The sequence below is a fragment of the Cyprinus carpio genome, chromosome B8 (genome assembly GCF_018340385.1).
Source record: "Cyprinus carpio isolate SPL01 chromosome B8, ASM1834038v1, whole genome shotgun sequence".
Classification (NCBI taxonomy): domain Eukaryota; kingdom Metazoa; phylum Chordata; class Actinopteri; order Cypriniformes; family Cyprinidae; genus Cyprinus; species Cyprinus carpio.
The window spans coordinates 25,826,517-25,970,695 of NC_056604.1; the positions used below are offsets into that span (position 1 = coordinate 25,826,517).

The window sequence follows — 144,179 nt, forward strand, 5'->3', positions numbered from 1 at the left end:
ATTATTCAGTTAGGCTATTACTATTTACTATTATTTTGAGGTAAATGAGTAGTGATGGAGGGAGGGAAATCAAAATGCACAAATAAATTCTGCTTTTAATTCAAATGGATGTTTTATATCGTTATATAGGGCAGTCTATATATTTCCAAAAAAAAAAAAAAAAAAAAATCCTTGTAAAAGTGCATAAATGAAAAAAGTGACCACAAATGCATATTTGTTAATATAATTAGTCTATAATCAATTTTAAAACAATATAAGAAAAAACACTTTTTGTGTTAAAGGGGTCATATGATGCTGCTAAAAAGAACATTATTTTGTGTATTTGTTGTAATGAAATGTGTTTATGCGGTTTAAGGTTCAAACAACACATTATTTTCCACATACTGTACATTATTGTTTCTCCTCTATGCCCCGCCTTATGAAACGAGTTGTTTACAAAGCTCATCCTTCTGAAAAAGCGAGGTGTTCTGATTGGCCAGCTATCCAGTGCATTGTGATTGGCCGAATACCTCAAGCATTTGATGGAAATGTTACATGCCTACCATACTGTGATGCCGTCTCCCTGCAGGGGCCGGAGACAAAAACAATAAAACCCTACTACAAACGAGCCATTTGTTTCATCCAGTGGGGACATAATATGGATTATAATGACTTATACTGTTTTTTACACATTGCGTTGCATCGCCATGTCTGCATTTGTGATCGGAGAAACGACAAACAAGCGCTACTCTACACTGCTCAAAACTCACATTTGAATTGTCAGTGGCAAGTCCTTTACATATGAAAACATACTTACAGACTGTGAGTCAGAACAGCCGGCACTGTAGTCTACTCTCCCAGGATCAGAAAACAGTCCTCCATAAAATGTACTGCACACACCTGAATATTTGGGTTGAACTGTTCTGGAACAGTGTTGAAAATACAACTTAACCACTGATTTCTAGTTGTGTCCGCTTTTGGAAGACCAAACAAAGTAGTTTCGCTTTCCCACGAAACAGCGCCTTCCTGGGAACATGGCGCCGGCGGCACCGGACAGAATCAAAGTTACGTCTTCTTTCTTTTGCGTGAACATTTGGGTGGTGTTATGCAAATCTTCCCACATAGTGACATAGACATGTGCGGGGCGTGTTTAAATGAGGCATTTTAGGAGGGCGTGGTTGACTTAACTTGGTTGACTTAAGAATATCTCTTTGAGTTTGAGACTTTAGTCTTTAGACTAAAAGACTTTACAGATCTTATCTATTCACGAACAAACGGCTTGTAACACTCCAAAGAGAAAGGAAAACTTGAAATCGCATCATATGACCCCTTTAAGCACTCTACAGATTTTGTTTTTGTTTTTTGTATGAAAAATATTTGTGCGGGACCACTAGTATCTTTTTTAGGAGAGCTCACCACAGCTTCCATATAAACCTAGTGCCAAAATCTAATTAAATCATCTGCTACATGAAATAGTTTATGCACATATACAGCACCGACACCACTCTGACCATGAGTCAGATTCAGACCTGTGTTCAAGATAACACACATGCAAACCTGAGGAAAATGGCAATTACTTCAAAACAAACAACAAACCACGCCTGTGCCCTTGCAGCGACACACACACACACACACTGCCCTCGGATGAGGTGTGGTGTAGCTGTAAGTAAACTGAGAATGTTGATTACGTAAGAGTCTATAAATGCACCACTAATCTTGTTTACAATCCCACTTATGAGAATCTGTAAGTAACTCGAGTATCTTAAGAAACTTACGTTAAATGCGTAACATCACACTTTTTACATAGATGGCAAAATTAATATCCAATCTTTCAACTTCTGCTATTGCTGAGCTTAATGCGGCCTAACTTACCTGCTTTTATACATTTTCATAAAGTCAGTTATTATTGTTGCTCTTGTAAAATATTGTAAACATCTGGTTATGCTTATTCAGGACAGAACGGTTAAGAAAAATCCCCCCCCCATACATGAAATTATAAAAAATAAAAATAATTTTGGCATGTTTCTGCAAGGTGGTGTGTAAACTTAGAGTCAGCACTTTAGGTAATTAAAAACACAAAATAATTACGAAGAGAAAGAAAACTATTTCTTCATAATTTATTTCTTTGTTACTTTTTTTAAGGACTACTTGGAAAAGCAATGTTTACTACATGAGAAAACACTTGGAATGCAATAGTCTATTGTTTCTATTGTTAAGGTTTTACCAAAAAAAATTTTTTTTTAAAATGCAAGGAGTGGCACGTGTGTTTATATGAGTTTTTGCCAACAATTGTATTATGCATTGTATGTATGCAATTCCTAAATACAATGACTTCAACAAACCCTATGATTAGCATGTTACATTTCTGGATTAAAAAATCCAATCCATGGGGTACATCAATGTACAGAGCTGTACCACTGATGTTTCTGTGCCACCTCCATTGTGGTGTGAACCCTGTGTTCCCAGCATGCACTACTCGGGTTTCTTCACTGAGTGTCTCACATGTTCATTTCTCTATGTGTACAGAGATGTTTTATTCTTGCACTGTTAATTCTTTTACCCATCACTTTTTTTGAGGAAGACATTGCCTCCTTGTCCGCCTCAGAGAGGGAAGAAAACACCCCCAACTTTAAGTAATGGACGTAAACGAAGCTGCAACAGAAGCAATACAAACGACACACAAAAAACATAAAAACACACAGATGACAGTGACCCCAGGACTGTGCTAAATTTGAAAACTGCTTTGTCGGAGAGGAGTTATCATTTCCGTTTCACCCTCCATCGCTCATTTCCTGTCGTCTCTATGGTTGTTGTATGTGTAAGAAAATCTCCTCGCCAGGAGGTTGACAGCAGGCAGAACTGGCAGCATATAAACTATGACTAATCCATTCAGATTCGGACTCACACACACACCCAAAACACACCTACATGTGAGGAATCAAACCGCCATTATTAAAAACATTGTAGTTTTCCATTTTCCATTAATATCCCACTAATATCACTGCATTCCTTCAGGTTGCTACTAGGGGTGCTGTTTATTTGTTCTTTATCGTTAACTGTCTTCTTCCAATGGAGCAGGTTCGAAAATTCTTTTTTTTTTTTTTATTGATAAAAATATATGACCGATTCAAGTCGGGCGTTACAGATGGTAAATAAAATCACACAAACAGTTGGGGGTGTGAGGTTTTATATGAATGCATCTCTGATGGAACTGACTATCTTTAGAGAAAGTTTAGATGGTATTTTCTGTTCATCTTGCCTCTGTATAGATGCACAATTAAATAGTGTTTCATAAGCACCTCGGTAACCAAGAAAATGCTGTATCGCTGCTGTTCCCTAAGTGCCAACCTGCTGGCAGAGAGTGAAATTTGTCATTCACTTGCAGCCACATCTGCTCTGTTTGTTTCGTTCATATTTTATTATAGGATAGTTTCACAAATCCAAAGTTGGGACCATTCTGTTTTCACTTTAAATTCTCGAAATTATACAAATCTAACTTTAAAATCAAAACTGTTCATGCTGTCATGTGTGAAGCAATCTTATGGTTTAAACTGTGTCCACTGTATAAAGGTCTACTTTTATTTGTGGACACTCACAATGAAAACCAAAACATTGTGCTTTTTTGTGAAATAAAGGAAAACAAAAATGATGTCGATTTCTACCATTTGAAACAAATTAAGAGTTGCCACAAAAATTAACTGAAAAACTCAGCATATATAGGCTTTACGGACGTGTTGTAATTGTATCGAACCATAACCTACGATCCAAGGTACGTAACGAAACAGTTGTTGTACCGTTACCCCCCTAGGACTTAATGGCTGATTTATACTTTCTGCATCAAAAACTACGCCGTCTGTGGTTGTGCGTAGTACGTGCAGGCTGCAGCGTATAGTCCTGACGTGCACCTCTCCAAAATGTCACAGCGTGTCAAATCTACGCGGACTGCAAGCGCTGTGACAGGTCTGCTAGTACCCTTCTCTCTGTATGTATTTGAGTTTTGTGTGTGTGTTTTACACTTTAATATATTTTTATGTAACAAACCAAAGAAGAACAGTATCTTGTAATGCTACTTTTTAAATTATAAATCTATATCACTTTGTTGTATTCGCTACAAACAGTTGTTCTGCCGTGGTACCAGTCCTTGTGGAGATTGAAAGAATGCCATCTCGTCTCTTTTTTGTATTTTTACAATAAATGATCTGTTCTTTGATGATTTATTTGCCGCAGTCATGGCTGATGCTTGCTTCCGACAAGCTGCTTCCTTCTTTGCCTTTTTGCCGTGGTCGCGTGTTACACCAGCAACATGCCCGTGGACACTGCAGCACCAGTGGTTTGCTTGTGTACTGCATGTCAACGCGGACAACAATGCAGAAGTATAAATGAAAACTGACACGGTAGGCCTACGGCGTAGAGAGGCTATGGTTGTATGTCCGACACCGAACTATAAATCAGCCTAAACAAACTAAACTAAAACTGAAGCCAACTGACCCACTAACACAACACAGCACACACTGAGGATGACAGCTGAAGACCGACAGATGGCGGCCATTAGAAAACATTAATGATAAATTAGTTGCTGACCATCTATTATTCACACACACAACACACACACACCCACACACCACACCACACAGTCCCATTCGACTTTCAGAATGAGACAAAGATGCTCTCTTAGGGCATGCCTGATGTGTTCTCAATGACAAAAACATGCAGTGAATCACACACTGAACTTCAAGACACTGAAAGTACACACTTCCTGCTTAGAAAACTTTTGGGACATTTGGTGCATTCAAGTCTTCTTGGGAAGTTTGCATTTATGAGTTAGGAAATTGTAATGATGTCAGGAGCATTATAAATCACTTTGTTCGGAGCATGATGGCGATGTACCATTTCTGCATCAAACTCTACTTCTACAAAACCATTAACAGAAGGAATGTGCATCAAGTTTGCTTTCGATTTTTTAAGGAGATTATTGAATTAAAAAAAAATAAGCTGCTGTAAATTTAATTATATTCAATGGTAACCGTGCAATACAATGGCAATTTGCCAGAATTTTAAAGTTTAAAGTGGGCGTGACCAAAGAAGTTTGAAAACCACAGCACAAATGTAAATTCTGAATGCTATTTAGGACAGATATTATGCAAATTTGGATGCAGCAAATTTAAACACCTACAAATTCAGTAAACAAATTGAACTGACTGACCTTATGATGTTTAACTAAGTGTTTTATTGTTAGTTTTTAGTTTGTTTTTGTATTTTTTGTGTATTTTTTGTATTTTTGTTGTAATTTTAATTTTAATTTTATCGTAATGTAACGTAAAGTAACTTGTGGCAGTCTGATCAAGTAATGAAAATAAAATAGTTATGGTCTAATGGATTTGTGGTTTTTGGTTTTTCTTTTTAAGTTGTTATTCTGATGTGGTGTGTTGTGTTGTATGGTTTTTTGTTGTTTGGTTTTGTAATAAATAATGAATGATTAATTAGTTAGTAGGTTGCATACCAATGGGAACTTTCCCTGCACATGTGAATGTCCTCTTTAGTGGCGCGGCATGCATGTATCAAATAACCTCTTTACATTTAGGCCATAAACATTCCTAAGGCCACAAAAATACAAATCCATCTAGCAACTGTTATGGGTAACCAGAGGTTATGGGTGACACTCACAGCTGTTGACATTCAGTTGTCCTGTTTAAATTAAGATCTGCCTGCAGTAAAGATCATGTAACACATGAGGCATGCACTGGTGATAAGCACAACCTCTCAGTTTTATGTAATTAATTGAGCCAAGCCTTCATTTCAGTGTCTTCAGTGTGTTAATCCAATTTACTTCAATCCGCTTGTATAGTTCATAGACACTTAACCGCTGAGCTTCCCATAATGAAGCTGTTGAAGTCAAGCATCATTCCGGAGTTTCCTGCAGCTTTGTGGGTAATGAAACTGAAATGAGCCTACAGTCACATCTGTGGACTGAACAATTAACTTATTAATTCGTTTTATTTAGCTAATTCACATTTTTAGTTTTTATTTTTTTTTCTGTGTTGTGTTTTTTTGGTGAGTGGTGTTTTCAGGATGCAAATTTACATATTTTTGGGGTCGACCATCCATTTAAAGATGAAAGCAAGTTTTGACAGTGCCATTGAGTCAATATTTATACTTAACCTTGTAATTGATTATTCAGCATACTCTCATGGAAATATTTTAGTGAGTTGGTGGCTAAATAGTACGTACATATATATATATATATATATATATATATGTGTAATATATATAATATATATATATGATATATATATATTATATATATATATATATATGTCATTCATATGTTTTCGTACAATCTGTTTGTGCCCCACTGATTGTTAGGTTTAGGTTGGACTTTCATGGGCGTTTAAGGGAAGCACTGATGTATCGGCCAATAATCGGTATCAGCCGAAAAAAGCAATTATTCATACTATTGGCAAATTTTTTAAAAACATTCGATGATCATGGCCAATTACTTTATCCAGTCAATCAAAAGACCAATTACTCTGAAATATGGAAAACATGTTGATATGGGAAAAAAAAGTGTAATTAATCATTCATTTGAAATGAAAAAAAGTAGTACCAAAATATCGGTATCTGTATCGGCTCTAAATGACTGGATATCGGTATCTCCACCTAAATGTGTATCAGTGCATCCCTAGTAGTGTTGTCAAAGATATCGATTTTTTCAATTCTGAAATATCTGAAAGTTTAAATACTCAGTTTATCAATACTTTTTCTGAAGTATTGATATTCCGATACCAGTTGCGCTTTTTTTGCTTTCTCTTCTTTTAGACAGCGGATTCATGCCAAGAAATTGCCACATATGTAAAATGTTTTTCTCTAGTATTTTACCTTTAAAGGTGCTGTATGTAAGTTTCTGACTCTACTAAAGCATAAAAATAACATAATATGTTTGCAGATATTTAAGAAACATGCTAAGTTAACATACTTGTTTATATGAAAAACAGTGCTACAGACAGTTATTCTCCTTTGAAAATGTGCGTTCCAGGCCAGAATGTCATCTTTGTTGTGGTTTATGAAACCCGCTCACTGCCAGTTTACCCAATTGTATTTCGGCACCCCAGGTTGCCAGTTGGCAGAAAACACAGCGCATTTAATTTCATTCATCAGCAACTGTGCTCGTTCCCATTGGTGTCGTCAATCTGGCAACCTGCGTGTGCATCAAGTCTGAGGAGAAGGGGCCGGGTGAAAAAAAAACCCTCTCCAATATTTATAATTTGGACTGCAATACCTAGTTCAATCCTACATACAGCACCTTTAATGTAAAAAATATACATCATTGTCATGTTCTAGCGTAGTTATATTTATCTTTCATTAAAAATCTTAAATGTTATGCCTTTAATATTGTGGCAGTTTTTCCTCATGGTTTCAAAAATGGTATCGAATATCATTTTTTTTTCGAAGTCATAAATTCCAGTTTTGTGACAACTACAAGTTTTTTTTTAGTTTTTTTATCTTACATATTCATACATACCACATAGTATGAATTCATATTAAAGTGCCAACTCATAAAATAACTGTGTTTTCTCATCTATCCAGAAGAATACCTTGAGAATCTTGGAAGTTAAGTTAGTTTGACTGTTGACCTGTTCATAAAAAGACGTTTGAGTTTGGCCAAACATTTGTGTCTGCATTTGCATGAAGTCTACAGTGTGTGTGTGTGCATGCATGTGTGTGTGTGTGTGTGTGTGTCTCTGTTGGAATCTTAAAAATTTTCCTTTCGGTCTTCTAGCCTGACTGAGTCAGTGATGTAATGGTTTAACAGCGTTAAGATAAAGCTCGAAGGCCTCATAAACTCATCTGAATGACTAGGCTGAAGTCAAACACCCAGTGAACTGTGCTTCAAGGTCAAAGCCTCTAAACCCTGACAGTTTTTCCTTGACAAAATCTGGCTTAGACAGCATAACCGGCCACTGTACTAAAGAGGCCCACTGCCATGAGCACAGGGTTGGATGCTGTTCTTCAGAAGAGCCAGCTGAAATCATTCAGTTCAGCTGTTGTGTTAGTTTTCCTAAACTCCTCTGGAACAAATGTGAGGGGACTGAAATAGTGCATTTTCTGCCTTTCATCTGTTAAATGTTTTTTAGAAACTAAATTAGTTAAGTTCCAAGAGACATTCTTTTGTACTCACTTTGACTTTATACGGTTTTAAAATAAATAAATACATATCAATTTAATTAGTAAAAATGTAATGTGGTGTTGCCATCCAGTTAAAAGTAATACAATATTGTTACATCTTGAAACATGTGAGTTATCTTAATTATTAAATATATTTTTAAATATTGAGTTATATAATTAAATATATATTTTCAAGGTAAAATGTACTTCATTTTATACAGATATCGTTGAAAAGTAGAGAAATCACCACATGACTTTTTACTTTACTTTCATTTTACTGAATTAACCTTGCCTAGTGAAGTCATATCTGATCATTTTATCATTATTTTTGCCTGTAAAAACACACTCAACAAAAATGTTCACGCTATACATAAAAAAATGAATAAAAACATTGTAAAATGCATCTGACAGCTGACATCTCAGTGCATCAGCGGGGGAATGACTCCAAACCTGCTTAACAGACTTAAAGCTGATGACTCATATAATGAATCCTGTGCATTCAGAACTTTCTGCTCAGCTCCAGAACCACAATGAGTTACAGAACCTCTGGGAAACACACAGTTTTAAAGGGGTCATATGATGCTGCCAAAAATAACATTATTTAGTGTATTTGGTGTAATGAAATGTGTTTATGTGGTTTAAGGTTAAAAAAAACATTATTTTCCACATACTGTTCATTATTGTTTCTCCTCTATGCCCCGCCTTCTGAAACACGTCGATTTTTACAAAGCTCACCAGTCTGAAAAGCGAGGTGTGCTGTGATTGGCCAGCTATCTCAAGCGTGTGAAGGAAATGTTACACCTCTTAACATATTGTGATGCCTTGTCCGGCTGGAGGGATGAGTCATAAACATAAAACCCTTTATAAATGTGATATAAACATGATTTCTAGTCGTGTCTTCTTTTGGAAGGCAAAAACAAAGTAATTTTGCTTTCTCAACGAAACAGCGTCACACACCGCGGCCTTGAGTGAGCAGAGACCAGAGGCCTAGAGTGAGCCGCGGTTTAGAGTGAGCAGAGGCGGGCGGCTTGAGAACGGTGCGGCCGGCGGATTCTACGAAGGAGCGTACCTTGGTCTTGCAGCAACCACATGTGACGACCCCGGGCTGGACGTCGCTTCGTCCACGGTGAAAGCCGATTCGGCGATCCACAGTGCAAAGTTGATGTATTTTCTCAGTGACCAGCACCAGCCCCAGGCATGACGAAGCCAAAATCGTCCTATTTTTGAAGGCCAAACTAAGTAGTTTTGCTTTCACTGTGAAAGACACAGTGTCTATACGACATGGTGGCGGCGGCAACAACAATACTACAACGAGAATAAAAGTTACGCCTTCTTTATTTGCGTGAACATCTGGGCGGCGTTATGCAGATCTCCCCACATACTGATGTAGAGATGTGGGGGCGTGTTAGAACGAGCCATTTCAGGGGGGTGTGGATGAGTCTTAACTTTGATAAAGAATATCTCTTTGGATTTGAGACTTTAGTCTTTGCAACTTCACAGATCTTCTTTATTCACCCAAGAGCTTTGTAACACTCCAAAAAGAGAGAAAGGAAAATTTGAAATCGCATCATATGACCCCTTTAAAGGAATTACTGTTGTCATATGCCCACATTTATGTCATTCTGCCTGTATGATTTACTTTATTCTGTAGAATATGAAATTAGGTAACATGTAGAATGTTTACAATGCTCTTTTCCATACCACAAAAGCATAAAAAAAATTTAAAATTGCAGACTAATAATAATAACTCGCGATTAATCGCATTCAAAATAAAAGTTTTTGTTTATGAGTCTGGGCCTAACATTTTTTAAGTTCCATGGCAGAAATTGGGTTTGGAACAAAAAGTGAGTAAATTATGAAAGTTATTAAGGAACTTGTATTTTCCGTGATCTCTTGCTTTAATGATCAAAAGACATAAATATGGATTATAAAAACAAAAGAATCAATACAGTTTGGCATCATGTCTGACCTGCTGTTGACAGATTACATACAGGCTTAGGGCAAGATCTTCAATGAATAATGATTTAAATTTTAAACTGTTCCTCACTAAAATGAACACATGATTTCAGAACATTTGTAAAACGTTTTCACGAGTCATTTGATTTACTTTAATGTTACGTTTATGGCTGTATTTGTCACTTTTGCAGCTTGACATCTCTAGTCTCCATCCACTTTCACTATGTGGAAAAGAGCAGCTTTGACATTCTGCTAAACATCTCCTTTATACTTCCACAGAAGAAACTAGGTCGTACAGGTTCTTAGCACCACGAGGGTAAGTAAATGATTACCAAATTTAATTCTGCTGTTAAAAACTAAAGTAAACCTCCTCTGCTGAGGCAGCACAACTCACTCCATGCAGTCAGCAAATATTCAGATGACGCATGAGCGAGAGGAGTGACGCCAGAGGCTCAGAGTCAATAAGGCATCATTACTTATTTATTTTCTTAGTCATAGACCATAAAAGCATCCCCAGCACAAACATTTCATTTGCTGTTTGAACGCATAAAGTCGCTTACCCTCCGCCACAGTCTCCTCCACGGTCACTTGATATCGTCCGATGGAGAAAACGCGTCCGATAAACGCGCCGGACCCCGCGCCGCCCCCCGCAGCGGCTCCAGACGCGGGTCCAGAGCTCACCATCTCCCTACGGGCATCGAAGAACTTCTTCATTGTCCAACCGGCAACACGTTAATACTCATTAAATCATGAAAAACCGCGAGGCTCTCGCGTGCGCGTCGCTCTCCAGCCGGTGGGATGCGCAAAATACAGAAAAGCGCGACTCTCTCTCAATAAAACACAGTCGAGATGGAGACTCCGAGCTCAGCAGACCTTCATCACAATATCAACCAAGTGTTACAGACCCAAAACAACTCGCACTATATCAGAGCGGCAGGATGAGTCACCACTGACACATATCTTCATACTCAAAACAGCAGCTTTTCATAAGAGACGAGATGAGCAGCAGTAGGGATCCTCCTGCCACGCTGTCTTTACTCGTGCACTGCGATTACCGGGAGCACAGCCTTCAGGAGCCGCTCGCTCATTCAATAGCACAGCTGATCCTCGGGAAAAGACGCTTGCTCGAAACCCGGAAGTGCAACGGATCGGCAGGGAAACAGCCGGTTCGACGGGGTTTTCCTGGAGAAAAGTGAGGGATAGCGTTCGCTCATTGCCGGCTGACGGGGTTAAGTTAAGAGAGCTGCCATACACCGGTTGAGAAGAGGAGTAACTTAACGTTAAAGCGCGCGTTAGCACGGACTCAGTCGTGACGCTCCGGTTGTTGTAGTTCCACGGTACACGGTGACGTCAGCGCGGACGTTTCCGATACGCCGCAAAATTATTGTTTTAACATCAAAACAAATTTTAACATATGTGACCCTGGAGCACAAAACCACGGGTATATTTGTAGCAATAGCCAAAAATAAACTGCATGGGTCACAGTTATCGATGTTTCTTTTACGCCAAAAATCATTAGGATAAAATCATGAAGCTATTTTGTAAATGTCCTAACTTAAATATTTCAAAGCTTTTTTTTTTTTTTTTTTTTTTTAGTTAGTAATATGCATTGCTAAGAACTTCATTTGGGCAACTTTAAAGGCGATTATTTTCAATTAGTTTTTATTTATTATTGTTATTTTTTACTTTATATATAATTTTTTATAATTGTATTTATTTATTTATTTTGCACCCTTAGATTCCAGGTTTTCATATAGTTGTATCTCAGCCAAATATTGTCCTATCAAACAATATATCAATGTAAAGCTTATTTATTCAGCTTTCAGATTATGTATAAATCTCAATTTAAAAAAAAAAAAAATGGCCCTTATGACTGGTTTTGTGGTCCAGGGTTACATATATCAAATTTGAAATATAATGACATAACTGACGTTAAATTTATGAGAAACTCGTATAATGGAAGAAAAGTATTATTTAGATGCATTTTGCCAGAACGACACGATGTGTATGAATGCGACATTGCTGCACCCTACAGGAAAATATCTACAATAACACAAAACTAAGTCTGGAAGCGCACTAAAAAAAAAATGGTGTGTAAAGAGTTTTAACTCAGAAATCGATAGTAAATTTCTCAAACAATTACATTTTGTGTAAGAAACAAGAATTTACCAAATTAATTAAACATGACATTTTGAAGTAGGGAAAAAATACTTAAATTTCTTGTTTAAAAGTACTCTGGTTATATTTTTTTTCTTACTAAGAAAAAACCTTTTTTAACAACTTTAACAAGTGAGGATGTGTTTTTTTTTTTTATTTTTTTTTTTTTTTTTTTTTTTTTTTTGCTGACTGTTACATCTACTTATTTATTCCTATATTTTTCTATACTTATATTTGTAACTCCTTCGCTGTCATACCAAACACATCAAACATTTGACAGACAAAAGTTTTTAGCTTTAATAATGGTTATCACTTGCCAAGCTGTGGGCTTGTATGATGGATTCTTTCTAAATGTATCATTGCATGACAACTACGGCCGAAACGTCTTATCCCACCCTCCCTTAGTGTTCAGAATAAAGATAACACTAGTTCTGAGAAAAGCTCAGGCATCTTATGTTTGCAGATGCAGCTGGTTTGATGTTTTGCTATCTAATGCAATGACATTCTTGCATTTTTAAGTGGAAGTGTCTTGTTGGAGCTTCTGTACTATATTTTCAATGTTAAATATTGTAAGATGGTGTTTATTTCAGCACTACAAAAGCTTATAGTTCTTCTTTGTGCATTACAAATAAATATTTGTATGCACCATTACCTTTTATCTTATATTCATTTCTGATTAACCCAAACATAGTATTCTGTAGAGTCATGGTTACATTTTATTTTTGAAGGTCTCCTTGTTACAGTATAATTATACAATTAATTCTGAGTAATATTATGTATTTATTATAGGGTTAGGGTTTGGGGCTATATAATTATGCAATTTTTACTATTTAACAAGGACATTGATAAAAAATCATAATCGATACAACTCAATTCATTCATTAATTAAATGTAAAGAGCAGTGAAGGGACACAGCCTTTTAATAGCATTTGGAGTGAAAAATGTATACTTAGTTATTAAAATCATCTTGTTTTCTCTTAACCAGCAGCACAAGAAACCCTAAAACATGCAATGTCTTTAATCAGGAATTAACAAATCTATTATTTTGTTTTGATGAAGATTAATTTAATACAGTAAAAATGCAATTGCCCCCCCCCCCCCCCCCAAAAAAAGCACTTTGATAGAAAAATCTCATCTCCAATGATTATTGAAGTTCTTTCCATTTGCCTTAAAAAAAAAATCTATATTAGTAGTTATGGCCTAGCACAAAAAAAAAAAAAAAAAAAAAAAAAAAAAACACACCTTCAACCCTCTCCATCCATTTGTAATAGTTAAAGCACTCAACTTTATGTTTCCTCTGTAAAAGAAAAAACATAAAAAGTTACACGATGAAAACATACAGCCGATATTTTTGTATCATACTATTTTAATGGAATGCACGCCCAAACCCCAAACGCTTAAAGGCAGCATTACAGTATCATGTCGCTCAAAAGTTACAACAGGCTTGGCTTTTCCTTACTCAGAAAAAGAAAGAAAGCAAAAGAAAAAAGAAAACCTCAACCCCCTTTACGCACCATTCTTCATTAATAACTTTAATTTCAGGAAGGGGGATTTTAACTAGCAAAGGTTTTCGCTGTGTCTTCCTTGCCTCTGTAAGTCCTCTTCCCATGTGTGAAGGGCAGGTATCTATACTTGATCATGTGCTGCAGAGGAAACACAAACAGTGACAAAGAACTTCAGTTTCAGTGCAAATTAACCTCTATTTTAGGTAACTCAGCTTTGTGAATTAAAATAGCTGGTAAAGAAAAGCGTGCACTTGCGAACCTTGATCTGCCGTTTCATGGTGATGCAGAAGAGCATGATGAAATACATGACGAGGATGGGCCAGAACACCGGCACATTGAAGGCTTCGAAGAACGTGCAAATCATAGCGATGATGATGCCTTTCGTCGCTGAATGCCTGCAACATCAACCAAACGCACGCAGAAATCAACGCACTCGGAAGGAATATACAACATACAGCAAAGAAACCGAGAAAATAACTACAGAAATCCAGGAGTCTTTGAAAACAAAATCTAATGAAGCTATTTACAAAGGATGATCATTATTTGGCATTATCATTGAATTTGCTGATAGGTCCTCCTTTTATTTTGACTGAACTGAGGCTAGGGCTGCATTATAATGAGTAAACCCATTCATTATCAGTTATTGCACTTTCACAAATCAACAGAACATCTACTTGAAAGTTTTGCAATCGCAATCATGAAAGCAAAGGGGCGTGTTACCAATACAAAACAATGCAAATGAAACATTTTCAGGACAAATAACTTGATTTTGAAAGTTATTTCAGTAACAGTTGTGTCAAATAAATATTACATTTACTGTGGCAATATTGTACAAACCCGATTCCAAAAACGTTGGGACACTGTACAAATTGTGAATAAAAAAGGAATGGAATAATTTACAAATCTCATAAACTTATATTTTATTCACAATAGAAAATAGATAACATATCAAATGGTAAAAAAAAGTGAGACATTTTGAAATGTCATGCCAAATATTGGCTCATTTTGGATTTCATGAGAGCTACACATTCCAAAAAAAGTTGGGACAGGTAGCAGTAAGAGGCCGGAAAAGTTAAATGTACATATAAGGAACAGCTGGAGGAGCAATTTGCAACTTATTAGGTCAATTGGCAACATGATTGGGTATAAAAAGAACCTCTCAGAAGCCGTGTTTCCACCGCTGGAACTTTGGGCTGGTACTCGGTGTGTTTCCACCGCAGGAACCAGGATCTAAATAAAGTTCCGGGTACAAAATGCCCCTCAGAAAGTCCCTGCTCGCGAGGTAGTACTTTTTCAAAGGTCCGGAACTTTCGGGGGCGGGACTTGGGCACTGAACATGCTGATTGGTTGAGTTCACGCAGCATTGTGATTTCAACCACCATTTATTCTGATCATTTTCAAAATATTATTGTTATTGTGTCATGAAATGTAGTTTTAAAAGTATTTCTGGTGAGAATGTAGTTGTTTAAAACTCAAATCTGTGGTTTATTTATAAAGACCTATTTAAAAAATGTGTTTCGCTGATTTCGGAGACGATCAGCTCCACGCGATCAGCGGGAGCTCGGTGCTCATGTATCCACCTAGAGCACTCTCAACTCGGCTAGTCCTTCTGACATTTGCCGCTGGCTCTGATATCTCTTTAGTGGTTAAAATATAATTTGTTTTGTGTAAATCTAACAGGTAATCTTTGGTGTTTATTCAATTTATCTATATGTTAAAATGAAAATAAAAAGGAAATTGATATAATATTTACATTGTAATGTAGGCTGTATATATACACATTTCCCTGAACAAAGTACATTTCTGCGGCTATTATTATGTTTAAATGAAAACGAAAGGAGGCAGTGGTTTTTGATATCATAGCCTATTTCGTCTTATTGTAAATATACAGTGAGGAAAATTGCAGTAGCCAAGGCGAGCTGACTGATGTTATCAAGTACGCTGCTGTTTGCAGAATACACCAGACTTGCGTCGTTCTCTTTCATCATCTCGTGTTCGAGATCCACCTATGGGAAGGGCATCCGTACCTTACCTCTGCAGAAGCATCCAATTGCACCAAGTCTGGCTAGACAGACAGAAGCGTGCAGCCAATGCCAGGTAAGGCCCCGCCCCCTTACCTAGGGGCATATAATGGCTGCAGTGCTGATATTCTCCAGTTGACATTTGCTTCTCGCGATTTCTGCACTGACACAGTTCGGTTGGATTACGCTGCTCACTTTCGTGTCTTCAGGATGACATATCGCCTGATCAGGCCCTGAGGATGATGCGGCCCTTCTTGGGGTCTCAGAGGACGAGGCGTTCCCGCCCATCCCGCCCTCTGGCGTTCCCCAGGCTAGTGCCCACGCAGCCCTGCCTCAGTCCATCCTCCTGGAAGTTTGTGAGCGAGCAGCCGCTCGCCTCAACATTGAGTAGCCGGCTCCACAGAGTGCCACCGACCAGGAGAGGGATATTTACGACAGGAAAGTGTTGGGACCTCCTCCCGGTCCGAGGAAACAACTCTTCCCCATCCTTCCAGTGTGCGCTAAGCACATGAGGCACAATTGGAGTGACCCGCTCAATTTCAAACACGACCTCACGGGCCTTGAAGTAAAGGATATGGCAGCTCATGGTATGGGTGACCCCCTGTCAGGCCTTCCTGACAGTGAGAAGCGGCGCATCGCGGGCGCATCAGTGGAGCCCGGCCGGGCTCTCTTCGGCCCCGCCGTCACATTGATGCAACAAAGGTGTGACGACAAAAAGAAGGAGGATGAGGCTTTCAAGTTACGCCTTCCTAGGAAGGCAGCCCCACGCTAGGCACCCCCTGCACGTTTGCCTAACACTCCTGCCATGGGAAGACATTTTCACCAGGGCAAGGAAAGGCCCTGCAACAAACCCCCTCCAAGGCAGAATAACCCACCACCTGCTAAGCCCTGGGGAAAATCGACTCCCGCCACGGTCGCGGGTGGAAGACCATCTAAGCCTACCCCCATCGACTCGAAACATAAGCGGCCTGCCTGATGTTCGGCAGATAGGGGCATCGAGTCCACGTTCACGGGCCACGAGCCCTTTGGACTCTCTTCCTGTCCCAAAACCCCCGTACAAAAGACGAAGGGTCTCCTGCAGATGGATCAGTTCCCCTCCTTTCGAGGCTGCCCAGCCCATGTGTTTAATGAACGTTGTGTGTTCCCCCCTCACATTCAGGGGGTCTGTTGTGAGGAAAAGTGCAGAAGCAGTGTCACCACACCGCATACACTCTGTTCCCCTCACCCAATTAATAAAGGCTTCGGCCCCAGTGTTTCCCCAACACGAAACACACACACAAAAAAACACATTAAAACAAACTAATCAAATGAATTTGTTACGGAGAGAGGATCTCTCTGAAGGAGCGCCACTGGAAGAGCGCAGACTTTTACGCACAGGGAACCCCCCCTGGGGACGGTTATGATGCGGAAAGTTGTGACGACCTTAACAGGCTGGGGCACCAGCCAGGAGGGCAGAACGGTGAACGGTCTGTGGCCGAACAGACTACGTTCAGCGCACATAAATTATTTAGAGCTTATGACTGTATGGAAAGCTCTGAATCATTTTCTGCCTCGCCTGCAGGGACATCATGTGCTCGTACGCTGCGACAATACCACGGCAGTGGCTTATATCAACCGTCAGGGCGACGTGTGCTCGTCGAAACTTCACGCTCTAGCTTACAAGTGGATGTTATGGATGAGATTCAGACAGGCAACCGTAGACCTAATGCCTCACGCGAAAACTACCATTGTCCTATGTTCTTCTCGCTAAAGGACGTGGACGCGCCCCTCTGTGTAGATGCACTGGCCCACCCATGGCCCAGAGTGCTGCTGTATGCTTTTCCTCCCCTGTGCCTGATAATTCCCACACTGGCCAGGGTGAGAGAGCAGGGCCTGTCTCTCATTATGATAACACCCAGGTGGCCCAAAGCACCATGGCTGGCGGAGATAATCCCTCTGTTATATGCCGAGCCGTGGCGCCTCCCCCCCCACACGGACCTATTGCCAAGCGAACGGGGAGATTTATCACCAGCACCTGGACAGGATGGCTCTTTGGGCCTGGCCCGTGAGAGGACCCCACTGGGGCTTTCGCCGCGTGTGATTGCTACTATACAGAATGCCAGGGCCGTTTCTGCGTGCTCAGTTCCTGATATTTTGTGTTTCCTCCAAGACCTCTTGGAAAAAGGTAGATCTTTTTCCACAATTAAGGTCTACCTGGCTGCGATTTCGGCCTGTCATGTGGGCTTTGAGGGCTGAACAGTCGGGCAGCATCCTCTAATCTGCAGATTTATGAAGGGTGCCCATCGGCCCTTGCCAGCCGTCAGGAGAACTGTTCCTGAGTGGGACCTCTCCATGGTGCTGGAGGCTCTGTCTCAATATCCTTTTGAGCCTCTGGGAAGTATTTCCCTAAAGCTGCTGTCTTTCAAGACAGCTTTGCTCTTGGCCTTGGCATCAGCTAAACGTGTCAGTGATTTACATGCACTTTCGGTTCAACCCTCGTACACTAAATTCTCTCTTAGTGGAGATATGGTTTCCCTTAAGCCTAATCTGGTCTTTATGCCGTAGTGCTTCCCTGCGTTCACTTCGGAGGTGTTGGAGCTGTCCGCTTTTCACCCTCCACTTTTTTCCTCCCCGGAGGATGAGAGGCTAAATGCTCTGTGTCCCATCCGTGCTTTACAGACATATATGACCAGGACCAGTGCTTTCCGGAAGAGCGACCAGCTCTTTATTTCATGGGCACCCCCTCATGGAGGGAATCCTATTTCTAAGCAACGCCTCTCACATTGGCCTGTGAATGCTATAGCTTTGGCTTATGAATCAAAGGGAATGCAGCCACCAGGGGACATCAGAGCTCATTCCACGAGGGGCATTGCCACCTTTGGGCTTTGTTTAGGGGAGTGTCACTGCAGGACATCTGCTCCGCTGCCAGTTAAGCTTCTCCTCATACTTTTGTGCGTTATTACCGGCTGGATGTCACCAGTATCTCAGTAGCACATTCGGTTTTAGGGGTGGGGTCTTCTTAGCCCTTCCCTGCAACCCCGTTGGAAGTGACGAATAAGAAGTGAATGGACTAGCTGGCCATGCACATTCCTGTCACTAAGCATGAATTTCCATTCCTTTTCTGGGTGTATTTATATGCACATTGGTTATCGTGTGTGATGCATACATGTTTCATGTGCTGCATGTGCACAGCAGTCATGTGTGTGCATCAGTATTGTAGGTTCATGAGTATGGGACGTGTCAGGCACCGCCTCCCTGGGGCGACCGTCCTTCTCTGGCTTTCAGAACCTCACTGTGAGTGTATTGGGCAATGGGGGAGCTGTCCATGTCTCTCCCATAGGTGGATCTCGAACATGAGATGATGAAAGAGAACAATAGGTAACTGTCGTAACCCCGGTTCTCTGAAACATTGAGTGGAGAGATCCACCAGCTTTCCCCCGGTTGCCACACGAGAAGTGAATATACTTACTGGAGAATAGCAGCGCTGCAGCCGTTATATGTCCCTAGGTAAGGGGGCGGGGCCTTACCTGGCATTGGCTGCGCTCTTCTGTCTGTCTAGCCAGACTTGGTGCAATTGGATGCTTCTGCAGAGGTCAGGTACGGATGCCCTTCCCATAGGTGGATCTCTCCACTCGATGTTTCAGAGAACCGGGGTTACGACAGTAACCTATAGAGATCGCTAAGACATGTGACCAACTGGGCGGCAACGTCATCAGAACGCAAAGAATTATGGGTATGTTTGGCCAGTTTACATGGGTTGGTATAACAGGCTAGTGTTCTGGCATGAAAATAATGAAAAATTAGCATGAAAAACAGAATATAATCGTACAAAATGCAGCGGACTAAAGAAAACATTGTTGGACCATACCGCCTAAAACTAAATCCTAATGCAAAGACGAGATATGACGAGAAAAAAAAGGGAATCAAAGGACTGGATCCTTACGAGCAGAGCGACTGGTCAGGGGACGTCAAACTTTTGCCGAACTTCCAGCACCCATATATATACAACTACATGATACTAAGTGTTAGTGCATACACACACAAAGTTTTCTATGGACTTTTTAATAATGTAAATGTATTCATCTAAATGTGTTTACATGTTAAATATGTAAAGAAACTGAAATTAAGTTGGATTGTTACTAATATTTAAGTTATGTAATTGTTTTTGCAACCAAAGAACACTGATTTTGCACAATTATTCCTTAATACAGATAAAGGAGGCAGAATTTCATTCAGTCTTTGTGTATTTTATTTACAGACATGGCTAAAAATCATTACATGTGAGAAGAGACATTACAAAATCTTTTGGAAAACAATAAACATTTACATATTAGATGTGAGCATGGTATATAATTCTCCAAAAGGGCTTGAACCGGTCTGTGTTCGTAGCTTTGACCTCAGTATGGCCGAGGTACAGAGAAGGGGTCCAGTCAGGATCACACTCCAACATTTCATAGGCAGGTTTGCCTGCAAACACAGTCAACAAATAAATTGCTATGTAGCCTAGATGTACAACATTTAAAACTGATTAACCTTACGCTTTAGTACGTTGGTAACTTAAGCTAATGGTCTGGTTAAGTCAAACAAAACACGCTGGTTTTTGACCACAACATAACATTTACAGAGAGTAATTGTAACTTACCTTTGTGAAAATGCTTTGAACACACCATCGTGTGTGGTGGAGTGTTATCGAAGGTAATCTTGGGCTCCTTACTGCTGCTATCAATGCCATTCGTCAACTATTTGTCACCTCTGAAACATGGCTTGTACTATTATTTTTCCACGCTGGAAAACGATAAAAGGATATTCCGTTCTTAAGCTTTACGCCACTTCTATTCCAGTTTAACGTTCTTCCCTCCATGTATAGAAGTCTGGCGCGTTATGTTTGTGCCGCGGTTTCCCAAAATGCTTTGCGTTTACCACTGGGAATACGTCATGATGACGACACATTAGCAATCTCTATTGTTTCGTCCGCGGGAGATCACACCAGGGGGCAAGGAAGGTCTTCTTCTTCTTCTTCTTCTTCTCTAGTATTAATGGCGGGTCGCAACCAATTTTTTCCGGTGCATACCGCCACCTACTGTACCGGAGTGTGTAATTCATGGTTTTAGTATTTCAGGTTACCTTTTACTGATCCAAAAAAAAAAAAAAAATTGGGGGGGGCCCTATATTTTATGGTCTAATCCTGTAGATTTAAGAAAGTTAAAGAGAGCTTCGTAACACTCCCATGTTTCCTCACTTATCCCCAGTATCCCTTCTAAATTCCATCCCCGTCCTAATTCACATATCTTATCACGCAAGATGTTCCTCTCACAATCAAATTTACTACACTTCATTATGACATGCTCGACATTTTCAGGAACATTACATACCTCACATTTATCAGACACACATTTTGTCATTAAATACAGCGTTGATTTTAACCCAGTATGTCCAAGCCTTAATCTTGAAAAGATCACTTCATCTCTTCTATATTTCCCTTTGAAACCCTTCACTTTAATAGATTTCTGAATGCTGTAATAGTGTCTCCCTTTATTGTCTGTGTCCCACTTGTTCTGCCATTCGTCACTCACTGCTTTTCTAATTAATGATTTGGCCTCTCCTTTTCCAAAGGGAACTTTCATTATTTCATCATCTTTTAGTTTTAATGCTGTCTTTGCAATCTCATCAGCTTTTTAATTTCCCACAACACCAACATGAGCCGGGACCCAAACAAATTGTACATCACCACCAGTTCTTTGTATTCTCAGCATTATTGTATATATTTCAATCAATAAATCATCTCTTGAGGTCTTTTTGGAATTTAAACTAAACAGGGCAGCAGTGGAGTCTGAACAAATGACAACTCTCTCTGGCCTCACCTCTTCTATCCACTGTAACCCTAAAATAATAGCAACCATTTCTGCTGTATATACAGATAATTTATTATTAATTCTTTTACATATACCTACATCAAACTCTGGTATATATACTCCTGATCCTACATGTTCTGTCCCTGGATCTTTTGATCCGTCAGTAAATATTAGCATATAATTAAAATAATTCCTCTTCACATAATCTTCAAACAAATATCCTATATTATTCATATTACTTTCATTCCATTCTTTCTTCTTCTCTAGAAGTTTCAAGTCCACATTGGGCACAGGAAATATCCATGGAGGAACATTACCCCATACAGTATTTGGTCCATATTCAATTTTATTTAATCCATATTGTTCTGCTACTGTATTAATATTCCAACCAAATCCTTTTCCTTTAAGTTGTGTTGTATATTCCCAACAATCACACAGAACATTTGCTGCCGGTTGTTCCTCCCCAGATCCTTGTAACTTGATCCAATAAGCTAAAGATAGCTTAGATCGTCTTAAATATAATGGCAATTCATCAGCTTCTACCAGTAGTGCATTAGTAGGGGTTGTTTTCACTGCACCTATACTGAGTCTTAAAGCTCTAAACTGTATTCTGTCTAATGTTCTTAACATACTCTTGGCTGCTGCTCCATATACCATACACCCATAATCAATACACGATCGTATTAAGGCCCTATAAATATCTAGTAGTGATTGTTTATCAGCTCCCCATTGATAGCCAGAGACTGACCTCATGAGATTTAGTACCTTTTTACATTTTGTTTCAACCTGTTTAATATGATTCTTCCATATACATTTCTCATCAAACCACAATCCTAAATACTTGAACTCTTTCACTCTTTCCATATTTTGTCCATACAATTTAAACTGTATATTATTAACCCTTCTCTTTCTGGTAAATATCATATAACAAGATTTTATAACTGACATCTTAAATCCCCAATCATATGACCATCTTTCAACTTTTAATATTGCATTCTGAATACTATTAGTCACATGTCTAATGTTTTTCCCTCTTTTCCATATAGCCCCATCATCTGCATAAAGTAATGATCCTGTGTCCCTATCAATATTTATAAAAATATCATTTATCATGATATTAAATAGAATAGGACTTATAGCACTCCCTTGAGGGATACCATTTTCAATATCAAAGTACTCCGACAAAGCATCCCCAACCTTTACACGGAAAGTTCGGTTAGACAGGAAATCTAACACCCAGTTGTATAGCCTTCCGCCAATACCCATTTTATGCATTTTAATCAATAATCCTTCTCTCCACATTGAATCATAAGCTTTTTCAATATCAAAATATACTATAGCCGTGATCTCTTTCATACTAATCGCCTTTTCTGCCTCATTGCTAACTTTAACCAAAGCATCTACCGTTGATCTTCCTTTACGAAATCCACTTTGGTATTTATTTAGCAGTCCTCTTTGCTCTAAATAATATGTCAATCTACAAACAATTATCTTTTCCATCCATTTACATAGATGTGATGTTAAGGCTATAGGTCTGTAGTTTCCTGCATTAGTTAAGTCTTTACCTGACTTACCAAAAGGTAGTATCAATGCACTTTTCCAACTATCAGGCATTACACCCTTCTCTCCATATTTTATTAAACAGTTTTAGAATAATTTCCAATACTTCTTTTGGTAATTGTCTAAACATAGCATAGCATAGTCGATCTTGCCCTGGAGCCGTATATCCACTTCCCTCTAAGGCCATTTTTAACTCATGTAATGATAAATCCATGTCAAGTGCCGAATCATCACTATCTTTTTTCTTAGTTTCCTCACTATTTGTTCTTAAAATATCCTTTTTCCGTTGTTTATGTATTTCGTCTAAATGACTCCCACTATGTACACTTGCAAACTTCTTACCTATTAGCTCAGCTTTCTCCTTATTTGTAATTGCCTGATGTTCTCCCTCTATCAGAACTGGGATTTTAACTGATTTTCTTTTCCCACTCATCTTTTTGATCATTGCCCAAATGTCACCCAAATTAACTTCTCTGCCAATGGAGGAGCAGAATTGCCTCCATGCATTCCTCTTGGATGACTTAATTACTTTACGTGCTATAGCTCTCTTTCTTTGATAATCAATTAAATTATCTTGGTTCAAATTCTTTCTTAGACATCTGAATGCACGATTTCTATCTTTTATAGCATTTTTACACTCATTGTTCCACCATGGAACTATTTTCTTTTTCTCATTCACTATACTCATAGGGATACTGATTGTTGCGGCATTAATAATCATGGAAGTCACTTCTACTGCGCAACTATTTACATCATCCTCCATCGATATTCTTTCAGAATACTCAATACAAAGTTCTTTGAATTTTTCCCAGTTAGCTTTAGGAAAACACCATCTCTCTATTACATATCCCTCCTGAACATACATATCAAAGTTCATGGAACACAAAATTGGAAAGTGATCACTCCCTATGTTGTTGTCATTCTTAACATTCCATTCACATAAATTACTCATATTTACAGAGACTAAAGTAAGATCTATACAAGAAACTGAGTTTCTTGTAACATTAACCCTGGTACCTCTTCCATCATTAAGGCAAGCAAGTAATCTCTCCTCAATTAGTTCTTCCACTACTTCTCCATTTGTGTCTGTATAATCACTTCCCCACAGAGTATTGTGAGCATTAAAGTCGCCACACCATATTTCTCTTCTATCAACACTTTCTGAGATTTCATGGAATGTTTGCTTTGATAATTTCTTACACGGGTTATAAAAAATTGACTACTTTGATATTTCCTCTGGGACTACACATTTCTATTACTATACATTCATACTCATTTGGGACAGTTATCCTTCTGTATGCCAAAGTATCCTTAATAAATGTTATACATCCTCCACCTTGTGTTCCAATTCTGTCACATCTAACCGAACTGTAACCTGATATTACAAAGTCCAAATGAGGTCTTAACCAAGTTTCTTGTATACACATAACATCAGGTCTAACTTCCAGATCAGCTACAACCTTCTTGAACTCTTGACCATTTGCAACTAAGCTTCTGGCGTTCCATTGGAGGATATGAAATACCATAATGAGGTTAATCACCTTGAGACATTCCATTATTTGGGTTCAACATCTCATGAATCATTTCAGCTGTAACTTCAGTGATCCCCAGTATTTCTATGGCTGCCTCTACTATTGTCTTGATTCTATCACTTTTTTTTTCTTTTGCTGTATTGCCACATTGACAGTCTTACAGATGAAAGCAATAAATTTGGTTTTACCCACAATCAGCGTGTCTTCATTAATCTCTCTTATCCATGGATTTATTTTGGTTTGCCTCTGACTTGACGTTGGAGATGAAATCTCAATTATTCTTCTGTTCTCAGATTCTTTTGCTTTATTTATTACTTGTACCACACTGGGTCTGTATATTTCACTTTCCTTAACTTTTTTTGCTGCATCGGCATAAGACACCTGATTAGTTACTTTATATTTCTGGACCTCTCTCTTGCTTGTCTTTGTACAGGGCATCCTCCAAAAGCAGCGCTATGCTCACCACCACAATTACAGCATTTTACTTTTGTATCCTGAACACAATTTCCATACTCATGTTCACCTCCACATCTAGCACATCTTTGTTTTCCTTTACATTGACCAGCAGTATGTCCCATTCTTTGACATTTGAAACAACGAAGTGGTGCTGGGATAAACTCTCTTACATCATAACTCAAATATCCCAATCTTACCCTCTTTGGCATCTCTTTTTCAAATTCTAGCTTTACTGATAGGCTATCAGTTTTCACCCCTTTTCTTTGTGTTTGTAGTCTTGTGGCTTTCACAACTTTCCCTCCTTTCACTTCTTGAGTTATCTCCTCCATTGTTATTGCCAAAGGTACATCATAGATAACACCTCTAAGCTTTGCTGCATTCCCAGGGATATGAGCACTGATCCTTTCCCCATTAAGTGTTTCTGCTCTGAGAAATCTATCTCTTTGCAGTTGACCTGTAGCAAAGACCAGCAGCCTTCTATTGTTCAAATATTTAGCAAACTTGATCTTACCCATTTCTTTCTCAATTGCTTTTGTTAGTTTTAGTGGGGTGAAAATGTCCCCCTTCTTTTTTGAACGTTATCATCACTTTCCATTCAGTTTGTTCGTTCTCTTTTTTCCCATTTATAATTATAGACTTCACTTTTTTGGACTTGTCACTCACGTCCACGTCATCATTGGAACTTCCAGAACTATCACACCTTCCTTTCCTCTTATTATTTACTTCCTGCCATGACATACTATCACTATCTCCATCCGTACTTTTACCCATGATAATTACATTCACGGTACAGTTGTTGCTAATTCCAGCGATAAAAGCCAAGAATATCGTTCAATGCACCGAGCCAAAACCAGACGTTTTTCTCCCGGTGAAAGAACGACTTAACGGCGGAGCGTCTCTCGGAAGTTGAAGTCGGCCGCGTGCCGCCATCTTGTAGCAGAACTTCACTTGCGTTAGCTTTTTTTTTTTTTTTTTTTTTTTTTATTGCATTTTTTTTTTTTTTTTTTTTTTTTATTGGAAAAATACAGAAAAAAATAAAAAAAAAAAAAAATAAAAATAAAAAAAAAATATTAATATTAATAATTGCCAGGGTTACAAATACACAAATGCAAAATACAACCATTGAGTTGAAATAAAACTAAATAGACCAAACAAACAATAAAAGGCTTTGACATTTCACAAAATTTTAAAAGTGTTCAACAAATACACGGTTTTAACAGCTTTTTTGTTTGTACTGTCCTTAATGGAAACCATATAATTTTCTAATTCTTTCAATACCACAGAAAAAAAAGGTTTCTGATTAGTAAATTTACACCGATGAATATGAAACTTCACTAAAATAATCAAAAGATTAATAATATACGCTTCCCTTTCCATACTCTTTTCATATTGTAAAAAACCAAATATTACATGTTCGTATAACAAAAGAAAATTACATTCCAATTTATTATTTATAAATTTAGAAACTTCCCACCACAACCTTTTGGTATATTGACAGTGCCAGAAAATATGAGGTATGGTTTCTGGTTGCAAAAAACAAAATGAACAATTTACATCTATGTCTTTGTTAAATTTGGATAGAAAATGTTTAGCAGGGTAAAATTTATGCAGTATCTTAAATGAAATTTCCTTGACCTTATTTGTAACAATATATTTATTAGGTAACAACCAGACCTTATTCCAATTAATAGTTCCAATAAACCTTGACCAATAGGAAATGACATGTGGTTTAATGACTAGTTCTTTTTGAAAAAGGGAACGTATAGCCTTATTATTTTTGCTTGTCGAAAAACAAACTTTACCACAAATCGTATCAGCTAGCTGCAAATAGAGAGACACGTTTAGAGTATGAAATACCTCTACATAAAGAAACAACACTCAAAGAGATAGCACCAATTACAGAGGCAAATTCTTTAGGGGAAACAGGGAGGTTGAAGTATGAAAGAATCATAAGTCATTAAATACCCCTGATAATTCAACAACTGACCAACCACAAGAATGCCCTCATCAAACCAAGTTTTCAAAAATATACTCTTATGTTTGTACAAAATATTACAATTATTCCAGATGTAATAATAATGTGGAGAAAAATTATGTTTGTAAATTAACTTCCAAGCCAAAAGTGCTTGCCTGTGAAAAGCTGACAGTTTAACTGGAAGTTTCTCGATTCTGTAATCACACATAAGCAAAAATGAAAGGCCACCAAGTTTGTCAAAAACCGATTTAGAAATCATATTCCACATAGAATCAGTGTTTTTTAGAAAATATTTCAACCAGTTAATTTTGAAAGTGTTATTTAACGTAGAAAAATCTAAATAATCAAGCCCTCCATTTTTATAAGAATTAACAATTACAGATTTTCTAATATAGTGTATACGGTTTTTCCACAAAAAATTCAGCATAATTTGATCAATTATCTTATTTATTTTATTATCTTAGTGTATTGAGGAAGCTATATAAGTAAGTCTAGAAATACCTTCCGCTTTAGTCAGCAGAACATGACCTTTGAGAGACAAGTCCCTCTGCAACCAAATATTAAATCTATTCTTTACTTTTTTAATCACCGGATCGAAATTTTGTGATATTCTCTCCTGCTCATTTTTAGTAATAACCATTCACTTGCGTTAGCATCCCATTGACTCCCATTCATTTTTGCGTCACTTTGACAGCGAATAACTTTACATCTGAGGCGTTTAAAGACTCCATTTGTCCATTATTTATTTCTAAAGATACACGACAATGTATAAAGGGCTCCATTACCTCCTATGTTACATTATGGCCCCGTAGAAACAGTTTTTGTAAAAATAGGCTAACGATTGCGTCATAACCACTCGACTCTCTGTCGCACAGTAGAGAAATTACCGTACAGACAGGAGGAGAAGCTCGCAGGCAATCGGGGAGACGTCAAGAGATTGGCGTACTGGCGTTACATTTTAAAATACTATACAAAATAATTAATTAAAATACTTACTCCTGCTCACTCACGCCAAAGAACTCCCCGCTCAAACTCTCCGTCTCTGCAAGGTTAACGATGGCAGTTTGCACGCACAGCTACTAGAAGATTTACATCTGTCTTTGTTGCTGACGTCATCAAGCTTAGTTTGAGTCTGCGCGTCAGAAACGGAAGTTCTAAAAATCGCTAAAAACGGGCTTCACTTGTCTCAATTGAGTTCCAATGGGGTCGCTGTGTCCATTTCTTTTACTGTCTATGGATCACACTCCCGAGTCAAACTCGCAAAGTCCAAACTACTCCGAGGTGGGTAGCAACGAGTTACATTTACTTGGTTACATTTACTTAAATAAATTTTTTGGGTAACTAATACTTTTGGAGTATATTTAAAGATGGGTACTTTTACTCTTACTTAAGTAAATGTTTGGGGGAAAATCTGTACTTTTACTTCGTTACTGTGGGTGACGCTCCTCCCGTTACTTTATTTTAATGCAATATAAATTATAAATTCTTCAGTTTATTCCAAACGCGGCGTACTTTTCTCTGGGCAATGAGCGATTCCCATTCGCGAATGATTCATTCTTTTGAGTCAATTCTATTCAAAGGCTTGATCAAACCAGTTGGAAAACCAGTGAATTGGTTCGTGAATCAGTTTGAATGATTTATTCAGTTCCCTGCCGTGCGCGCTGAGTGTCTGAAGCGCTTCACTCAGAGTTGTAACAGAAAGTTTAGGATCATCAAGAGCGTTAAGACGTGGCTTCGGATCTGCACTGAATTTAAAGCAAATCTGCAAAGGCTATTGTTTGCTTGCGATGAAGATCTTTATTAGATGAACACTGCGTGTGCTGTCTACAGTTCGACAGGTATAACTTAGGCTACACTCGATTACAGTACACGATACCACTATGACATTAGTTTGTTGTACGTGTAACTTATAACAGAGGGGAGCCAAGTTGAATGCAGCTTCCAAAAGACAAAAAATAGCCGATTAATATTTTCTATATTTGCAATCACACCGGCCTGAGAACGTTCAGCGCGTCATATCATCAGCTGCTAAATTCAGATGTGCGTTCGCTGGCTGGCGCTGAGCCAGAGACAGACGCGTTTTTACAGCACTGCGCATTATAATCAATCACACAAGATTCTGTTGAGCTTATGAATGCAATGGCCAATCAGAGGTGTTCCGATGAGTCATCGCTAAAATCCCGGTGCTTCCTTCACTCGCTCGCTGACTGAATACCTCTTTCTGGCGAATTATCTTGTCAGAAACAACAAAGTGCAGATGTGTGCGCGAATTTATAAATAAGATATTGATTTCACAGTGTTAACAGTTTCAGTGATTTTAATGGGAGTTTTTGAGAGTGATTGAACGCTAGATTGTCAGTGAAAATGTTCTTTTATAATGTAAATGTTAGTAGCCATTTTTTGTATCACATTAACTTTCAATGTTATATTCACATTTAATATAAAGTCAGTCGTATTAAAAATATGTTATGGCATGACACCCATATCTGTTACTTAAGTAAACAGACAGGTTTTTATGCATAGTTAATAGATTATATTATTAGGCTACTGACCATCGCATATTATCTAACAATCTATGAAGGTGAGAATCGAGATATTTCATGATAAAGGTTCATGTGTCTGGGAATGTTTCTAATAAAAATGAAAAAAAAAAAATGCTTATTAATTTGCCAATATGCTGTTGTAGCTCCTGTGTGTCACATGACGACCCCCCCCCCCACTCGTGCCCCCTCATAAATAATGAGTGCATGACTCCCCTGCTTATACATTAAATAAAATATTATTTTTACATTAAATAGGCTGTCACAGAGTATGAAATAAATACCCTCCAAACCCGCGTTAGCTCTGTTCCAGGAGGAATGCCTTCGCCTAGACACAATTAATATTGATATTTCCACATATTTATGCTTGCAGAAATAAACATTTGTTTATATTTTGCAGAACAGACAGAAGAATCAATGTCAATGTGCATTTGGTTCGTTATGTTCAGATGTTCAGTAACTTAGCGGTCATGTGAGGAGTTTTCACTCTTCTCTGTATCAGAGGTTATTTATACATGTATAATACATACTTTAAAATATTATTTATTTCAGTGATGCAAATCAGAATTTTCATCAGCTGTTACTCCAGTTTTTAGAGTCATGATCTTTCAAAAAATAATTCTAATATATTGATTTATTACCAGTGCAGGAAACAGTTCTGCTGCTTAATATTTTTTGAACCTGTGACATTTTGTTTAGGATTATTTGATGAATAAAAAGATAAAGAGAGCATCACTGATAGTAGATCAACATATTGGAATGATTTCTGAAGGATTATGTGACACTGACGACTGGAGTAAAGGCTGACACACACACACACACACACACACACACATTACATACATTTTATCTATATATCTAAATAAAATAGACTATAGATATTCAGTATATGACCCAAAGTAAATAGTAACTAACTACTTGAGTAGGTTTTTTATTTGTTTGTTTGTTTGTTTTTTTTTACCCAAAACTTTTTTTTACTCTTACTCAAGTAACTATTCAGACTAGTAATTTTACTTGAGTAAATATTTCTATAAGTACTTTTACTTTTACTTGAGTAAATATTTCTATAAGTACTTTTGCTTGAGTACAGTTTTGGGTACTCTACCCACCTCTGGAGATGCTGAGGATGCAAGTCCGAAATTTGCTACTTTGTATTGAGAAACGCGCGCGGGCTTACGTCACCAGACTATTTGCCTAATCTTCACTGTACTTCAGACCGCGGTGGAAACACAGAAAGCAACAGGTCTGTGTGGGAAAATAGTTTCTGGGGAAAAAAGTTCCTGGTAATTGCGGTGGAGACGCGGCAAGAGTGGCAGTGTCTCTCAAGTCAAGATGGGCAGAGGATCAGCAATTCCCCCAATGCTGCGGCAAAAAATAGTGGAGCAATATCAGAAAGGAGTTTCTCAGAGAAAAATTGCAAAGAGTTTGAAGTTATCATCATCTACAGTGCATAATATCATCCAAAGGGTCAAAGAATCGGGAACAATCTCTGTGCGAACGGGTCAAGGGCGGAAAACCATACTGGATGCCCGTGATCTTCGGGCCCTTAGACGGCACTGCCTCACATACAGGAATGCTACTGTAATGGAAATCACAACATGGGCTCAGGAACACTTCCAGAAAACATTGTCGGTGAACACAATCCACCGTGCCATTCGCCGTTGCGGTCTAAAACTCTATAGGTCAAAAAAGAAGCCACATCGCCGGGCTACCTAGCATAGAGTAGGTGCGCTCGTTTTCTAGCTCCCACTAACCTTTTCTGAATATCCTGTTTAAACCCTACTTTCATCGTTTAGCTGTGAATATATTGCCGATAACACCAACACTGCGTTCGGAATTATACCCAGATCCACGAAAAATGCAAAGAGTGCAGAGTCAGAGACGTCCTCGGACAGCGTTAGCAGTGATGCTAATGTTAGCTTTTCGGCTACATCCATTTCGGCGCTGCTTCAGCAGCACAGAGCCGCCGAGTTCAGGTCATCGTTCGCCAGCATGGACACCAAGATAGACAAGCTCCAGGCTACTGTCTCGGGACAGGGACAACGTATTACCGATCTCGAGTCGAATTAGGAAGCTATCTGCGGACGCCTGGAGCAACTTGAAGCTATGTGCTCTTTACTGCAAGAAGATAACAATTCGCTGAAGTCTAAACTGTCGGGTTTGGAAGGAGAAGTAACGTTAGGGGACAGAACGTGCGTATTGTGGGTCTACCAGAGTTAGTCGGCTTTTCTCCCAACTTCTCTTTGAGGTTTTTGGTGATCAAGTTCTCCCCCGGAGCTGGACAGAGCTCATCGCACTTGGGCACCCAAACCTGTCCCGCGCGAGAGACTGTGTCCCTTCATCATCCGCACCAGATTAAAGACTTGATCAGGAGGGAGGCTCGGAAACAGGGCGAGCTGGAGCACCATGGCCACAAGCTTCGGTTCAGTGAAGATCACAGCGCGGAAGTTTTGAAGCAGCGGGCTGAACACAAGGGGGTCCTCCTGGCTCCGACCCTCGCTCCTCGTCCCTGAGAAGCTGCGCATCACTCTCCAGACCGGCGAGAGGATGCGGTCGCGGTCCATCTCTGAGGCTCTTTGGGTGTGAGTCCGTAGTAAATTCGATCGCCTGTGTGAGCATACCACTGTTCTGTTCATATTCCCAGACTCATGTTACTTAACTATTTGACGGACCGCTAAAACTTCTCTCCTTTATAAGAAGAAAATAAAAAATAAGAAAATCAGATGGGTGAGCGTGACCTTTTTTTTTTTTTTTTGCTTGTATTGCATTGCCTGATTCACGCCCTTTTATTTATTTCTATCTTTTATTTAATTTTATCTTTATTTGAAATCAGCTGGATGAGTGTGACAATTTTTTTTTCCTTGTGCCATTTTGACTGCCTGCTTAATTCACGTTTTTATTGGTTATTCGTATTTTAAATCGGCTGGATGAGCGTGACCATTTTATTATATTATATACAGATTGACTCATTCACGCTTTTGTTGGTATTTGAATATGTCTGCTGTCTGCTGTAGGGTGAATTGCAGGATCTATGTGGGAGCTAGCACAGATCTGGACGTGAAGCCGGGATGTTTGGTGTGAGAGCAGTAAAGGTCCTTCGGGTTTTGCGGTTTATAGCAATATACGGGGTGGGGTTAAGGTGGGATGGGTTGATGTTAACTGAGTGTTTAGCTGATAAGCTACCACCTGCTGTATTTTCAGTGTTTTTTTTTTTGTTTTTGTTTTTTAATGTTTTCACCTTTTTCTTTTTTTTTTTTCTTTTTTTTTTCCTCGTTACTTTGCTTACGACGGCGTTTTAGTGCCAGTTTGAAAAAAAAAAAATCTAAGATTACGAGAATAAAGTCGAAATGTTTCGAGAATTTAAATAGTAGAAATTAAAGTTCTATTATTTTGAGAGTATGCCTTTACCGCACATGTAAACGTCCCGGATTGAGAGCACCGGGAGAAGTTGCAGGCCACCGGGATTGATTTGAATATTGTTGCGTCCGAGCGCTGCATCATCTTACTGGGATGATATCAAGAATATGATTTTAATTAACAGACTGAACAGGAACAACTTTTTATCTTAACATCAGCTCACACACCCAATCGACATTCCTGTGCTGTAGCTCTCTTATTTAACGCTTTTGTTAATACACTAAATATATGTGGGATTATTAGCAGAAATACTGTGCCATACTCGCGGGGACAGTATGCTTGGAAATATTATTTCATATCTTCCATTGCATTCGTTATTTGTAGTGCGCCAGCCACCCAACAGCAATAAGATTCGTGCTCTTGATTGACCTACTCTTAATGTCTCAGCTTTCAAAATCAGTTTTATAGCGAAACACAAATTATGTGTCTTACAATAATGTGTTTTCAACCTCTTTAAAGATCAGATATCGATATCGCTGTATTTATGTGAAAAAAAATCATTAAATTAAACTGTTTTCTTTGTGAAAATTCCAAATATGTGAAAATTTATTCTCATAATATTTCGACTTTAATCTCGAAGTATTTCGACTTTATTCTCGTAATATTTCGACTTTATTCTCGTAGTAGGCCTATTACGACTTTATTCTCGAAATATTACGACTTTAATATTGTAATCTTAGATTTTTTTTTTCAACGTAGCACTAAAACGCCGTTGTACTCTGCTCGTGTGCTTTTCTTTTTCTTATTGTAGCAATTCTATTGATTCTCACTATAACTGAGTTAGATGAAGGGTAATCTGAATTTAATTAGTTGGAGTGTCAAGGGGCTAAACCACCAAGTGAAAAGGGGTAAAGTCTTCACCCACCTAAAGGGGTTCGAGGCTGGGATAGTTTTTAGATAGCAAGAAACCCACTTGCTTGACTCTGACCAATGGCGTTTAGGTACATTTTTCATTCTAATTTCGGGGGTAAGGCTAGGGCTAATATTCCTTTTAAGTCCTCAAACATTATATCGGACAAGAATGGACGTTTTATTATTGTTTCAGGCAAATTTTACAATAAGTCAGTCATCTTGGCCAACGTCTACGCGCCTAACTTTGATGATGTACAATTCTTTAAGAGATTTTTTTTTCTCAACTCCCTAATCTCAATTCTTATTCTCTTATTCTTGGTGGGGATTTTAATTGTTATTTAGACCCAGTATCAGACCGCTCTTCCCCTATCCCGGCCACTCCTAGCAGATCTGCTGCTCATATCAAATAATTTCTTGCTGATTAGCCTATAGCCTCTCTGATCCGTACAGGTTTTTATACCCCACAGGAAGAGAATATTCATTCTTTTCACATGTTCACCATACCTATACCTGATTAGATTACCTTTTTATTGATAATTCTTTAATGTCAGTTCTTAAGTCATGCAGTATTGTGTTCTCAGATCACGCTCCTCTGCTCCTTCAAGTGGCTTTCTCTGATGCTGAGTGTATAAGAAGACAGTGGAGACTGGATCCATTGTTTCTCTCAGATGAGAGTTTTCTTACCCACATCTCCAGCATATTAAAACTTTTTTGAGTATAAATAAAACATCGGATGTGTCCAATGCAACGATTTGGGAACATATGAAAGCCTATTTGAGGGGTGAAATTATATCATTTGTAGCACACAAAAATAAGTGTTTAAAACAGAAACAAACTGAAATTGCTATTTGGATTCTGAACATAGACAGACAATATGCTAATCCGCCTTCACCCGAACTTTATAAAGAACGTTTAAAACTCCAGACAGAATTCAACCTTCTTGCCTCTCGTCAAGTTGCTGAGGAACAGAAGTACTTTTTAAGAGCATGGTGACAAGATTGGTAAATTCCTGGCCAAACAATTGCGCGGATTTTGAGCGAAGCAACTTCTTCCTGGAATACGGACTGACAGTGGCTGTACAACATCGGATCATAAACTAATTAACGATAAGTTCCAAAAATGTTATTTAAATTTGTATAGCTCTGAATTTGGAAACCTCATTCAGTAACCTAACCATGCCTTCCCTTTCTCAAGACCTGAGCCATAGCCTTGAGGCACCTATTACTCAGAAGGAAATTATTGCAGCAATAACATCTATGCAATCAGGTAAATCTCCTGGCCCAGACGGACTTCCTTCTTACTTTTTAAAGAAATTCTCTGTTGAATTATCACGTTTTTTATGTTCAGTATTCTCAGACTCATTTGACTCTTGGTTCTACCAGGCCTGTATTTCCTTGTTGTTAAAAAAGGATAAGGATCCTCTAGATTGTGCATCATATAGACCAATTTCACAATTAAATACACTATTAAATGTGACATTGCTGCACCCTACAGGAAAATATCTACAATAACACAAAACTAAGTCTGGAAGTGCACTAAAAAATGGTGTGTAAAGAGTTTTAACTCAGAAATCGATTGTAAATTTCTCTTACAATTACATTTTGTGTAAGAAACAAGAATTTACCAAATTAATTAAACATGACATTTTGAAGAAGGGAAATTGTTCTTGTACTTAAAGTACTCTTACTAAGAAAAAACCTTTTTTGACAACTTTAACAAGTGAGGACATGTTTTTTTTTTTGTTTGTTTTTGTTTTTTAGCTGACTGTTAGCTGACTGTTACATCCACTTATTTATTCCTATATTTTTATATACTTCTATTTGTTAACTCCTTCGCTGTCATACCAAACACATCAAACATTTGACAGGCAAAAGTTTTTAGCTTTAATAATGGTTATTACTTGCCACTGTGCGCTTGTATGATGGACTCTTTCTAAATGTATCATTGCATGACAACTACGGCCGAAACATCTTATCCCACCCTCCCTTACTGTTCAGAATAAAGATAACACTAGTTCTGAGAAAAGCTCAGGCATCATATGTTTGATGCAGCTGGTTTGATGTTTTGCTATCTAATGCAATGACATTCTTGCATTTTTAAGTGGAAGTGCCTTTTTGGAGCTTCTGTACTACAGGTGCTGGTCATATGATTAGAATATCATCAAAAAGTTGATTTCACTAATTCCTTTCAAAAAGTGAAACTTGTATATTATATTCATTCATTACACACAGACTGATGTATTTCAAATGTTTATTTCTTTTAATTTTGATGTTTATAACTGACAACTAAGGAAAATCCCAAATTCAGTATCTCAGAAAAGTAGAATATTGTGAAAAGGTTCAATATTGAAGACACCTGGTGCCACACTCTAATCAGCAAATTAACTCAAAACACCTGCAAAGGCCTTTAAATGGTCTCTCAGCCTAGTTCTGTAGGCTACACAATCATGGGGAAGACTGCTGACTTGACAGTTGTTCAAAAGACGACCATTGACACCTTGCACAAGGAGGGCAAGACACAAAAGTTCATTGCAAAAGAGGCTGGCTGTTCACAGAGCTCTGTGTCCAAGCACATTAATAGAGAGGCGAAGGGAAGGAAAAGATGTGGTAGAAAAAAGTGTACAAGTAATAGGGATAACTGCACCCTGGAGAGGATTGTGAAACAAAACCCATTCAAAAATGTGGGGGAGATTCACAAAGAGTGGACTGCAGCTGGAGTCAGTGCTTCAAGAACCACTACGCACCGACGTATGCAAGACATGGGTTTCAGCTGTCGCATTCCTTGTGTCAAGCCACTCTTGAACAACAGACAGCGTCAGAAGCTCGCTTCAAAAAGGCTGGACTGCTGCTGAGTGGTCCAAAGTTATGTGCTCTGATGAAAGTAAATTTTGCATTTCCTTTGGAAATCAGGGTCCCAGAGTCTGGAGGAAGAGAGGAGAGACACACAATCCACGTTGCTTGAGGTCCAGTGTAAAGTTTCCACAGTCAGTGATGGTTTTGGGGTGCCATGTCATCTGCTGGTGTTGGTCCACTGTGTTTTCTGAGGTCCAAGGTCAACGCAGCCGTATACCAGGAAGTTTAAGAGCACTTCATGCTTCCTGCTGCTGACCAACTTCATGGAGATGCAGATTTCATTTTTCCAACAGGACTTGGCACCTGCACACAGTGCCAAAGCTACCAGTACCTGGTTTAAGGACCATGGTATCCCTGTTCTTAATTGGCCAGAAAACTCGCCTGACCTTAACCCCATAGAAAATCTATGGGATATTGTGAAGAGGAAGATGCGATATGCCAGACCCAAGAATGCAGAAGAGCTGAAGGCCACTATCAGAGCAACCTGGGCTCTCATAACACCGGAGCAGTGCCACAGACTGATCGACTCCATGCCACGCTGCAGTAATTCAGGCATAAGGAGCCCCAACTAAGTATTGAGTGCTGTACTTGCTCATACTTTTCATTTTTATACTTTTCAGTTGGCCAAGATTTCTAAAAATCCTTTCTTTGTATTGGTCTTAAGTAATATTCTAATTTTCTGAGATACTGAATTTAGGATTTTCCTTAGTTGTCAGTTATAATCATCAAAATTAAAAGAAATAAACATTTGAAATATATCAGTCTGTGTGTAATGAATGAATATAATATACAAGTTTCACTTTTTGAAAGGAATTAGTGAAATAAATCAACTTTTTCATGATATTCTAATTAAATGACCTGCACCTGTATATTTGCAAATGTAAAATATTGTAAGATGCTGTTTATCTCAGCACTACAAAAGCTTATAGTTCTTCTTTGTGCATTACAAATTAATATTTGTATGCACCATTACATTTTACCTTATCTTCATTTCTGATTAACCCAAACATAGTATTCTGTAGAGTCATGGTTACATTTTATTTTTGAAGGTCTCCTTGGTACAGTATAATTATACAATTAATTCTGAGTAATATTATGTATTTATTATAGGGTTAGGGGTTATATAATTATGCATTATTTACTATTTAACAAGGACATTGATTAAAAAAAAACAATCGATACAACTCAATTCATTCATTAATTAAATGTAAAGAGCAGTGAAGGGACACAGCCTTTTAATAGCATTTGGAGTGAAAAATTTACACTTAGTTATTAAAATCATCTTGTTTTCTCTTAACCAGCAGCACAAGAAAACCTAAAACATGCAATGTCTTTAATCAGGAATTAACAAATCTACTATTTTGTTTTGATGAAGATTAATTTAATACAGTAAAAATGCAATTGTCCAAAAAAAAAAAAAAAAATCAAACATGCCAACCATTAAAAAAAATATATACATTTTAATCTCCCCCTCCAAAACAAGCACTTTGATAGAAAAATGTATCTCTTCTCCAATGATTATTGAAGTTCTTTCCATTTGCCTTAAAAAAAAAAAAAAATCTATACTAGTAGTTATGGCCCAGCACAAAAAAAAAAAAAAAAAAAAAACCTTCCACCCTCTCCATCCATTTGTAATTGTTAAAGCACTCAACTTTATGTTTCCTCTGTAAAAGAAAAAAAAGAGAAAGTTTTTACTGGGAATGCTTACACGATAAAAACATACAGCAATATTTTTGTATCATACTATTTTAATGGAATGCACGCTTGCTTTAAAAAACCTGATGTACAAGGTGAGGGCGTTTTAAACTACTGAAAAATAACTTACAAACAGCACGAATGGATGTGATCAAGGTGTCAAATACAATGCTACAGCACATTAAGAGAGTTACAAATGTTCATAAAAGGCAAATATTAACATGTGGCAAGTCCCTATGATCAGTAACATCTCTTCCCACTATTTTATATTATATTTCCACGTTCATAAATAATCATGTAGTAGTCCACTTCTCACCTTCCCTTAATTCCAAACCAATAACATATTTCCACTAGTGAAACACAAAATGAAATTATATTAATACTGCTATTTTCCATAACATTAAAGCTATGGAAAAGAGCAGCACATACATTCTGCTAAATATCATACTCTTTTGTTTTCCACTGAAAAAAGCCATATTGATTGAAAATGACACGAAGGTGGGTAAATGATTGAAAAATTAGCATTTCCAAGTGAACTACTATTTTAAAATCTATACTAGAGAAGATGGTCTATCAAATCCTCTTGGTTTAAAGAAGAATGGGGACCACTGAAAAAATAATGAGTCAAATCTCATACTTGGTTGTCCAAATATATTCAAATTTGCCAGTGTAAAAGCTCTCAACAGCATTTCTCAAAGACCCAAACCCCAAACGCTTAAAGGCAGCATTGCAGTATCATGTTGCTCAAAAGTTTCAACAAGCTTGGCTTTTCCTTACTCAGAAAAAGAAAGAAAGCAAAAGAAAAAAAGAAAACCTCAACCCCCCCCTTACGCACCATTCTTCATTAATAACTTTAATTTCAGGAAGGGGGATTTTAACTAGCAAAGGTTTTCGCTGTGTCTTCCTTGCCTCTGTAAGTCCTCTTCCCATGTGTGAAGGGCAGGTATCTATACTTGATCATGTGCTGCAGAGGAAACACAAACAGTGACAAAGAACTTCAGTTTCAGTGCAAATTAACCTCTATTTTAGGTAACTCAGCTTTGTGAACTAAAATAGCTGGTGAAGAAAAGCGTGCACTTGCGAACCTTGATCTGCCGTTTCATGGTGATGCAGAAGAGCATGATGAAATACATGACGAGGATGGGCCAGAACACCGGCACATTGAAGGCTTCGAAGAACGTGCAAATCATAGCGATGATGATGCCTTTCGTCGCTGAATGCCTGCAACATCAACCAAACGCACGCAGAAATCAACGCACTCGGAAGGAATATACAACATACATCAAAGAAACCGAGAAAATAACTACAGAAATCCAGGAGTCTTTGAAAACAAAATCTAATGAAGCTATTTACAAAGGATTATCATTATTTGGCATTATCATTGAATTTGCTGATAGGTCCTCCTTTTATTTTGACTGAACTGAGGCTAGGGCTGCATTATAATGAGTAAACCCATTCATTATCAGTTATTGCACTTTCACAAATCAACAGAACATCTACTTGAAAGTTTTGCAATCACAATCATGAAAGCAAAGGGGCGTGTTACCAATGCAAAACAATGCAAATGAAACATTTTCAGGACAAATAACTTGATTTTGAAAGTTATTTCAGTAACAGTTGTGTCAAATATATATTACATTTACTGTGGCAATATTGTACATGTGTTAATATCTTTTAATAAAATTTTAGATCACCGATCAGCTGTATATCGCCACACTGCTCTTTAAATAACTCATATCGGTCAACCACTAGGGATAACATAATGAAATATGTTTTATTTTTTCCTAAATAATGTGATTTTTTTTTTTTTTTTTTTTTTATATTTTTTTTTTTTATGGCCGAGTTAAATTTTTATAATAAGAAAGATGTCTAATCAATTGAATTAAAACAACTTTAACAATTTAATAACTTCATAATTGAATTGCATAATTACAATTTTAACAATAATAGTGCCTGGTCTTATTTTTCATAAATTCTGTGTATTATGATGAATTATGATGTGTTTTATGAATACATATTATTACACAACAATTAATCTTTAAAAAAATGCTGCTTGAATGAAAAACCCTGATATTGTGTGATTTAAAAAAAACGTTTTAATGAACTGTATTTTTATTATTGTTACTTTGAAGAGTACATTCTACTGTACAATAGTAATAGATTTCAGTCACAGTTTATTGTAAAACTCTGCCACTCATTCACACAAAGACATCAGCCCTACTTTTAATGTATTCATGCAAATTTAGCCAAATTCTGATACAATCTGCACTGTACAGTAAATTCCATTTTTATGACTGTATTCTGTGGTTCTGTCCATGTTTTTCACAGAGTAAAAAAAAAAAAAAATCACAGCATTTATCATTTCTGCTTGTCACTGGATCAAACTGAACGAATTTCTTTCTTCTGTAAAAAACCAAGATGTTTTGAATAATGTTGGTGATGAAACGGTTGCTGGTAGCCATTAAAAAAAAACAAGGAAGTCAATGGCTACCAGCAACTGTTTGTGGTTTGGAGCAACTCGAGGGTGAGTAAATTATGACAGAACTTTCATTTTTGGGTGGACTATTCATAGGGCCCTATGATTTCCGTGATGCGGAAAACGCGGAATCCAGTCATAAAAATGCAATTTACAGTTTAATGCAGAATGTCACGGAATTTGTCTAATTTTGAATGAATTAATCAAAAGTAGGTCATTACTCTTAAATCAAATCACGATATGGACTAGTACCTGTAAATATTAAGCCACAAAAGTCGATTTAAATATGAATCCTGCATGTTCTGCGTGTCTCTGTTAATGAATGGCGCAGACGTGCGGTTTCATTTGCTACACAAACACACATTGAAGCGTGCGTGACGCTCTCGGTGTTCTCAGAGTCTGCTGTCTCACTGAATAAGGACGTAAACACATGAACAACATCTCCAGAACTGCTCTGAGAGTCACTTTATGAGCATTTGACCATTTGATTTGCGTAAAACTAGCGTCATATCACATACACAGAACTATAAAGGTATTCACGGCAACCCATCAAAATAAAAGTCCTGTTTGATTTGAAGACATTTTACCTATTACTATTTTTCAGTAGAATGTACATAACCTACTACTACTAAAATGAAACAAACATTATTTTTTAAGGAATAATTACACATTTCTTCCATGTTTTAGGGTGTACTCACACTAGGTGTTTTGAACTGTGCCCTGAGCGTGTTTGACCCCCAAAGCCCGGTTCGTTTGACTCTGTGCCCCGCTCGGGCGTGGTTCGTTTTGCCGGCCCTGGCCCGGTTGGAAGAGGTGGGCCAGGGCACGGTTCAGGGTAACCATGCCTAGTGTGAGTACACCCTTAATTTTGATAGTAAATCCCCTTTGTTTGTCAAAAAATAAAGTTTGCTTAATTTTTCAATAATTAAAAGATAAATAAAATAAACATTTTAAGCCTTCATTTGATAACCAGAAAAATGTGAATACACACAGAATTTCTGAGGAAAAAAAACAAAAACAAAAAAACAATAGACTACTTTAAGAATAAAATTAATAAATTAAGTTGTTTTATGCATTCAAATAATTAGACATGCTAAACACAGAATTTGTTAACAATAAAAAAATATGGTGAGAAAAAAAAATAAAACATTTCATAGAGCCCTAAACATGTCATTTTTGTTAAACTTTTAATAAACTGATGTGAAAATGTATAAGTTTCATGATTTTAATTAATTAGACATGCTTTTTGATTAATACATTTTAATTTAACTATTAAAAAAGGAGTCAAGAAAAATTAAAATAGAAAAAACAGAATTTAGGAAAAAAATAAAACAGATTTCATAGGGCCCTATATTCATTAAAACTCCAGAATGTGACAACTTACCAGAATTTGAATTCTGGCAACCTCCTAATGAACGGCCGGAACTCTTCATTCTGTTTCGTGGGTAGTGCTGGACCCTCATCTAATGAAGAGACACTGATTAGGGGAAAAAAAACTATGCTATTATCAGTGAGGACAGTAAGACTTGTTTAAATCCCGGTCCTACCTGGATCATCAAGCAACGAGGGATCCACTTTAGGTGAGAGGAAAGCAATGAAGAGGTTTAGGTGGTAGATCCCAAGAGCATATGTGACTATGTACCACCCCTAATAAAAGACAGAAGTGTCATTCGATTCGCATTTTGTAATAAAAAATCCACAAGTTACATTCTAATGAGTCTACAACGGCATGATAACTGTACCCATAATGTCAAAGCAGATGCATTTTGTGAATGTTCCTAAACAGAAGCAGAAGTTGTACCTGTAGTATATATACTCGGATCATATATATGGCCGTTAGAATAAGAGTGACCGCCCATCGGACTGCTGAGAACGGTGTTGACTTGTCCAACCATGACTGATAAACCTGCATTTCAAAGAGAAAACGTAGCTCAGATTATCCAAAGCACTGACCTGCGATCTTAAAATCACTCAAACAGTCATTTCCAAGAGCCTGACCTGCCCGAGCCGCTTAAAGAAGTTTCCGATCGCTGATGGTTTCCCATGGATGGATTCACCGGAACTGTCTCCTTCTGGCATTCTGTCTGTGAATTCAGAGGTACGTACTGAGTGTACAGTGAAAATGGGAATATTTTTACAGTTAAATCACAATGCAAAACACTGCTACCCATCTACCCTGATATAACACAATATAAATCTGATACTTAAGCTCACAATCTGAACAAATCTCTATTCAAAACTGCATGCAAATCATTCTGCCATCCAGGAGTACAATTCCACAATCGCATCCCACCGTCGTCTACTTAAGCATGTTTTTCTGTATAATATAACTGTTCTTATAACGTCTAATGGTGTTGAACAACTACGCCACACTAATTTATGTTTCTAAAAGTGTTTTATTCTCAAACTGTGGAGAATTATAACTGATGCCTTAAACTTAAACCCTTAAAAAATGTGATGTGAAAACAAAACTCTGATTTATTGCATCATCTTTATTTCCTAAATGTTCCTTAAAAAAAAAAAAAAAAAAAAAAAAAAAAAAAAAGTGTAATTAAGGCAGTGTTTTAAAGCAACCCTAAAGGAAAATGTAAATGTAATCCTTTATTTATACATTTCTATAATCCTTCATACAATTCCTATGCACCCCTAAGGGGATCATATAGAACCCCACAATTATGAATATGATAATACTAATAGTTCAACAATTGTTCATTTATGATACACTTTGTTAGTAGCTTGTACCTGCGATTGCTGATCAGTTAGCACACTGTAAGAAAAATATCTAGAAATATGAAAAAGGTACTAGTAATTTTCCAGGACATTATCCATTTTAATACTGTAACCCGGAAACACAAAATACAATGCGTAATTTAAAATGAATGTGAATTTAAAAAGTAGACTTTTCTTAGAGTGCAGCATACTAACTACTAATACACTGCTTAAAACTAGAATTGTTCAGAATCTGTAGATTTATTAGTTTACTAGCTAATAAAAACTTAAGTTGTAATCATTCGAAAACTGTGTAAGTGTGCAATAATTCAATGCTGTGTTTAAAAACAGCCATTTCTACTTTAAGATTATATTATGAATTTAGATTGTTTTTTTTTTTTACAAACAAATCTAAATGATTTTTTTTTTTTTGCTGAGATTTGAAGTAGTGACAATTTTGTCGTGATTACACGTTCAATAATTCAATGTTGTGTTTAAAAATAGATATTTCTATTGTAAGATTATATAATGAATTTAGATTTTTTTTTTGCAAACAAATCTAAATGAACATTCTATTTTTTATTTTTTTTTGCTGAGATTTGAAGTAGTGACACAATTTTGTCGTGATTACGTAATGATGTAATCGTGCAATGACGCCACAATCTCATTTAGCAACTTTTGGTACCCAATTTTTTGTTATTTCAGATAGATATGAAAAATTATATTGAGTTATTACTTGGGTTGAAAAACAGTAAAGCAAAACGCATTAGGTCTCTTTGTGATGCTTTTATGTTGATCTCATACATATATTTATTTACTTATTTTTTGTTATTATTATTTTCTTTTCTTTTTTTTTTACCTGTATTATTATTTATATTATACTGTATATGTTCTATTTCTTTGTTGTAGTTGGAAATCAATTAAAAAAAAAAAATAGCAAACTTCTGGCAGCAAATCGACCTTCCTTTAGCAGCTTCCCCCGAAAACGAGTTGGCAACACTGCTCTGTACTGTCAGTGAATGGCACTTCACAGGTGGGGTTATATGACATTTTGGGTTTAAAATCCAAACACACTTGTTGACTAAATAATCCACCCTCTTGCGGACCTGTGACGTGTTGCACATTTCCGTCAGACACTTAGGAGTGCGTTTATTAACGAGATGGACTTCCTGATGATAAACCAGGGGAAGCCTCCGTGTGCTAAACTACACATGTAATCTGAGGCAAAGTCCAGCAAACAACCCCGTCAATGAACAAGAGGTTGTTCGAGTGTAATAATCATCCTAAATTAAGATTACCTTCGAAAAACGCCACATAAACTGAAAAAAGAACCGGCTTGGTGTCTCTGTAAAAGACTGAAGCCTCAAAGCAGCTCATCAGCCTCATCTTTCACTCACATTTGGTGAATACCAACATGTGTTATTTATATGTATATATAGATATAAAAAAGTGTTTATTTTATGGCAGAATCTGCGATTCCTGGTTCAGATACGTGTCTATTTCCTGACATTTACATCAAACAGGACAGTGAATGCAAATGAACAGTAGCTTTAGTTCCGGTACAGAGCTATTCTCATTAGTCAACAGGCGCAACAGACACTTACCTCAACGTTTATTTCATTAACTCACTAATAACGTAACTAGAAGGATAATAGTCAGACCTCATGAGCTAATTTGCTATTTCGCATCGGTGGTTAGCCGCGGCTGAGTGATTCCTTTAAGGCGCAAAGCATGCTGGTTAATGTAGTTTTTAAATCAGGTATTCTCCTTTGATCCAAATCACGAATGCCTACGTGTAGACTACACTTCCCATCCTACTACACAAAACTATTTGCCTCGAGCGGAAACACACGGGTTGTAGTTTTTGTATGGGAATGTGTAATCGAAATTAAACCTGGGAGACAGCGAGAAGAAACTACAGACACCAGCAGACACGCGGAAAAGTGGACAACTCACTTCCGGGGAAATCCGAACGCAGGCGTTTGAGGGGCAAACTTTGCTAGCACTACCTTTTATATCATCTTATAAAAAATATAATTGTACAATCGTTATGCCACTGGAGGGCGATCAAATTAGACGGGCGGTTAGCATACTCCAGGAGTCGTGGTAGCTGTGAGAGGTTCAGATTAGGTGTAAGATTAGAGGAATCGTGTTTCTCTTACCCGCTTGCGCCGCTGTGTCACTCTCTCGCGCTGCTGCTCTGTGAACACGTCAGTGCTTCTGTTAACCGCAGCAGATCAGACCACACCAGCCGCGCGCGGAATACATCGCTCCCTGCGCTGGACCTCCGCACTGAAACCCAGTCACTTCTGTGCACACAAATCTATAGATGTGCTGGAAATTCACTCAAGGTGTAGATGAGTTTGTTTCTTAATGGGAAAGGCGCATTATTGTGCCATTCCAAAGAGGCACAAAATCACTTTCACTGACTTTACATCAACTGTTGGAAAGCTCTGCCCAGCTCAAGTCGAACACTCTCTATTCTATTATTTCTGTTCTATCTACTTGCTTTCTTTTTATTTATTGTTTTTTTTTTAAACTTGACCCTTTAACACTATATATGGTATATATATATATATATATATATATATATATATATATATATACAATTATTAGGGCAATCATTCGATTCAAATTTTTAATCTAATTAATTACATGATGTATCGATTAATTAATCTAATTAATCGCAAAATCAATTTGACTGTGACACTACCCACAAACGATTATTTAACCCTTGTGTGGTGTTCAAAAAATATAGGCTACAACAGCCTAACATAAACTATGGGACATAAAAGAAGATAATTTGAGAAACATCTCAGTATATTTTGTTCATACAATGAAAGTCACTAGTAACCAGAACAGCTTTGTTACCAACAGTCTTCAAAATACCTCCCTTTATATGTTCCACAAAAGAAAGTTTTGATTAAATGATGACTTTTTGCTTGTTTTTGTTATCATTATTTATTTATATATATATTTTTTTTATTGATTTTTATTATTATTATTATTATTTTTTTTTTTATGAAATTATACTCAAGAAACTAAATCTGCCAGCAGGTGGCGGTAAATGTCCTCATTCGATTCATTCAAACTACTGATTAATTCAGGAGTTAAGTAAAGGGATCTCTTTATGAATGGGTCTTTGAATCATTGGTTCACACTATTTGTTCAAAAAGCAGATTCATTCAGAACCTAAACACCGCTGTGTTGCTCGGAGATGTACACCAATTCTGCTATGATTTTAAAGGTAATGTTCGCTGCAAAATTCAGCAAAAACATAATATTGTGTTTAAAATATAACACAATATCAACTTCTGAGCATTAACTCACCCTCTCATTTCTCCCACAGACAGCAGCGTGTAACTGACCAGCCCCACAGGAGCACAACACGGACCCACTGCACTGGGACGAAGGAAGAGAGCATTCACGGCACCAGAGCACCACCTGGACCTGTCTCTTTATCACCCCCACTTGTAAATAAATCCACCCTCCAGGGCATTTACTGAGCAATCTTTGTTGTGTGATTCTTTACCCCGTGACACTGGTGGAGAATGCGGGCAAGTCAGTGAAGAATTACCGACAAGCGTTCTCCTTCACCTCACCTTTTTTTCTTTGTGTCTCCGGTTTCCTGTCACAGGTGAGTGGTCCTCCCCCAACGTGGACGAAATCCTCCAGCGATTCACAGAGGTTAGCATCCGCCAGCAACAGATCATTGAGCACCTCGCCACCCATCAAGGAGAGACGGAGCAGGAGCTTGCGGTTCTTCGTACCGCTGACGCTCAACGCATTCTGCTGCAAGACCCCCGAGTACAAGTCGCTAAACTGCTACCCAAGCTGACCCCCCACGATGATGTGAAAACATTCTTTCAGATGTTTGAAACAACTGCAACCTCTGAAGTATGGAGTATGGAATACATGTGAATGGGTGTTGGTTCTGCTGCTGACGGGTGAAGCCCAGCGTGCATACTTCGCTCTTCCTGCTGCCACTGCCGATCAGTATAAGGAGGTCAAGAAGGAAATTCTAGCCCACCTGGGGTTATCCTCTATCTGTGCCACTCAGTACTTCCACGAATGGGAATATAAGCACCGTCTGCCGGATGGTGTCCAGGCCGCCGCACTCATGCGACTTGCGCAGCTCTGGCTGCTGGAGGGGGCTCCATCGGCTAGTCAGGTGGCGGAATGTGCTGTGATAGACTTCTCCGAGCCCTTCCCTGATCTCACCAACAGGCAGTTGGAATGAAGAACCCAACCACCACCTTGGAGCTGGTGGAGGCTATTGAGCTGGCGGATGCAGCCCAACATCGGGATGCTGGGGAGCGAGCGCCGCTGTTTCCACGGAGGGTGGTCCAGGAGCGATGCACGCTGGAGAGCACCCAGTGACCAGTGAGCAGGTCGGCGGCTCCCTCTCCGCGGGATGAGCCCATGCAGACGGAGGCCCCCGCGCTTCCTGCACGGACCTGGCTGGTAGGCTGCATTGTGTACCGCGACCTGCCGGATGGAGCTCCAGAAGTGGACGTGAGAGTTTATGGAAAGCCGTACTGGCCCATCCTGGACTCCGGCAGTGCGGTCACTCTGGTACCGTCTTATATTCTCGCCCCACGAGTGGAATATAAAACCTTCCTCCCCATAACCTGTGTCCATGGAGATACACGACAAGTTCCAGCTCACAGAGTGACTATTTTTGCCACTCCTGGTGCCTGGCCTTTGGAAGTTGGGGTGATGAAGGATCTTCTCGTCCCCGTGCTGATCAGGAGAGACTGGCCTGGTTTTGACCACCTGCTGGCAAAGGCTACGCAGCCTGTTAGCCCAAGAGGGGGCCACCAAAGAAGGAGGCCCACGAAAGGACCTCATCAGCGCCCCGTTCTCCTGGCCTCAGACAGCGGGAGAGAAGGTGAGTCCCCCTCCCAAAATCCTAACCTCTTCTATGATGTGTTCATTCAGAAAGGAACAACGCGAGGACGACAGGCTGAAGCATTGCTGGACACAGGTCCGGGTCATCAAAGGCAAGGAAGCTCAGCCTGGCCCCCACCCTCTCCTGCATTTCATCGTACAAAACGGCCTGCTCTATTGTGTCACGCATCGAAGTGGGGAGGAAAAATTATTGTTGATGCCATGCACAAAGACGGAGACTGTACTGGAGCTGGCCTACTCACATCCCTTGGCAGGGTATCTCGGGGCACAAACACCATCCAGCGGATCCGCGACCACTTTCACTGGCCGGGCTTGGAGGCCGAAGTAAAGCGGTTCTGCCAACCCTGCCCGACCTGCCAAGTGACATCACCCAGGACGCCTCCCCCCAGTCCGCTGATCCCGCTGCCCATCATCGAGGTGCCCTTCGAGCGCATTGGGATGGACCTTGTGGGGCCGTTGCCCAAGTCTACCCGGGGACATGGACACATAGTGATTGTCGACTATGCCACCCAGTACCCAGAGGCAGTTCCCCTCCGAAAAGCCACCGCCAAAGCCATCGCCCAGGAGCTCTTCCTGCTCTCCAGCCGAGTCGGCATCCCAGCGATATCTTGACCAATCAGGGTACCCCCTTTATGTCCAGGCTAATGGCTGACCTGTGCAGGCTGTTGCTGGTGAAACAATTGAGGACCACAGTCTACAATCCCCAGACTGACGGACTGGTCGAGCGCTTTAATCAGACTCTGAAGCAGATGTTGAAACGAGTGGTCACGGAGGACAAACGCGACTGGGACCTTATGATCCCCTATGTTCTCTTCGGGATCCACAAAGTTCCTCAGGCCTCAACTGGCTTCACCCCCTTCGAGCTCCTCTTTGGCCGGCAACCCTGTGGCCTCCTGTATGTGGCAAACACTTATGTAAAGCACAGCAGGCTCAACAGCGCCACTACAACTGGGCAGCCCAACCACAGGAGTTCCAGCCCAGAGACCGAGTCATGGTCCTAGTCCCCAACGCTGCTTGCAAGTTCCTTGCCACATGGCAGGGTCCCTGTAAGGTGCTGGAAAAGATTGGGCTGGTGACTTAACGTGTGTGTCAGCCAAGAAGGAGGAGAGCGGAGCAGCTCTACCACATCAACCTGCTGAAGAAGTGGGTTGGGACTAGAGACCAGCTCACAGCCCTTGCCATCTCTGATCCATCTTCTGGCTTCCCAGAAGAGGGACCTGCAGCACCTGGTCAGTCAGTTCTCTGATGCATTCTCCTCTCTTCCCAGGCAGACCAGCGTCCTGCAGTATGACATCCGGATGCTGCCAGGGGTCGTCGTCAGGTAACGGCCCTACCGCGTCCATGAGGCTCGTCGGCAAGCTATTAAGGAGGAAATACAACAAATGGCAGGGTCCCATTTGTTGTATTTTATTGAAGTTGGGGGTGATAGAACCATCACGCAGCCCGTGGTGCAGCCCAATCGTGATGGTCCCGAAAACCAGCGGACACCCTCCATTTCTGCAATGACTTCTGCCGCCTCAACGAGGTCTCCGAGTTGAAACCAAGACTCAGGTATGAGACTTTTTAGGTTTGGCTTTTTAGGGTTTTTAGAAGATACAGTGGACACCAGCAACGGAAGAAGCCTTCCAGAGGGTGAAGGGGGCCCTCACCTCGGAGCCAGTTCTCAGAGCCCCGGACTTTAGCTGCCCCCTTCCTGCTGCAGATGGATGTCGCCGACACGGGACTGGGAGCAGTCCTCACAGGTTCAGGAAGGTGAGGAGTATCCTGTCATTTATATTAGCAAAAAGCCGGCCCCCGGCCGAGAGAAACTATATATATAGGGTTAGGGTTAGGGTTAGGGCCTTCAGCTCATCTGTATGTTTGGATTGACTGTTTCACATCTTTCTCTTGAAAATATCCCATATATGCCATATGGGGCTCAGGTCAGGCATGTTGGCTGGCCAGTCAAGCACAGTAATATCATGGTCAGCAAACCTCTCAGAAGTGGTTTTGGCACTGTGGGTAGGTGCTAAGTCCTGCTGGAAAAGTAAATCAACATCTCCATAAAGCTTGTCAGCAGATGAAAGCATAAAGTGCTCCAAAATCTCCTGATAGACGGCTGCTTTGACTTTGGACTTGATAAAACACAATGAACCAACACCAGCAGACGTCACGGCACCCCAAATCAAATCAAATAAAAACTTGCAACATGTACTGTGTTAGACTAACTGGGACTTGTCACAACATATATATTGTTTCTATTTTGTTTGAGTCATTGTCCATTGTTGTAAGTCACACTGGACAAAGGTGTCTGCTAAAAGATTAAATGCAAATGTAATGTTACAAATGAATGGCAATAGAAAAATATTTTCATTAATAAAGGTTAGTTCTAGAATATTTCCAGTAACTTTAACCAATTTAATTCAATAACTAAACTACATGATCCAATTATATAAAGGTTTATCATATTAACTGTGTACATATGGGGACTTTTAGAAACTTTAAAAAAATTTGGCTCCCAATCTCTGGAATAGCCTTCCTGATAACGTTCAGGGTTCAGACACTCTCTGTTTAAATCTAGATTAAACACACATCTCTTAACACCCTCATTTTGCACACTTTAGTATTTATTTAAAAAAGAAATCACTTTACAGCATTCAAATGTGGCAATATAAAAAAGAAACAGCGTTACAGCTCTTTAATGAAAACACAAGATAACTCTTAAAAACATTTCTAAAATCTGTAGTTGTCAAAATGACACAGCATGACATAATACTGACTGATATTAACTGTGAATATAACATTGTTTACAATATCCTAAAGCCATAAAGTGCTTTGATCTATATGATGGTATTTCACCATCACGGCTGATTTAAATCAGATTAACCTCCTGGGACTCAGTTTGAAATGTGCTGTTCTTATCACATGAACAACAAGGAGTTATATGGGTAACACTAGTTATTTACAAATGCATTTACTTGTTAAGTAAAGGTGACAAATGTACCTCTGACTGCATACAATCCACCAAATCATTAATGTTCAAGATGGCCCTTAGTTCAGTTTCATACACAGTCTTTATGGGTGTAAGAAATATAAATACATTTCTTATATACCACAGAAGACAATGTTCCTGGATGACGGCTCTGTCTAAAACACTTTCCTGATTTCCTCTAGTATTTGTCACCTAAACAAGACTTGGAAAACAAGACAAAAATAATTGTGTTTGGTCTGCTGAAAAAAAGTACTTTATCATTGTCTTAGTACTAGCAATATTAAAAGTGATATTAAAGTGGAGTAAGGTTTTTAAACAGTACATAGTTTTTGTTCTTTCATGTTGAAGAGGTGAAACTCACAAAATTATATCCAGGTATATTCTTTTTAAGCCCCAAAATAAAAAAATAAATAAAATAATATTTTGATTAAAGACCAATTTTAATTTTTTTCTTTTCTTTTTTATTTAAAAAAAAAAATGTTTACAATCAAGCACATTTATTCCAAAATTCTTATTTGTTGTACTTTGTTGATTTTTTTTTAATATATTTAATACGTTTCCTTTTTTTAAATGCATCTACATTCTCATAAAATAAAATCATAATGTATGTGTGTGTGTGCATATATATATGTGTTTGCAATTTGGGGATGAAATGCCTCCTTAATACCTTGGCTGAGCCATAATTTTACTATTACAAAAAAACATCATACATTTAGAGACATTTAAAACAAACTAACAAGACAGTGATTACATATGCGAAAGGAAAAATAGACATTATATCAGTACAGCATGATAAATAAAACCTTGTCCTGCAAGGCTAATACCACAAAACTTTACAATTCTGATAACCCTTATGATGATCCAGTGTCTCCCTGTCAATAACATAATACTTACATAATTCATAGAATAAAAAATAAAAAAAGTTGCAGTGTAAAGCACCACTTCAAAAAACGTGTCTTAGTTAAAAAAAAATGCTAATAATTAAAAAATGTAAATTCACTTTTATGGTGTTATTGTAAAACTTTGATGAAAAATTAAAATTAAGTATAACTTATAATGAGAAAATAATTCAAATACAGAATGCCTAGTTTTACATGTCTGGCTTCGATAAACCTGCGTTTTTCAAAATAAGTAAATATAAAGTATGATTTTGTGGGTCAAGCATCCACTTGATCTACGGGCATTACTTCACACGTAATTCAATTCATGATTGCACAATTATTATTTACACCAAGCCGAAATAAATAAGGCAATGTTCTGAAATCATACACTGCTTTTAACAGTTCATAACTGCGTCCTAATAATATCATTCGTTTTAGCTAGTAGATCATTTTTTGTGTGATGTGATATTAGCATAAGGCCACAAATGATAATCAATCAAATAAAATTATTCATTTGAACCCTGGTCTTCATAAAAGCAAATAGTTTTTTTACTCATCAAATCCCTTGTTGTCAAATATGGAAGTGCTACTATATGGAAATGCAAACTGTCCATCGCAGTTTAAAGACATCAATACGGACGATGCATGGAAAGCGATGGGTCCTTCTCAGCGAACGTCGCTTTCTGCGAACTCCTCTTTAATGGAGTGCTTGTGTATCCTGCAGTCGGGCATGTCAAAGCCGAAGTCAGCCCACTCCTCCGCTCCTGTGGGGGCGCTGCGGTTTGGGATGGTGATGGTGTGCCGCACTCTGAAGTGCACGGCCTCCATGACGCGCTGCCGCTGCAGCTCTCCTCCGGCGCTGATGGCCATGCTGGCCATGTTACTGCTGGAGCGGATGAGCTGCTGGCCGTAATCGTGGCCCTGCCTCATGTCCTGCAGGCCCCTCCAGATCGCCATCCGGAACTGCTCAGGGATCTTCAGCGCCCCAAGGTCCTGAGGAACACAAGAGTGTGTCTTAGAGGTAAAGGCCACACTACTATTTCATGGTAGAATAAAACGGCCTTTGTGAATCATTTCATATAGGATAGCAATCCCAGTAATTTTTGACCTTGTGAGAAAAACAGCTTATAAATTAGGGATGCACCGATACCGATACTGGTATCGGTATCGACCGATACTGAGCTCCTGTACTTGTACTCGTACTTGTTAAAATGACCCGATACCAAACGCCGATACCACACAGCATGTAATGCCATATTCAGACAAAGAAACACAGACAACAGAACAACAGACAGCAGAATGAAGTTATTAGAGATTAAGGATGTCTACGAAGTGTATGTATGCAATGAATATAATGTTAAACATTCAGTATCAATGGCTGTATAGCTGACGTGCGTGAGCTGATAAAGCATGCTGAGTGGATTGAGCGCGTGGCGGCGGAGATGCGCGAGCTTGTCGAGTGAATATACTTTTCATCACTGGAAAGTTTATAGTCCGGTCGGACATGTCAAAAACAAGTAAAACAATGCAAAGGGTACTTAATGGTAGGGAGAGAGAGAGAGAAAAAGAGAGAGTGCACACTTTTGTTGTGTGATCTTTGATTTTCACTCACTTAGCACATGCATCATTTGGATTAAAACTAAATTGTAGAAATACCACCATTTATAGGGGCATTCACTATAAACATCATTTATTTTCAACCTTAGGCATTAAAGATTTTTTGTTTTAAGTTATTCTAGAATTCTTTGTGAAATTGGATCTGGTGTTCTGTTTGTATGTGTCATTCTGCACCAGTACAAATACATGCACGCGTTGCACGTTTTGCTTGCTTGAGTGTCTCTGTATTATATGAGTGGCTTTGGAATATAAATCGCAAAACGTTTCAGAAAAAAAAATGCAACTTTTAGCAGTCAATAAGGCTAAGGGTTGCCCAACTAAATATTGATAGTTGTGTAAATACTGTCATACTAACAGCTGTCTTAATAATTTTTGGTTGATTGTAATCCATTACATACCTTTCTATCAAAGTTATCTAACATTATCACGATGAATTTGTTCTGACACAGTTTAACTCTGAGTTCTTGTCATATTATATTACCATCTTCTAAACTATAGAGAATAAACTGTGATAATGTGAGAAAGGTTGAAGGTGTCTGAATAAATTTAGGTTTGACTGTATCTATTTATTAAATGAAGTTAGCCAGCTAACATTATGCATACTCTTTTGGTTTCTGTACCCAATATTTAAAAAAAATTACAAATGCATTAAAAATATTGGTATCGGTACTCGGTATCGACAAGTACCAAAAATAAAAGTATCGGTATCGGGCGAGTACTGGAAAAGGTGGTATTGGTGCATCCATATTATAAATCATACAGAAGTAAAAAAATAAAATAAAATTCAGAAATGGTTTTGTGTAAAGGGGTTGGGTTTAGGGTAAGAGGATAGAAAATACAGTTTGTACAGTAGAAAAACCATTACGCCTATGGAATAAACCCAATAAACCCATGTGTATTTGTATTAGGGCTGCACAATTATGACAAAATTAAAATAATGGGAAAAACCCTTAAGATAACATGTAGAAAGAAAGAAATGCATCTTAAGCACACAGAATAACATAAGTGGACTTTGACCGATTAATTGCCGCTTTGAACGGTTACGTAATTGTGGCATCCATAATTGTAATTGTGATTAGAAATTCGATTAATTGTGCAGCCATAATTTGTATTAGTGCTTTCAAATGATTAATCGCAATTAATCACATCTAAAATAAAGGTTTTTGTTTACAGAATATATGTGTGTGTGTACTGTCTATATTTATTATGTATATATAAACACACGTATATATTTAAGAAAAATTGTATGTTTATATAGTAAATATATTTATACATAATATAAATTATATGAATATAAATATATACATGTAAATCCATGCAAATATTTTCAAAATATATACATGCATGTGTGTGTGTGTGTGTTTAATAAAGTAAACAGAAACTTTTATTTTGGATGCGATTAATCGTTTGACAGCACTAATTTGTATTTGTGTGTGTGTGTTGCAATAAACTTAAAATATGCTGTTTCTATAGATATAATTGGCAAGTTTAAATGAGTAATTTTATATCTTACCATTCTTTTTTATTCAGTTATGTTGAAATGTTTCATGGGATTGTATTTCATTTCCTTCACTTCCTTCTTGTATATATATGTTGATTTATTTTTTTTTAAATACTTTTTAGTTTCAAATTTGTATTTTTGCTTCAAATCAAAGTTTGTATTGTTGTTGTTCTCCTCATTACTGGTTGGTTTAGTTCACAGGCAGTGACGGGTAGATTACTTACAAACTGTAGTCCATTTACAAATTACATGAGTTAGTAACTTAATCTGAATCACACATATTAGTTAATGTGGACTTTTTTTTTTTTTAGATGACTTTTGACCTAATTCGTTTATTAAAGACTTGAATGGGATTATTGTGTACCATATTGCTAAAAAAATCCATTCTTTTTTCTATAAACATAATGAAATGTGTTACACATTACATTACAGTAGATTTTGCCAAAATGTATGTAAATTATAGGTTAATTTACAAGGGAAATTTTAAAAGAAAAAAAATGAATTAGGGATAATCAATAAATTTTGAATAATTTACTTACATTATGTAAATAATATGTAATCATGTAATCCATTAAACACCAACTGTAATATGTAATTATTAGCATTTTAAAAAGTACTTAATTTCTGATTAATCCAGATTACATGTAATCAGTTACTACCCAGCTCTGCTCATAGCTTTTAACTTTTACTGACTTGTTTAAAATGAATGGAGAATGACCCAATCATGAAAGAGTGTTGACTGAACTGTTGGTTTACCTCCATGGAAAGAGTCTGAAGGTGGTAGATACTCTGGAGTCCCTGTGACGTGAAGTAGTCGATGCAGTTTTGGCAGCCCAGGCTGGTTAAGAAACTGTTCAGAGAGAAAAGGAATCCCACTAAGACCAAGCGGCTGCGTCCTGTGAATTACATATTCACCCATGGAGAACATAACAAGCCAAGCACCACGGCATTTGCATCTGCACAGGGATTATTATCAGGTACTGATGGAATGATAATGAGAGTGTATTCAGGCAACAGAATACTTGATTAAAATAAAGCATCTGTATTGTAATCATAATCATGATTAAATCAGTGATGATACAAATACCAGTTTAAAAAAATGATGAAATGTTGGGCTAAAAGTGAATGCAATATACACTACCGTTCAAAAGTTTGGTGAGATTTTTTTCCCCTTGCATTCTCACTAAGACTGCATTTATTTGATCAAAAATCGATTTATATTTTTCGAATACATAGATATATTTTCAAATGTAATCAGTTGTGCTGTTTAATATTTTTGTGGAAACCATGAATCCTTTTTACAGGAATCCATGCTGATTAATTTTTTACAATGTAAATGTTTTTTTCCGTCACATTTTTATCATTAATACATATTTGCTGAATATAAAAACTTCTTTAAAAAAAGCTTTACTGACCCCAAACTTTTGAACAGTAGTGTAGTTAAATGAAATGCTGCATGCAAATGTTTGTGTATTTATATTTCAAAATTTGCATATGATTTCATTTTGCAAATAAAAATGCAATCACAACATGCAATTACATTAATGATGCATAACAAGTTCTTCATTGCATTGATCTTTTTATTATAAATATTTCACCAATAAAAAATGATTTGCTTGATACAATCAAAACATGAAATGTTGTAAATATAAAGCCGACAGAGTTATTTTAAAGGACAAACAGAACCACAAGTATGCGGAGGAAGGTATGCGTATGTCATTTTAAACAAAACATGGATTCAGAAACATTGGTTGCTTTGTCATAATTATAGACGCCAACTTTTAATACCACCCTGATACATTAAGTATTAAATGTAGAGGGAACATTGATATTAATAATCAAATTTGTGACAATGGAGTCTGTAAAACATTGCAATGTGCATGGAAAATGACACATCTAGTTTAAAAATAAATATCACTCAAAGTGCCAATATATAAGACTTATGACTGACATGAAGTAGCACAGATGACAATGCGATGTAAATAATTTAAACAGATAACTGGGTGAAGGTAAATCTCAAAAAAACTGTCTAGAACATGTTATAACGTATCATATTTCAATCCAAAAAAGATTGTATTTTGCTGAAAGAAACTAAATATTTTTTTAGCACCATTAAGATTTTTTTTAGTTGACATTATTATATTACAATTTTTTATATTAAACATTTTAATAATTATACCAATTAAAAGGAGATACATTATTCAAATTTAAAAAAGTATTTGTTGTGCTGTCTTAAATTAATGCTTATTTAATAAAAAAAATACTGAAAAACAAGTACTGTAGCTAAAAATGTAAAATGACTTTTTTATTTAAACATAAATTTCTTAATATTTAAAATATTATGAAAAAAATAATATTATAAATATAAAATAATAATATTAATTATTAATAATAAAGTAATACAATTATAAAAATAATAATAATAATAAAAAAAATAAAGTAATAAAATAAAATAAAAAACTCCAAATCTATGACAGTAATGTGTATCTATGGGGGAAACTGGCTTAATTGTCTTAAATGGTGCTTAAATCCAATCAAGCAAAATATAATATCTAATATTTTTGATTTTGGGCTGTACCAGACAGGTTTTTTTTTTTTTTTTTTTTTTTTCGAGATTCACCCAAATGATGAAACTGCACAGGCCAATAATCAGAAAGGCACCTCGCCACCCCCTGTCCAGCCCCATGTGATAATGACTGCATGTGAGGATCAGTAATGAGTTTAATTATATCAACATGTATAATAAATGAAAAAGGCTTACATGTTTTGCACACTAAAGTGCGATTTGAAAATGTTTCTCTGACCAGCAGGGAAATATTTAGAAAGTTTTTACTCTTATGTACAAATAATTACTACATCTGAAAGAGAAACCAGAAGCCTCTTTAAAAGCAAAGGTTTCATTATAATCGAAATCCTCGTTTGTGTATTAGCACAGAAGAAAAAGCATCAATATACCGTAATGCCATGATTAACCATGTAAAGACAAATGTGACCCTGGAGCACAAATCCAGTCTTAAATCGCTGGGGTATATTTGTAGCAATAGCCAATAATACATTTTATGGGTCAAAATTGTCCATTTATATTTTAGGCCAGAAATCATTAGGATATTAAGTAAAGATCATGTTCCATGAAGATATTTTGTAAATTCCCTACCGTAAATATAAGTAGTATTAGTAATATGCATTGCTGGGAACTTCATTTGGACAACTTTAAAGGTGGTTTTCTCAGTATTTAGTTATTTTAATTTTTTGCACCCTCAGATTCCAGATTTTCAAATAGTTGTATCTCAGCCAAATATTGTCCTATTTGAAAAATTGACCCTTATGAGTGGTTTAGTGGTCCATGGTCACAAATGATGAAGAGGAGGAGAAATTTGGAATGATTTAAGGTTTATCTCGGTAAAATAAGATACGTCAGGCTGATTCAGTCACACTGTTGTAAAAAATAAATTCTTATTTAAATGATAAAAAGCAGCTGTAGTGTGTGTGTGTGTGTGTGTGTCAGGTTGGTGCTACTGCAGGGTGTAGTACCTGACGAGGCTGGGGTCGGGGTTGTAAGGTGGGGGAGGGGTACAGTGAGAGGTGGACACTATAGACTGAGACGCATGAGCTCCGTTCACATCGCCGTTCGACTGCATGTGGTGTCCACCCAGCATGTTCGTCCCTGCAGCCACAAACCCACGAGAACCAGTCAACACACACAAACCAGCAGATGAGAGTCACATGGGATTTAGCCAGTAAATATGGGCCACTGTCTGTGCAGATGTCACTGATAGTGTCTCGCTGTTTATTCAGTGAAAGCAAAGCAAATCAAACAAATGCTCTTGTGAAAAAGAAGTGCGCTTAATTGTATTGAATGTGCACTTGTAGTGTACTTCCAATCTTAACAGTACAGTTTTAAAAAGGTGTATTTACAGATAATATTACTGAAATAAAAGGACACTTAAGTGTACTTAAAGAAAGGCACTTTATTGTTTCTTAGCACACTTAAATCCACTTAATTAGAGGTTTTACTTTAAAGCACGTTTTAAATCAATATTTTAATAATCTTTTGTCATTCTTTAAAGAAGTACACTTACATGTACACATGAAAAGTACTGTGTGTGTGTGTTTGATATTGAAAGTTTTAATAAAATTTGTATCCTGTTCTCCATTCATTTTTTCCCGTAGGGATTTTAAAAAAGTCACTAAAAGTTAAAAGCTATGAACAGTGCTGGGTAGTAACATAGTCTGGATTATAGAATCAGATTCCAAAAATTAAGTACTTGTAATGAATTATATTACATTTTAAAATGCTAAGTGTGACCCTTTAAACTATAATACATTTTCATTTAATTGCAATTAAAAGCAATTAAGTGTTTGAAAACATTGCATTCAGTGTGTGTGTGTGTGTGTGTGTGTGTGTGTGTGTGTGTGTGTGTGAGAGAGAGAGAGAGAGAATTTCACGACCAATAAATTTAGCTGGAAAATGCCCCTAATTTACAACCCACTGCAACAAGGTAATTGCATGAAATGTGCGGTTTATATGAAGGCACTGAAATGTTGTGTAGGCTCTTACCCATGTGTGACATGGACGCAGAGGGCCCTGCGCTCTGCTGAGTCTGCTGCGTCACCAGCTGATTCACTGAGGGAAGCTTGCTGATGGGCCCCTGGATCTTATTCATGTTATTGAGTGAGCCATATGAACACGGAGAGGCAACATGACTCCTGTCAATCACATGAGAGGAATATAATTAATATACGGCACTCAGTGTGGAACACTGAAGTACTGGATGCTAAAGAAACAGGTCATATCATCAAATGATTTAACATTTACATTGCACATTTACTTTTATGATTACTTTACAGTCTTCAGTGTCACATGATCCTTCAGAAATCATTCTAACATGCTCACTTGTTGCTCAAGAAACATTTCTGATGTTGAAAACAGTTGTTTTTTGTGGAAACCATTTTTTTTTTAGGATTCTTTGATTAATAAAAAGTTCACAATAACATAATTTATTTTAAATATAAATCTTTTGTAACATTATAAATACTTTTGATAAACTGAATGCATCGTTGCTGAATAAAAGTGTTAATTTCTTAAAAAAAAAAGAAAAGAAAAATCTTACATTTGCAGACTCTGAATTTTTACCGTAGTGTATGATGTCTATATAAAGACTCACTGTCTCTGCAGGAGCTGCTGTTGTTGTTGTCTGTATGAATCCACTAAGTGTTGTGGTACAAACTCCACAAGTTCCAAACTGTCCTTTATCTTCATCAGCATGTCAAAGTTTTCCCGGCCTCGCACCTTCAAAACAATCCAAAAACATTAGAATGAACTATTAGAATGATTAGAAATCAAACTGCATGCTTCCACACTCACTGGGATATAATACATCTCCTCCTCTCCATGCCGCCTCTTCTTGATGTTGATGGAAGGGCCTGCAATGTTGGCTGGAGTCTGTTTGAAATCTGTGAGGACAGAAACAGAAGCTCCAGATTAGAAGATTTATGTTGAATATGATATGATGAATGAAGTGCTTGTGGAAATCCATTGATGGCTCACTTCGTTTATTGGCATTTCCATTTTTGGCCACGCTCTCATTTAGAGCCTGTTGCTCCCTGAAATGATCCTCGTCTGCTTTGCGGTCTCGACCGGGACAGGCACAAATCCGGCCCTCAAACGAACGCCTGCCGAGAACCTGTCCGCTGAGGGAAAACACGGTAGAGTTCAGCTTTAACTTCTAGCACAACCGAACTATTCAGCCTACGTCGTGTGAATAGGTTGCATGTTGTTGTCGTGCAGTTCACAATTAAAAGAATACATTTCAATGCTCAGTTCTAAGCACAGTTTTGTTTACTTTTGTTGCTCTGAAGCGAAACCACTTAAAGGGAAAGTTCACCCAAAATTACAATTCTGTCATCATTTGCACACCCAGTGGTTCCAAACTGATTTGAGTTTCTTTCTTCTGTTTCTGGTCCCCTTTGACTTCCATAGTATTTTTTATTTATTTTTTTTTCATTCAGTGGAAGTCAGTTATTTTGTGTTCAGCAGAAGAAACTCCTACAGGTCTGAAACAACTTAAGGGTGAGTAAACCGAGACAGAATTTTGGGTGATCTGTCCCTTTAAGAACCACTCTTTCGAAAGCAGAGAAAGATTTCAGTGTATTATTAACTAACATTAAAGGTAACGGTGTTCACTCACTCTCGTGTCTCCAGCGTGATGATGATGAGGATGGGTCTGCGGTTCATTCCCCCGACACAACTGCTGTTGCACATGAAATTATACAGAATGGTTGTGAACTCAGTCCCCACTTGACAAACAATTAACAAAAGAGAGAGACACAATCAGTTTCCAGAAGCATTACATTACATTGTAAATAGTGGATATAGTACCCTGTTCAGAGAAAAATATTTGCATTGAGAAGTCAAATTCACTTTAATAAATTACATTTTTTAATTACATTTGCTAACATTATGTAACTATATTAGTTAACAAACTAACAAAGAAAATTAATTCTAAAGCCTGTATTAATTTTACATTAATTATGAATATAGTTAATGTTAAATTCAACATTTAATAATACAATTAAAAATAATTAAATGTTCAAAATTAAATGTTGTATCTATTTATATTATTTAACAGATCTGAGCTAACATGAACTAACCATTGTATTTTTATTAACTAACGTTGACAAAAATCATTAAATACGCAACAAATGAATTGCTCATTGTTAATGATGTAACTAATTAAACTTCAACAAAAAGTTGACTAAAGAGACAATCCAGTTTTAGTTTAAAAACCACTGTACACTCATTGAATAAATTATTAAAAAGAAAAAGCAATGTATTTCTTGATCGAACATCGGCACTTACAGTAAGCAAGAAATATGCACCTCTAGGTGGCGCCAACCATTTGATATTCAACACAAAACAAAGCAACAGTGTAAAAAGAGGAATAACTGCAGGTATTGTAACTGAGAATAATCTCTGGGTTATTTATAGCCAGTCAGAACATGTTTAGCGTCCTGAACTGAATAATCACTGCATGCTTTGACTCGTCATTTTGCATATGGATCTGTGAGAATTCACAATATGCTTGTTTGCTGTGAACTAAAACAGCACTAGAACATGTTATATGAAGCATAAGAGTGAGGAACAATATGGATTTTATAAAATAAATAAATAAATATTAACATTTAATACATATTTAATATATTTTATTCCTATTAAAAACCTATTGACACTAAAATAACACTGGGACTTACATGCAATGACTGAACTAACCTGTGGAGCCTCATACGGAACCAGAGCACTCTGTCGGCCCGTCACAGGATCATCCACATACTGACACAGATTATTGCCCTCCACCCGAATCAAGTGACTGGCAGGAGCTGTCTGACCTGGACAGAGGCAGCCGGACAAGAAAGATTATGAATTAGAAGTGGAAGGACAACAGCAAGATTTCCTTTTGTGGCATATGAAAGCGACCAAGTGTGAATGTGTGAGTCAGCTTTATTTTCAGTTCAAAACCTCACCAAACAATTTAGCTATAGACTAATAGATGTATTGGAAACAAGACCAGACAATCTTTGTTTACATTTTTACTTTTAATACTTGAAAGTTATTTAGTAAATTAAATATGAGTGAATGAGCTAAAGACAAATGACTTTAAAAAACACAGAGTCTAACGGTACATTCACACGAGGCGTCGGCGCTTGATGGAGGGCGTTTCTGAAGCTTGGTGCTGATGCGACCGTCACAGTCACAATAGCCAATCATATTCGTTTTCTGGTGTTGTATGAAAGAGATTGGTTAGCATCTGTTCCAGGGTATTTGCATAAGGCGACCTGATTGGCTGACGCCTGCGTTGGCACTTGAAAAGTTTTCAACTTCTGCCATGTGCAGCGGACCCACAATTCATTTCAGCAACGCTTGACATCACTCCATTCAAAGTAAACAAGAGGCGTTGACGCCGACGCCCCGTGTGAATGGGCCGTAAAGTGGTTTGGATTTTCAGGATGTCAATAACCAGTTTGCAATGTAATAGTAAAAAAGTCATATATTTAAAATACATTGATTTCATACTTAGTATAGTTCAAATCTATTAACATATTTACTGATATAAAAATTATAATGAAACTTTATTTGGCGTACTATTTGTGCACAATGCACATTTCTTAATATTAAGCCTAAAATGTGTTTTAATGTCACTGTTGATGAGGATTGTATGATCTTTGAATAATATCGGTCTTAAATATCGGTCTCCACTTTAGCACAATCCAATATACTTTGGTATATCTTTAGTTGAACTTCAGCACCAGTGTTGGGGAAAGTTACTTTTAAAAGTAATGCCTTACAATTTTGCGTTACTCCCAAAAAAAGTAACTAATTACATTACTTAGTTACTTTTTATGGAAAGTAATGTTATGTTACTTTTGCGTTACTTTCGCATTACTTTTTAAATATGAGCAGGGCTTGATTGTTTTTAATATAAGAAGTTCTATTTATAGCAAATATAAAAGCTCTTTCACACCAAAAAGTGTAATGAATAAACCTCAGGCTGAAGGAAAAGTAAATTCACGTCTGTACAGCAGAATACATGAGAAGAAGGTTCAACACTCTTCAGCAATAAAAACAAAACAATGAAGCACAATTGTTAGTTTATCTAAAGTCATTTTTGATTATTAGTATGATTGAACTGGATCATCAAAGGTCAGCAGCAAAGACATTAGTTATTAAAATGGGATTAGATACATTTGTGTTATTTAACAATTAATTATTGCAGGTTTGCGTCATATTCTGAGTTTGCATTTCACTGCTTTAATTCATTTTGATGAATACTCAGTCTGTTTTTTTGTGAGTGGGATGAATTAATGCACATTCACATTTAGTCTAGAACTACATCATGTTCACACAGAGCACACAATGCCTCTGTACTCTGATTTCTCTCAGTATGGGGACAGGAGACTTGTCAGTCAATAAATGGGAAAACAAAGTAACTGGCATTACTTTTTTGAAAAAGTAACTCAAGATATTTTCTTGTAAAATAAAAAGCAATGCATTACTTTACTAGTTACTTGGAAAAAGTAATCTGATTACGTTACTCGCGTTACTTGTAATGCATTACCCCCAACACTGTTCAGCACTACTTCTGCGCAATTAAAGTGCCTTAAGTACAAAATTTGTTGTTCCTATCTAGCAGACTTTAAGTATAAAAGTTTAGTATACTAAAAGTACAATTTATTAAGTATATAAATATGAAAATGTAATTGTAGTATACTTAGCATGAAATAAATGTATTTCAAAGCATATTTATTTTTTAACTAGGGTAGTCTGATTTTAGTGGGCAGTTGTTTTTAGTCAAATGATGATGGTTCGATGGATTTTGTTCACATTCATATCTTATCTTGAAACAGAGAGTTTATATTAAAGCAGTCCACTAGTTCTGAAATGTGTTCTATTTTGCTGCATAACACGTTCAGATCCTAGAACAGACAGTTGTATCTGTAACAGCTGGTTTCAATGTTTTTTATTTTTCTGAATTTGATTTTTTGATCGTATAGAAGAATGTTTTTTGTTTATATGATGTTTTTTCATATTGTTGAGTTATTTTTGAGAAAAATAAAAACGGTTAAAGAAAATGTCATTACATTAATCATTTTATTTTGTAAGGTTAGTGGTATGTTTCAAAAATGAGTTTCATTAATAAATGCTTTTAAATCTGCTGCTGTGTAAATGTTCAGGGAAAGAATTTTGGTCAATAATTGTTTAAAAGTCAACAATTGTTGATTTTTTTGTTTTTAGTTATAGATGCTTCCACACGTCTGATCACATATGAAGTATTCATATGTAAATGTCTTTTTACCACCAACACAAACAGTCAAATAACAGAAAAAGTTGTTGCATTTGTGAATAAAGAATGAATTTTTTCTTACTTTCATTGAAGTCCCGTCCGAGTTCATGGTTAGGACAGCGTTTGACCACCTCTGTGACGTGTTCGGCTTTCTTGTAGATGGGCATGGCTCGTATCACGCTGCCGTTTGGGGGCGAGGAAGCCAGTTTGATCTGAATCGGACAGGTCTTGGCAATCTGACAGTACAGCTTCTTGAGCAACGGAGAGTACTGCACAAATATATATATATATATATAAATAACATAAACATTTGAAACACTTCTTACAGTGAAACCAAGATTTAAAAAAGGCATATTTAAAAAAAAAAAAACACTTTGGTCTTGGGTCTGTCATGGAAATATGTTGGTCTTTATGACACTAAATGGCCACACACATTAAAAATATGATTCTTTATAGATGAAATCAAGACATCTGATTATAAATGAAATCATCTGATGAGGTCTTTCTTTTACACACACACACACACACACACACATACACACACACACATGCACACACACACACACACACACACACACACACACACACACACACACTCATACACTCACAAGCATGCCAGAGCTTGTCTAAAACTATAAAGACATCCCAAATATTCCCTCAAAAACCAAATGTACAAGCCTGCTTTGTGCAGACTTGTATTAATGTGATTCAGATTTTATGAAAGGGAGATTGTATGCCAGGTGCTGCAATAGAATAAATATCATGAACACTGTTTGCTGAACGCCGCTGATGTTGCAACCACACTTTGTACAATCGTAAGTGTTTCCCATCAAGCTACATTATATAGTTGTCTGACTTAAATAGTACAAGTGACATCTGATCTGTCTTAAATCCTATTAGAATCAAATTCAGTGTCAGAATTAAACAAACCTAACTGTAACACCAAAATAGCTGACTGAACCTGATACATGATATAAATCACTAACTTTTTCAGAACTCAATTTCTAATATGATGCTAAAGAAACATGAAATTAGAGTCATTATATTTAAGATATAGTACTGCCTACAAAGTCCAGTCTGACGATTTTACATGGTGGATGATAAATATCAAAATATATTATAATATTATTTGAAGGATGTGAGTCATATTTAGAGTATGAATATCACGGAGACTGTGACTCAAAGACCACCCAGAACACAGTAGCAAACCCATCAACACTATGATGAATGCATGGCAATTTGTGTTGCGTTATCATTACAGATGTTTTATCATTCATCTGTATCTTTGTTTACAATTTCCATAAAAATCTACAAAAACCCCTCAAAGGAATTTCCCTGCTAATCTCACAAATCTACAGTAAAAGTAGTGTGGTAGTATTTTTTTTTTCTCTGTGTATATACAGTAGTGTTTAACTGCAGTACTACTGTAACTTCCTCTCACACTTTCACTGAGAGATTATGCAAATGAGTAACATAAACACACAGAGATGAGAGAGAGAGAGAGCAGCATAAATGACTGGGTGCAGACGTCTTAACTCGCCCATCTGACACTCACACCCTCATTCACATCACCCTGCCACTGTTTCACACTCAATCCATATACTCCTGCTTTGCAGCTGAAATTCTCATTTGGCTGATAGGCTTGAAAGACAAGGACATTAATGTGTTGACACCAGACAGGAACATAAAGAGCTCCATTAGTGATGCTCCCACACTCCTAAAAAAGAGAGGTTCCAAACAACGATGCCACAGAAGAACTCATTTAAGCTCCCGAAAGAACCTTTTAGTGACCAGTTCTTAAAAAGAACCATTTTTAAGTATGTAGAACATTTTAATATTTAGAACCCTTTTCCAAAATAAAGAATGTTTTGTGCAATGGAAAGTTCCTAGGATTCTAAAGGTTCTTCATGGAACCTGAAATGCCATAGAGAACTTTTTTTTTAATTTTATTTTTAAGGGTGTAACAATAACAACTGTTCCATAGATTCTTGTAGCACACCTAAGGTTTAACAAAGAACACACTTTTTATCAAGAACAGTTTTTGCTGCGTAGGGTTTGAGTGGCTAATCGTTCTTGAAGTTACTTTACGGGTTCTCCTGATTCTTCAAATAACTGGAGAATAAACAGTTATTGACTTAAAAGTATATCTTACACTAAAATAAAGGTTCCAAAAGGGTGTTTTTTACAGCAATGCCATGCAAAAACCATTCTGGGTTCCCAAAAGCACCATTCGGTGAACATTGTTTCTTATTGCGAAGAACATTTTTATAGTCAGAATATACCTCTTTTTTTGTGCAGTGGAAAGATTCCATGGATGTTAAAGTTTCTTCATGAAGCCACAAATACAACAAATAACCATTTTTTCTAAGCGTGTGTGGCATCAGATGGTCAGAACAAACCCTTTCTGCTTTTAATTGGAGCCTTAATTTTTTCTTAAGTCTTTAACCTGAAGTATTTTGCAGTAATCCATGAAAAAACACTAGAGAAAACTCAGAAGCGCAAATCAAGCGAGAGCCCAGTGAACTGGACTATCAAAAGCTGGACCTACATGTGTGAAATTCTGTGAAATAATATTACATTTAATATAATAATTTAATAATTTTAAACAAAGCCCTCTGGATTGATTACACTGGCAGCGCTGCATGGCTCGCCTGCAGTGGAGACCCAGTGTAAGTGTTGTGAGGTGGAATAAGATGATGGGCTGGAGGAAGGTGAGCACTGGAAAGGCGCAGGTTCGGGCAGGCTCGGCGGACTAAGTGATAATGACGAGTCTGACAGGCTGATGGACATGTTTCAGCATGCCACCCGCAAATTCAGCCAACTCCCCGTCTCCATCAATAAATTCACAAATGTGCTGCCTATGCTAACGGCTGTGAAACTGCAGCCAGCATCACATACGCTACCGCTCCGTCGTTCTTCCCAAGACACGCTGCACACTACAAATAAAGATTAAAAAAAAAGAAAGTTCCTTAAAAATGAAGACTTAATCATTTTAATACTTAAAGTACATGGTAAAAAAAACATATTGCAGTAATATAAAATGTATTACAATAATAGAATAGTTAGAAAAAACATAGACAGTTCAAATGTTTTTCTGTTTGTTGTTTTCTTCAGAGGTTGTTCTTTTAGGAGCCACAATGAGTTTTTTCGCCAAAAATAACAATTCTGCCATCATTTTTTCACTCTTTTTTTCATGCCATTCCTGTAAGAATTTGTTTTGTGGAACACAAAAGAAGACATTTTGAAAAATGTCCCACACTGTTGTTTTGGACCCTACTTACTTTCATTGTTCAGACAAAAATGTTTTTTTTTTTTTTTGTTCTTGGAATATTTCTTAGAGGAAAAGGAAATATCTCTAAAAAATAGCCTTATATCGTTTTTCTCCACATCATATCAAAACTCATATTTTGTATTTTTACAGCACATTGTTGACATTTATTCTCAAGTTTTTCAGATTCACTTAAAGTCTGTTTGAGCCTCGTCTGAGCTCAGAGTACATGACTGATTTCCATATTTTTGGAGAATCATATTTTGGAGTTGGCTGCTGTTTGCTGACATGCTGAAACAAGTATTCTTTACAAGGAGGGGCAGAACTTTTTTTTTTCCTTCAAAACAATTTAAATATTCAACTTTAGAACCCAAAGAAACATTTCTTTCCAAACTGTAATTTAAAGGGAAAACCATTCTCTGAATTCAGAAACTAAAGACATTTTTGAGAAACATTTGAGGTTAAAATTAAATTAAAAGTTTTGGTTAAAATTACATAAGGAACAGTTCAAGTAAAAATATATTATGGATGATGTGAAATTTTGCAGAATGTCCGAAATGCTCTTTTCCACACAATGAAAGTGAACAGTTGTCCCTATCCTAATCCACTTTCACTGTATGGTTGGAAAAAGTTATGACAATCTGCAAAATTTTTTTATGAATTTATTTATTTTTTTGGTCTATGCAAGAAAGATGATTTTGCATGATTTTTCATTTTAAGTTCATAGCAAACGAGTCAAACACAAACCAGAAAAATTATGGAGGGACGAATCGATTTTATATTTAAAAATGAACAAATATAGTGCAGCCTGTGTGCCTGCACATTTGTATGAAATCTCAGCAAATGTGTGTGTTTTGTCATTTTGAGAGGAAGGATGCGCTGGCTTCGGGCTGTGTTTAGACCCGCTCACTGTCTATGAGGGTAAAAGCTAGAAGCAAAGACGTGCTCAGACTTGCCCTACTTATATGCCAACAATGAAAAAAAGTGTTGGGGTCTTTATTGGAAAAGCTGAGGTGTCAGAACTCATTTTCATCCCTTATGACTGCTCCTGCTTTAAACCTATAAGCTTTTAAACAGTTATCCCTAACACAGTTTGTTTTTATGATTCACTCGGTGATATCATACCATAATTGGGGCCTAAAAAGACAGAGGCAAAACAGGCAGAAACAGACATGATTCAGGAAGATAGCAGAAAATGACCTTAAAACCTTTTCAGCGCTGAAAAAGCTCCACCTTTAGGAGCTCACAAAAGGTCATCTGAGAAACGCAGCGGAATGAACGGAAGGACTTCAGAACCAAGGACAGAGACGTGGACACTGAACTCTACACTAATAACTGGTCGATTTTGAGCATTACTGCCTACGATCTTATTTATTATTACTAAATAAAAGCAGAGAATGATAAGAAGGAAAGTGTTTGAATTAAAAAAAAATAAAAAATAAAATCTGGTACAATTGGTCACCCTCAAACTGGCTGAGAGGAATGTTGTTTCAGGTAGCGGTGAGAAGCCCACTGCGGATCAAGAAGATTACAGTCAAAATGCCCACATGCCTCTCCCAAAGCATCCCGAGGCTACACAAACCCAAGAGCATCATGCTTTACCCCTTCAGTTTGCCACACAATGACTCACTTACACAGTAATCCTCAGCCTGCAAGCCTTTGTATTACGCCTGGAAATTCCCTGAGTTTGAGGTTACATTGGCACTCCACATAACTTGACAATAATCCTGAGCCATTTCTTCCTTTCTTTTGGAGGATAAAGTAAACAATTTCATGATCTTTAATGTGGGTGGCAGAGTGAAAACGAAAGCTGTCACAAAAAAATAAAATAAAACTAGCAAGGCAAGCAGCTTCTTGTCAGCCTGTGATGGACATTTGCATCTAGTAGATGTTCTGAAGTTACAAAAAAGGCGTTGAATCTATGATATTCTTTAAATGAACCTATGTACAGTACATTTAAGAACAGATGTGGCTTTTTTCTTCTTCTTTTTTTTAAAGATCAGATTCCAGGAAAACAGATCAAAAATATAGATGAGTCATCTTACATTTACGATCATAAAGATATTTCTGTCCAATCAAATGTAAGAGAATCTTCCCCCCGTAATGCCACCTTTGTAAACGTTACTTTACATAGAAGACCAATACTAATTTCTGAATCTACTTTGAAATCTCCGTTCAAATTGTATATGGGATGAAGACACCAAGGACCAGTTTTACTAAGCAGGGCAAATTAGCACGAGAGCGCAATTCCAAAACAGCACCGATGGGTGTGGACATTTCTGCGGGTGATATACTAACAACTGCGCAAATTAAAGAACATAGATGCAACATCTCATTTACATATCGACCAGCGCTACTGTATATACCAAGCGCGGTGCAAATTGAATGCAGAGCTGATGCCCATCAGTTGCGGGTGATCGCAAAATAGATCTTTTGGGGGTGTTAAATAATGGCGCAAATACCAGTAATTTTACTAGCGCAAATGTTAGTAAATTGCTTTGCGTGATTCATTTTAATTCTCTCTTCCCAGAAATTTTGTGTCTGAAAGGTAAACTCCTACAAATGCATATTCAAAATAACTGTCCAGGCCTTTTCAGTGCTAATTCTTCACTGCGCGTCTTTAGTAAATCCTGACAGTACTATTTTAACGCTGTTAGTAAATCTATCCCTAACACTCTTAAAAATAAAAGTTCTTTATTGGCATCGATGGTTCCATGAAGAACCTTTGACATCCATGGAACCTTTCTATTGCACAGAAGGTTCTTTATAGTAAAACAGTTCTTTAGATTGCTAAAATGTTCTCTAAGAAAAGTGATTATTTTAAGAACTGTTTATTGAAAGGTTCTTTGGGGAACCAAAAAAAAAAAATTAAAAATTAAAAAAATGGTTCGCCTATGGCACCACAACAACACCCCCTTTAGGAACCTTTAAACTTATGGATGGCAACAAGATGAAAACTTGATTAAAGTATAAATAACAAATTTGAAATTGCTAATTAAAAATTACTAATAAGCTTGGACAAAAAATAAAAAATAAAAAACTGTACCACCTCCAACTAAAACAAGCTCAACAAAACTGCTTTAGACATACTTTTCAGTTTTTATGAATATGTTTAAAGTAACGTCCACTCACATTATATGAAGACTCAGCATATATCAGTACTCTAAATTATTGTTTTTAAGATGCAGCATGATGCCTCACGGAGGCCCCTAAGCTGCTGTCACATGATCAGCTCAATAGTACTTTCTTAATTATCGATAACCCTACTGTAATTGGATTCTCGGGATTGTGGAATTGAATAAATCATTGGACAATGAGATATTTTCACAATGGCATATTTGTAACCTACTTTGTTTTTTGCATCAGCACTGGTAAGTGTCACTATAAACTATCAGCCACTGCAAAATAAACAAAAATAAGTCCCTTTTAAGGGTGCACTTAAAGGGATTTTTGTCATTAATAATTTATATTATTTTATTTTCAATTATGCAAATGTTATTTTAGTCTTGGGAAAGCTATTTAAGATATTTTGGGTGAAAACCGGGAGGCCTGTGACTGTCCCATAGACTGCCAAGTAAATAACAGTGTCAAGGTCTATAAAAGGTATGAAAGTCGTCGTCAGAATACTCCATCTGCCATCAGACGTGCAATCTGTGTTATATGAAGCGACGGGAACACTTTTTGTAAGTGAAGAAAACAAAAATAAGGACTTTGTTCAACAATTCCTTTGTCAACAGTCTCCTCTGTGTCTCTCATTATCACCGTATGCTCTTCTCTATCAGCCGCGCCACAAGGATGAGCTGTTTTCTTTCAAATCAAAGCTAAATACACATAGAAACAGCGCATCCTTGTGGCACGGATGATACAGAAGAGCATACAGTACCTTTTATGGACCTTGACACTGTTATTTACTTGGCAGTCACAGGCCTCCCGGTCTTCATCCAAAATATCTTAAATTGTGTTCCGAAAGACAAACGGAGCTTTTATGGGTTTGGTACGACATGAGGGTAAGTGATTAATGACAAAATTTTCATTTTGGGGTGGAGTATCCCTTTAATAAATTTTTATTGTTTATGTTGCACTACAGCAATAATCTTGGACTTACTGACAACTAGTGGCATGGAACATCATTTTCATGCAGAATCATGCAAAAGTCTACAGAGATGGATGCCACTTCAGAAGTGATATTTTGAATATTTTTCATGTGCAAATTTTCAAAATTCTCCAAACTGAGTGCATACTTCACCCCAAAATGATTTACTCACTCTCATGTTGTTTTCAAACCTGCATTTCTTTCTTTTTTCTGCAGAATACAAAAGATTTTTAGAAAATTAAGAATGTTGGTTCCATGGACAAAAACAAACAAACAAACAAACAATAAAAAAAAAAACACAAATACAATAAGACTATAATAATAATAATAATAAAAACATATTTTATGTACCACAGAAGAAAGAAAGTTAAACAGGTCTAGAAAGTGTTAGGGTTAAGCAAATGATGTGCTATCTATACATTATCTCTAGTCTTCATTGACTGAAATAATGTCATATATAAACAAATGATTCATTTCATGCACACTTTGAGTCGAAAGCTCAAAATCCTGAAAACATGATGGTTATTTAAATCTAGACCAATCCGAAATTTTGATCCACTATGCAAAGAATATTCCCACAGCGTTCCACGAGCATGAAGATTTAATATAGAGAAAACGAGATAGTATGTGACTGTATCATTATATCTATGGCGCTAGCTGAAGTGCCAAACACACTCAAATGTAGGGCCTGCTTCTCTTATCCTAAAACGTAAACAGCAATCTGTGCTGAAAACTCCACTTATGCCCATTTTAAAAGTGTATCCTGCTGTTATTGTTGCTCACAGGGGCCTGGTCTTTGAGAATGGAGCGGAACGAAGTGACAGTCTTCACAGGCCGACACTGAGTGATGGCCATAGCACTCACCTTCCTGGGACCGCTATCACCTTACACGTCCACAGAAAGTCAGAGACCAAGCCTCACGCTTGACTTCCTCCAACAAACAACCACCACAGGAAAGAGCCCCATCTCCTGTTTCAGAGGGTCATCTTCATGACAGACTGATGTAGCACCTTTCTTCATGGCGACACTGGACTTTGGGGAAAACACGGACTGCTCTGGTTTCAAGCTCCTCTGCTTGACATTACTGTGATTCTTTTCCAGTGTGGATGCACTTTGTTTAAGAAAAACCTTATGAGTACTATCTCTTGTATAAAGATCTGAACTGACCCATAACTTAAGCTTAATAACTCTGTAAGCAACCACCAAGCAATGCACTAGCAACCACTCAGAAGACCCGAGCAACTGCACATCTACATGCTAAAAACACTTAAAACACCTTACTGCTATTAGATACTATAACAATGCCATAGCATTAAAATTCCTCAACAACATTAAACCATTTAGGAAATTCACCTCCCAAGTTTCATTAGTTACCTTAAAATTCAAGACGAATCAAGTGCAAATGGCAACACAATTTTTTATTGTGCAACATCTTTATAGTTTGAGAATAACTTGCTTTGAGCTCATGTAAAGCAAACGTGAACAACCGAACATTAGATGCACTAAAGAATTTAAACTTGATTCTGTCATTGTAAGGGTTTACTAAGGACTTTCAAACATCATGGCGTTTTTGATAAGACAAACTAAACTGATGGTAAATTTAAAGGTTGCGCACTTTTTGAATTATTGTAGCTCAAAGACAGCGCTGAGAACAGTCTGTAGCGGTTTCCTTTTAAAACTACAATCATAAAAGTGCATGCAATTAGCCTGACCGAGACTGAGAAATAATAAATAAATAAATAAAGCAGAAAAACCACCTTCCTTATTCTTTTAACATGAATTTTTAATTAATACAGTATGTATGTTGAAGAGAAGGAATATTTTTCAGATGCTGTTAATTGTCATCATTTTAGTCAAAGTTTATTTTGCAGCTCATACGGAAAGTCCATAAAACTTTTCAATCTTAATGAGGTCATAAAACTGCTAATATAAGAATTATAATATATATATATATATATATATATATATATATATATATATATATATATATATATATATATATATATATATATATATACACTAAGAAATAAAACACAGTTCAAAAGTTTGGGGTCATTAGGATTTTTCTTAAGAAATGTTATTTTCTTTTATTCAGCAAGGATGCTTTAACTACATCAAAAGTGAAAGTGAAGACTTTTCCATTCTTTATTTTTTTATTATATGCATATAATTAAATATATTGTTTTATCAAAGAATCTTAAGAGGAAATAAAAATCGTTTCCACAAAATATTAGAATGATTTCTGAAGGATCATGTGACACTGCACACTGGAGTAATGGCTGCTTAAAATTCAGTTTTACCATCACATTTCTAGTTTAATATATTTTAAATTGAAATAATATTTCAGAATTTTTATGTATTTTTACTCATAGAAATGCAGTCTCCGACTGTGAACATAAGAAGTTTCTTTCAAAAACATTTAAAAATCGTACAGACTCCAAACTTTTTAACAGCAGGGTGTGTTATATGGAGAACAACAGCATGTCGCACCACAGGACCCTGCTTGAAATTTCATTTCAACTACGATGTTTAATTCTAAGAAGCACGCTGAAAAAGAGGAACAAAGCGGGAACGCCGCCAAAATGAGGGTCTAGAAAATGAGCCAGTGAAGAAAGGGCAAAACAAACAACTGAAGAAGAGTAAAACTTAAGCCTGCACATTGCGAGCAAAATGGTCAGTGAGTGAGGGGAAAGAACTGTGTGTGCACGGGTTCACGAGGAGCTCACGTGATACGGTTGCACCACAACCGAGGCGCCGTACTCACCGTCCAGGTGGCTGACTTGGCCGTGCTCGACTGCTGGAAGGTGACCTCGAAGTTGTGCGGCCCGGGGTAGTCAGTGTTGGAGGGGATGGCCGGGGCTGGAGACATGGCCTCGAAGGTCGAGTTTGGCTGGGAGTAGGGTGACGGCGTTGGCACGTTGGAGGCGGTCTCTGAGCTGTAGGGACTGGTAGACGCTGCTCTGTTCCCCAAACCTTGTTCCATACTGCTGCTCAGTAGGCTGTACTGAGACTGAGAGGAAAGGCAGAAAGAGGAGGAGGGTGAGACAGGTAAAGGAGTGGGAGGGAGGCAGAAAGTTGACTTTGAGGGAAAGTGGGAGGAGATAAGACTCCATCCACTCCACTTCTAGAGCTCCAGGTACGCCGTGTCGGGACGTACGAGAGGCAGTCAAGCCTCCAGGCGAAGGGTAGGTTGTAAAACACAACCGAAATCTGTCCAGTGTCTAATTGCCTGCCATTCTCTTCTCTAACTTTCAAACACAAAACTCACAGATCATGCCCACCACAAGTTTTGTGCAAGAAGTACAACTCGTCAGATGTGTTCAAAGAAAAGCTCAGCTGGACAAAGAAATAATGACATTCCCTAATTTGGTAACAAACCATGAATTTTCATGCTTTTGATGAGTTTTATTTGTTTCACATTTCCATGCATTCTGAATATTTATAGAATAATTTAGAAATGTTAGCATCACTATCATTAATACTTTGTTTTTTTATTTTTTTTTAATCGTCCCATATCATTTGTATGGAAGCCCGTTTCCACCACTGAAGAACTTTTTATTGACTGATCTCATTATCCTGACTTTTTTTTCTTGCAATTGTGCACTTACATCTCGCAATTCTGACTTTTTTCTTTTTAAATTGCTTGTTGTAAAATCAGAATTGCAAGATATAAACTCACAATTCTGAGAAAAAAGTCAGAATTGCAAGTTTATATCACGCAATTTTGAATCCTGACTTTATAACTTGTTTCTCGCAATTGCTATTGGAAGTTTATATCTTATAATTTTCACTTTATTTCATAAAATTACCCTTTTTATCTCACAAAAGTGACTTTATAACTTAGCAATTTGATGTTTATATCTCACAATTCTGACTTTTTTCTTTGAATTGTGTGATAAAAAGTGACAATTAACTTTTTTATTTTTTATTCAGTGGCAGAAATGGGCTTCCGTACATTTGCATGGACATAAATGTATTACGCAGTTTGTTGAAGAGAGGTGGGTTATTACTTTTCTGAGTTTTCAGACTTACAATTTTTAACTACAAAATGTTAAAAAAAAATGTGGAAATAAAGAAATCTCAGACTTGAAAGCCAGAGCCATATCTAAAAACCACAATATCAGAGAGACTTTGGCTGGGATCTTTCGTCTTGGGCCAGTAAGAAACCACCAAACATCCACCTAGAACACCTTAGCTTTTACAGAAATCAAACATAATCTACTTTACGCTGGTATTATATAACTATGACATAAAATAATCACCAAAATCTCAAAAAAATAAAAGCAAATTACCACTTGATTCATGCAGACATGTTTTAATATAATAACTCAAAGTTCAGGTAAAAAGCATGATGGGTAATGATTCCCACAAAACCTGTGGACCAATCAGATCCCTGTGAAAGGAGAGTGAAATGAGACTGCAACACAAGTCAAGCAAAGAGAAAAGTCTTTACCTTCTTTTTCACACAGTACATTGTCCAAACTGACAGAATCACATGTCCTCGGCTGACAAACAACACACTGATGAACCCACAGAAACCAAAGTGAGTAAAACACTCATCTCTCAAAGTCTGCTCAACCTGAGACGTTATCACCTGTCCTCGCTCTCTCTGGAGTCCTGATCCTCGTGGACACGGGGAACCAGAGGGACGGAGGTCAGAAACCACACATTGTCCTAATTATGGCATATCGGCAGTCAGACCACACCTGCACAAGTATATACTTGCTGGAAGACACTTTCTCAAGTCCCTGCCTGCGTTAATAACACCATTCAAGCAAGCACAGCAGAAAAGAGAACTATAGATGAAGCGAAGGGTTTAAAGGTGCACAGATGAGTTTTTCAAAATGCAATTAAATGCTGAAAACTAGAAAACTACAACCACGGGGTGCTTCCTGCTAAATTCAGCACTGAAATGCTGCTGAGAGCTGCATTATCTACCGGCCCAAGTCAAAAGCCTTACACAAATTTTGATAGCTCTGCTTCAGTGTTAATGTAATTTTCCATCTGATTTATCATGCACCAGGAGAAAATTCTGACCACTACAAGCCACTTCTCTCCTCGGCAATCTGCATGATTTGAAGAATCATTCATGCTAATAGTGATACTTGCACTGAATCAGTGTAATCTATATCCCCATAAGAGATTTCTAATAGATTTCTGAACTTAGTTTTTGTCTCACATAGGGTGCTTTCCATAAATGATCTTAAGATGAACAATACACTGTGAGAAAAGCTGTTTCAGAGTCTACCACACACACACACACACACACACTCAGGTGTGCCTCATCAGTAAGTCTAAACATGCTCTGTGACAAGTTGAAACACAACAGAAGCAATGTGTGTGTGTGTGTGTGTGTGTGTGTGTGTGTGTGATTAAATGATTCATCATTTCATTTTTGCACATACATGCTCGCTCTCTCTCTCTCTCTCTCTCTCAATCTATCTGTATATAATGATTGCTTTCTCCTTTAAACAAACATCCATATCATGAAGAAAGGTCACAATGCTTTCATCATAACTGACAGCCACAATGACATTCATTCCAACCAGATTCAACTACATAATGAAGGCAGATTTTGGGGCATACTGTCACATGCGTTTTAAAAAGTTATAAATGCATACATTATACCATAAATGGTTTTGCTTTGACATTTTTTATTTACTAGCTTGTTTGTTTTTGTGATTTATTAATTTTTTTTTTTTTTTTTTTTTTTTTGCTGTAAAGCCTGCAATAAGTTGTTTAATGGCAGGTTTATTGTGACAACTTACCTCATATAGTGTTAAAACTGTATGTGACCACAAGTCTTTATACATATTTCAAAGTATATCTGACAGATTTTGCCACAGTAAGCAGTATGCAGATGTGTCAGTGAGTGTACTAACATGAAAAAACAGCACCCTCTGCTGCAAACTGAAAGGACTGACATTATCGCATCTATTTAAAACTGCTCTGTTGAATCTTGATAATAACCTAAAGAACTTAAGTAGACTTTGTTAACAGGTGTGGGATGACTAAACTAAACTGCAAAATATCAAAATTTAGCAATATTTCTCTCATCCCTCTAAATGAATCAAAGCAAAACCAAAGTTGTGCACAGAAAGAAACATCAACAGGTGTCTGTCTTAAAGATATACTGCAGCTATAGCATTAAAACAGCTGAAAGTGCCCTATCAAGCAGCATCACACCTTTCATCTCACATTAATGACACATGAAGATGTTTAAATGATTTTTAAATGTTCATATAAAAGCCATTTTTGAGGATCATTCAAAATGAAGTTTTTAAGCATTTACTAGCGTAGCTGAGCAATTTATAATAGTAGCTACTATAACCTGTATATTGCAATCAGTTATAATCAAATTATTATTTGCAAATCAATTACAGATAAACCTGCAATTGAAGACCAAGTAAATAACAGACTGGTATTTTAACAGATGTGTCATAGAAGATCCATGTATAAATGTAATTTAATATAATGATTAATAATAAAATAAAATAAAATAAAATAAAATAAAATAAAATAAAATAAAATAAAATAAAATAAAATAAAATAAAATAAAATATGGTCTCTAAAGTTTTAATCTGGAAGACAGCAAGCAAAGAAAGACTATTGCTGCTGAATAATCAATGGAATCGTTCAGAAACTGCTCACCTACCGTGCTGTAGTAATGAGGCAGGTCACCGACACACAGCATTGTAGCGTTCCCACTAGACAGGCAAAAGACAGGGGAGATTCTCCCTCTGCTCTGGTCATGTGACCTCACCCAAAACACAGGTGAGTTCTGCAATTCTCAGTTCTTCACGTCTCACATCTTCGCTTTAGATGCTCCCAGAGAAACTAACTTGACACAACAACTCCAAGAAAGGTAACACACTCTGAGTCGCTTTTTCTGATTTTCCGCCAGTTCTCTTTGCCCTGTCAGCTTCTAGATGCAGCCAACAACAAATCTTTGGCCCTCCCACTTTTTGGCCTCATGACTATTCATTAAGTAAAAAAGCAGGCCTGGACTTGCCCACTTGCCTTTAAGACTATACCATTTTTTTTTTCAAGGAGGTATGGTTAGATTGTTAATTATTTTTTTATATATATTTATTATTTTTGAAATTACCTACACTGTTCACAGCTAGAAAAACAAAAAAGAGATTACAAACTGGTTGGAGCAATTTCCCATAAGAGCCAAGTGAAAAACAAACATCTGAAAATCTATACATTCTTGAAAATGCTTGTCCAAGCCTAAAGTGAACAACCAAAACATCTCAATAAGGAGAAAAAAAAATCCATACAACCTAGAACAGATCATCTACAGATTTCTGGAACTATTGATGCAGAAAGTTACAAATATAGAACAAATATAGACACTGCAAAGCAGCGCACATATTAAATTCATTTTACAAAACCTGTCAAAAACATGTTTGGATTATACTTCACCCCAAAATAAAAATAATACTAATAATAATTAAAATATATTAGGACAGGCTATATGTGACCCTGGACCACAAAACCGCTGGGGTATATTTTTAGTAATAGCCGAAAAAACATTGTATGGGTCAAAATGATCGATTTTTCTTTTACGCCAAAAATCATTAGGATATTAAGTAAAGATCATGTTCCATGAAGATATTTTGTAAATTTCCTACCGTAAATATATCAAAACTTAATTTTTGATTAGAAATGCATTGCTAAGTACTTTATTTGGACAACTTTAAAGGCGATTTTCTCAATATTTAGATTTTTTTGCACCCTCAGATTCATATTCAAATAGTTGTATCTCGGCCAAATATTGTCCTATTATCCTAACAAACCATACATCAATGGAAATATTATTTATTCAGCTTTCAGATGATGTACAAATCTCAATTTTTGAAAATTTGACACTTAAGACTTTTTTTGTGGTCCAGGGTCACATATTAGGTCAATAAAATATATTAGGACATTCTATCTTATATTATATTAAATAAATGCTATTTTAGGACAATTATGATTTTTGTTTGTTTGTTTTGCTTTACAGCTATATTTAAGCTCATTTACACAATTCTCATTAAATAAAAAATGTAATGCATTAAAAATGCAAAATGCAACAAAATCATTATTGTATATTATTATTATATAATCAATTGTGTTATAGGCCAATATAATACAATGGATAATATAATAATATAATAATGGATATACAATAATGATTTTGGTTGCATTTTGCATTTTTAATGCATTACATTTTTAATTTAATGCACACACACACCACTTTAATTTATGTTGTTTTAATTATTTTTATTATCACTTTTTAAAGAAAAAACTGAAAATAAAACTATATTACAGTAATGAGAATAAAATAAGAATCACAATTTAAAATAATGGAAATGACAAAAAAAAAAAAAGATAATGTTTAGATGAATTATGATAATTAGAATAAGGGGAAATGCGCTTAAATGTCTTATAACTATCCTAATGGTCCTAAAATAGGCTGCCTTTTTCATGCAAAATATAATTTCTTATATGGAAATAATACTAATATATTATTTCTTTTGATTTTGGGGTTAGATGGGACTTTGTCCATCTCTCCATCCCCGTCTCCTGCTCTGTTTCCCAGCGTGTGTGCCCCTGATGGGAGGCAGGAGCAGGAGCAGGAGCAGGTGTCATGTTCCAGGCTTGGCTTTTCACTCTAATTAATCACAAGCTCCACTCAAACACCCGGCCTGCTGCAGAGCCCGAGGGGAGGGAAACACAGCACAGGAGAGGGAAACTAGGGACTGAGGAGGGAATCCTGATGGATAAGGAGGGAAAACCAACACGGTTCAGTAGTACAGGGGGTGGGTTTTTTTTTTTAATTAAAGGGAAAGGTCATCCAAAAATGAAAATTCTGTCATCATTTGTTGTTCCAAACCTGTATGAGTTTCTTTATTCTGTAAAAGAAGATATTTTGAAGAATGTTGGTAGTATTTTTTGTTTGTCTGTTTTGGGAGGGGACCATCAACTGTTTTGCTAGCCACATTTTTTGCTAGCATTTAATTAATATTCATTATATGTGCAAAACTGCGAACAAGCTTAAAGGTTATTAAAATGAATAAGATTTCTAAAAGAAGCAGCAACTTGAATGAACTCCTTCCATAAAATTTTGATTGAAAAAAAAAGGTAATTTTCAAATGTTATTTGTCAACTACCTATATTTAAAGCTAAATTGTGAGCAAACTACAATAGACAAACATAAATAAACCATATACACTCTTAAAAATAAAGGTGCTTCACGATGCCATAGAGGATTTTTTATTTGTATTTTTTGTCTAAATGGTTTCATAAAGAACTTTTAATTTTTCTGTTTCACAAAAGCTTCTTTGTGGTGAATGAAGGTTCTTCAGATTATAAAAAGGTAAAAAAGAAATGGTTGTTTAAAGCACCTTTGACTGAATGGTTCATTGTGGAAACAGAAATGTTTTTCTGTGGCATCTCTGTGAAGAAGCTTTTAAGCACCTTTATTTTTAAGAGTGTAATGGTCATTTACCGACAGGACATTATCCAGTAATTTCACAGACAATGCAAAACAATTCAAAATACAAGTAAAACACCTTTAAAAACTCAAGTACACAGTGCCCTATTTTTACAGATTTGTTAACATTGTACTGTTGTACACCTGCACACAGTGAATTCTCCACTGGATTCTTACCATGACGTTGTCGTTCATGTCTCTCATGTCTCTCATGTGGTAGAGGTCCATGCAGACTTCAGCGCGGTTGCTGGGCAGGCTGCTGGAAGCCACCCTGTCCCCTGAGTGTCCCGCCTGAGGAAGCTCAAAATATGTGCTGTCTGGCTCGCTGTAATAACACAGAGAGAGTCTACGTCAATCACAAACGGATAAAAGCATGTTCCCATACTGTGTCTGAATTTTTTGTACTGTAATTCACAAAAACAAACTGCAGTTTATCCTGAAATTGTGCTAATATCAACGTAAACTGCATTATGCAAGTGCATGCAAATGAACTCACAGGGTACTCCACAAGTGTTCAAAGGTTGTCCCCTCATCAGCGGTGGACGACTGGGACATCTTGGATGTTGGACAATCCACCGCAGGGCAGATCACACTGAAAATCACAGAATGAACAAAGGTTACCAGAGGTACATGCATAAAGCAAAAGCAACCTTTAAAACAGTCAAATGACCCAAAAACCTTATGTTAAATAGATATTTCTACCTGATTTATCCCAAATAAATTAGTTTGGGATGTATAGGTTGATTCAGCTGTTATACATTATATTTTTGACTGGAATAAAGCACCATTTTAAGGGTTACCCCTTTTACCTTTTTTTTTTTTTTTTTTTTCTTTTTTCTTTTCAGTTTACCACATGGAGTTCTTTACATATTGTGTGTGTGTGTGTGTGTGTGTTAATTAAGGGTGAATTATTTCTTTAAAAAATATTTTTAATAATTTTTTTTATCAAACTGAATACTCTAAAAAGAGATTAATGAATTTGAAATTAATTAATTAATTTTTATTTATTAAATAATAAAAAAACTAATCCTCCAAATGACATATAATACCAGCATAATGATTCTACATTTTAATCATAGTTGTTATTCATTAATGGACCCAGAAGTTTTATAATAGACACTGATTCTGAAGAAGAGGTCCACTCAGTTGCTCTGTAAAATAACTCTTTCTGAACTGCACCATTGTTTAAAGGCTGAACACACACAGGATTCGATTTGAAAGTAATTTCCACCCTGCTGTCCAACGCATCTTCTGGAGTTTGAATCCCGGCAGATTTTGAGGCTGGATGCACAGATTCAGAATAAAGATGCCAGGCTCGACGTGTCCGAACCTGCCTGGCACTGCTCCACTGTGACAGCGCTACAGACCACACACTTCCTCCAGAATATTACTCACAGGAAATGAGGGCTATAAAAGACTATCCTAACCACACAAGAACAAGTCAACGCAGAAAGTAAGTCTGCTGCGGCTGTGCATCATCCAACTGTAACATACTTTAAAACATCCGATAAAAAATTATAATTATATAATGGTCATTGAGTTAAGTTGTGATGTGATGTCATTTAGTTTTGTATTATTATTGTTGGTCAAGTTTTTAAATCAAATGATTTTATGTAATTTTAATGTAAGAAAAAAAAAACATTAAATTTTTTTAAAGAAAAAGCAAGATAAATACTCAAATACCCATATCTTAATATATTGTTACAGAATAATAATAATAATAATAAAAATCAATACAATCATACTGTGAATGATATTTAAAGATGCTACACCAAGCTTGTTTAATTTTACTCATACTTGTGCAATGGGATAAATTTGAAGAAAATAATAACCGCAGTACTATTATTATTATTTTTTTTTAATCACACTGTTGTTTCCACACAGTCTGACAAATATATCCTAAACATATCCTATATCCTAAAATTTAATTACACATGAATGTAAATTAAGTAGGCTATCTCTAAAATAATGCACTCAGCTTATTAAAAAAATATGATAATAATCTGTTGGTAATATATATATATATATATATATAATATATATATATATATATATATATATATATATATATATTTAAATCAATTTCTATATGGGCTTGACTAAAAAATACCCCTAAACATTCACAACGTCTTTGTCCAGGAAAAAATATATATATATATATATATAGTAAAGAAAGTAAGCTTAGTTCATTAAACACATTTTGATCTTAATCATGCCACCAACAAAAACGAATTTGGCATAAAGCAATTTTAGGAACATGGATAGGAGACAATTCTCAATAGGAAAACAATTGTGAAGCAGCAAAAAATGTAAAAGATAACTTAATCATTTGTATACATTTATAATAATAATAATTATAATAATAATAATAATAATAATAATAATAAATAGGCTACTCTTTTCTTGAGAAAACTGTTCGACCTTTAGGTTAAAAGCTGCATCTCTGAATAGCGATTTTATCTTCACTTGTTTACAAAAAAATAAATAAAAATAAGATGATATTATACCTGTAATTTGGAGAAAATAAATAACAATAATTTTAGAAACGTTTAAAATCTACATTCTGCTAGCAAATGCACACAATTATTTTACTTAAAACAGAGTTTAAGAATAAATCCTTCGCCGTGACAATATAGCCCGGTCTCCCCTTAATTTAAAATGAAATAGATAGGTCTAAATTTACTCAAACAAACAAACAAATAAATAAATAATAATAAAAAAACCGTGTTCTCCTGTAAGCGCGTTCAGGCAGAACCCAGCTTCACTGTTGCGCGCGGCGCGCGGCGCGTCTGTTCCCTCGGTAACACTGCGCGCACAACACCGGGCATACGATCAGTTATATTTATACGCAGACAAAACTATGATCACATTTTTAACACACCTCACAAAATCATATATTTTGCTCCTAAATGCTTCTTAAGCCTAGTAGCCTATTCAAAAAATATGTATCCACTTTAGACCTAAAGTTAGCCTACAAGAGCAATCAACAAATGACAGTTATCATTAAAAAAGCTAAATTAAAACTGATTAGAAAGAAAGAAAGTGAAAGAAAAAGTCGCTAAATAAATCGTTTCAGTCTGAGAATAGCTACAGAAGCTGAATTAACTGAATTCAGGGCAGGGTTTAAATGTTTTTACAAGCGAGGCTAATTTTGACCGTATCCCCCTCGAGAGCAGTTAATACAGCTCTGGCAGCAATTACACACACGACAGGGACTCAAGCGGAGAATTGAATTATCATTTGACAAAGGCCTCGCTTTTATATCTGAAGAAGCTGTATCTTACCGATGCTCAGCGGAGAATGCGTCATGGACCAAAACCGCTCTGTTAACTTCAGCCGGGATTCAATATACAGCCTATGTTAAAACAGAGCAGCCCCGAGAGATCGGGAAATTAAAAAAAAAAAAAAAATTAAATAGTAGCCTATTCATAGACTACAAACTCTTTCGGGCGAGCAGCGCAGCTCTAAACGAATACAGCGCCCTTGACAACCGATCACACAAATCCTCACACACTTCTCCTGCACTCAAAATACATCAGATCGGATTTAAAACGACATTTACAATAGCCTATAATATCATTTATAATATACGATTTCGTTTATATTTTCTTTACTGTTAGGTTAGGCTATAGCCTGTTATTAGGGCATAATATTTAATAGGCTAACAGTAGTATGACAATATATAATTTAATAGCCTATAACATAATCTAGTAATATATAATACAGCCTGATACATTACACTAGTGGATAAAGAAATAGAAACACGTTCTGTGTGATTTCTATGCGTTTTGAAAAGTGGGGACATTGAGTAATGTCCTGAAAAGGCACCTTCTCCTTGTAATACCTGTGTTATATCCTTGTCATTATACAAATTTGTGTCCTGTTGTGTCACAAAAACACGCACACGCACGCACGCACGCACGCACACACACACAGAGAAAAAAGCGCCCTCCTCAGAAGTTCATCTTTCTTATCAAGCATAGGTTTAGGCTACTGTACATGTTGACAGAAAATTATCATAGTGAACTCTGACCTTTGTGGGACACTGATCGATTTTGCTACTGATAGACAAACAAAAACTAACAAATTAAATCGCTGTGGTACACTTAGGCTACTGTTTTGTGCTTTAGACGCTTAGTTAAAAATAACTTAATTACGAACTTAAAAAAAAAAATCGATCTCTGGGGTGATTTAAAAATACATTTTTTTCTTTTTTTGCATCATTAACGAATTTGAATACAACTAAGCTGCTTAACTAACACAAATCTAGTGTATAATAATAATAAGCTGTTGGAGTGAATTATTGGAGCACGATGAGATCTCTGCGTTCACTCAAAGTGGGTGGGTTTAATCCTCACCTTCAGCAATCTGAGCGCTATATTAGTCCCTTAAACTCTCTTTTTTACCGTGACAGAAATTGCATGTAGTAAAGAGTCCAAACAAAGCATACACACTATATTTATATTACATTTACTTACCAAACAAGTTATATTCCTGGCTTGCAACAACCTCTGGCGATGCTCTCTGGACCAGTTTCCTTGACCCGCAGCTGACCCTGCCGCAAACGAGCTGCGAATTAAGCCATTGAGCTACAAACCGCACCTCGAGTCTCTCCTTAAAGTTAAGAAGCCGGATGCGAGAGCGTGAGATGGGGCTGATCATGCAGGTGTAGGGTAATGGGCTGGCGGGGTGTGAGCGCGCGAGGCTGTGGAGGGCTGGCTTGGGAATATCTGGGGGACGGAGGAGGAGGCGTTAGCCGCGGTTTGGGTGCACGCGAGCGGGAAACACTAATCCCAGCTCGATGAGTGTGATTAAAGCTTGGCATTTACAGTCTCACTTTATTTTTATATGCGTGAGGTGTGACAGTCTAATTCGATTGTAGAACTGTCCCTAACAAAACCGTAGACATCGATTTAATTCACCTGCCTTTCCTGACAGAATAAACACGTGTTTGCCTTTGCTTTGAAATGCATACGCGGGAATAATAAAGTCGTAAAATTGAGAAAAGTCATAAAAGTACTCGGCCTGAGATTAGTAATTGTATATTTATTGTAAAATCATATCTGCTAGAAAATAGACGATGAAACTACATTTCCCACAATTCCCTTCTGACGCCGACAATACAGCGCGGCGCTGATTGGCCGTCAGCATGACACGAATGACGTTTTCGTATACGTCACTTCCGAAACAGCAAGCGATTCGGTTAGAGACCGTTTGATTCTTATGAGTGGCTTTTGTTTTATCCTGCAAATGTCTTAATAATTGACTTAAAAAACTCTTCGGATCGGAGCTTACGATACTCAGAAAGGTAACTTGTTTTAACGCATACAGCTAGTGTTCTGTTAAAGCAGAAATTTAGACATGTAGCCAGCTTTGTAACTTTAGTGACGTTAAGCGCACTGATACGGAGCCGTTAACGATTCTCGAAGCCCGACGATAGACGATTTATGGATTATTTTTGTCGTTTCTAAAATCGTATAATTATGAAAAGTAGTCGTAATATTCGCTGTGGTAATAAATTGTGGATTTGACATTTAAACATTTCAGAATGGTCTACAGTAGTGTAAATCTGATGAGAATCACAAATGCAAGTCTTGAAATATCAATGTTCCTTAAATGGGCTTTATTTAACAAATGTAACGTTATTTATTTTACTTTATGAAAAATATAGATTTTGTGGTGAAGTATTCTTTGAATAGGTTTCGACTGTCACCATCTTTTTTTTTTTTAGCATGTTACTGTCAAAATGTCAAAGTATGCATCAACACAATAACTATAAAAATAAAATATTTGAAGATTTACTCTTGGTTCCAGGAGCATGAATTTCTCCGAGGTCTTCAAGCAGTCCAATCAACTGTGCAAAGTTTCTCCAGATGGGAAATATTTGGTAAGATGCTTTTCTTACAGCTTTTAACATTTTCATATGACAAATCCATTTACGGCTAGAATTGTATACTTCTAAGCTGATCTTAATCTTATTAATTACCACATTTAATTTGGGCTTGTAGGCCACCTGTGTTCAGTACCGTCTGGTGGTCCGTGATATCAACAGTCTTCAGATCGTGCACCTGTACACCTGCCTGGACCAGGTGATGCACATGGAGTGGTCCTCTGACTCCCTCTTCATCCTTTGTGCCATGTACAAAAGAGGACTAGTGCAGGTATGACTATTTATTGATACGCTTTTACCTGATTTAGTTCTGGATGTTTTTAGCCTTCACCTAGAAGGTCTTAAAAAAGCTATAAAAGTGCATCCGTACGTCTTCTCAACAAGACACACGATCTGAGGTGGCACATCTTTGCTTGTCCCTTTTTCAGCAGTTGAATAAAACCTCTGGTCTATTTAAATCGGCTTACCTTTGTAAGGGAAGAAAGCGCCAGTCTTTCATGTTGAGCCATTCGACAGTGCGACAGGATTCAAGTGACTTGGTGTTTCTCTGTTTTCGCTCTCTCAGGTGTGGTCTCTAGAGCAGCCGGACTGGCATTGTAAGATAGACGAGGGTTCGATTGGACTAGTCTCATCACGCTGGAGTCCTGACGGGCGACACATACTCAACACCACTGAGTTCAATGTAAGTATGGTGGTAGGAGGAGTCAGTTTTGCACCGTGTCAACTGTTGCTGCCCATAAATAAAGACCTGAAAATAACTGACAGTCCATGCACATCACTGATTCGTTCAGAGTTTAAACACTGCTCTTCTGAAAATGACTTCTTATGATCATGTTAATACACAAAACATGAGACATAAATACAAAAATAACAAAACATCCCAAATTAATTGGACTAATAATGCTATCTGCAAAATATGATGGTGTTTTTTTTTTTTTCCAAGTACATGAATGAAAAATAACCCACATGTTATTTTCATTGTACTCTACCTTTCAGACGTTTTTTGAAAGAAGTTTTTTCTGCTCACCGGGGTTGCATTTATTTGATCATAAATGCAGGATTTTTAAATAAACTCTTTAATTTTCTGGTAAAGCATACACTTCAAATTACTTGAGGTCCAATGAGGGAAAAACAGTACAGTACGTTTAAATGTACAGAATTAATTGGAAACAAAATCATGTAAAAGATGTCAAAAAATATTAAAAGGGTAGTCAAAATATTAAAAGTCATATAAAATCGTAAAAGTCTAAATATTCCAGTGGCTTCACCATGAAGACATATAGAATAATAGATGAATAAATAAAGGCAAATGTTAGATATTGTGAAATATAATTTAATGAACCCTTGTGCAACCTTTTGGACATATTTTTTTTTTATTATTATTATTATTTTTTTTTTGTATCATTTTAAAGCCAGCTGCATCTGTTTTGGCAGAAGTGTGTATTTTTATTGGAATTTTACTATTTCACTTCCATTTTCTAAAAAAAATCTGTTTTGCACTAAGTACAAAAAAAGTGAACCCAGACTTTTAAATGGTAGTCTATTATGAAATCTCAACGTCACTGTCCTCCTCTCTTTCTTTCTGTCTGTCTGTCTGGATTACACTTGGGCCGAGTGCCACTGTAGTCTGTCGCCTGAACTTCTTGATTCCAGGAATTACTGACAGGTGTTGAGATGCTGGACAGCTGTGTGTGTGTGTGTGTGTGTGCACTTGGAGTTAAGTGTCTGTCTGTCTGGAATTCTTGCTCTTTGTCTCGAGTGTCTGAGGCTGAAAGACGGACGGCTGGACATTTGTCTGTTGTCTTCCATCTGACGTCTCTGTTACAGGCTTCCATAAATGAACAGTACACTATCTGTTTTAATAATAACACATCCACTATTATGTTGTAAATTATGTTATGTAGTGTGGTGTGTAGTTCTCAATTCACAGGCCATTCAAGTCAGCTTGCTCCTCTAGAGTGCCACCTAGAGGATACCAACTGAACAGTATAAAGGTGGCAGGCACATATCAGTCATCTAATACTGTATGTGTTAGCATCAGCAGTCTTTATGAGCTGTGTTGTTTGTTGTTGGTAGTGGAGTTTATTTTTTTTTGGTAAGGTGTCGACATGAGAAGCACAATGACATATGATTGGCATATTTACTTGAGTTTGCAGATACGATAAGTGTGTGTACTTGTGTACATATAAGAACACAGTACTCTTGGCTGAAGGTCAAGAAAAGCTTGATTTAGCATTTTACAGTCCATTGATGCCTGGACGATACAGACTAGAACAGCAGATGTCCATTAACAACTGTCTAAACATGTAATGCTCATGTACTTGATGTAGGGCATATTCTCACTAGTTTTAATTTTATTTTTTATACTAGTTATATTAATGTGTCCCAACAATGCAGTAGATTAGACATTGTTTTTCATATGTGATGGATGAACCGGAAGTAAGATCAGACAAGATTTTTAACATGTCTTCTACTCATTATAACCAACTTATTTAATAACTTAAGCAGTTTAACATAAGGCTGCAACATAACAAAATGTGAAATAAATAAAGGGGTATGAATACTTTCACAAGGCACTATATATATAATATATATATATATATTATATATTCATATATATATCTATATATATAGGGCTGTCAAATGATCTATATCACGATTTAATCACATTCAAAATAAAAGTTTTTTTACATAATATATGTATGTGTACAGGGTATTATTTATTATGTATATATAAATACACACACATAAATTATATATTAGAAAATATTTACATGTATACATTTATATATTTATATTCTTATATTTTATATTATATATATAATATATTTAATATATAAACATAACATATTCTTCTTAAATATGTACATCCTCATGTGTGTGTATTTATATATACATAATATAATGTGTGTGTGTGTGTATATATATGTATATATTGTGTGTATGTACACAGGGCGTGTGACGCGTCAGTGCAGCAGTGTTTGATTGGTAGTTTTTGTTTTTATTTTATTTCTGCTGGTTGCTTTCTGCTTTTTCAGGGGCGAAAAGAGGAGCCGAGTGTGTAAGGGCCTCCTCAGCCGGTACATAGCCTCTCCACTGCCAAGATCTCGTTCACGCCTCCTCGCGGCACACATGGTAACTGGGGCCCTTGCGGTTCCAGGCTAAGTTGCACGGGATCTCGGAGCAGCAGTGGGCCCCAGAGACGTGGGCATGCAGGCCCATCAGTGAATGGAAATGCCCTGCTGCCCGTCAACCACTGTTCCCAGCTATGGGTAAATAGTCCCAAACTATGGGCAAAATAGCAAAGACCCCAACGGCGGCGCAGACGGAAGATGGTGGTGTGAGAACCACCACCAACGGCTGGGGGGAAGGCGAAGGAGAAGGCAAACCCCCTGCCACGTGGGGTTAACTCGGGAGGGTTACAGTGGCTAGGGGAGTAGTAACCCCGAAGACAAATCTGCACTTGGGGACAGGCGATAGGCGGACTCCAACTGACCGGACCACCGGCAGCCCCCTGCAACTTCCTGCCAGACGAAGGTCGTCATGGGTTCCCTCATGCCACTGTGAGGGGTCCATCTGGCAGGAGTGAAGATGGTGGGAGTTAGGTTTGCGCACCCTCCCTCACCCTCCACCTTAATCCCTCACCTATGCGCAAGCTTCTTGCCCCCCCCCCCCCCATAAAAGTCCTGTGGCGATGTGGAATGGTGGTGGGCACAGGCCAAGGATGTGGCTGGGAGTGTCTAGCCAAACTATGCACACAGGCGGCAATGGAGTGATGGTCGCTAGGACTGCGGGATGGAGCAGCGAGTCTTTTCGGCAGCTTCCATTTGCGACTGACACAGCAGCCCCACAACTGCTCACACCGCCCTGTGATGGGGAACGGACCTGGAAAAGGTGGTCCAAAAATTGTCTGCTCCCTACACTCCGGACGGTAAACCGCAACCGTCGGAGCATCCCCCCCCTCGCGGTCGGAAAAATTAAAGTGAAAAAAAATAAGCTAAGCATTGCTTCGTGGAACGTTCGATGAAACACTGCTGGACCTGGCCCGAACCCCCGGACAGGCCCCACCGCAGGACAGCACTGGTGGCCCTGGAGCTTGCAAGATATGATATCGATATTGCTGGCTCTCAGCGAGACCAGACTACATGGGGAGGACTCCTTGACAGAGGTTGGTGCTTGGTACACCTTCTTCTGGAAGGGGGTCCCCGAAGGCATTCGTCGTAATCATGGAGATTGGGCTTGCTGTGAAGTCTAAACTGCTGCAGCGCATTCCGGAAACCCCTATCGGCATCAATGAAAGATTGATGACATGGCGCATTCCCCTGGCAAAGGAACGATTCGCCACTCTCATTAGTGCATATGCTCCAACTCTTGATGCCGAGTACAACATCAAAGAGGGTTTCTATAGAGCTCTTGATGCCATCCCTACAGAAAAAAACCCCAGCTACAGACAGAATCATACTCATGGGAGACTTCAATGCTAGAGTGGGTTCGGAGCATATGGTATGGAGTAAAGTCATCGGCCAGCATGGTGTGGGGAAAATGAACCGCAACGGGCTCAGACTCCTCTCTCTCTCTGTGCAGAGCACCAGCTGGTCATCACTAACACCAATTTTTTTTCCAGATGAAGAACTGGCTCAAGACCACCTGGCAGCACCCCCGCTCAAAACACTGGCATCTCCTGGATTACGTGATTGTCCGTCAAAAGGATAGACGAGATGTCCTTACCACTCGTGTTATGCGCGGAGCTGAGTGCTGGACCTGACCATCTCATGGTCAGATCCAAATTACTCATGAGTATTCAACCTCGTGTTCCGAGGCGAGTCCCAAACAAGAAACTAAACTGCACAGCTTTGAACAACCTCACCATCAAAGACAACCTCCGACGGCTCCTTGCTGAAAACCTCAACATGATCCCGGAGGAATCAGCTGATTGGACAGCTCTACGCCAGGCTATTCATAACGCTGCTTCAGAAGCGCTTGGCCAATCAAGGAAACATCACCAGGACTGGTTTGACTGCAACTCAGCTGAGATACAGTCACTTCTTAAAACCAAGCATGAAGCCCATAAAGCTCTCTTGTCCTGCCCTGGATCTCCTACCCATAAAAACAACTTCACTGCTGCAAGAGCAGAAACCCAGCGAGGGCTTCGGACTATTGGAGAACATCTGGTGGGTGAAAAAAGGCGCACGAAATCCAAAACCTGGCAGACTGCAATAACACTCAAGGCTTTTACGATGCCATAAAAGCATTGTACGGCCCCAGGAAGCGGGTGATTGCTCCAGTCCGATCAGCTGAGGGGTCTACGCTCTTCAAGGACCGCCACGAGATTCTTGCCCGTTGGGTAAATCATTTTGAGGAAATCTCTCTTCAACCACACCAACCCTGTTGACCAACACATCCTGGATAATCTGCCAGACTTGCCACCAAACCATGCACCTGGATACTCCACCACTTTTCTCAGAACTCCGGCAAGCTATTTCAGGGCTGAAAAAAACAACAAAAGCGCTGGACCCGATGGAATCTCTGCAGAGGTTTTCAAACATGGAGGATACACCCCTCACGCGTCGCCTGCACCTCCTGATTCAAAACATCTGGGAACATGGGACCCTCCCACAGGACTGGAAGGATGCTAACATTGTTGTCATATACAAGCAGAAAGGAGACAGAGCAGTCTGTGGCAACAGCCGTTGGGATATCTCTCCTATCCATCGCAGGGAAAGTACTGGCCAAGATCATGCTCAGCAGACTGGTTGAGCACATCTCGGAAACTGTGCTTCCCGGAAACGCAGTGTGGCTTCCGGAAGACCAGATCCACAACAGACATGGTTTTTGTCTTGAGGCAGCTGCTGGAGAAGAGTCGAGAGCATCACAAAGACCTTTTCGTAGCCTTCATCGATCTCAGCAAAGCCTTTGACACCATCAACCGTGAGTTGCTCTGGAAACACCTATCCCAAAATTGGGGTACCACCCAAGTTTCTCAGCATCCTACAGCAGCTGCATGATGGGATGCAAGCCAGAGTCCTCATGGGAGAACTCCAATCAGAGTCTTTCGGGGTAAACGTTGGGGTGAAGCAAGGCTGTGTCTTGGCTCCGATGCTCTTTAACATCCTCCTCTCTGCCATCACATGCCTTTTCCACCGTGTCCTGGGACATGAAGACGGTGTCCATGTGGAATACCGACTTGACGGAGGCCTCTTCAACATTCGTCCGGCTCCAAGCTCACACAAAGACAAAGATCCGCCAGATCTGTGAGCTTCAGTATGCTGATGACTGTGCAATCTTAGCCCACAGCCCAGACTCTATGCAGTACGCCCTTAACATAATATCCAGTCTGTACCAATCTTTCGGCCTACAGGTTAACACTCAAAAAACCGAGGTCATGTTCCATCTCACCACCCCTGTTTCCCGCACCCCCCAGTTTTTCACATAAATGGTGTCCCACTTAAATCAGTGGACCACTTCACCTACCTCGGCTCCCACTCTGTCCTCAAGCAGCTCCCTTGATACAGAAATACACACTCGGATAAATAAAAGCCTCATCATCTTTTGGACGCCTACGCAGCAGGGTCTTTGAAAATCGTAACCTGAAGGTCAGTACCAAGGTTGCTGTTTACAATGCGTATGTCTCTCCACTCTTCTTTATGGGGCAGAGTCATGGACCCCATACCGCCAGCACATCATCCACCTAGAGGCCTTCCATATTCGCTGCTTACGGAAAAAAATCCTCAGCTTGTCCTGGAAAGATCGGCGAATCCCCCAAACATCGTCATCCCTCTGTGGGTGCAACGTTCCACCAGAGGGCAATCGTTTTAAGGATGGAAGCTGCTGTGGCCAGAAACCTGCGTTGGATAGGGCACACCATAACGCGCATGCTGAACATCGCCTGCCCCCGCCAAGTCCTTTACAGTCAACTAGTGGGTGCTAAACGTTCCGCCGGAGGGCAAAAGCGTCGTTTTAACTATAGGACCTATACCATGGACCTCCTAAAGCGGGCAAACATCCCCTCACGAAGCTAGAATCTCTGGCACTTGACGATCAGCCTGGCAGGCCACCTGTGCCGCTGCGGTCTCTCAAATACACCAAACCAACCAAGACCAACGATCCATGAGGCGAATCAAGAGACACCAACAACGGGCGGCTGGCACCCCCCTGGTATCTGGTTTCCCCTGCTCCATCTGCGGTCGAGTGTGCGGATCAAGGATCGGACTTTACGCCCATGAAAAGTGGCACCAGCGGCATGGTTGCTGAAACCCCCCCCCCCCCCATCCCTATCCCTGGAGCAAGCGTTATCATCGAACACGATGGACAGCTAAGAGAGATAATAAATATACACAGTATACACACATATATTATGTAAACAAAACTTTTATTTTGGATGTAATTAATCGTGATTAATCATTTGACAGCCCTAGTATATATGTATGTGTGTGTGTGTGTGTGTGTGTGTGTGTGTGTGTGACCCTGGAGCACAAAACCAGTCACCCAGTCAATTTTTGCACCCGCGGATTCCAGATTTTCAAATAGTTGTATCTCGGCTATTAGTATTGTCCTATTATCCTAACAAACCATACATCAATGGAAAGCTTAATTATTCAGCTTTCAGATTATGTCTAAATCTCAGTTTTGAAAAATTTACCCAAATAACCAGTCTCTTCATTTAATATTTTGTTGCATCATGTATCATATTGTCATTGTATGGAGAGCATAGCTTGAAATAAAACTTTTCCAAACATTTAACAAATCATTCCCCACTGTGGATGTATAGATTTCTCTTAATTTGCCTTTGCCTTAGGACATATGTACTTCATTGTGTTCTGTATTGTCAGCTGTTATTTGAATTCATCCAAATAGAATTTGATGGCATTTTTTAACTTTATTTGACATTGACTTAAATGATATTTTTTGACCAGTCAGCTTTGTCCAGTATAGTGGGTATTTTCTGGCACTTAAATCTCTCTGTAAACCACAGACCTGTGTTTCACTGTTGATCACCTGAAGGTGCAGATTGGGTTTGTATAGTTAAATTAAATAGATATTTCCATTAAAATTTTTTTTCTTTTTTCTCACAGTTGAGAGTCACCGTCTGGTCCCTGTGCACAAAAGCTGTATCCTACATCAAGTATCCTAAAGCCTGCCAGAAAGGTGAGTGAATGCGAGTCAGAGGTATAACTAGTTGTATAAGTGTTTGTGTGAGAGGAGATGTAAGGACAGAAACATGAATCATGTGGGTATTTACCTGTAATATAAGTCTCGTCCCTGGGCGTCTAGCCAGGCGTGAGCTCTCACAGACAGCTGGTAAACAGCACATAGTCCTCATAACCCTCTGTCAGCATGAAGTGAACTCACTCCAGAAGACATTAAGCTCATATCATGCATGACTGCCATAGAGTCTCATTTTCTGGCCAGCACCGTATCTGTCTCCACAGTCGCTCGAAGATTGAGCTGTAACCTTCAGATCAGCTGATGGAAAACTACAAATTACAATTAATATAAAACACATCCAAGGCAATACGTTTCATTTTTGTATTGTTTAAATTGATGTTCTAAAATAACTTAAACTGATAAGAAATTAATAATTAAAAACGATAACTAATAAAAATGGCAAAAACACAGCAAAATCCCTACAACATGAACTAAAACACCATGAAAATGGAAAATATAAAAATAATAAAAACTAAACTAATAAACTATTATTATCTATAATAGTACCCAAACTATAATATTACTAATGATACTAAACCTAGTATTAATGATTTTAAACCTAATAATAATAATACAAACTACTACTGTTCAAAAGTTTAGAGTCTGTGATTTATTTGATCAAAAATATAATTATTTTATGAATAGAAGGGTCAAAAGAAAATCATTTATTTTACAATAGAGGCTGATTATAATGTCATAAATGTAATTACTGTTGCTTTTGATCAATTTAATTCATCCTTGCTGAATAAAAGTATTAATTTCTATATAAGAAAGTCCTACTGAACCAAACTTTTTGAATTGGCTGTCAAAAGAAATCAGAAACATGCTTCAGTGTGATGCTTCATACACGTCACTAGGTGTCAGTGTGAATCCAAGGTGACTGCTTTATCAGCCAGCATGCTTGTATTAATACAGTGCCCAGCTTACTGTAGCTCGGTTGCATCAAAAAAAAAATTAAAAAAAAATTAAATAAATTTAAATCCTTCAAATATACAAATGTATTTCAGGTGTGGACTTCAGTGCGGACGGTCGTTATATGGCTCTGGCCGAGAGACGGGAGTGTAAAGACTGCATCAGTGTGTTTGTGTGTGATGACTGGCATCTGCTCAGAGTGAGTGCAGCTATCAAAGCTAGAATACAACTGTGTCTCTTCCACCATTCTCTCCCTAAGAAATTACATTATCAGTAAAACTGGCAAAATCATTGAATCACTTCAGATGAAGATACATGACTTGATTCTCAAATACTTGGATTAAACATTTGGTACAGCATTTATTAATCTTAGCTAATATTATTAAAGATTAAAACTTGCATCTGTTAACATTAGTTGAATAAAAAATAGAAAAAATATGTTTTCCATTGTTAGTATGTTAGCATAAAAAAGTTAACAAATTAGATCTGATTGTAAAGTGTTGCCAAACATTATTGTAATGTTTTAATATAATGTTTTATATAAATATTTAATATTTTTTTTTATTTAACTTTAAGTATTATTATTATTGTTGTTGTTGTTATTTAACCACTTTTTTTGTAAATAAGCTTTTTAGTAGTCATGAAAGCGTGTAAATATTAAATAACAGTATGTACTTATTTTTTATAGTAATAAATAGTGTTTTTTTTTTTAATTACCATAAAGGCAGTACAACAAATATTACTAAAATGTTACAGATTTACATAGTTAGAATATAATTATTGTTATTATCAGAATGAGAAATAAGATTAAATGTTACAACGAAAAGAAAATCAGAAATATTTGCATGTTTTTGATCAGAGAGAGAATGGTAAATGGTCATGAAGAATTAAGATATGACTTCTTTTTTTTTTTTTGGTCTGTAGCATTTTGAAAGCGAGACTCAGGATCTGGCGGGGCTGGAGTGGTCTCCTAACAGCTGTGTGCTTGCGGTGTGGGACAGCTGTCTCGAGGTAGGGTGCTCTGTCTTAACATTGAAGAAAATCACAACTTATGGTCAGAACCCAACCAGTTTTTGGTCATTGACCAAAGATCAAATGGTTTTGCCATCAAATGGTCGGTGAATGGTTCATTCTCAGGCTACGTTTACACGAGAACGATGTGGTCAAATACGGGAAAGTTTTTCCCTTGCGTTTTCATAAAGTTTCACCTATTCACAACAACGTTTTCAAAACTTATTCGCCTTTATGGCCAAAAACGTTGTATTATGTATGCCAGGCCAGTAGTTGGCACTGTCACCTTGTTAGTAAACAGTACCTGCAGGGAAGTGACGATTATATGTTGTATATGATGCCTCTCCGCTGTTGGTTGTAATATTGGTGAAGTAAATCTTCACTTTGCTGAAGAAGCATTAGGCAAGGCAAGGCAAGTTTATTTATATAGCACATTTCGTACACAATGGTAATTCAAAGTGCTTTACATAAAAGAAGGTAAAATAATCATGAAGAAAAAATAATAACAAAAATAAAACAAGCAATTTAAAAAAACATAAAAACAGGCAATTCTAAAACATTGGAAATGATTTAAAAATTGACGTATTTAAAATGAATTTAAAACAGTTAAAAATATGAAAATGATTTTACATAGAATATAGTGAATATGTAAAATACAGTGCAATCAATTCGGATGTTTTTAATTAGGTTATATTGATTATGTAGAATACAGTGCAATCAATTCTGAGTCTGGGTTTAAATATGTGTAGTGTTTTGGAGTGTATGATTTCTTCTGGAAGCTGATTCCAACTGCGGGCGGCATAGTAACTAAAGGCGGACTCCCCTTGTTTTGTGTGAACCCTTGGTATTTCTAACTGACTCGATCCTAATGATCTGAGTGGTCTGTTAGGTTTATATTCAGTGAACATATCTGCAATATATTTTTGGTCCTAGGTCATCGAGTGATTTATAAACGAGTAAAAGTACTTTAAAATCAATCCTAAATGTAACTGGAAGCCAGTGTAAGGACCTGAGGACTGGTGTGATATGCTCAGATTTTCTGGTTCTAGTCAGAATCCTGGCAGCAGCGTTCTGGATGAGCTGCAGCTGTCTAATGGTCTTTTTGGGAAGGCCGGTGAGGAGACCATTACAATAGTCCAAGTCTTGACTGGAAACAAAACATCTAATTCTTGCAATGTTTTTTAGATGATAGTATGCTGATTTAGTTACTGCTTTGACATGACTACTGAAACTAAGGTCTGTCTCCAGAATCACACCAAGATTCCTGATTTGATTTTTAGTTGTTTGTCCCCTTGAGTCAAGGTATGCATTCACCTTGAAAACTTCATCTTTGTTTCCAAATGCAATAACTTCAGTTTTTTCCTTGTTTAACTGAAGAAAGTTCTGGCACATCCAACTATTAATTTCATCAATACATTGGCAGAGGGAGTCAATGGGGCTGTAGTCATTTGGCGATAAGGCTAGGTAATCTGGGTATCATCAGCATAGCTGTGATAGGCAATTTGGTTCTTTCTCATTATCTGACTTAGTGGGAGCATATACAGGCTAAACAAGAGCGGTGCCAGAATTGAGCCTTGTGGGACTCCGCATGTCATGGACGTCCCACTTAGACTTATGCTCTCCTAGACTCACATAATAACCTCTCCCTTCTAAGTATGACCTGAACCATTTGAGTACCATCCCAGAAAGCCCGACCCAGTTTTCCAGTCTCTCTAGTAGTATGTTATGATCGACAGTGTCAAACGCAGCACTGAGATCTAGCAATACCAGCACTGATATTTTGCCAGAGTCAGAATTTAAGCGAATATCATTTATTATCTTAATGAGCGCTGTCTCTGTGCTGTGATGCAGTCGAAAACCAGATTGAAAATTGTCCAGGTATCCATTTGAGTTTAAGTATTTGTTCAGCTGATTAAAAACTACCTTTTCTATAATTTTGCCTATAAAAGGAAGATTAGATATTGGTCTATAATTGCTCAAAATGGTGTTATCAAGATTGCTCTTTTTCAGGAGGGGCTTTACAACTGCAGTTTTCAGGGAGTTTGGGAATGGAAATTAGTGAACTCTTGAGCATTGTTGCCATTATTGTGTATGTTTGTTCGCGCTTGCCTTTAAAATCGACACATACTGCGCATGTCTACATACCTAACACGTACTACGCATGTGGATGATGTCATTATTTTAAAAAAATCCTGTGTTGGGTGTTTACATGAAAATGATAACGATGGCGTTTTCAAAAACTTGCATTTTGAAACCCGTTTTAAAAATATGCGTTTTCAGTCCCCAAAACGGCATTGTCGTGTAAACGAACAGGCAAAACTCATAAAAATCTTCCCATTTTTGGCTGAAACGTTGTCATGTAAATGGCCCCTCAGTCTGTCTGATGCAGCAACAGGGTTCAGAATTAGATTTTTGTCATAGAAGCAATTTTATGAATTTATGTATTATTAACTATTCAGATTAACTCTCTCCTCAGTATAAAATTCTATTATATTCCCTGGACGGTCGCCTGTTGTCCCTCTACAGTGCGTATGAGTGGTCTCTAGGCATAAAGTCTGTCGCCTGGAGCCCCAGCAGCCAGTTCCTGGCCGTTGGCAGCTACGATGAGAAGGTAGGAAATCTCTTCAAGAAACACGTGGGAAATGTCAGATTTATATAATATAATCTGTCTAAAAGAGAGTTTTGATGGGCTCTCCATCAGGTTCGGATCCTAAATCATATCACCTGGAAGAAGATCACAGAATTTGAGCATCCAGCCACCATCATAAACACCAAAGCTGTACGTGCCTGGAGGAGAAAACTCTGTCTCAACTTTACTTTAATCTGCACTGTTGTAACAAAATTCACTACTTCACCTCTATATTTGTTGAATATGCACTTTTTAAAAACTGTTGATTTATGTATACATGTAGACTGATGTCTTTGATTGGTTATGAGCATTTTTAAGAGAGCACGTGTAGTTAAAAATAGCAGGGGTCATTATTTTCTTCAGTTACATGTCCAAATGGTGTGAGGTGGAAATGACCCTGTATTAGCCAAATTACACAAGGCTGACTATTTCAGACAACCCACAAAATAAATAAAGGGCTCATTGGAAAAACTTATGCCTATGCAAAAACTTTTGCCAATGCAAAAAGTCTAAAAATGTTTCTTTACATGAAATTCACTGCAGTTTCCAGTTGAAATGAACAACAACCATTTTTATTTCTTTGCACAGAAATTATGATTACAGGGACAGATTAGCCATTAATAGAGACTTTTAACCTCAAAACACTTTTACCATTGTGCATGATTTATAAACGAATTAACTTTGTAGTTTGCATGACATAACCAGCTCCATATGTATGGCTTTTCTGATGTAGTAAACTTGCTTGTTAGCCCACCTAATATAGCAGTAGTCTGATTTGCACTTGCAATGAAAAGTGTTTTGGTACAAGTATTGTATAAAACAAAAAAAATTAAAAGTTAATTTTACTATCACTTACTTATTTCAGATAAAACAAAACACACTTTTTGTGTCACTCACTGGACATTTCACTTTTTAAGCATTGTGAAACGTCAGAAGCAACGTACTATCATTTTGCATATATGTTGCTATAAACACGTTTTCCCAATAAGCCTGGGTTGCACAAACTGGACCATTGTGGAAATATTCATTTTGCATGTTTATAAATGGAAAAACTTTACAATTAGTCATTGTTTTGTTTTTTGTTTTTTTTTCTTTTCTGGTTGAATACTCTAACGCAGTATGTGTGTGTTTTCTAGGTGGTGTTTAAGGAAGTGGAGAAAAGACCTGTTGTGGGCAGTGAGGATCTTTCTATTCATCAGCTGACTGTGGATAATTCACTGTTTAGCACACAGAGCAAGTGTAAGTTTCATTAATCTTGGTAGGACTCCTTTCTTGATAGGTAAACTATGTTTATAATGTGAGACGGGTGTCTATTATGTGCACTGGCACTAATATTACCTGCTATGCAGACAGCACTGTTTCAGTGGAGTCCATAGATTTAACATGGGGGCTGGTCATTAAAAATAATGAGTAACTATTTCTGTTACTGGACTGTTGATAGCAGTCTGCAGTTAAGTGAACTTTAATTATTAACAGCATGTGTTTTATTTTATAGTAAATACATTTGTGTTTTTAAATCAATTCTGGCCCCAGTTTTATTTTCTATATTTATGCTACTGATGGGTGCTATCTTTGAGAAATATGGAGTGTCCTACCATCTGTACACGGATGATACTCAGCTTTATTTTCCCTTGCAACATAAAAGTAAAGAATTCTTAGGACCTCTGTTGGATTGTGCAAACGAATTACAAATATGGTTAAAGCAGAATCTTTTAGTGATAAACTAGAACAAAACCAAAATCATTTTGTTTGGTTTAAAGTCATATGAAGACTGTGCCCTTCATTTCAGTCATCTCTCTTCCTACTTTACACCCTGTGCCAAAAATCTTGGTGCAACCTGGGTTTTGAGAAACAAATTAGTGTAGTGGACAAATTAAGTTTCTTCCACTTTCGGTATTTATCGAAAATCAAATCTTGTACTCTCTGTAAAACAGAGATTATTCACTTGTTTGTTTTATCTCCTTTAGATTACTGTAATTCTCTATACTATGGTATAAGTCAGTCCTCTATAATGCATTTACATATGGTCCAAAATGCTCCTGCAAGGATGCGGACAGGCAGACGGAGGTTCGATCACATCTCACCCATTCTTATTTCGCTAAATTGGTTACCACTCAAATTTAGAATTGTTTTTAAAATTCTAACTTTTGTTTTCAAATTTCTTCATAATCAAGCACCATCATATCTCTCTGAGGCAATCTCTATTCATAAACCAAATAGGTCCCTAAGATCCAGTAATCTTGGTCTCCTCTCTGTTCGTAGATCGAGGTTCCATTGCATCTGTTCCAGTGATCGTGCCTTCGCTGTTGCTGGTTCTAGTCTAGAGAACAAATTACCAGCTTCTATTAGAGCAGCACCCTCTTTGCAAATATTTAAATATCTGCTTAAAAAACATATTTTTTCAATAACTTTTATCTAGCCATGTCAATTGTATTGTTATATTGTGTTGTTTTTAACCAGAAAGACTTGCCTTGTTTCAGATGAGATCACACAACTGCCAGCCCAGGTGCCAGTAATCAAGCCCGATCCAGACAGAGCCAACCCGAAAATCGGCATCTCCACTCTGGCTTTCAGTGCTGATAATCGCTTCCTTGCTACAAAGAATGGTGAGGCAATCATGAACCCTGAATGTGAATGTCCATAACTTACATTAAAGATTTCATAGATCACAGATCAAGAGCAATTTCTAGCGAGTTAAATATTTTAGAGATGAGAGTGACTACTAACAATTATATTCAGTTAATATGATATACTGCAGGTGCTAAATATGCAGTGATCCATTATCTAATTAAATATGCACTCATTTGCATTAATTTCCAGAACAGAAATCAGAGAACTTGATAAAGTTACATTCAAAATTTGTTTCATTTTGCTGAGACATAAAAGGTTTTTATGTAGCTTTTATAACTGCATAAATCAAAAATTACTGTAACGCCCACAAATTTTCATTTTTGGATGAACACTCTCTTTAAAAAACCTGTCTGTTTTCTTTCCAGTAGTCTGAGGTTGTTTACACAACAATGATGTAGTCAAAAAGGGAAAAGTTTTTCCCTTGCATTTTTAAAAAGTTTCACGTATACACAACAACATTTTCAAAATGATCCGCATTTACAAATATCCGTGAAAACGGGCAAAAACGCTGTATTTACATTTACATATTTAGCAGATGCTTTTATCCAAAGCGACTTAGAGTGCATTCAGTCTATACATTTTTTTACCAGTATGTGTATTCCCTGGGAATTGAACCCACAACCTTTTCCGCTGCTAACGGAGTGCTCTACCACTGAGCCACAGGAACACCATTGAGTATTACGTATGCCAGGCCAGTAGTTGACGCTGTCACCTTGTTAGTAAACAGTACCTGCAGGGAAGTGACGATTATATGTTATATGATGCATCTCTGCTGTTGGTCGTAATATTGGTGAAGTAAATCCACACTTTGCTGAAGAAGCATTAGCAAACTCTTGAGCAGCAACAACACTCCGCCATTGTTGTGTATGTTTGTTCACACTTGCCTTTAAAGTCACGTGCTGCACATATCTACATACCTAACACGTACTACGCACGCACATGACGTCACCGTTTTCAAAGATTCCCCTATTGGGTGTTTACACGGAAACGATAATTGTGCCGTTTTCAAAAACTTGCACTTTGAAACCAGTCTTCCAAAATATGCGTTTTCAGTCCCGAAAACGCCGTTGACGTGTAAACGAACAGACAAAACACAAAGTTTCCCGTTTTTGGCTGAAAACGTTGTCGTTTAAATGGCCCCTGAAAGAGGACCAGTAATGGAGGCAAAATCTCAAAATTGACCTGTGCGTGCCTTTAGTGTTCATTTCCATTACTTGTTAAGATTTGATTGTTTTTCATGACTTTTCTAGACCCAGTAATCACAATGTTAAACTGTACTGTGGGAACAACTCCACCTATCTGTGTAGTTCATCTCAGTCTTTATGCCTTTTGGTCCATTTGGCAACAGTATCCATTATGAGAAGCATTACATTCTGCTAATGCCAGCCTGGATCGGCTTTTCAGAGCCATTTGGTGCCCTTGCTTCCTAGGAAAGTCCCTTGCATTAAACAGACTGTATTCTGTTCAGACGTCCTGACAACTGTGGCTCATAGGCTCGTGTTTATTGGTTTCCACTGACGCTGTTTGTAACGTCTGTCAGATAACATGCCTCAGAGCCTGTGGGTGTGGGACATGCAGAGACTCAGTCTGCTGGCCGTCCTGGAGCAGACGGCTCCTGTGCGCTGCTTTGTCTGGGACCCGCGCAGACCTCGACTAGCTCTCTGCACCGGAAACACCAAAGTTTATCTGTGGTCACCAGCTGGCTGCGTGTCTGTGAATGTACCAGTTGAAGGTATGGATCCAGTTTCACCACAGTGCATGCCTCAGTCTCACTGTAGGCCAATTACTGTTATCAAGAAAGATAATGACCAAAAAAAAACAATTCTATAAGGAAATGATTTTTGCATTACTATAATTGATGCGCAGTCACAGGTTTGATTGTATCAGCCTTTTTTAAGGTAATACATTTCCCCCTAACAATACAGGAAGCTTCTTACATAAAAGGAAGTTGTGTGGAAACATCTAACTTCTTTTTCTGTGTTTCCTCACAGGCAGTTTTCAGGTGCAGTCTCTGTTTTGGCACTGTAGTGGCAGCTCGCTTGTCCTGCTCTCAAAAGAGCACGTCTGCTTGTGTTACGTGGATGCAGAGGAGGAGAAATAAACCAAAGCTATTTATCACACTCCTCAGAGCCTGTTTCTACAATCCTACAGAATATAAACTGCTGCCGCATGAGCGTAAGAAATCTGCTCTCCAACTCCAGACAAACACTGTGGCTGCAAATATACCTCAGCACTTTATAACTTTTTCATCTTGACACAAACTGAAGATTTTCAATAGAGCACATGCTATAATGAGTAAAATAGTCTTTGAGGGAATAAAATGTGGTTTGTGTTCTCAAGCAGAGCACTAGCTAGCACAGATATTTAGCATACATGTGATCCTAGTGCAGATGAACCGATGCATTGATCCGCTTCTTATAGCCTTACACAAGCTAAATAGCTGTTTTGGAGGACCAAATATATCACACAAACACATCACATTTATGTCACTTTAGATTTGCTGTGATTTTGTAGCTGTATGGTTTTTTTAGATGAATGTGAATGGTTGTGAATGACAATGTCTGTTGTATTTCATTGTTTTTCCTTAATGTTTAAGGTTTAAACACTAGATTTATTTTTATAAGCGTAGAGCTTTTTGTAATAAAGTTTTCTGCATTTGTTTCCCTTAAGTTTTTTTTTTTCTTCTTCTTTTGAAGAGATTATGGTGAATCTCAACACCTGTCAAGAACATTTCACAAAAATGATTACTGTAATAGACTACTAAAATAAATACTAAGATTTATAAATACTTACATTTAGATTTAATTAAGATTGATTAACATCCAATTAATGACAATTTGTGTGGATTTGTGCTTACATTTTAAAAATTGCCTATATATAATATATGTTCTTGTCAAATTTTGTGAGATTCAACCTTGCATAAATCATTTTGTAAAAATAAAACGTATGACAATTGAAAAGTGTTTAAAATAACCATAATTTTACTTGAAGCATGATGGATATATTACATAAATCAGCGTGATGACATTCAAACAAAATTCTTTAAAGATGATTCCTAAAATTTAATTAAACAGAAACCTGGAAGAGTTCAGATTTAGGCTTGATTTGGGTGATAGAAACAGTATTTTACTATAATAACATGGATGAATAGGTATGCAAATCATTTTCACTTGAAAAACAATTACATTGTTTTTTTTTTAAGTACAGAGGAAAAGGTGCTTACATTTTCTTTTTGGTGAATTGAGGCTATGACTAATTGTACACATAAGTTGCAGGCATAATCATCATGCACAACTTTACATTACATTTAAAACCAAAAATACAAATAGAAAAAACTGAACAACTGATGCCTGTTTAAAAAAAAACAAAAAAAACAACAACAACCGAGACTCATTTCAACAAAGTTACAACCATTTCTATAAGCATAGCCACAAAAAAAAAAAAAAAATCCAGACACTGGCCACCAAAAGTGCACATGCATAAAAAAAATACTTTAAAATCTCAGAACCCGTAATCGCTCAACAGAGGCAACCTTGCCGTGTCATGCATCCTTAAACAAACAGTTCAATTAAAGCCAATCTGTTGACCAACGTCACCTGAGGAATATACAGTATCAAACACACACCATCTATTTGCCTTGGTTAAAAATAAAAGCGTAACTTTCTGTAACTTAGGCAGGATTTAAACATTGTCTTTCAGGTTAAAGAAATAAGGCATAAATCATGGATAAGCACACAAACATAAAGCACATGTAACAGTGGTACACTACAGCAGCCACAAGAAGACCTGAAATTCATTTTGAAATATTAACGTGTGAAAATACATGTCAGGCGGGTGGACACACTTGAGACTGCATGTCATCTGTCTATCATGCTGTAGTTTTTTGGTGTGTTACCCAAGCCAGTGTTACATTTAAAGATAATGCTATCAATAGTGTTTGTTCTGTATTACATTGACAATTGCAACGTGACCTCATGTAAGTATAGAATTTAGCTTTATTTTCTTTATGCAAAAGTGTTACATTTTGCAAAGACGACAGAACAGATGGTATTGAATATAAATTTAGAGGACTCATCGGTCTAGATCTACAGAAATCTAAAATTTTTAGAGATCTCATATGTCTGCAATCCCAAAGTACTAAAGCAAAATCATAATTAGTATCTTCAGTAACAGTCCAAATAAACTTTATTCAGAGACTTTCAACCTCTATAAAAGCACTGCAGTTAAGGGTAAAATAAACATTTGATATAATGTAAGCCTTAGTTGTCATTTGATAGTAGTACTGTTCAGAAGGCATGCAGTTTTTCTCTGACAAGTTTCGAAACCTTTTTAGCCACATTGGACCCCATTCATGAAACAAACCGAACAATTTTTTATGCAAATCATTTGTAAAATATATGTATATATAATTTTTGTTTTGTGATCAATTGTGAACACAATTATGGAAATTTACATTCAACTAAAAAAAAAAAAAAATCACAAACATTTTGTAGTTGAACGTTTGTTTAAATCTCCAAACTCCACTGGTATTAAAAGTTGGTATGAAATGGAAATCTATTTTTCAAATGCATGTTATAGATTGTATTGTGAATAATTCATCTGTGCATACATTTTATTGTTTCACCCCCAAATACAATTAACAAAGCATGCATAGAACCAAATTCAAACCAATTATTTTTTCATCGTTAATCCGTTACACTCAGATATATGTCAAAATACAGTAGAAAAGATCTGGCCTGATCTTGATCGCAGCTTTACCAGAAATCATAAATGTTCAGAATGCAACTAGATTGATTAACATCACATTTTATACTAAAATGATTTCCTCAAATAGCAACTAGGTTATTTTTCTTTATTTACTATACAAGCATTAAATGCATTTCACCGGATTCAGTGCATCTTGAACATGTATTTTTGTTGGATCTAGCAGACAAAACTGTGTTTCAGGACTGTTCAGCCTATTCTTTAGCTGTTTGGTGTTGACGTGGTTAAGCTTAAAAAAAAAAATTATAAATTAAATAAATTCTATTAAAGCTCTGTTACTACAGCCATACACAAACGGATGACTATGGTCATTGTGATGCTTCTTGTGCATTTATTTATTTATTTGTTTGAGCATGTTGCCATGTGTATTGAGTTATGTTTTTGCATTTAGGTTACCAGTTAATTTTTTTTTAAAAAAAAGGTGTCTTTTGTTCCACTACAGGCCGTTCACACAGTATGCATTTTTCCACTCCAGTGCACTACTTTTCTATTGTTTTTTTCTACGTAAACGCGGTAGACGGACGTGTTGTCTTCGCAAATCACGTCTTTTGCAATGTCTCACACATGAGCACCACGCTTTTAAGACACCTTGTCAAGTTAAAAAAATGTCTACTTTTAACACGCAGCGCCGCTCATCGGAGAAAGCTCCAAACAGTGGACCAATCAGAAGAACCTGGAGGCGGAGCAAGCGTTGCAAGTTTTTGTTTACAGTAGCAAGTTGGCGTGTTATATTTGACGGCAACATGGGGGAGGCGGCATTCAGCACTGCACTTAGAAAAATAATAATAATAAAAAAAAAACCTTCATGAGCGTTGTGTGTCATGTTTTTAGACGCATTCTGTGTGAACGGCCCGTAAGAAAGTCAGCAGAGCAGGGTCAGGTGAACCCTAAACCATCTGAAAAGGGCTTCCGGAAGTCATTCATTCACTGCTTCTTCAAACCATTCAGCCACATTAGAAAGGCTTTTTGTTTTACTACATGTGAATAGAGTTAGATGGCTTCATCCAGGCACATCCTGTTGCATTGACCACATTTCACACGCTATCCAAACAACAAAACACGTAGTATGTACTGGACACACATACTCAAGTGTAGCGCTATCACTCAGAAACAGCACTTGACTGGAGGATGAGAGAGATGGAGGGAGAATTCAGGAGTTAAAAGCCGATTTTTCCCCTTGTCATGGAGTAGCCCAGTTTGGCTTCGTTGTTGATGAAGGACATGATGCCCAGGTACGTCTCGATCAGGAGCGGCCGCTCCAGTATCAGAACGCCATTGGCTCGTCCCGGGATGGGGAAGTCTTTATGGGCTTTTTTCACAGCCTGCACAAGCTGCGCCTTGAAATTCTCAAGTCAACGGAGAACAGAATTACATTTTTATTTGACTTCCTACTGTCTACATATAACAAAATACGAATAGCTGACTGAATTATTTTAGCCATGATTTTCTTGTCTTTTAGGGCAGAACCTGAAGTCTTTGATTGCTTTTTGGACAGCTAGTCAAGCACTGCTCGAATTTTCGTTTTGAGAATTGTGAAAGTTAAGGATTTCACCTCGAGTTTTTGGTTTGTTTGTTTAGCATTTTGTTGACAGATTTTAAATGGAATTTCTAAATTTGATACAATACCTTAAATATATAGGTTTTGATACAATTTTTAAAAAATATGCCATATTAAAAGCATACAATTTGAACAGTAAGAGTTCGAAGCTGTTGTAAATTACTCTATAAACCACAGATCTATAATATAGAACAGTGCTATAAACATACACCTTTGTTTATGTTTGTCTGTTGCTCGGCAAACACTTTGTTGGAACCGCAGCTGTTTCGGAGGAACTACATTGTTTGGTGGAAGAATACTGTTTTTATTAATATCATTACACTTTATCTGCTCTGTTTTATTCTGTGAAACCTTACTACGTATATGTAATAACCGTTTTATAAAAGCAATAAGCCCCGTGAAGCCGTGGTTTACAGTGAATTTATAACAGCTAAGGGGGTTGTGCCGTGGTGCTTATTTTTTTTTTTTAATTTAGAATAGTAGTTTTAAATTCACTGTTATTTTCTTGTGTTTTATTGTTATTTTTTAGCCTTAACTATTTTGGAGTGAAGTTTGTTTGATTTTTTGTATACCAAGCAGAACACGAACTGCTTGTGTGCACATTAATTCATCTATTATTTATTTATTAATTTATCATTGAAAATGCACATCTATAATGCATAAACTCAATATAAAATGTCAGCCAAGATGGCACATTTTCATCTGTTGTCCCTGGTTGATGTATACAGATTTCAATAGACAAATACAATACATTCATACAAATATTCCCAGTTTTGATTTACATTTCTAGAAAACGCTCTCTGAAACACATACTGTAGTGCAGCATACTATACTTCTATGCGTGTCAGAGAGAAGAGAAAGCGGGAATGCAGCTGGTATCCAAACCACAGAAGAGGAGTATTGAAAACAGAAAAATCAATATGAATCAAACACTAGTAGGAAGCACACTCACCTGGCAGAGGGAGGCCACCTTTTCATCGGCGTGTGCCATGGGGTGTCCGGTGAAGGTGGCGTAGGGTACGTCAGTGGCCCAGGGGTTCCAGCGATTCATGAACGAAGGTCTTGGTCGCTTATCCCACTGGACACGGATACCGGTGCCCTCTCTCTTCACACACACAGTATAATACTGCCTAAACCTCATTTAGATGTCTGCTATATAATGTACAATTTTGGGTAATTAACAAAGTGTGGAGAAAACTATTAGACATTTGTCATAAAAGGACATATAATTACAATGTCACATTGAGGATGAAGTGTCTTACTTGTTGAGGGATTTTGGGGGAAACTCAAACTCGCCGACTGAGATCGTGTCCACAGCGTTCAGGGAAATTCTGACGACCTGCAGACACTGGAGGTTTATGAAGTCATATTTGCACACCAGCAAAGACCTGTAACAAACCAGCAGATCATTCACAACCCGTTTCCTGATACTAATGTATTAAACACAATCCTCAATGATGACTGACTTTCTTACCTCTCAGTTATAAGTACCAGTCTCTCTTTTTCATTGTTCCAGTGATCAATTCTGTGGTAACACATAAAGAGCACATGAATCTGGCTGAACAGACATAACACAGAGAAGCGGTATAGTGACGTTATCAGATGTTAACATCAGTACTTTGATGTATATTACTGACAGATACTATATTCACGTGGTATTTACAAGCTACTCCAAAAGGATATCATGGTTCTCTCACAGTAAATGTAAAAAACAGTATTTCCCAAAAGCCAGTACACCATGGTATGTTTTTGTGTAAAGGTTGCAGTCAAGGTCCTGTTCATTTAAAAAATGCATGCAATAAAACTGAAATGATATGGTGTTATAAAAGGGTGACGATGGACTCACTCTGCTAGCAGCCACACGCTAAGAACCTCTCCATCTTCTGAAGGCAAGGCAACCGTGCGGATATCATTGACCGCCTGCTCTATCGTTCCTGGCTGAGACCACAACAGAAAGAGCAGCTTATTTAGGCCTAGATGCTTGACACTACAGCAAACGGATGTCAGTGAAGAAAATAAATGATACAACTTATGTCTACTGTGTAGTTAAAGTCCTTATAGGCCAGTGGTTCTCAACTTACTGGCTCCAAGGTTTCCATTTCTCCCCAAAAAAATATTGGGTGGCCCCATGACTTGTTCAGGTGTTTGTGGTTTACAGGATAAGCATCAAAGGATTTTTAAAAACATTTTTCAATCACAATTTCTTTATGGTAAAATCTTTTGGCACAACTAGAAAAACGTATATTCAAAACGTACCATGAAATTATGATTTTATTGATTTATATTACCTTTCCAGGTCAAGAAAACACGCCTTTATAGTTAGGATCCCTCATATATTAAGTCTTTCCAAGACATTGGGAATCCTGCTTCTTTAAAGGAAAAAGTTGTAGAGAGGTAAATTAAAATAAGAAATGTCCTAATTTTTATTTGTTTTGTCTTATTTTGAATATTTTTAAGTCATCTTGGTTGAGAACCACTGCTATAGTCCACATCCACAGATGACAACAGCTCAAGATCAAACACAAAACATGAAATATACAGATTTGAGAGTAAAATCTGTACAAACATGCAGAAATCATGATGCATCAAATGTGTTCAAATGTATTCTAAATTTATGATAATTTTTTTTGAACTGAAACCACACACACACAAAATAACAGGCTGTTCTTTACATTTACAATTATTTATTTAGCAGATACTTTTATACAAAGTGACGCAGAAAAGAAAAGGAACATCACAAACCAGAATATAAGTTAAAGGATGAAATATTTTGTCTATATGGCTAATAATGTTTCAGGTGGTTGTGTAGATAGTAAATGACAATTCATTAGAATTATGACATTTACATCGTCAAAGAAAGAAAGAAAGTTCCATTCATAATGGTCATCCCTGATTAATTTCTATTAAATTCACAAAAGTTGTCCCTAATCTTTCCTGTATCCCATCCCAATACCAGCAAAAGTCTTTTGCAATACAAGACAACAAGTAGCCTACTTTTTTATGTTTGTTTGTCAAAAATGTAAACATTTTCAAAGAAATGCAAAATAATTTGATTCTCTTTCAAATGTTTACCACTGCATACTATTTTAAACTAAAGTAGGCTGTAAACAGTAGGCTACACATTAGCAGTATATTAGTATTCCATTCTGAACATTGTTTGACACTGACTTTGCCTCTTTTGGGGTAAAATATTAATAATAATGTCACATTAATCAGTGATGTTAACTGTTAATTGGGTTTCCTAATTCTAGTTAGTGTTTCATAATTATTGTTACAAGGTTACTACATGTATTGCTTTCTGACTGCACTGCATTCCAGCTAAAGGCCGCTATTTATGTATAAGGTTACAAATGGCCGTGTCTCAAAACCTGGTGAGCTCCCTTTGTAGCAGTGGCGAGGCTAGGGCCTGGGGGGCACTGGCCCACTCAGACTGATGGCTGGTCAACCCAATATATTTATATCGTCTGCGATAATATCATAATTGTTGTTTTACCGATGTGTTACCGAGGCTATATCGCAGAAACGTGCCTATGATGATCATCCGTGCTGTCTAGGTAGAGTAGTAATAATGCTGTCTAGATAGGCAGCTTCTTAGGTTTTGCCATATAACCCCATCAAGTCAACACCCTAAGATGTAAACAATTGTACACATATTACAACCTTGACTACCGAGTCAGGACGTGTTGTAGCAAATACTGGGCTACTTACTCACCCTAAAGACGAAATAATCCTTGACTTTGGCTTGCATGGTTGGGTTGTGGACATGGAAAGGCGTGAGGGTCTGTAGCGGAGTGCAGCAGGCCACCGAAGCTCCAGCTCGGGCCAAATCCTGCCCATCATCACAGTCCTCCGGGTGTAAGACAGCCGCACCCGGGCTCTCCGGGTCTACGCTGTCATTCAGCTGCAGCATTTCACTAAAGCGTCGAGAACGAGCCGCAAATATCTGTAGAAAGTGCCTGCGCTCAGTTCCAGCAGCGCTGTGTTGCGCAGGGGAACGCCCACCTGCTCCACTCTACCGACGATTTAAAGAGACCCGGTCTGTTTATGAGTTACAGTCGGATTTTTAAAGGAACAGTTCAGCCAAAAATGCTGCACGGGACAGGTCAGGTGGAAACATTAATTACTTCTCTTTGAAATCTGGGTAGTAACTGATTACACGTAACGTTAATCTGCTAAAATCAAGTAGGCTACTCGTAATTACAGTATACTACATTTTAATTCATAATGCTTATAAACAGATTACATTTTTTTTTTCATACATTTATAAAATAAGAACAGATGCAAAAAAAACACACACAAAAAAAAACGCAACAGTAGAGCAAATATAAGAAAGAAAGAAATGAGCCTAGTACAGAGAAGTGAGCAGAGGCCTACTCCTCTCAGAAAACGTACTAAGATATTTTTAGATCTTTATTTACTGTTTGGCGCATTAGGATTGCTATATGCGAGGGCTTAATGGACATTTCTTCGACATTTCTCACTGTTTTGTCTGTAGTTCAAAATTACACTGTGTGCATTTTTCTAGTAGGGGTCACATTTATTTATTATGCATTTATTATGCATTTATAATGCTTTTTTATGGCTTGCATGATTAAATATTAAAACAATGATAAAATGAATTTATTTTTTTCATGAAAATGAAAAAGCATCTCTCAAGCAATTATACCATGTATGAAATAAATAATTATGCAAGATGTATACATAGCTGTGATGTAATGTATATGATGTATGAAACATTATTTCAGTGACCTTCAGAAACTGTTGATTATGGAAGTCTGGACAAATTATTTTCAAACCTGAAAGACTTTGGGAAATGTCATTGTGGTTTTTATGTTTATTAATGTTTGTTCATGTAATGTAGGGATTCCCAAACATTTTTGGGTTTTTAATATTTACTTGACATATTGAGAAAGTTAATATGTCAATGATTTAACATCACATTCACATGTTTACAGTTCAGTGTTGCTTAATGGTCACAATGGCATGCAGGTAAACAAATAAAATATTTATATTTTTTAATGTCTAATGGTTTAAAAATATATATTTTACACGTTTATGTTTTAAATATAGTTATTAGATATTTATCAACTCACAAACCTGCTGCAGTTCTTACATTAAGCCCAGTTTGGGAAACCCTGGTGTAATGTAATGTTTAATGCATTGAATGATGTTGATATTAAAAAGGGAGTATTTTTTCTCTTTGCTTTTTTATATCAGTATGGTTAATGGTAAGTTTAAAACAAGTTAGACAAAAAGAAATCTAATAGTAATCAAAAAAAAAAAAAGTAGTCAGAAGACATTACCTAAAATGAGTAACCTAGATTATGTTCCTAACTACAGTTTTCAATGTGGGTGGGACTTTAGCTCCAATAGACCTTGCAGGTTATTGAAATTAACGTTGATGAAAATGGGGCTGTAAATATGTGTTCAATGGATTGTACTGTTGTTTAACAACATTCTGTATTCTCTCAAGCATAAGGTAGTGTAGTTAATGACATTCATGATATTTTATTCGCATTAATGTGTAGTGAACTAAGATTTGCTCGAGGTAATGTCAGAAATGAACAGCTTGTGGTTTGAGAGCTTGTACAGCTTTGCGCCTCCCTCTTTTATGGTTGTTTGATTGTTGTAAAGTCTTTAGACAGTTCCAGTCAAGTCCATTTACAAACCAAATTCAGAGAGTAAAACTCAGTAAATATCATAATTAATTAAATTATTTCCTTCTGTTTACACAGCTGATTCTCAGGGGTTTTGGTCATACATTTGATTCAGTTCAAAGCCACTTGGAATGTACAAGAAATAAATTAAACCAATGTAGGTATATTTATAAAAGCTTATTTCTTATATCATATAAGAGCATGTCTGCTCTTTAAAAACAGAATTCTGGAAACAGAAAGTGTTTTGTGTATTTCAATACGATAAACGGGAAAAGACTTCATAAGGCCTGGTATGGCTTGGATCTTTGCTCAGACTCAATTTATTTGAAATCAAATCTTACTGTAGCTAATCTATAATGTTATGACTGACTCAGTTTTATTAATTTAGGAATCACTTACATTTATTTAGCACATGCTTTCGCCCAGATGCATATCATGCGTATTTTATGATAAAAGCCTTAACATTTACAACACACAATGTCAAATTTAAATACAACCCAGTATACAAGTGCAGACATGAAATGCAAAAGAAAAAAAAAATATATATGAAGTTGTTATATGAGGCATTTATTGCAGAAGGAGTGTGTTTTCAGCCTTTTGCTTAAAGTTTTTTTTCCAGGTTAAATGTTGATCCTGAAATGCAGTAATTCAAACCCCTTTATCTAAACCTCCACTGGTCGCATACATCTGCCATGTTTGTAGTTTTTTAATGCTTTTATTCATGTTTGTAGTTCTGAACCGAATCATTCACCAAAGCACAATGGATTTTGTGGGCAATACTAGCCATTAGAGTGTGCACGTATCCACACTTCAAAAAACTACCTAAAATAGAAAACCATCCAGGGACTTTTGACTCTTTACAACATACTATGCTTTGGGACACACATGTTCAAATCTCACATTCTATTTAGGATGGATAGTATGAACATTGGGACGCCGGTTGTATGTCTGAGCTCCTCAGATCTTGTCCTGGAGGGCCAGTGCCCTGCAGAGTTTACCTCCAACCTTGATCAAACACACCTGAGCAAGCTTCAAGGTCTTTGGGATCCAGGAGCGTACAGTAGCATCTGGGTATGTGGGGTATGCACGTGCATATGGGCCCAAGCTGATTGGGGGCCCGCCGAGGGAACCTTTTAAATAAATGAACAAATAACAAGAAGCCACAATAAATATGCTGTAGAACGTTTGTTTTGGCACAAGTAATAGATTTGTCAGACCAAAGACTGCCCATTTAATAAAACCAAAATGAATTATACCTCACGTAACACCGTCTTTATAAGAGTCAGCGGCAAATTCCTGAAGGACTGTGGTATACTGTGTCATTTTCTATAACTACATGCAAGCGCTGCATTGCCACGGTCAAATAAAACAATAGTTAATAATGTAATAATATTGTGAAGATGGTAGCTATCTAGTTCACAACTGTATTACATCTAGCTTTAGTGACACCTGCACCATTTCAATTCTCTTTCTTTCATTTGAATTCTCTTTTATCAAAAGATTATCAAAAGTAGCCTTCTTTTCATTGAGAATACACCAAGCCATAAATTAAATACCAGGGACATTGTAGATGAATTTGCCAAAAGAAAGGCCCAGACAATTTCATTAAATTAAATTAATTACTAACTAAAATGTGAGTAGGTTTTTTTTTTTTTTTTTTTTTTTTCATTATTTCCGGTTTATTTATTTATTTATTTTTTGCATTTTTGGCCGCTGTGCCAAGAGTGTGTTTGCCTTATTTTGTTAAATATGACAGTGTTTAGTGCAATAACATTTTCTAGAATTAAGTCAAAATTAAAGTTGTGTTATATTGTGTGAATAAAGTTAGTTGCTATGAAAATCCCCCCCCCCCCCAAAAAAAAAAAAAAATTGTGGCAGTTAACAAATTATTTCTGAAAACAATACATGTTGACAAAGTTATATTGATGGTGTTTGAGAGGTAAATGTTATGTTACAACAAAAATGTTTTACTGATGATTTTCGAATCACTAACTTATTGATTACACAATGATGTTCACTTTATTAAATTGTTCAGATTTTTTTTAACATCTGATATTCATTCATGTTTATTTTGTGCTGTAGAAAAGAGGAAAATATGATTGATTCACATATGCTGCTTGATCAGGGTTTGAACTAAACTCCAGGACCGATTTGAGGAACCTTGCTGTATGTTCTGTAGATATATTATCCTCTGCAGTATGAGCAAATTGATTTAAAGACCAATTTGTTTAAAGAATTGAAGAACAAGCTAGTGTGACATGTTGATTTAAAAAAATAATAAAAAATCAGGCAGTTGTTAGTTTGGAGTTTATTTTGGGAGTTCAAACAATCTGAAATGAACCACTTTGTGTATGCAAACATTGTCACTGTAAGGTGTGTTTAAAGATAAGGAGGGATAAGTCAAAATAAATTGTAATGGTAAATGAAAATAAACTTAAAAATTTCCCTCTAATTCAGAGAGAATTTCCTGAAACTGCGTTTTTATATATATATACATATATATATATATATATATATATATATATATATATATATATATATATATATATATATAAAGAAACTAAAAGCAACTTTCAGTGAAGTCTAAGTGTTGTGGAATAAGAACTATATATAGACAAACTGGCCACCCATAACCAATGAATCAAACAAGTTGGGCTTGTAAGTCTGCAATATGTTGTGACAGCATCATATGACACCATTCATTTGTTCATGGTTTATTACAATGCATAAAATGGCATTTTAGTAGCAGATTACTTTATGTTCAATTAAGTATTTGATGAATGTATTGAGAAAGACATTTTTAATTCACTGTATTTATTAATATACTTGTTGAATGTTGCCCTCTAAACAAAACTACACAAAGTCTAAATGTGAGTATACTCTAAGCAAAAAGTGCAATATATTAATGCATTTTCACTTCATCAAAAGAAAATAACAGACCGAAACAGCAAAAACAGACGTACTTTAAGCACTGTAGAATTTGAAAGCACTAGAATTTTATAATTTTTGTTTATGATTTTTTTTTTAAGTTATTGTTGTTTCATTTACAGATAATCATAGCCTAAATAAAATATTATTATGAGCTGTGGTTAAATATCTTTTCAGCACAATAAACAGCAGAAGAAAACTCTCAAAGCACCACACATGACAATATGCATAAAAAAAAAAAAAGTTTTATACAAAGCTCTTTGCAGATGCATCTCTATTTAAAGATGCTTCTTATTTTTTAAAGCACTTTATTACACAGGTCTCTCTGAAATGCTCAAATCTAACTGGTCTTTAGCAACATTCCGAGGTCTGCTTTTGTCCTGATAATGAATCATAACATAGCAATAGCAATGCTCTAATAACTGAGTGCTCATCCAAGAGACTAAACTTAAGTTTTTCACTGTTACTGGGGTTTATACAGCAAGCTGCTGGATGTACATTATCACTTACTTGATTACTGTAAAGTGAACTCACTGAAAGGCTCCAAGTAATAATAAAGAAATTCATTGTTGATTATCTTCATCATTGATTTTATAGGTTTTATTAACATTTAGATTTTATTAAGTTCACAAAAAAAAGAGTTTAAACCAATTCATTGAAATGAAATAAATGAATAGACAGTATTAATGGATTTCACTTGTTACACTCTGAATAACTTAAGACTACAATTTTCCAAGACCCTCACGGCTACTATTTTATTCTGAGCAGCTTTATGCATATGACCCCAGATGATGCTTCAGTGATTTTCTGCTTTTACAGTTTAACTGGTAAAATCCTTAGACAGTTAAGTTCATCAAGATTACAGAAAAATGGAAAGATGACGTCAGTGAAGGTGGTTGTGAATGCGTGTAGATGTGTGTTAGTTATAGGATCAGAGAATGACACCGTTCCTCCGTCATAGTCCAGATCAACTCTCACGCGCACAATGTGCTCTTCAATAGGAAAACCAGACCCAAGCAGTCTGTACGGATCATACTTCACACACCAGACATCAGTCATAAAGAAACCACGTCCCTTCCTTTGGTTTAATTCTGTAGTTACTCCAAGACTCCAGCATTCACTCTCTTTAACCTCCACTTCCCAGAAGTGCATTCCTGAGTTAAAACCCTCTGATCCCAGAACACACTCACAGATGTCAAATCTCTCTTGATTATCAGGAAGCGGTTGTTTGTCAGAGATGTATCTTACACTGGTCAGATCATTAGACAGGACGAGACATGGATGAGCCGTGTTAGGATCCAGAGTCATAGGAGCTGATGAGACAAAATCAATAGGTACTTTTATTCTGGTACTCATAATGTGATCAAGAATGAATCGTACACAGATTATTATTAATTATGACACATCCTACTGATCAAGCACATCAGACATTTTCCTCTGATCACTGTCAGTGCTGTTATAGTAAATATGTGCTTGAGAAATTTCAGATTTGCATCTCATGTCAACTGATACTGACAAATACAATCAAAGGGTTAGTTCAACCAAAAATGAAAATTAGCCTGTGTTTTACTCACCCTCAAAGCATCCTAGTGAAAGTGAAAGTGATGTGACATACAGCCAAGTATGGTGACCCATAGTCAGAATTCGTGCTCTGCATTTAACCCATCCAAAGTGCACACACAGAGCAGTGAACACACATACACCATGAAAAAACACCCGGAGCAGTGGGCAGCCATTTATGCTGCGGCACCCGGGGAGCAGTTGGGGGTTCAGTGCCTTGCTCAAGGGCACCTCAGTCATGGTGTTGCCGGCCAGAGACTCAAACCCACAACTTTAGGGTTAGGAGTCAAACTCTCTAACCACTAGGCCATGACTAGGTGTAAGTGACTTTCTTCTTTCAGACAAATCCATCTGAGTTATATTAAAAACTGTCCTGGCCCCTCCAAGCCTTTCAATGGTGGTTAGCGGGTGTTTGTTGTCAACAGTTCAGAAGACGTGACGTGCGCACATCCATAATAAAACTTCCCTCACACGGCTCCGGTGGGGTGAATAAAGATCTCCTGTAGCAAATCCATGCATTTTCATAAAAAATATCCATATTTCAAACATAATAAACAATTTTCTATCACTTCCACCATCTGTCATATGCGGAAGGCTTTCCAGCGGATGATGTAGGAGATCGGCATTGTGTGATTAGTGACGGGCACGGAAAGAGACAAAACAGAACGCTGTTTACGAATTAGAAGCACAAAACGAGGATTTGTAAATAAAAATGTTGGAGGATTTCGATACAAGCCAAGAGGAGACTGGTTTTCCTTTGCTAAAGTAAGGAAACTTTGTTTCCTTTGCTCCTGCATTTCTCAGAGGCGCGTACATGACGCCGATGTCCTGCGTCATCCGCCTGAACTATTTCCGTGTACCACAGTCAGCGGAAGTAAGAAAAAAACTGTTTATTACATTTAAAATATGGATATTTATCTTATAAAACTGCATTTGCTATAGGAGACCTTTATCGGTGGTACAGCAACTGCGGTGACGGGACGTGATGTATCTGTTCCCTCCTTCAGGGAATCGAGGGTTAATCGAGAAATTCCCTTTCAGTCGGTCACTTTCAATGTCACATCAGTGACTGACGAATTGGGAATCCCTACCAAAGCACCACTGATGCTGCCCCTTCCAGTGTCCTGCATAATGATACCTCAATGCCTATAAGGGAAGAAAATAGGACAGTGCTTACACAGAGAAGGTTGATCACTGCTGTTCTTGCACAACCCACTCAGTGAGACTTGGATAACACTGGGAAAGTGTGCCCTTCCCACTGGAAAGGAATACTGTGGAAGCCACATCCTCCACAGGGAGGTTCCAAGTGGAATTTACACTTATGGATCTATGGCGTATGGAAGTCTCTTGGGTGGCTCAGACCTAGTTAGAGAGGAGGCTACATCTTTGCAGAAGACACAGGAAGCTATACAGTGGAAGAATACACATACGGGATCCATTTAGGGTCACTACATATGGGCACCCAGCCTACCACCGGTTTTCAGGAAAAAAAAAGTGAATGAAGGCCTGGCACTGGATGCTCCGCCATGTCCGGCTGCTGAAGGTGATTGAAGAACTCAACATGGTCTGGACAAGTCTCTGGAGCAAAATAAGCACACACTATGATTCAGCAAGCTGACACTAAGCCGGGCCTCTTGGTGTTTCTGGCTCAACATGAAGGCTATAGAATTTAGCAAGATTCTGAGTGGGTTGTGCCCACAGCTGTACCACCATATATCAGGGTAGCGCCACGCGCCAGCATCTAGGAGGAAGCAATACTTCTGGTAGAGTGAGCTCGCAACCTGAGTGGGCAGGGCATGCCTTAAGCTTGGTAAGCCAAGGGGATGGTATTCACTGTCCACTGGGCCATTCTCTGCTTGGAGACAGCCTGCACCTTCTGCTGGCCTCCATAACAGACAAAGAGCTGCTCTGAGGTCCTGAAGCTTTGTCTTCAGTCCATGTACAGTTGTTGAGTGTGGACAGGATCAGAGCAAAGCTAGGGCAGGTTCACCACCTGGTTCCTGAAGGAAGTGGTAGGAATCTTAAGCATGTAGCTGGGCTGAGGTTTTAAAATTACATGGGAGTCAGCCGGTCCACTACCATCCTGATAAAGGCCAAAGCAACCAGTAGCAAAGTTTTCATAGTTAGAATCTTTAGTTCTACTGACTGCAAAGGTTCGAATGGGACATTCTGAAGTGCTCTAAGCACCAGAGCCAAATCCCAAGAGGGTATGGAGGGAAGGTGAGGAGGATTTAACCTGGCTTACACATAGCACACTAATACGCTTCTGATATCCAAATCCATTTAAGGATTTTTAGGCTGCATTAATTAGGTAAACCGGAACCGGGAACACTTCCCATAACACCCGATGTACTTGCTACATCATTAGAAGAATGGCATCTACGCTAATATTAGTCTGTTTCTCTCTTATTAAGAGGTAAGCGTGGACACCAGATCCAGTCTGTATCCAAGTCAGAGGGTCGCTGCAGTCACCCGGATCCAGTACGTATCCAGCCCAGATGGTGGATCAGCATCTAGAAAGGACCTCTACAGTCCTGAAAGACAGCAGAGACCAGGACAACTAGAGCCCCAGAGACAGATCTCCTGTAAAGACCTTGTCTCAGATGACCACCGGGACAAGACCAAAGGAACAGATGATTCTTCTGCACAATCTGACTTTGCTGCAGCCTGGAATTGAACTGCTGGTTTCGTCTGGTCAGAGGAGAACTGGCCCCCCAACTGAGCCTGGTTTCTCCCAAGGTTCTTTCTCCATTCTGTCACTGATGGAGTTTTGGTTCCTTGCCGCTGTCGCCTCTGGCTTGCTTAGTTGGGGACACTTCATTTACAGCGATATCATTGACTTGATTGCAAATTATTGCACAGATACGATTTAAACTGAACTGAGCTGCATGATGACATCACTGAATTCAATGATGAACTGATTTTGTCTTTAATTTTTTATTTTTGGAAAATTGTTTTAATTGTTATTTTTGTTTTTTTGGATTTGCGCAATCATTTTTGTTTAAAGCGCTATATAAATAAAGGTGACTTGACATGATTAAAAGCAAAAGCTAAAAAGCAAAAGCTAAAAGCCAAAACTAAAAGCAAAATTTGATGGTGTCCTGAGTATTTAAACTGGCCTTTCGGCCACACCTCAAATGTTGTTTTGACCAATTAGATATTGTCTTTGCTCGGGGTGTTGCGATGTTTGTCCTGCCCATTCATAAATCATATGTTATCTTATCAATCACATGGTCCAAATTTTCCCACTCTTGCAGGGTATAATTTTGGACAGGATTCCTATGATAAGAATATGATACATTTGACAAATAACTGATGGTCAGAAACGTTTCGAGCAAGAAGATTCGAACACACACATACTAAACATGAATATGAATCCTTAAGCTATTCAATAGTTAGTAAAAAGACATACACAATAAGTGATTAGAAACATGATAGTCAAATGTGTGGGTTTAATATTATGATATGGAGTTAAGCAATGGACTGATATTCCTTTATAAGTCTTTTTTGAGTTCATTTGGGTGCATCTACATCTGTAAAAGACAGTTACTGTACCATTCTCTGACATAAGGACATTCTGTGGAGACCAGAGGTTAAAAGTCCCCTTAGGAATTTCATTCTTGTTCTTTCTTCTATGTGGGGGAAGTCAATCCACAGATCTTGTGATCATGATTACTATCATGTGTTTACATGTGATGGTCAGACTGTGCATCTTATTGACCATCAATCTGGATTACTTGCCCCAAAATCTCTTCTCCGAATTGAAGTTGTCAATAATTGTTCTAATGGTGTTAATGTTGAAAGCTGTTCTGTGAAAGAGTTGGTTGGTTATCTTGCTTCAGACTGTGGTGCCATGCTCCCGATTGAATCTTTAATTTGTCTGGTTCAGGTCTGATACGCTACAGTTGTGAGATCTTGTTTCTTTCATTTGCGTATATTAGTGAAGACGAAACCATTTCTATCCACCACTGATTTGAAGAAAGCTATTATGTCTATTGTTTTCACTCGAATGGATTATTGTAACTTCCTTTACTTTGGAGTTGATTCTGGTGGACTGGGGCACCTACATATAAAATTATTCTTATTTTCGATTTTAAAGCCCTTCATAATCTAGCCCCTGGGTATTTGTCAAATATGGTATCAGTTTATACTCCAACGAGATCTCTGACGTATGAAAATCAACACCTCCTTTGTGTTACTACATACACAGGGGAGACAGAGCCTTTCGCGAGCTGGTCCTAAACTGTTGAATGACCTCCCTCACACTATTAGATTGGTCTACTCACTACCAGTATTCAAAGCTATGTTAAAAGGACATCTTTTAAAGACAAATGATGAGCTGTTGTGATGCAGGTTTATATTATTTTAAATTGTGTCTTTGTTGTTTGTGATTTGTGTATTTTATTGGTGACTATGTTTGTATTACATATTTTATTGTGATATTGTGAATCACTTTGGGCAACTTAGTGTTGTATTAAACTGTGCTATATAAATATATAAGAACAAGAACAAACCTGAGAAGGTCTGCAAGAGAGAGATGTTCTCCAGCACCTGAATATTTATAATAAATCGGCTAAGCGGATATCTATACCAACAGAAAATTTGTATTATGAAAAAAATATCAACATAATCAATTCAAAAGCCAGACAATGACTATGACTTGTTTAGAACTGACATCACTCATTCAAGGTAAGGTTATCTTATCTATTATTATAATATTATATATTATTTTATTCATCATAATTTCAAGATCAAAGGCCACAATAGAAGAGTGAGCACTGGTGAGACTGAGAATTATGATTTCTCTTTTCTGTCACACTGACTCTGTGAGCCTGTCCCAATACCCTCATTTGCGGTCTTAGCCACTTGACAGCGTGCACATGTGGCAGGAAGTGCATGCACATGACTGTCCCAGCTCTTAAAAATGCCAAAGTTCAGGGCCCGCATTCACAAAATATTTTATCTTACCACTAAGAGTTCTCCTAAATAGCAGTAAAAGTTTTTAGCTAAGAGTTTTTTCTTAAAACCTATTCACAAAGCTGCTGAGACAAACATTTATTAAGGAAGCTTAACAGAAGTCTTAAGCTAAGAGTAAGGGCGGGGTTGACCTTGTTGCTATGGATGATGTCAGCATATTTACTAATTATACACACAGTGATTGGCTGATAGTCTGTCAGAGATTTATTCTTAGAAATATTGTAGAGCAAAATATTACTTGCCATATTCAAATAAAGGTTTTAAAATAAAAATGTTAATTGCCACATTCAGATAAAGATTTTAAAATGCAGGCTAAGTGTCATTAATTAAACAAGTAGGCTATATATTCAGCTAATTGTCAGCCCCTTATATGTATGCTTCTCAAAAACAATTAGTCAATATGCATTAGGGCTGCCCTCAACTAAAAATTTTTCTGGTCGACTAGTAGTCGTTCATTTTAAGCATTAGTCGACTATTATTATATAAGTCATAATAATGAGCCTTTAATTGCCTACATAGCCTAATCAGGACTCAAGCGCACACAAAAAAAGGCTTGCCACAGTGCACAGGCAAATATAATAATTATGAATTTGTTAAGGAAAAACAGCAAGTACACTGCATTAACGTTTTAATTTATTGTAACGTCGTAATTTATTGTTACACTAGTGCGTTCTGTTTTCAGTTTAAGAGATGAAGTCTGCGATACTGACTCATCTCTGCAGCACCTGTATGCATGTTTTACGGTGACGCATTGCTGCCACACACATATTATTTTTTTCCAGTCACTTATGTCGTAATAACGAGATGTTATGTCATTTTAACGTAATCTTTTCTCGTAAAAACGACATCTTTTCTCGTTAAAACGACATCTTTTCTCGTTAAAACGACATATTTTCTCGTAATAACGAGATGTTATGTCGTAAAAACGACATCTTTTTCTCGTTAAAACGACATCTTTTCTCGTTAAAAAGATATAAGATCTCGTTATTACGAGAAAATATGTCGTAAAAACGACATATAACATCTCGTTATTACGACATAGCCTACGTAAAATTAAATTTTTTCAACCAGTTTCATTTGTGGAACTGAACTGTGCTGACTCTGCCATAGTACGTCAGACTGTCAACAGTAAGCACAAGCCAACTGTTTGTTTGTAAAACAACTTCAACATGGATTTTTCTTCGAAATCGAGGGGTTTCAGAGGAACATATTAAAAAAATGAAGGAGGACAAGGTATGTTTCTGAAATGTAGTCTACGTGTTAATGTAAACTATAGACAGGGGGTTGTAAACAAGATGGTAAATGATGAAATTATGATTAAACTACAATAATTTGTTAACCATTTAAGATTCGCCAATCGTAGGCCCTACGTCTTTTTACAGGTTCATTCATATCAGTTTATTGCGCAGGATTTGGCTAACACAACCATAAATGAACACAACATCCAAAAAAGTCGTGTTAACATTTTTTGACTATTAGAAAGCAATCTGTTTTTTCATTTAAAATGAACAAATAATGTTTGGAGATTAATGTGATTTAAGTGGGTTGATTGAAAAAATAATTTATTAAATAATATAAAAAATAAGCCACTAGGTGGCGGCAAGTCACTGCCTTAATGAGCGAGTCATTCATTCAACCGAATGAATAATTCTAATAATTCCTAATTCATTCAGGAAAGAAGCAATGATTTTGTCTTTAATTAATAGGTTATTGAATTGTTGGCTCACCCGATTCACTAAAAACCCTGGAGTAATGAAACACCGTTGGCGAAATTGAGCAAAAACAGACAATATTGACATTTTTTTCGTGTAAAATGCAACACTTGTTTAATCAGTTACAAAATCACTTAAAAAATCAGTTTCACATTTGCAGTCGTGCAGATATTCTGTAAAAAAGCACTCTTGCTTGTGATATTGGTAAACTATATGATGAAACTATATAAATAAGACAAAAACCCACACAAGGGTATTTTTTGGCTCATATTTAATTTAGTGGCGGTTTGCATTCCTAATAGGCTTTATTCTAATAAGCTAAATCGAGAGACTAAGACATTAGGAAAAATGTGCAGGCAATATTGGCAAACTCGGTTCAGTATAATAATAACATTGAGAAATAGGCTACATTAAAGGGGAATCACTAACTATACTTTTAAATGCTAAAAAAAGGACCAAACATGCAGAATAAGTGAATGAATGAATTACTTTATAAAACAAATATAATTAATTTTAATACAATGTAATTCTGAATTTATTTTTGTATTACTCTTTTCCTTTTTATCTTTTATTTAACTTTACCCATAATAGCTTACAATTAAGCATGTTTTTTATGTTATCTGTTGGGCATTTCCTGTCTGGTGATCTATACTCATTAAATCTTATTTTTAATATATTTTAACAGATAGATGCTACTACTATAGGAGAGCTTGATGACGACAACTTGTCAAGGTACATTCCCATCTACGGTGACAGGATTGCGGCAAGGGGCTTCTGTAAGCAAAATGGCAAAACAAGTGAATCACATACAAGACAGACTCTGCTTGAAAAGCTAAGACAGAAGATGGGAATAAATAAGAGAACAGAAGCTGATGAAGGCTCTTCTGAGGACCTTGAACCTAAACGCAGAAGGCATATGAAGAACAACAAGATGGCTGAGAAAACAACAAGAAAAATTGAGATAGGATGGTTTCACGAGGGTAAACAAGTAAGGAAGCGTTCAGGTGGAGGAACTAGAACCATCGATATCTCTAAAAATGCAAAGAAAGCTGACATTTTACTTCAAGCCAAGGAACTGTTCTTTCCAAGAGGTGTATCCAAAAAAGGATCATGGGAGAACTTTAGCCATGACGTTTTTGATTTTCAAGAATCAGTGCTTGAAGATGACATTAGTGTGGGGGAACTCTACACAGTACTTAAAATGGGAGTGCTAAGATTTTACTTGAGTACAAACAGCATCCCAAACGAGGATGACCTTCATGTGAGTAATACTGAGAAAGAAGCAGAAATGCATAGACAACAAGAACAATGTGCCACTCCTGTCATTTCTGTTGATTCAATGGACTCGTTATCTCAGTCATCTGAAGTTATTATAGGCCCATACTCAGGTGAACCTATGGTATGCCATCTGGATGACACTTTGGTGTATGAACCCATGCACTTGCCTGTCACACAAGACTCTGACTTAGTAATCACCAATGTGATTTATCCGTCAACAAGTGATGCAGTCAGCATGATTGATTTGAGTTTGTCAGAGGAGGCTTTCAGTTCTTTTGCAGATCAAGTGGATGATGCAGCTCATATCAACTCTTCTTCAGAATATGAACTCCTGCATGTAACCATAAAGCTGCATAGGATCACTCTTTTGGATGAAATGATTGAACAGTTCAAAGATCCAAGGATCATGACGTACAAACTGAAGTACAGTATCATTGATGAGAAGGGAGCTTATGAGAATGGTGTGTCCAGAGATGTGTACTCAGGCTTCTGGACAGATTTTTTGGATCGTGCAGCTGAAGGGGAGGATATGAGAGTCCCATCACTCTCTCCAAAATGACAGGAGGAAGACTGGAAGTCAATTGGAAGAATCTTGGCCAAAGGATATAAAGACCAAGGATATTTTCCAACTCGTCTGGCTGCAGCTTTTACAGTGGCACTCATTTTTGGAGAGCATTCAGTAATAGATGAAATGATGATTGATTCATTTCTCTTATACCTGAGTCAGTCAGAAAGAGATCTGGTCTCCTTTGCCTTAAAAGAAGATCTCCTTGGTGATGACAAAGATGAACTGCTGGACCTTCTGGATCGTTTGGGTGTAACCACCATGCCAACACAACAAAACTTAAAAGAACTGATGCTGAAAGCTGGCCACAAACAGATCATCCAACTACCAAAATATGCTTTGGACAACATGTCTGAAGGAGCCATTCAGATTTTCAGAGAAACCTTCAACAATCCAGTGGATGTACTACAGATGTATGAAGACAAAAGGCCAACAACAAGAAGGTTTTTGAAGTTGCTGGATGTCTCACCTCAAAATCAAGCTGAGAGCAAGTGTTTGCGTTTTTTACAGCAGTACATCAGAGGACTGGATGGAGTGGGATTGAGAAAGATGCTTAGGTTTTTAACAGGCTCTGATGTTGTCTGTGTCAACAAAATACAGGTGACTTTCACATCTTTGGATGGACTGGCAAGACGCCCAGTTGCTCACACCTGTGGCCCAGTTCTGGAGCTTCCTTGCACCTACAGCTCTTACCCAGAGCTGCGCTCTGAAATGGAAAGTATATTGTCCAGTACACATGTACTTGTTATGGACATTGTCTAAACAGTGACCTGCTGTAAATTCTAACTTGACAAAATGGGGTTGATTTGTGATTGATTTTACCCCCCAAAAAATGTTGGAGTTAATTATTCTGTTAAGAATTGCTTTAACTCTTTTGTGTTTTCTTAAGTCCATGGTTAGGAGTAAAGGACATATTGCTACAAATTAACATTTTTGTAAGTTAACTACTTAGAAATGTTCAGATTCAGTATATAAACGTTAATTGTGTTTAAAGATACAGTGTAATTCAACTGTAAGCATTTCAATGAGGTGATTAGAACGCCAAATTTTTTTTTTAGTTAATTGTTCTGTTAAGAATTGCTTTAACTCTTGTGTTTTCTTAAGTCCATGGTTAGGAGTAATGGACATATTGCTAAAAAAATTACATTTTTGTAAGTTAACTACTTAGAAATGTTCAGATTCAGTATATAAACATTTATTGTGTTTAAAGATACAGTGTAATTCAACTGTAACCTTCCTCCACAGTTCATGTTAAGCATTTCAGTGAGGCGATTGGAAATTTTCTAAATGGTCACAAATAAATGTACTGTGACATTAATAAAGAGAAATTCATTTATTTTATGAATTTGTAATTTATTACATTATTTTACATTATCTGTATTTCAGACACATGTTTTACACAAATTATAATGTACATTAAAATGTGTCTTAAAATTTGTAATTTACATCTTGGTTGACAGATTAAAATAGAAACATCCTTTGATATTTTAATGCAAGTAAGAAAAAAAATATGATATTAAAGATGAGTCAAATTGTCATGTTAAATTAGTTGTTTACAGATTTGAAATTATACAGCTCCTAAGGAACAGGTACAATTCAATGGCTTCATCGGGTGTTGTGGGTGGATGAAGATGGTTCTCTTCCATGAGAAGACATGATAAAGTAAAAACTGTCACACATGAGTATGGGCCTCTCTGAAGACATTCCTCTATACAGGCTTCTACAGCCTCCTGAGAGACCCGCTTCAGATAATCTCTTGCTCCAAAAAGGTGTGGGAGGTGATACATCATGAGTGGACGGCCATTTGGAGCCACTGTATTTCTGCACCGGCAAATTCTGTGAGTATTCCACAAATGCAGCTCTTCATATAACAGTGAATTAAACAAATATACATTACATGATTTCATTAGCAGACAAAAGTATCATCTAAAGCAAGGATGGGCAACTCTGGCCCTCAATATCCACTCCCCTGCAGAGTTTAGCTCCAACCCTGATCAAACTTTGAGACAAGACAATAGAGGCCCAAACAGGTTATATCACTGTAAACAATACAGTTATCAGTTATCAGAAATTACAATTCAATATTAAAATAACTAATAATGTGTTGTTTCAGTGTTTGTGAAGCCTTAAAGATTTAATTGTAATCAATCAAAAAAAAAAGATTAAATATATTAATCTTGAATTTATATTTATTCTATTATATGTTAATTTATTTAGACTTTCATTTATTGCAATATGTTTATGCGTTCATTTGTTTGTAATCATTCATTCCCACGTTCAGCGTCAGATCTGACGCTTCTAGGCGTGAGCTCAACCAATAATGCAGTGGAGGGTCCGTCTACTTTTGCGTCCATTCGTTTTTCCATGTTTAAACCGTAATTGAAAAACGAAAAATGAACGGTTGTTATATTTAAAACGCAAAGTTGAACACCAAAATTTGAACTGTACACGGCAAAATGCTGCGCAAAAATAAATAAATATTTAGCCTACATATTTTCAGATCTTTGTTTATGACTTTTTGCCCATTTATTAAAACATTATAAAACACAGAAGAGCCATGTTTTGTTTATAATACAGAGATGTGATTTATATGCTAATGATATTAAATGTGTCTGAAAAAATAACGAGGCATTTTAATTGTTTATTAATAAACTAGTGTTTTTTAAATCAGTGTCGGCTGCAAACATATCTCCATCTCCGCTGTAAAGTAGCCTATAGCCTAGACGAGCCTTTAGAGAGAAATTTACCTTTCATACGGATTACGGAGACGGTATTTGCTTTCGATTCAAATTTGTTCGTTTAAAAGTGAACATATCAAGCTTATATAGGTTGGCTATCTTTTTTTCAGTTCAATTTTGAGACGCTCCAGTTCACAAGCGCTCCTGATGGTTTTCTTTTATTTTACAAAAACACAACGTTTTCTTGTTATTATGAGTTTACTCAAATAAAAGTAGTTGCGAATGATGTATTATTCTTTTTTGTATTACCAGAAATACTAGAGTATTTTAAATTGTTTCCGCTGTTGAAAGCGCCGGCGCCTCCGTGCCATGCAGTGTGCGCTCCACACTCTGCACAAACCCTTGGATATGCGTCAAAATCTTGTGTTTATTTGTGATAATCCCAGTATTATTATCCCAGCCCGTATTATTATTGTCTAACCTGTATTATGACTGATATTTGACGAATTTATCCTTTTTTGGATAAAAGCGTCTTCTAAATGTGTAGCCTAAATGTAATGATAATAATGATTATTATTATTATTATTATTATTATTATTATTATTATTATTATTAGGGCCCGAGCACCGATGGTGAGAGGACCCTATTGTTTTTGCTCCGTTTATTCTTCTTCTTCTTCTTCTCCAAAGTGAATCGCTTTTTAGAGGGCCTTAACTGCTCGAAAACTCATGAAACTTTGCACACGCTTCAGAAGTGGTGAAAATTTACGTGTGATATGGTTTTCAAAATGTGCCCCCACATTTTGCCCCGGCTCTAGGTTTCACGTACAGGTATGAAATTTGGTACATACATGTAATGACCCAATACCTACAAAAAAGTATCTTGGAGCATAGCCCTAAACACAACAGGAAGTCAGCTATTTTGAACTTCCTGTCAGATTTTGGGCAGTTTTTGCTATTTTCTGATGTTGTACTTTAATGAACTCCTCCTACAGTTTTGATCTGATCCTTTTCAAATTTGGTGAGTGTAATCTTAAGACCTTTGCGACGTTAAATTGCGAAGATCTTGAGTTTTCGTCGAAGGGTGTGCCCTCGGCGGCCTGACAAACGTACACCCAATTTCAGCCTTTTGGTGATATATGCATGATCAGATAAATTCTCTGTCAATATTGCTTGCAGTTCCGATGTAGCTATGCATACATTTTTCAATCTGCCCCAAACCTCACATGTTTGATAAGAGTCCCGTCCTGAACAAATGACCATGCTCATATTTGGTTATAGCAATAGCGCCACCTGCTGGTAGCAGGAAGTGTGGCAAATACAAATTACTTTGACATAGTCCTCCTATATTTACATACTGCCCACCGTGCTCTGTTTTCCTAAAGGTGCTGGGTGGCGGCGGCACGGGTGCAAGGGCCCTTTTCATCGCTGCTTGCAGCTTTAATTATTATTATTTCCGTTTATAACTATAAATTATTTCTTTTTTATGTCTTTTTTTTTTTTTGCTTATATTATGCTGAGCTTTTTCCTCCCAAAAAAATTTGACTTTAAAGATACAAGTTAATGTCGATTTTTTTTTAGAAAATTCAAGAAATTATCCATTTAAAAAAATTAAGTTAAAACGCAATATGCACCCCGCAGCCTGGTTGAATCAGCCGGCACAGCTGGGGGAAGGGCCACAAATCCGTGAGTTCAGTTTACAAACCCGTGGGAACGGATTGCGAAAGCGTACGTGGGCACGGTTTACGAATTTGTCGGTACAAATTGCAAAAACAGAAAGCACGGTTTACAAACATGAGAGCGCGGATTAGAAACTCGTGGGTACGGTTTATTAATCCGTGTGCAGGATTTGTTAAACCGAGGGAACAGTTTAAGAATTCGTGAGTAGGCTACGGTTTATAAACTGACCGTAGGCTACTACGGATTGCAAAACCTTCGCCACTGATTTTTTTATTTCTTTTCCCACTGGTGACTTCCCGGACTCTGTACAACGGTATCTAAATGTTCCGGGTCAATGCAAATAAAATGCAGAAATCAAATTTCGCATTTTTGTAAAACAAACAAAAAAATGTTATATGTCAATTATTTGATTTTTTAATTAAATAAGCATTGTATGAAAATAAGTTTTTATGTGGATATGTTTTCACCAGTCTAAAAACGAATAAAGAAGAAAGCATGTTTTTCAATTACGAGTTAAAAAAGGAAAAAGAAAAGGACGCAGAAGTACACGGACCGTGGAGCTATAAGCAAAGACCGCCTCCCACATTACCATGTGGCACACAGAAAATAGAATAAATGTTTATATACAAAATGTAAAAATAAACATGGAAATGAACACATGAGGAATAAATAAAATATGAAAATAAATGAATGCATAAATAGGCTAAATATAACAAATTAAATAATAAATAAATACAAATTAAAAGGAATAAAAAACAGAAAAAAGAATTAAACAGAAAATAATAATTAAAAGTATTACATAAATTCAGGATTAAATTTAATTAAGATTAATTATATTTGTTTTATCATATCTTATTTAGCCAGTTAAAATCCTTTGTTTTCATATGATTAGCTACATACAGTTATTGCCTTATTGGAGGTCAACACTTTTGGGACTATTAGGCTAGGCTACATAATCTTACCTCAATGATATTCAGGCAGGTGAATAATATTAACTGCTTGTCCAAGAAACCACCTGTGAAGTAATCGTTATCCTTCAAATCCTGGAAACGATTAATCCAGTACTGAGCATGCTGTTTTCTCATGAATGCCCACCAGCTCTCAATGCGCTGGTTGTGGTTGCTCGAACCGTAGATGAAGCAGTTTGCAGCATATTCGTCATGATCATCATAACGTAGGAACCTTTGCATTTGTTCCACATAACAGTTCTCTGTTCCCAGGTCTGCCCTCAGTCTGGCTGGTGTCCCCATCCTCTGTCTAACTTCATCAATAAAGTAACTGGCGATGACCTTCGGATCAGAATTAGTAGAGTAAGCATGGAGCCAAATTACCATCCTTGAAAATCCATCGATTGCGCCATTGATGCAGATACCAAAAGGTTTTAATTTGTCATAGGAGTCCATGTGCCACATAAAATTGGGTCCAGGATTTCGATACATCTGACGTCTTAAGCGATTTCTCCTTCTCATTTGTACTCCGTCGGGATCCAGGATGCTTAATAAATGTCGAATTACAGTTTGACTGACAACAAATCCACCCTGAATACACTTCAGATGTTGTAGTTTATATCCATGTAGCTTTCCATAATGGTTTAGTTCATCAATAAGGAATAATGCCACTTCCAATAGGTCCGTTTGATTCTTTCGTCTATACAGTCTCAGATGTTTAAGATGCCGACGCAGTGTTCGCATACTAATAATAATCCTGTCGACATGGCTCAATGCTAATAAAATGTCTTTGTGACTTAAACCGAGGAGAAAGTAGAAATAAATAAGTTCAGTTAAATTTGCCATGACTTTTGCCAACAAAGCTGTGTTAATTTACCTTTCCAGACTCCAGTTGTCACGTCACTTACAATAGGCCTATGTCGTTTTAATGACATAAGATCTTGTTATTACGAGAAAAATATGTTGTTTTAACGACATAAGATCTCGTTATTACGAGAAAAATATGTCGTTTTAACGACATAAGATCTCGTTATTACGAGAAAAGAAGTCGTTTTAACGACATAAGATCTTGTTATTACGAGAAAAATATGTCGTTTTAACGACATAAGATCTCGTTATTACGAGAAAAATATGTCGTTTTAACGACATAAGATCTCGTTATTACGAGAAAAGAAGTCGTTTTAACGACATAAGATCTCGTTATTACGACATAATTGAGGGGAAAAAATAATATGTGTGTGGCAGCAATGCGTCACCGTAATGTTTCATATGGATTACATAATATGAGAATATTTGTTTTCTGTTTGAATTTGTTCATTTAAAAGTTTCACTCTCTATAGATATATTTTTCATGTCTGTAATAAGGCAAGCTTCGAAGTGACACGCTCAAGACTGCAGAAAGCGCATCCTGTTTGCTTTAATTATTTTACAAAAGCACAACATTTCGTTGCTATTCTGAGTGCACACGAATAAACGTAGAGTCTTTACAGATACAAAAGATGCATTACTCTTATCTGTATAACCAAAAATGACTAAATATTTTAAGAGCAAATGATCACAGTGGTGCCTCCATCTGTCCTGCAGTAGCATTCAACTTCCACACTCCGCACAAACATGCACACTTTTTTCTAGGCTAACATTAGATTGAGCTGCCATGTAAAGTTGCTACTACATACATATCTCAGATGATAAGCCATATTTGAGGTCGATGAATGTTAGGTGAGCATATGGATGTCCTGCCCAATGTCAGCCATTAACAATTTGTCCATCACGGACTGTGTGATTTCGCCACTTCATGTGGATTTTTTTTTTCTGCGACTAAGCGACTAATAAAATTTTGTTGATATGCATCTTAACAGCCTTTTAATTAGCAGAATAATCATGACCGATAGTGTAGTGTCGTCTGCCTCAGCTCCGAAGAATCACACTCAGTCTGGGGTTTTGCTTTCAGAAGAAAAGACTTTATTTCAAGGAGAATGAAGCCGAGAGTTCCTTGCAAGGAGATCTCTCGAATGTTATGTGGTATCTCCTTATATACCATATACAGGGCGTTCACAATATTCCATAATTTTCCTTATGCTTACATTCGATCCCCAGAGATTAGGGGCCCCTATTTTGTCTGGTAAGGAGAAAGACCCTTTTCCCAGATGTTTCTCATCTGGGTCTGGACATTCTGGTCACGTAGGCTCCTTTCTTCCTATACTACAACCATAGGATTATAATGGAATAATAACTATAGACATATGTGTCTAAATTCACCTTGATTATACTTGATTAATAGAAAATCTTATTAATAAAAATCTTCTACAGGTTTCCCCCCTTTGAGACTTAGTAAGTCTCATATTTGATTATTTTTATTCAGAGTGCTACTCCATAATCCAGTCTTATTAGTTAACACTACCTAGTGACTAAATAAGTCACACTGTATTATTACCAATGACTAGATTATGTAATTTCACTCTGGGGAGCAACAGGACCAAACATCTCCTTCCACAGTTGACTAGGAGGGAGTAAAAGATCCAGCCTCCCTAAACCCTTTCTTTAATAGAAAACAATGTTATAAGCGTGAGCGTGTAATTGGTTCAGCACTTGCCTGTGGTTGTCACAGTTGTGTATAAAGGACATAAAATGCATACAAAACATAACCCATTGAATATCACAAGATTATAATAATTGATCTTCAGCCCAGATACTCTATGTATCGTAGAGGGCCACCCTGGGCAGAAGTTAGGCTAGCAATTTCACCCCGGGTATGGTTCATCTTTAGACCTCTTCATCGTCCTCGGTTATAGTCACTTGAACTATCATCAAAAGTTTGTTCATTTAAGTTCAGTTTGTTTAGCCATCCTTCATAATATTCCTTTAGACTCCTCTCGGTGATAATTTTTGTTGATTATTTGGGACTTTTATATCACTTCCATTTGCTTAGCCGTAGCGTTGACGATTAATGTTCTCAATATAGGTAATACACAACAAAATAACACTCCTCCTACTAGTATGGCAACTCCTAAAAACATTCCCAGTTTAGCAAACCATGCTCCCCATGCTCCAAATTTCAAATCAATCCAATCCCAAATTTGTTTGTCTCTTCCGGCATTTGCTGTAACTTCAGCTCTTAATTTTTTAATTTTAGTCATAACTTCACTAAAAGCTCCCCCAGGGGCAGTATTATTTGGTATAAAAGTACAACATTGATCACCAAACATAACACAGACTCCTCCCTTGTCTGCCAAGAGCCAATTAAGAGCCTGTCTGTTTTGCCATGTCATTCTACTTGTTGCGTGTACTTGGTCTCCTAACAAGGTTAACGCATCATCAGTATAGTTAATGAATCTTTGTTGATTATAATAAATGTAATTAATCCACTCTGCATTTTTGTTTGGTGTGATCCAAACAAATATTGACTCAAAACCTGTATTAATTTTATCTCTTGCCTTGAATTTTTTAGTAATTCCTCTCGGTTGCCCAATTGAGTCTAAATATACATTGGGGTCTGGCTCGTAACCTCTTTTAATTCTGTTGTCTTCCCTACTTGTGCTCGATTCTGTTCCCCATTGTGCCATGTTAACTTCTTGAAGTAATCGTAATCTTACACATATACCTTTCCATCCTACTGGTAAAGAAGGCAGTAATATCTCACGTCCACAGATCCAAAAGAAATCTGCTATTATTAATGATTGGTCTTCATAAATTTCTATTGAAGGTAATGCAATAGTTTGATTTTCACATTCTTTGGGCGTTATTTTACTTCCGTTAGTTGTTCCAAGTGCTAACAGTTCTGGAGCTCTAGAAGGAATTCCTGATTTCCAAGAATTTTTCTTATCTATGTACCAAATAATAGCACATCTTCCTTTAAATTTGCCCACATCTTGTGTTCCTTTTGGTTTATGGAAACACTCATATTCCTGTTTATAATCTATGCTATACCATTTTGGAATCTCTACTTTCCGTTTTTCAATTTCTATATTTTGGCTAACATCTGAATACTGACTGTCACGAAACGCACACAAAGAGGTAGATCCAAATGCAGTGTTTAATGGGTAATCCAGAAATCATAAATCTAGCCAGGCAACGGTCAAAATCCAGGTAATCAGTTACAAAACAAGAAACACAAACAAAGCAAGGAAACATGAAACAGCAGGGTGACTTCAAACAAGGACTCCGTAACAAAGACAGAAACAAACCAGGTATTTATAGACAGGTGATTACAATACTAATGGGGAATTGGCTGAGTGCAATGATTAATGACCAGGGACAGCTGAGTGCAATGAGCAGTGATGAAACAAACAAGACTAAGGGAAATGTAGTTCTGAGGTGGGGTGACGCTAAGGGGAAGTGAGACCTCTAGTGGACACCCAGGGATACACAAACCAGACACCGTGACACTGACACCAAGATCCCCAGAGTGGTCTAAAAAAATAATCTGTTAATTTAGGATTTCCCAAAAATCCTAGACATTCAGCAAAACAATATGGTCTGGTAAAATCTGTTAAATGTCAAAAGTTTCTCCCAAATTTGGAAAATTCTTGGTATTCATATGGATTTGGTATGGCTGTTACTTTGTTTAACGGAGATTTGGAGCACAGCAAGCAATTTTCTTTTCCTGTTTCTCTAGCAGTAAAGGCTGCCCATTTATACCATTCATTATTTTTGGCTGTATCCCATAATGCATCAGTATGATTAATGTCTTCATCACCTTGAACATCATAATCAGTGTTTCTACGATTTTTGATTATCATTGGTTCTGTTGTGTTGATATGATGTTCAGGTAACATGTTCAAAGGTTGAAAAGTCAATTGAAGGGAAGTCAGATTGCTTTCCATTGGTTGAGTTTGGGTTTGCATTATTAAATGCATTAGGCATAGGATGGTCTTCAGATATGTTGTCAGAGTCATTCTCTGTCCTCTCCATTTCGTCTGACAGGATGAAAGGAGCTCCTTGTGGATCTTTTCTTTGTGCTCTCGTCAGTTTGCACTTCATCATGTGTCTCTGATCTTTCCTCCCCGTTTTCTGATTTCTCCTGCATCGTCTGGTTGTCTGTGTTCTTTTCTTTCTGCCCTTTCCCGTGGGAACTATAGTACAGTGGTTTAGATGATACCAGGTCGTGCTTCCCTCCACTTGGACTGTTGTTGGAGTAGCTCTCACCACCTTGTACGGTCCTTCTCTCCTGGGCTCATTCCACTTTTCTCCGGAATACCCTCAGATATACTTGGTCACCTGGAACAACTGGACAGGCAGTCTCCAATTCCTCTCTGGGCTCTTTCCTTTTTTCCTGTAAATAGATAGCTTTATGTATGGCAATTAATTTCTTCATATAAGAGCGAAGTTCCATTTGTAATTGCTCTAGAGGCGGTCCTTTATAGGGACCTCTACAATATGGCACAGGCATGGGTCGACCCGTAAGCATTTCATGCGGTGTTAAGTGCGTGTTCCTGTTAGTTTGCATGCGATAGCTCATTAGTGCTAGAGGTAATGCATCAATCCAATTAAGTTTAGTACTCTCACATATTTTGTTTATTTTCGCCTTGATAACTCCATTAACTCTTTCAACACACCCTTGTGATTGAGGTCTGTAAATGCAACCTAGTCTCTGTTTTATTCTTAATTGTTGCAATACTTGTTTCACAGTTTTTTGTATAAATGCCGACCCATTATCTGAACTTATTTCTGATGGTATTCCAAATCTAGGAATTACCTCTCTTGTCAGAAAATTTAATTACCGGTTCCTGCTCCTAGATCTGCTGATGGTACTGCCTCCACCCACCTGCTAAATCAGTCTATGATAACAAGCATGTATCTTTTGCCTTGTACTCGCTTTATCATATCCACATAGTCTAGTTGTAAATGTTTGAAGGGCCCTTCAGGTATCGGAATATGGCCTATTGGTGTCGCTATACCTTTCCTCACATTGTATTTGGCACAAACTTCACATGTGGACAAAAATATATCCACCGTTGCATATAACTAAGGAGACCAATATCCTTGCTGTTTAATTTTTCTTACTACTTCCCCCCTTGCACAATGGTCAAAACCATGCGCATCTGTGATAAGAATATTCAACAGTGAAGTAGGTGCAACAATGTGTCCTTCATGTGTACGCCAGATCTCCTGTGTGTGTTTTTTAGCTCCTCTTTGGAGCCACATTGATTGTTCATAGGGGCCTGCTTGTTGTTGAATTCGAATAATATCATCCAATTGAGGCTGAGGTTCGATGAGTACTACAGGTGCTAATACTGCTACCTGACACCCTGAAGCTTTTTTAGCTTCTAAGTCTGCTGCATTGTTTCCCTGAATGACATAATCATTTCCTTTCTTGTGTGCCTGACATTTGATTATTGCTAGTCTTTTTGGTAGCATCATAGCAGGAATCAATTGCCCTATTTGTTCACTATGTTGGATGGGAGTCCCATCACTTTTTTTGAAACCTCGTTGTTTCCACACTGCTCCGAATAGATGACATACACCATGAGCGTAAGCTGAATCTGTGAAAATGTTAGCAGTTTGTCCTTTCGCTAACTGACATGCTGTTGTAAGAGCTTTTAATTCTGCTAATTGAGGAGAGCAAGGCTGTACACAATGTTGTGATATCACAGATTCAAATTCTTTTTTGTTTTTCTTCACTACTGAATATCCTGTATAATTTCCTTCATGGTCTCTAAAGCTAGAACCATCTACGAAGTAAGTGACTTCTGCTTCAGGGATAGGTGTTGACTCAAGATATGGTCGCAATCTAGTAAGTGCCAATGACTCATTCACACAATCATGTGGTTTTCCTTCAAAAGCCAAAGGAATTAATTCAGCTGGATTAACTGTATGGCATTGTTTAATGGTAACATCTGGATATGTGAGTAATGAGGAATAGGCTAGAATTCGAGCTTGTGTCATGACAAATTTCCCTTGTTCTATTAATTCCACAATTTTGTGATGTGTATATATTGTTACTGGGTACCGCATAGTTATTGTGGATGCTTTTTTATAAGCATAATATACTGCTGCTAAACCTTGTTGGTAGCATGGTGGGTATCCCTGGGCTACATTGTCTAACTTCGTGCTGTAATAGGCTATAGGCTGTTTTTTCCTTCCACTACAAGTCTCTTGCATTAGTACAGCCGATGCATACCCATCAGCTCTATTTGCCACATATAGATGAAACATTTTGTCATATTCTGCCGTTCCCAGGGCAGGGGCCTGTTGTAATTCTTTTTTTATTGTTTCAAATGCTAGTAATGCATCTGTGTTCCATTTTAATGGATTGCTTAAATGTTGTAATCCTGCTTGTTTCATGATCTCTCTCAGTGGCCCTGTCTTTATAGCATAGTCTTCTATCCAGTCGGCACTGAAGCCTGTCATTCCTAAAAAAGTCATCATTTGTCCTACTGTCTGAGGCAATGGTGTTTTACTTATGCCTTCTAATTGGGCTGGAGCTATAGCTCGCGTGCCAAATGCAATCAATCTTCCCAAGTATTCAACTTGAGGCTGGCAATACTGCAATTTGTTTTTTGGACACCTTGTGTCCTCCTTGCGCTAATTTTGTCAATACCTTAATTGAATCTTTGTGACATTGTTCTAGTGAAGTAGAACAGATAATTAAATCATCCATATATTGTAATAGTGTACCGTCTATTATGAGATCTTCTAAATCAGCCTTAAGAATTTTATTGAATAAATGTGGTGAATGTTTATATCCCTGAGGAATTCTGGTGTATGTATACTGTTACCTGCATATGTAAAAGGCAAACAGATACTACTCTCTTCTGCAAGCGGTACACTGAAGTAAGCAGAGCAAAGATCAATTACGGTAAAGTATTTGGCGTCAGGAGGGACATTTGTCAGTAACGTGTGCGGGGTTTGGTACCTCAGCTGGCATATCTTCTGTTATTATTTCATTTATTGCTCGTAAATCATGAACAAGTCGCCATCTGTTTTTTGTCTGATTTAATTACGGGCATAATTGGAGTGTTACAGTAACTAGTAGTTTCTATTAATACTCCTGCCTTCACTAAACCTTCAATAGTGTTCTTTATTCCTGCTTCAGCATCTGAACGTAATGGATATTGTGCTTTTCTAGGCAGACGTGCATCTGGCTTAAGTTGAACTCTTACTGGATTTGCTGATTTTATTAATCCAATATCTGTGTCATATCGAGACCATAGTTCAGTTGGTACCTGACTCTCCATTTCCTTAAATATTTCAGTCTCAGTTGTGTTTATTACTTCAGATGTTGTAGTCATCTGTGTCACTTTCTTTTGACCGATAACTACTTCCTGAGGAATTCCCAGCAAACTGGTTGCACACAAAATTTTTATGTAATTTTTGTCAGCTGAATGAAAAATTAATGGGTGCTCTGTTGGTTCCCATTTACTCTGTTCTGCCTTTTTCATCATTGGTCCTAAGTCTTTTGTTTCCCATTTTTTTCCTACATATACTGCAATATGAGGGACAGAATTATTTACATTGAACCATTTTTCAACAAATTCATCATCAGGTATATTTAAAGCTGCTCCCTGTTTACCTATTACGATGTACTGAGAGACTATCTCAATCTGCTGTCCTTTTGTTTCTTTCTGCCATTTTTGTTCTAGTTTGTCATCCCTATCCTGATCATATATCATTGTGCAATGAAATTCAGATTTGGATAGCTGTGCTTCAGGAATCTGTGCTTCAATAAACTTTCCCCATTTATTGACTGTCTGTCTCACATCTTGTTCTATCTGTCCTATCCAATAGACATTTGCTTTTGGCTCTGCAACTACCATTTGTGTTTCTGTTCCTATTGCATCAATATATATTCCTTCTGGAGAAGACCAAATTTGTAGCCCTAATTTACACAATGCATCTCTTCCTAACAAATTGATAGGAGTCTGATTTGATACCAGAATGGGCATTGTTATGCTTTGATCTTTGGTTTGTAGACACACTGGAGCTGTTATTGGAATTAATTGCATTTTTTCCCGAGAGAATCCTATTGTCTTTGCAAATTTTCCAGACAAGGGGAGATGTGAGGCATATTTCAAAATTTAAACAAGTATAAACCGCACCCGTGTCCAGGAGCATGGGGTGTGGTTTTTCCTTCTATTTTAATCTGCATAATAGGCTCTTGATCAGCTTTAGTTGTTAAAATTGGAAGCTGACTCTCCCTTTTAGGATTCTCTGGGCACCCCTAATAGCCTGGATTGGGACCTCCCTAAGGGTTTACTGGGCCCTGTACTGGACCTCGGTTAGGCTGTTGCCAGCTCACCTCCCTTCCACCCTGAGGGTGCTGTTGCCATGGATAATTTGGACAGTAATTTCTATTATGTCCGGGCTGTCCGCAGCCCCCAGCACACGCTGGAGGACCAGTATAAGGCTTGCCTCTTCCTCTCTGGCCTCGCTGTATGGGTTTTTTTTTCTCCATCCCATGGGTCCTGGCTGTTGAGGATAAACATTAATATGGGCACAGGGGTCGAGTGTGCGTTTTGGAGTGACGGCTGTAAGCGCGGGCTAGACTGAAGAGTGGGTTGCTGAGCAATTAGTGGAGACATCATAGTCATTTGTTCTGCTTCTGCATTCGTTACTGAAGCTTGAATCTTTTTTCTTATTTTTCTTTGTCAGTTCTTCAAGCTGTAATTGAGTTAGTTTACGCTGTAACTCTTTCTCTTTGGCTTTTGAGCTTTTTGCTAATTTTTTCTGTATTGCTCCACTGCATGAGACACATGGTCACAAAACTCTTTGTGTGTTTTAGAATTTAAACCGACCACATCCTCCAGCCTGCTCTTTACAGCTGGCGGCATAGCAGCTTGTCTAAACAATGTTGCCATTAATGGGTCTCTTTCTGGATCCCCCTCAGTTTCTTGCTTCCACCTTTTCAGCTGTTTCTGAACATATGTGGTTGGATTTTTCTGTGTTTCCCAGCTCTTGTCTCTTTAGTGATTTAGGATTCAGTCTGATTGGGTACTCCGTATGCAGTGCCTGCCACACTGCTGGTCGGAATGCATCAAAAACAATCCCATCCATATTGTGAGAGTTCACTGCTCTGTTTTAGAGTAGTAGGTTCAAGAATTTCATCCATTTTTTCCCTCCTACAATTTTAGCCAGCAAAGCTTTAATGTCTCACACAGCCAAAAGTTTGCACATAGTTTGTTCCTCAAACACCCTGATCCACTTTCCAGCCCCCTCATGAATATATGGTAGGCGAGTGACCAGCCCCTCAAGGTCCTGCAAAGCCCAGGAGACATACTGTCCCTGCATCTCCCTTGATTAAAATTGGGAGTTGTGCAGCCAGTGGTCTTAGTGTCCCCTTTTCTCTGCCCTGTTCCCATTTTCCGTTATCAAATAACTCCTCTGCTTGATTCTCATCCCACTACTATAGAACAACTTACTT

The 144,179-nt window shown here is 37.3% G+C and overlaps 5 protein-coding genes across 17 annotated transcripts; 1 reads left to right on the top strand and 4 right to left on the bottom strand.

Moving 5' to 3' along the window:
* Window positions 1-13,459: 13,459 nt before the first annotated feature.
* On the bottom strand, window positions 13,460-32,369 carry LOC122138287 (protein RER1-like). Of its 4 annotated transcripts, none has more exons than XR_006155473.1 (4): window positions 31,430-32,362; window positions 14,020-14,155; window positions 13,770-13,898; window positions 13,460-13,552 (listed from the first exon to the last, which is right to left on the bottom strand). XR_006155473.1 is itself a non-coding variant. In XM_042730273.1 (4 exons), the coding sequence occupies exons 1-4, from the start codon at window positions 31,462-31,464 to the stop codon at window positions 13,542-13,544; spliced, it is 237 nt and encodes a 78-aa protein (XP_042586207.1). In that variant the 5' UTR covers window positions 31,465-32,369; the 3' UTR covers window positions 13,461-13,541. The 4 variants fall into 4 exon arrangements, 1 of the variants encoding a protein (XP_042586207.1); XM_042730273.1 differs by having other exon boundaries at window positions 13,461-13,552; window positions 13,844-13,898; window positions 31,430-32,369; XR_006155474.1 differs by having other exon boundaries at window positions 13,493-13,552; window positions 31,887-32,362.
* Window positions 32,370-38,014: 5,645 nt separating this feature from the next.
* Window positions 38,015-46,117, bottom strand: LOC109063826 (protein RER1). Of its 5 annotated transcripts, none has more exons than XM_042730279.1 (8): window positions 45,839-46,117; window positions 42,966-43,051; window positions 42,769-42,873; window positions 42,515-42,614; window positions 42,352-42,430; window positions 39,577-39,712; window positions 39,401-39,455; window positions 38,015-38,460 (listed from the first exon to the last, which is right to left on the bottom strand). In XM_042730279.1, the coding sequence occupies exons 2-8, from the start codon at window positions 43,044-43,046 to the stop codon at window positions 38,450-38,452; spliced, it is 567 nt and encodes a 188-aa protein (XP_042586213.1). In that variant the 5' UTR covers window positions 43,047-43,051; window positions 45,839-46,117; the 3' UTR covers window positions 38,015-38,449. The 5 variants fall into 5 exon arrangements, with proteins under 5 accessions (XP_042586213.1, XP_042586210.1, XP_042586208.1 ...); XM_042730276.1 differs by having other exon boundaries at window positions 39,327-39,455; window positions 45,839-46,116; XM_042730274.1 differs by lacking the exon at window positions 38,015-38,460 and having other exon boundaries at window positions 38,527-39,455; window positions 45,839-46,116.
* Window positions 46,118-52,169: 6,052 nt separating this feature from the next.
* tp73 (tumor protein p73) lies at window positions 52,170-87,296 on the bottom strand. 4 transcript variants are annotated; one of them, XM_042730280.1, is made up of 14 exons: window positions 86,717-87,296; window positions 82,735-82,830; window positions 82,416-82,563; window positions 75,522-75,767; window positions 65,479-65,665; window positions 62,827-62,943; window positions 61,746-61,854; window positions 61,106-61,248; window positions 60,923-61,011; window positions 60,723-60,847; window positions 60,116-60,264; window positions 59,089-59,221; window positions 56,314-56,407; window positions 52,170-53,432 (listed from the first exon to the last, which is right to left on the bottom strand). In XM_042730280.1, exons 2-14 carry the CDS (start codon window positions 82,791-82,793, stop codon window positions 53,106-53,108), a joined length of 1,926 nt encoding a protein of 641 aa, XP_042586214.1. In that variant the 5' UTR covers window positions 82,794-82,830; window positions 86,717-87,296; the 3' UTR covers window positions 52,170-53,105. The 4 variants fall into 4 exon arrangements, with proteins under 4 accessions (XP_042586214.1, XP_042586215.1, XP_042586216.1 ...); XM_042730283.1 differs by having other exon boundaries at window positions 53,256-53,432; window positions 56,314-56,453; XM_042730281.1 differs by lacking the exons at window positions 82,416-82,563; window positions 82,735-82,830; window positions 86,717-87,296 and adding an exon at window positions 79,413-79,777.
* A 115-nt stretch (window positions 87,297-87,411) lies between these two features.
* Window positions 87,412-106,185, top strand: LOC109065758 (WD repeat-containing protein WRAP73-like). 3 transcript variants are annotated; one of them, XM_042730284.1, is made up of 13 exons: window positions 87,412-87,546; window positions 88,053-88,125; window positions 88,247-88,399; window positions 88,694-88,810; window positions 96,201-96,273; window positions 97,341-97,444; window positions 98,170-98,256; window positions 100,733-100,867; window positions 100,958-101,035; window positions 102,022-102,124; window positions 103,366-103,491; window positions 105,057-105,248; window positions 105,508-106,185. In XM_042730284.1, exons 2-13 carry the CDS (start codon window positions 88,057-88,059, stop codon window positions 105,615-105,617), a joined length of 1,347 nt encoding a protein of 448 aa, XP_042586218.1. In that variant the 5' UTR covers window positions 87,412-87,546; window positions 88,053-88,056; the 3' UTR covers window positions 105,618-106,185. The 3 variants fall into 3 exon arrangements, with proteins under 3 accessions (XP_042586218.1, XP_042586219.1, XP_042586220.1); XM_042730285.1 differs by having other exon boundaries at window positions 87,416-87,546; window positions 88,056-88,125; XM_042730286.1 differs by having other exon boundaries at window positions 87,433-87,546; window positions 88,035-88,125.
* A 290-nt stretch (window positions 106,186-106,475) lies between these two features.
* On the bottom strand, window positions 106,476-113,865 carry LOC109063782 (tumor protein p63-regulated gene 1-like protein). The gene is made up of 6 exons (XM_042730287.1): window positions 113,551-113,865; window positions 111,685-111,776; window positions 111,313-111,363; window positions 111,101-111,226; window positions 110,791-110,944; window positions 106,476-109,632 (listed from the first exon to the last, which is right to left on the bottom strand). The coding sequence occupies exons 1-6, from the start codon at window positions 113,746-113,748 to the stop codon at window positions 109,438-109,440; spliced, it is 816 nt and encodes a 271-aa protein (XP_042586221.1). The 5' UTR covers window positions 113,749-113,865; the 3' UTR covers window positions 106,476-109,437.
* Window positions 113,866-144,179: the final 30,314 nt, after the last annotated feature.

Coding starts and splice junctions, on each gene's coding strand:
- LOC122138287 (XM_042730273.1), bottom strand. CDS start 31,464: ATGAAAGTAGGGTTTAAACAGGATATTCAGAAAAG. Junction 14,156..31,429: donor AAACAGGATATTCAGAAAAG/GTTAGTGGGAGC, acceptor TTGATGTTGCAG/GCATTCAGCGACGAAAGGCA. Junction 13,899..14,019: donor CCATGAAACGGCAGATCAAG/GTTCGCAAGTGC, acceptor TTTCCTCTGCAG/CACATGATCAAGTATAGATA.
- LOC109063826 (XM_042730276.1), bottom strand. CDS start 43,046: ATGCCAGAAGGAGACAGTTCCGGTGAATCCATCCATGGGAAACCATCA. Junction 42,874..42,965: donor TCTTTAAGCGGCTCGGGCAG/GTCAGGCTCTTG, acceptor TTTGAAATGCAG/GTTTATCAGTCATGGTTGGA. Junction 42,431..42,514: donor CTCGTTGCTTGATGATCCAG/GTAGGACCGGGA, acceptor TCTCTTCATTAG/ATGAGGGTCCAGCACTACCC.
- tp73 (XM_042730280.1), bottom strand. CDS start 82,793: ATGTCCCAGTCGTCCACCGCTGATGAGGGGACAACCTTTGAACACTTG. Junction 61,855..62,826: donor TCCGTATGAGGCTCCACAGG/TTAGTTCAGTCA, acceptor TTGTTTGTCAAG/TGGGGACTGAGTTCACAACC. Junction 60,265..60,722: donor CAGCAGCTCCTGCAGAGACA/GTGAGTCTTTAT, acceptor TGTGATTGACAG/GAGTCATGTTGCCTCTCCGT.
- LOC109063782 (XM_042730287.1), bottom strand. CDS start 113,748: ATGCTGCAGCTGAATGACAGCGTAGACCCGGAGAGCCCGGGTGCGGCT. Junction 111,777..113,550: donor AGGATTATTTCGTCTTTAGG/GTGAGTAAGTAG, acceptor TTGTGGTCTCAG/CCAGGAACGATAGAGCAGGC. Junction 111,364..111,684: donor AGCGTGTGGCTGCTAGCAGA/GTGAGTCCATCG, acceptor GTGTTACCACAG/AATTGATCACTGGAACAATG.
- LOC109065758 (XM_042730284.1), top strand. CDS start 88,057: ATGAATTTCTCCGAGGTCTTCAAGCAGTCCAATCAACTGTGCAAAGTT. Junction 102,125..103,365: donor GTTTAGCACACAGAGCAAGT/GTAAGTTTCATT, acceptor GCCTTGTTTCAG/ATGAGATCACACAACTGCCA. Junction 105,249..105,507: donor TGTGAATGTACCAGTTGAAG/GTATGGATCCAG, acceptor GTTTCCTCACAG/GCAGTTTTCAGGTGCAGTCT.